This window comes from Trachinotus anak, unplaced genomic scaffold, assembly GCF_046630095.1.
Source record: "Trachinotus anak isolate AG129_WGS33_773 ecotype Australia unplaced genomic scaffold, CSIRO_AGI_Tana_v1 ptg000028l, whole genome shotgun sequence".
Taxonomy (NCBI): Eukaryota; Metazoa; Chordata; class Actinopteri; order Carangiformes; family Carangidae; genus Trachinotus; species Trachinotus anak.
Window position 1 is genome coordinate 1993340 of NW_027273879.1, and position 121896 is coordinate 2115235.

The 121896-nt window shown below is 41.3% G+C and overlaps 5 protein-coding genes across 13 annotated transcripts; 1 reads left to right on the forward strand and 4 right to left on the reverse strand.

Moving 5' to 3' along the window:
- Window positions 1-3682: 3682 nt before the first annotated feature.
- On the reverse strand, window positions 3683-7714 carry crhbp (corticotropin releasing hormone binding protein). Its single transcript, XM_071466768.1, has 7 exons — window positions 7557-7714; window positions 7377-7470; window positions 6845-7002; window positions 6073-6283; window positions 5354-5499; window positions 4132-4249; window positions 3683-4031 (listed from the first exon to the last, which is right to left on the reverse strand). The coding sequence occupies exons 1-7, from the start codon at window positions 7644-7646 to the stop codon at window positions 3877-3879; spliced, it is 972 nt and encodes a 323-aa protein (XP_071322869.1). The 5' UTR covers window positions 7647-7714; the 3' UTR covers window positions 3683-3876.
- Window positions 7715-17692: 9978 nt separating this feature from the next.
- Window positions 17693-62563, forward strand: pde8b (phosphodiesterase 8B). 6 transcript variants are annotated; one of them, XM_071466034.1, is made up of 24 exons: window positions 17749-17803; window positions 18284-18362; window positions 33095-33240; window positions 33331-33387; window positions 40760-40950; window positions 42862-42921; window positions 43006-43063; window positions 43350-43438; window positions 43534-43612; window positions 44447-44587; window positions 44673-44761; window positions 44843-44897; window positions 48076-48127; window positions 48671-48748; window positions 49314-49390; window positions 51568-51732; window positions 52591-52636; window positions 53988-54117; window positions 54720-54918; window positions 56072-56289; window positions 56374-56512; window positions 56785-56952; window positions 57176-57305; window positions 59550-62563. In XM_071466034.1, the coding sequence occupies exons 3-24, from the start codon at window positions 33214-33216 to the stop codon at window positions 59657-59659; spliced, it is 2358 nt and encodes a 785-aa protein (XP_071322135.1). In that variant the 5' UTR covers window positions 17749-17803; window positions 18284-18362; window positions 33095-33213; the 3' UTR covers window positions 59660-62563. The 6 variants fall into 6 exon arrangements, with proteins under 6 accessions (XP_071322133.1, XP_071322136.1, XP_071322134.1 ...); XM_071466032.1 differs by lacking the exon at window positions 33095-33240 and having other exon boundaries at window positions 17693-17803; XM_071466033.1 differs by lacking the exon at window positions 33095-33240 and having other exon boundaries at window positions 17706-17803; window positions 18290-18362.
- Window positions 62564-63322: 759 nt separating this feature from the next.
- On the reverse strand, window positions 63323-71528 carry wdr41 (WD repeat domain 41). 2 transcript variants are annotated; one of them, XM_071466037.1, is made up of 14 exons: window positions 71300-71528; window positions 71133-71208; window positions 69245-69397; window positions 68351-68399; window positions 68134-68262; window positions 67976-68038; window positions 66684-66795; window positions 66476-66538; window positions 66286-66390; window positions 66011-66195; window positions 65813-65934; window positions 65010-65095; window positions 63745-63878; window positions 63323-63659 (listed from the first exon to the last, which is right to left on the reverse strand). In XM_071466037.1, the coding sequence occupies exons 1-14, from the start codon at window positions 71304-71306 to the stop codon at window positions 63519-63521; spliced, it is 1425 nt and encodes a 474-aa protein (XP_071322138.1). In that variant the 5' UTR covers window positions 71307-71528; the 3' UTR covers window positions 63323-63518. The 2 variants fall into 2 exon arrangements, with proteins under 2 accessions (XP_071322138.1, XP_071322139.1); XM_071466038.1 differs by having other exon boundaries at window positions 69245-69360; window positions 71300-71526.
- A 9585-nt stretch (window positions 71529-81113) lies between these two features.
- otpa (orthopedia homeobox a) lies at window positions 81114-86300 on the reverse strand. Of its 3 annotated transcripts, none has more exons than XM_071466770.1 (3): window positions 86023-86300; window positions 85095-85555; window positions 81114-82579 (listed from the first exon to the last, which is right to left on the reverse strand). In XM_071466770.1, exons 1-3 carry the CDS (start codon window positions 86057-86059, stop codon window positions 82058-82060), a joined length of 1020 nt encoding a protein of 339 aa, XP_071322871.1. In that variant the 5' UTR covers window positions 86060-86300; the 3' UTR covers window positions 81114-82057. The 3 variants fall into 3 exon arrangements, with proteins under 3 accessions (XP_071322871.1, XP_071322872.1, XP_071322873.1); XM_071466771.1 differs by having other exon boundaries at window positions 85095-85507; window positions 85984-86300; XM_071466772.1 differs by having other exon boundaries at window positions 85095-85507; window positions 86023-86299.
- Window positions 86301-90981: 4681 nt separating this feature from the next.
- tbca (tubulin cofactor a) lies at window positions 90982-103836 on the reverse strand. Its single transcript, XM_071466399.1, has 4 exons — window positions 103676-103836; window positions 96838-96943; window positions 94049-94135; window positions 90982-91969 (listed from the first exon to the last, which is right to left on the reverse strand). The coding sequence occupies exons 1-4, from the start codon at window positions 103726-103728 to the stop codon at window positions 91889-91891; spliced, it is 327 nt and encodes a 108-aa protein (XP_071322500.1). The 5' UTR covers window positions 103729-103836; the 3' UTR covers window positions 90982-91888.
- Window positions 103837-121896: the final 18060 nt, after the last annotated feature.

The following is a 121896-nucleotide window of genomic DNA, read 5'->3' on the forward strand; positions in this document are numbered from 1 at the left end:
TTTTACAATCCTCCTCTTGACCTTTTTATATACTTGTTCAATAGATATTGTACAAGTTGTTTAAAACATATATTTGCTAAGAAAAAGAAAGTGGTGAAAAGGATTTTTAGAGGCTGAACTCACACAGCTGTGCTTTGAGCTAAATGCTAACGCTCACCGTGAGAATGTTAGCATGCTGATGTTTTCAAGCTTAATGTTTTCACCATTTTCACCATCTTAGTTTAGCATTTTAGCATGCTAATGTTTGCTACTCAGCACTAAACACAAAGTAAAGCTGAGACTGATGTTGATATTATTATTTTTGCAGATATTTGATCAAAATCCAGTGGAATTTTTGAGCTGATGAGGATGCAAGTGAAATTTTAAGAGATCACCAAGATTATTACAGTTCTTCCTGAGGGGAACATAAATGTTTCCAACGTTTGTTCAGTCAGGACCAAAGTGGTGGACTGGGCAGCAAACCAATAGACAAGACACTGTTATAATGACTGCCTCAGTCCGGGCAGGTGTCACTAAATGCCCTCAGACTTTCCTACCTGTGCAGTCACCTCACTCCCGCACACACCTGCCCTGCAGTAACCCCTGATCACCTGATCTCCACCGCCACTTACACATCTGTTCCCATTCCCCTATGAGCCCTGTCAGTGTTTATATCACCTCATTTCCATGTTCTTTGCCTGACCATTGTCCCTGTTGCCTTCTTTTTGACCTGCCTACCGGTGTCGCCCTTTGGACTCTGTAAGATTGTAAGATTAGTGTTATGCTGCAAACATAAAATCTGAATATCTTTTACTTTGTCTGCCAAAAAAAAAAAAAAAAAACGAAAAAAAAGTAAGAATAAGCAATAAGTAGATATTCCAGTAATTTCTAAAGTACATTTGCCAAGGAAAAGAAAGTGGTGAAATTGAAATAATAGAAAAGTCTTTCCTTAAAAAAGAGTATATAAAAAAAACATTATTATTAAAACAACACCAACAAATATTGCTGCTTGAATGTGTAAGTGTGATGTTTGGAGCAGCACTGCACTCAAAATACTGAGTGTCTATAACTGCTCTGAGCTCCTGTTGAGTAATCGACAAATTATTGATAATCTTCCCTCTCAGAAAGGCCAGATTCAAATGTCATGCTTGATTTTCTTAATCTGTAGAGTAATAGAGGAGTTCAATAAAACTGTCATCATTTCAATCAACCTGTCAGTCCACAGCACACTTCCTTCCTGCTGACAGTGTATAGAGGACATATACTGTGTAATTTACTGTATGTAATAGTGCATAGACAATAGTCTTTATCTTGTTGATTTCATGGATTGAAACATCATCAGGCTACTTTATAATCTCTAGGCACAGATATAAGCATATAAAAGAAAGTGGACATTCAGAAAAAAAAAAGTCTTAATGTATGTAATGTTAATACTCACTAGCTCTCCAATTGTGGATAATCCGCAACTGAAAATAGTCCCCAGCAAATGCACTCTTTTGATTGAGCAACATTTGCAAAAGACAACAGTGACAAGCATTTTCAGGAAATTGTTTTTTTTTTTTAATGAAAGTATATTTTCATGAGCATGTTTTAGGACCTGCAGCTGGAGAAGCTGGAACATTTTAACAAACACATTGTTGTTTTTGGACAATAGGAAAAATGATGGCAGACTTATTCTTTAGCCCTTTTCAGCAGTGAAAAATTAGAGAATTGTGCATTTAAACAGCGGCACAGCTGCTTTGTATGCTTGTTTCCTTCTCCTGTACTATTCAAATTCAAATTAATGAAAGACCACTAGAGGTGCTTATCACTACAATATGTATACACACACACACACACACACACACACACACACGCACACACTGATTTCTGCTGGAAAGATGGGTGCCATCATCATCACACGCTCGTTGATCACCAGCTGTGGCTGCAGGTGTCTGTCAATGATAATACACCTGCAGGCCTTTAATCACCAGTCGCCCCATTGGTTTGTGCCATTCGAGCCATTATTTCCAGAGCTATGGCCTGCCGCTCTCTCTGCAGTGACGGTGAGGGTGTTTTATACCAGAGACGGTCATCAGAGAATTCCATGTGTGAGAGGATGATGAAGCTGATGATGATGATGATGATGATGATGATGATGATGATGATGATGATGTGCTTCACCAACAACCTGAATGGCATCATGGTTGTTTACCAGTACAGGAGCCTGTATTCACCTGGTTCCTCCTACAGAATAAGCAGGTGCAGATAATGACACCTAGAACCAATGTGAGATTATTTCCATGTCGTGTATCATGTCATTTTAACAGTGGTTCTCAAACTTCTTCACTTCAAGAACCTCTAAAGTGACACAGATTAGACCACGGACCTCCATCTGTTAAGAATTTTACTTTTAGATGTTTTATTACAGAAAATGTTTGAACCCCACAATCAGAATACTCATACATTCTGACACTGTGTTACTGATGGATGGAATTATAGTGAAAATAAATGGTTCCCCTTTTTTGCTGTGGACCACCAGGAGCTCCCTCAAGGACCCTTGAGGGTCCGCGGATCCCACTTTGAGAACCACAGTTTTACATGTGCAACATGATGGTGTGTGGTGGTTTGCATCAAAAAGAAACAGCAGGATGGAGATGGATTAACTTTTTAAGTAGCAGTTTACTTTTCCCCACACTTCATCCGCTTCACAGCACAGTCACATGTCGCAAAACTAACCAATCACAAGCGAGAAGGACTTAGACTGAGGTAAATGAGAGGAAAACTAGAGAGATTGATGCCTGTCACTCAAACCTTTCATTCATGTCTACATTTGCCTTTAAACTTCTTCAACCACAGGAAGGATCAGCCCCATTTAAATACACTATCGGAAAAAAAACCCAGAAAAAAAAAACAGAGGTGTCTGCAAAGGTGGAGCAATAAATACCTCCCATATGTGCCCCCCCACCCCCCCACCCCCCACCCCCACTGAAACTAATGAATTGAAAGTAATTTAATGGAGCAGTGCACAGAGCAGACAGGAATAGTAGCAGGAATTTCCTGAGCAAGAGGAGTGGTGAACAGCGTATTTATAAATAGACACTTATAAAAAACATGCAGAAAAACACACATGCACTCATCTGACAAACAGCTGATCACAAAAATACATGAGAATGTAACACAAACAAAGATTTAATTTCATTTAGCAGTGCTCTGAATTGGTCCGTGGTCCGTTTTGATAATGAAACTCCAGCTTTATGAAGCTTTTGCAGAATGACGCCTGGAGACACTTGAATGCCATCACTTGTACAGTATCCTCGTCTTGTTTCTGTCCTGTTTATATGGTTTAATGTGTTTGTGTTTCGTCTCACAGATGGAAACAGGCGGCACGTTTCAACACAGCCGAAATAAAAACCAAACCACAGTGAAATGCTTTGTCATGCAGTGTAATTTTATTACAAAAAGGTTTTATACAAATTTAACTGCATAATGGCAATGAATTACTTTATCGAACACTGGACCTGTTACCCTCCACGTCACCTGTGGCAGGAAATGACTCTCGTCTGTGTCGTTCAGCGAAAATAATCAGAAGGTCACATTCATTTTAGCACCATTCCTTTTCAAGAATGTTGACTGACTGAACCCAAACATAACGTAACAACAATATCATCTTCATAAATACAAGCAAAATTCAAAACAAAAGCAGTTCCACCAAACACAAAAGGACACTTCATGAAGCTTTATTCAGCAACGAAATAACAAATAAAAAGAAAAGAAAAATGAAAAATAGTTGTGATAATAATTGCGTGACTGTGTTTATCTTATTTTTGACTGGGTGGATCTGTTGCTTTTAATAAAATAATTAAAAAAATGTTTGCAGTCAAATGATACATTTGTCACTTTATGATCCTGACGGGATCAGTTGTTGAAGCAGAAATCCTCCACGTTGTTGAGTTTGATGGTCTGAAGCTCCTGGCTGTCCAGTAGCCGGTAGCTGAAAGACACTCGGCTCACAAACTTCCCACTGGACACCATCCTCACCACCGTGTTATCACAGCCGATCTTCATGTGAGCTGCAGGGGGATGGAGAGAAAAGAGTGAGTCTCAGCTTGTATAATGAGAAAAGGTAGGAAGGAAGGAAGGAAGGAAGGAGGGAGATCAGTGTCTACTCACTGGGACCAGTGAAGGAAATGCAGAGGTCTGTGATGGGCAGCAGCTTCGACGTGTCGATGCCATTTCCTCCCAGCAGCTGCACGAAATCTCCAGACTCTGCACATCCAGGCACGGACCTCTGTGGAGACCAACACGTGGCAAATACTTTACTTCAAAAGGAGTCAGTGGAGTGACATTCAGTTTATCACAGGGAACAAAGTGGGCAGAATTTAACAGCAGGATCTGAGTGTTACAGAAAAATACAAGTGAACACAATAAAAATAAAATCTAACAATGAAATAATGAAAATCCTGTCAATAAAAATATGTTTTAGACTTCTTTCAGTATTCCTCCTCTGATTACAACAACACATCTTTACACTTTCTTCAACCTCTAATATTAAACCTGCATTAACTGAAACAAGCTTTAAACATAACAGTGATTTAATGTAAGCCCAGTCTTCTCTCTCTTTTAGCTCCGTGTTTGGTCTCTACCAGCTCCCAAGGGAAATATCTGGTTCTTGAGCCCCTGAATCCTCCACTGTGTTAACCAGCCAACTGTCTGTCTGCAGTTTGGAGCTGAGCAGGTGGTGTACAGTAAGTCTATCAGAACTGAAAACAGCTGGAAACACCACCCATGAACCAAAACAATGAGCAAAAAGAAGCTAAAATGCTCCGCAGAGCTGAGGGGAGCTGCAGAGTTGGGTGTTAATTCTCTGTGGGTTGGTGGGTATGAGTCACTTTCACATTTCACATAGTCATTTGATCTGTTGTTGATGTGACATATTGATGATGTTGATTTTAGACAGGTATGAGGAAGTGTTGTTCTGTTTCTAAAGCATCAAAAGAATTGTGATTTTTTTTTTGTAGTGAGTTAAAACTATAACAATAATTACAGCTATAATGGTGTTAAATAAGGGTATAGCATATAAATCAACAGTATTCTGTCAAATAGTGGACCTTGCAAGAACTGTACTTAACTTTGGGTTTTAAAGGGTCGATTCACTCTAATCACAATAATTTTCAATGAAATAATCACTTTTTATTTTAAAAGTGAATATTAAAATGTAACTCTGACAATGTTTTTCAAAATACACATAACTGTTGTGTTTCGATTGTGTTATGTTTGTCTGCTTTGTGTATCCTTAACAAACTTCTCCATTGCATAGGAGTAAAAACATGGTGCGGAGGTAACACTGAAGCAGATGCTACACAGTAATCAGCGTCTGTTGATTTTTGTTCACCTTGGGGAAGCTGTTGTAGTGTCCCAGGCTGAACTCTGAGATGTCGATCGCCACTGGATAGATGATGGAGAAGCTGCAGTTCCTGTGCTGCTGCGGGATCACCATTGTGTAACTGCCCTCTGGTGACTGGGAGATGACATTACAGGCTGCGGAGAGACATGGAGGGATGTTAGGAGCACGATCTTTAATGGGTTCTCAGGTAGAGGCAGAGGAACACACACACACACACACACACACACACACACACACACACACACACATAAAAATAAATTATGTACAAATGAGACAAGACTCACAGGATGAAGACTGACAGATGTAATTAGGAAGCAGCTCTTTACTTTGTTCATATTTATGTAGTTCCAGTTTTATTTCTGATGATCAGTTGATTTGTGAAGTGTCAGCTTCAGAGATATTAAACTGACTGATACTAATTGTGACTTTAAACAAAAAAAAGTTCTTTTAATTTAAAGAAATCAATGCATAGGTTGAAAACACATTTACATTTGTTTTTTCCTGACGTGTTACTGCAGGAGTACTCTTGCAGTGTGGTGCATGGTGCAGATCCAGAAACACAGCGATGACAAACTGTCCCCTGTTGGTGCACTTGATGACTAAAGCACCCTGCCGGGCTTGTACCATCACCACAGACTCACACGTTCATTGCTGCACAAATGGACTGAAATCCTGGATCCACTTTCCCAATGTGACAATCTACTTACGGAAGGGGTTGATGTGCTTCCTGACTGTCAGGGTGAAGCTGCTGCCGGCGCTCTGAATGCGGAAGAAGACCATGGCCACGTTCTGAGAGGAATGCACGCTTCTCCTCAGCGAGCCCGAGTCGCAGTAATCCACATAGCGCTCGTTCAGGGGCAGGGGGTGATCCTGGGAGCTGGGGAACTTCTCTCCTTTCATCACCCAGCCGTCAAACACCTTCACGGGACACAAGGACAGTGAGAAGCTGAAAGCAGGACTTCAGATTCAGTCAGAGAGGATTTCTGCAGGGTTTTGTTTAAAGTGATGATCAGATCAGTGCAGAAAATGAACAGAATGTGCAAATATTTGTCATTTTTTGTCATTGACCATCAGAGCATCAGCATGCAGGAGGAGGGGGACAGATTTAAAGGCTGGTTACCGAAAGTAAACAGGTTTATATACAGTTGCCTTGTGTTAAAGGAGCTTTTTGTCTTACAAGGAAGTTTCTAAACTTAGCAAGTTAACTGACCCCAGTGTTTGGTGGCATGAAAACAAGCCCAGGCTGTTCCAGAATAACATTAACAAACTCACACTTCATCACCAGTCATTACTAAATATATAGAACATTATATAATAGACCTAAAAAGACCCCGTGCAACAGGAGTTAATGATTTGTACTTAAATAAAACATCTTTTAGGTTGATATGTCAGCTTCATCAGATGCTGTTTCACTCCTGATGAACATAGCTTTTCTTTGTACACAACAGGAGGAAAATGGTGTTTCAGCTGTTAGTTTACCGTGATGAAGTCCCCTCCCCTGCAGTCGATGTCCACACTGTCATAGTCCACAGCGATCACCTCAGTGGGCTCTGCCATGAGGAAAGCAGCACAGCTGAGCTGAGGATGCTCCGCTGTGAAGGTGAACTGACCCTCCACCGCCACCATGTCCAGACAACCTGAGAGACACACAGATTCACACGCGGATGCATTTCTACAGTCAGACTAGAAAACAGCCGGCATAAGACATATCTTTATTTTTGTTTCATTAATACTTTCATATTAATAGATTGTACTTTAATTTTCTCCACAATTGTCCACTTCTTCCTTCTCTAATTTATCATGAATTTCAAATGTTATGTCAGTGAACCTAATTTGAATAAAAAACAACTGAGTTTGAAAAACAATGTATATGTCCTGTCTTTTTTTATTGTATAACGTGATTTGGATTAATAACTGCAAACTTTTTCTCCCTCTCACACAAATAAAAGCTGAACAACAATCACATCTTATTCCCAGATAAAGGCTGCAGCCTGTGTTTCATGTGCCTTACGTAAAGGTCGGCGATACATCAGCTCCTCAGGTATTTCTCTCTTGAGTTCCGAGTTGAAAAAGGAATATAATTCATCTTTTGAGATCTCGTTGTTCTGCAGAAGAAGAAGAAAAACAAATTAGTGCAAAGTTGAACTGCGAATCTTAGAATAAATGGGAAAAAGTATTGCCTGACTCTTACCTCGATGTACCTGCAGTCTCCCTTGAGGACGGACAGACTCAGCACCAGGAAGAACAGCTGCTCTCGGAAGGTCCGCTCCATGACGCGCATCTCTGAGCGGGAGACGGTCTGAGCCGCGCCGCGACCCGGGCAGCTTTTTATAGGAGCAAGTTCTGGAAGGACCACACCGAGGACCCCCGCCCCTGTGCCCCCCCCCCCCCGCCCAGCCAATTGCGCGGTTGTGACGAGAGCAAGGATGGACAGGTTGAGGGAGAGAGAGAGAGAGAGAGAGAGAGAGAGAGGTGGGCAGCTGATGCCAGAAGAAGCTGAGACCACACACACATCAGAGGTCATCCTACCTGAAGACTGCAGGAGCTGCAGCAGCTGATCCGTGAGGGAAACTTCCTCTAATGTCACTGCTCTGTTTTAAATGTTACCTCTCACTTCTCTGGACAGATCATTGATTACATCCGGTGGAGCAATAGGCTGTGCAGCCATAGGGTTTAGCTGAATCTGAATTTCACATGTAAGGCAAAACAACCACTTACTGTAGCTTAACGTGGAAAAATATCAATAATAATAATAATGATAATGATAATGATAATGATGATGGTAAGTTTCAATATCCACAATTAGGCCTTCATAACAGCTGGAAAAACTGATGGGGCCATAATGAAAACAGGAAGTCTGGTAAGAATAACTGTTTTTACTCTTTCACAGTTTTTATCATTAGAATAAGCATGTCCAACAAGGTCAAAGGTCAAGGTAGAATTTATTGTCATTCCTCTCCATCTGTGTACACCACTATATATATATATATATATATATATATATATATATACATATATATATACTGTATCTATATCATGAATTTTATATTATGTAAGTAAAGCTAATTTAAATGAGAAACAACAGAAATTGAGAAAGAGTCTAAAAACTGTGTACATGTCCAATGTTTTTATTTTTTATTCACAGTTTTTATCATTAGAACAAGCATGGCCAACGGTCAAAGGTCAAGGTATATTTATTGTCATTCCTCTCCATTTATTGGGTTCACAGCAGCTCCTCAGGGCTGCAGTGAACAGAATGAAGTTACAAATGAAAAACAGCTACAATAATATAAAACACTGAAAGTAAGATTCAAGTGGCGTTTATTATCAGTGAAGTTAATTTTACTTCTACAGCCCAACATAACAAATTTCCTCTTTAGAAAGCTATTAACAATATGTACAACTTATGATTAGAACCTTGGTTTGGATAAAAGTTTAAAAAGTGAGGATGAGGAAGATACAGATGTGGGATGGACATAGAGGGTGATGTGTGTGTTTGGGTCAGTTTTCCCACTGTATCTGTTTGTCTGGTAGTAAAACTGGACTGAGAAATTTATATTCACACAACAGCAACAGCTCCTGTAACAACCTGCAGTGATTTATACAGCGTTCACTTCACACTCACTAAGCTGCTTTCACGCCTGCCTTGCGTGGCGCAGTCCTGACAAACCCTGGAGCCTTCAGGGCTGTAGTCTGACTCCATTTTTTTTGAGGGGTGAGAAAACGATGCAGTTTCTGAAATATAATCCTCGTGTTTTTGTATGCAGGAGAGGTTAATATGAAATGCGAATGATAAACAGGTTCCATGAGAAATTGTGCACATAATCAGTTGTTGATTATGAACCAGACACAGTGAGGAGTCATTTCTCTCATCATGCAAAACTAAATACTGTAACTGTATTTCTGTCACACATCTGGTTCTTCTCTTAAAACTACATGTCAGCATCTGGAAAATATAATTTGCCTGTTCATGGGCATGAAAAAACAAATTAACATTCAAATTCAATTAGAGAAATAGTAAGTTTTAAGTTCCATTCACAGACTTTTTTGAGAGTCAAGGATGCAAAGTTCTCGTCTTCCACCTGTCTGAGCTCAGCCCCTAAGGTCTGCAGGTGCCTCGGGCTGTTGGAAAGGTCACTCCATTCAAATGCAGAAATTGGGCCTCGGTGTAATCCACACTCTTGGTGGTGAGTGGTACAAAAACAACATGTTTGTGACTCCAAGATAAGCTATGTGTCCTAGTGTGTGTGTGTGTGTGTGTGTACATATACATATATATGAACTTGACAAATTAAAGCCTGGAAAATCCATTAAAATATTTGCATAAACCTGGAGGGCTCAGAAAGAAGTCAAAATATATATATACATTTTAATTTAGAGCGAAAAAGTGTGAACTGCCCCTTCAGCTGCTTGCAGCTCCTTTTGGACAGATTACACCACTTAAGTTAAACTCTTTTGTCCCCCCAAGTGTCGCCCTTAAATACAAAAACTAATTTAAATGATTCTTCCTTACATTGATGCTGAATAGTTTAGCTGAGCCAAAGAGAGAAAAAGCTCAGCTGCTGTTCTGGGTTAACCTCGGTCAGACTCGCTTATTTCTTTCACTGCTCTCTGTGACAAACTGAAACATGACACTAAGGTTTTCTGTCCAGACTTGAGTTAAAAGGTATCTACTATGAAATATTTGAGCATATTATCATTTTGATTAATGATTACATGGTCAGTGTTTTGCTAAAAATCCCATTGCTTTTAAAAATACAATATTCAAGTTCCTTTGGCAGCACCTCTCCACATTAAGATTTGGGATTTTGGAGCAGCTTTTAACTAAAAAATCAAGCTGACCTCTGACCTCTGAAGACATTTTCTTTATCAGACTGTAAAACACAACTAAATTACATCATGAATGCACATCCACAGGATACAGAAACCGGATTGGAGGCATGAGGGGCCCTGGAGATATCACACAAGTCAGTTACTATATCTGCCTGTTCAGCCCGGTTAGTTTGGCAGAGACCTGATTACTCAAGGCCAAAGTGTTTTGATGGTATGATTTTGAAACTATTCTCAAATACCAATAATGTATATTTTAAATCAAAACACACTTTTCATTATGGGCCCCATTTTGAAATGTGTATCCAGACCTTTCCATTGAGCACCCATTAAAACTACTTCCTGCCTCTTCAATGCAATGTGCGTAGGGAGGGAATTTGCATAGACGCTGGCCACTCGAGAGATCCCCGAGCTTTTCATTTAGCTCTGAGCGGTCCGGCTGAACAGCAGAGGCCATTAAGTGCTGGCGATGAAGCTTCATGAGGCTCCATCAATTCAGATGCTCCCCATTGTGTCCTCTATGGAAGTTATATACATTTTCTTCTAGTGGAGCATGATTAATGTCCACTTAAGCAAAAATATGCTTTTGCCATTGCAGGGGGAAGAATTAATATCTGTGTTACTTGGACAAAAATGCTCAATTAGACATCTTTAGATTATAGCCTTTAGTACAAATCTATGCTGCTCCATTGCATATAAAGTTGATGGAAAGACCCAAGTGGGCACAAATTTGCAGCGACAAGTGCGATGTAGACACCTCCATAAATATTTAAAGTCAAATTTTTGCAGCACCAAAGTCATTTGGATTCATCCTCTGGGGGTCATGAATGTCTCTGCTTTTTCAACCCTCTAATACACCCATAGGAGTGTCTCCAGAAATAGTGCCCCTAGGGCAGCAGGCATGTTTCTTTAGTGGTGGCAATTCTGGGAGGTCGCTTTCCCCCTGAGGGCAGCATGCTGCACTGTGTCAGCTCTCATGTGGGCGGTGCTTGTGTATTTAAATGTTGGGAGGGCTAACGGTTTAAAAGTCGATACCTAAATGCAGGAACATCCCACATTTCCAGACAAACTCACCTACTACTCGGAAAGTACATCACCACACTTTTCCCTTTGCTCCTGTTGTAATTACTACAGCCACTAGATGTCGCCTAGCAACAAGACATAACTATCGATCATAATAACCTGCTGCACAGACGACCTATGGGCTCGTTTTTTGAAATTTGTGACTGCACCAACACACAGAGATCGCCTTAGATAAAACTGATTCATCAGTTACACCAACTGGAAATCTTGCATCATGCCCCACCCACCCACCTGCCCTCCATCTGTTGACATTACATCTGACCCCTGCCTCTGATAATGCAAGGTGAATGAAAAAGCCTGAAGCTCTGTGCTGCTGACATTTCAACATTGTTTTTCTGTCTGACGTATCCTCCATCTGACTTTTGAGACCAAAACTTGATGAATGTAGCTGAAAAAACAAACAAACAAAAATTTATCTGTTACTTTTCATTTTTTTTATTTTCTAAAATTTATTTTAAAAATTGAAACAAATAAACGCAGACCAGAGACAACAGCGTCACACATGCTGATATGAATTCTGAACATGCTGCCTCGCAGGGTCGTGAGCCAAACGCTGTGGTTGAGATGCTGTGACTGGACTGTGAGATTGTCTGGTATCTGCTCCCTGCGACACTGACAAACAACCCTCACACTCAGTGGAAATTACATAAAAACTTACATTTTCAGTCTCCTAGGTCTTTCCATATTTTCAGTAACTAACAAGAAAATTGAATTTCTTATCACAGGATAAAACTGTCACTCCTCACTGATAGTCTCCTGTCGATACATTGTGATGCTCAGATTAATATAAAGTGTGGGAGACAGCCAACAAGAGCAGGTTTGATCATATCATTTTGAGCTTACTGCTAAGCTCCAGTGCCATCTCCTTCTATCAACTCTGACATGTCAGACGTGAAGAGGCTGGGAGGAACAGTCTTTGTCCAGCTGTTGGACAGATTATTGGCTCTTTGTTCAAGGTGTGAAAAAAACAACTTTCATTTCAAATGTAATTTTCCATTTCATACATTATGTGTCACAAAACTGCAGAAAACAAGATAAATACCAAGCCAAAGTGAAGCCACACCAGCATTTTAAAGATATGCCATAAAATGCCATAATGGCAAGTAAATTAAATTAAAAGGTTTTAGCACTCAGAGCAAAACATACTATATCCAAAAATGAAAGCTAAGCCCAGTCCAGCTTGGGTAATGTGTGTTTTGAGGGTTAGCCACAGTCCTTTGTGATAATGATACCGGTGTTTATTAACAGCACTGAAGAGAGTAGAGTCTGACAAATCCTCTTCAGGGGTAGAATCAGTTCATAATGGACATGAAAAAACACCATTTGTATGCCTTCTGTAAGTTTCTGCCACTAGAGGTCGCTCATTCAAAACAATAACTAAAGACAGAGTTTAGTGATGTTGTGTTGGATCATGGGAATAGTTGTCTTCGCCACCATTGCTGCCCCTGCAGTCGGCTTCTCCCACTGTAGGTTCCATCGATGTCAGTCGTTCAGGGAGTTTATCCACAGAGGTGTCCTCATCTCCAGAACTAAAACAGACCAGGTGATTTAATCCAGAAAAAGCATGGAGTTTCACCTTTAAAATCAGTGTTTCCTGTTTGGACACAGGACATCTCAGAGGGACTGGAAGCAGCCGCTAATGTATGAATGAAATGAGGCTTAAAACTGGATAAAAACCAAATGTGGGTATCGGGGACATGATGCCATTGACAGGTGACCAAATAAAATAACCATTAGCGTGATTAAAATCTCAGATTTCTCTATGATGGAAACATTTGGCACAAGTAAGTACACTAATAAAAAAATATAACACAGGTCTAGTCATTTTTAAACATTTTGATGTCGAAAAAGTTCATATTATACCTTAAATAGGTGACAAAGGGTCACATGTCGGTGGAGCAGTGGTCAGTGTTGTTGCCTCCCAGCAAGGCGGTTCTGGGTTTGAACCCTGGGCCTGGGGCCTTCCTGTGTGGAGTGTGCATGTTCTCTGTGTCTGGATGGGTGATGAATTACAATCAATTTTTCCAAGTTAATCCTGTTTTATCATCATCAACTTCATAAACAACCCAACTTCATAAGCTGTGTCTCAGACCTGTGGTTACTCATCAGAGCGATATCAGTTGGAGAGTTTGTTACAGAATAAACCACACTGCCCCCCAGTGTAGCAATGTGACTCTTTGATGTGTTTTTCACCATTTCTAGCCAACAATCAAGTTCTAATAATACACATAGTGTTATGGAGTGTAAATGTTTCAGTTGTCATGGAGTCTGGGTCCGCTCTGTAAGTGCCTCTGTAAAGCACTTTGAATTGCCTCGTGTCTAATTGGTGCTACATAAATAATCCTGCCTTACTTTGCCCTGTTTAACCTCCAATGGGCCCCAGGGAGAAACTGAACTGTGGGCCCCTATGGTGCCCCTTATGTAATGTAACTATCCTGTTGCAATCTACTGACATGTATCCATCAGGTGCAACACGTATGGCTGCAACCAGCACACCTATTCTCAACCACTATCCCACCCTGAGGGTTTGCCATGTGTCAATTAATCTGTGTAATTGAATTAGACATACTGTAAATGTATTTAGGAATGTGCACCAGCATCAAATCAAAACTAAACTCTGGCACCTCTACAACATAAGATACACAATGTGGCAAAAGATCAGGATGTGCCCTTAAAATTTCGCTTTACATTGCTTTGATGTTGCTTATTCCCAAACAAATAGATATGAATATGTACCATCTTCAAACTGAAAATCTTTCATCTACACTTTTTTTTTAGTAATTTCTTGCCTCTACCAGGTGCTCTGAATATTGTCTTACGAAACTTATGACTGCTTTTTAATGCACAGCTTTTTAATGCCGTCTGTGACGGCCTCATGACCTTAAACCTCCTGTATGTATGCACACATGTATATGGATAAACACACGCACACACAAACAAGTGTGAAAGCCTCCTTCAGGCAGCAAAGTGTAACATAAGCAGTCTGTAACGTGTGTGTGTGTGTGTGTGTGTGTGTGTATGTGTGCATATGCTTGTGTGTGAGTAAGACGGATTCAGTTCAGCCGTGCATAATTCAGATTTAGGGAAACAAAGACCTGCTTATGTCATAACAGGGTAAGCTACACAATCTTGCAAGTTGAGCAGAAGAGAATGAAATCCAGCTTCCCGGTAAACAGGATGAGAGCGCATTCAGCATCTTTAGCTGTTTGTGGGTCTTCCAAGAAAGTCGCTTTTACACATTTATGTAGCTGATAAAGAGAGAACTGATAGCAAGAATTCTGTTTATTACTTCACAGAAAAACATTTGCCTATAACTCAGAGAGGATTATTTATTTCCTGTTTATTCATTTATTTGATTTATCATCCAGCTGCTTGGGCTTATCTGCAGTTTACATCACTGTCTCCTTTGAAAATGTATGATCTCATAAACTCACTTGTTGTATGATTACTGACCAACATGAAACATTTTTTTTTTTTTTTTTTGTATGACATGTTTGTTTTCTTTGTTGTGATCTCAATCTGATGCCAAGGGGCAGTTTTTCATCAAGACAGTCACCAGTTACTGTCACTTTGTTGTGTTTTCATACGTCTCTCAACACTTGGGCATCCTCCTCTTTTCACACAATGCACAAAAAAAAAAAAGAAAAAAAGAAAGAAGAACACCTTAAAGCTCAGGCTGTGGCTCTGATCTGCTGATCTCACCGGCTGTACCTCTCATGCCACCTGCTGGCCAGCTGAGGAGCCTGCAGGGGGAACATCCTGTTTCAAATTGAGCGCCTCGGTTTTTATGTATTTTGTTTGTGATCAGACCTGTTACATGCTTAAAAAAACGAATTAAATTAAATTAAATTAAATTAAATTAAATCATGAACAAATATCCCCAGGACTCTTCACAGCTCTCTAGCAAAGAGGAAACAAATTGCAATTCAATTTAATAGCATTAAATGATAAACTGTCAAATGACATAATGTTTTATAATGAAAGAATTGTTAAACTCTAAAATACAAAGCAGTTCTTTCACAGGCCTGATTGTGACGTGGCACTCGACTGTGAATAGGAGTTTAATGGAGTTTTGTCAGCTGCTGTTTCTCAGGTCAAGAATGAACTAAAACTACATGTTTTGGTGCATGATTTGACCCTGTTAAAACAATGTGTACTGGAACATGATCAACTGTCCAAAGAAACACACACAGCTCACACACTCTGGAGACGGTCAATAATGTGACCTCTGACCTGCATGAAAAGGAGCCAGTGAAAATGAAGTTCCTTCCAACTTTATCCCAAACTTTAAAGAGATGTTCTGGCCTTAAACCTGCAGCGTAGCAAACAGCAGAAAGGAGACCTATAAAAATAAAAATAACAAAGACATGAGATTAAATTGTACTGAAAAAACTGATTGACTAAAATTGACTAACTCTGACTGACGACACCTTTGTCAAACTTTGGAATAGATTTTTCTCAACGTCACTTTTGTTGTAGTTTCTTTAGGAATGAATCTTTTCAGAGCCGTTACTACCACAAAAAATTATGTCAATGTACATGTTAGGCCCATAATGTTTACCATTGTCACCATCACCTAATTAGCACTAAACACAAAGTACAGGCTGATAGGAATGACATTTGTTTTTCTGGTATGTGGTCATAAATCAAATGACTGAACTAATTGAAATTTTGAGCTAAATGAAAAAACCAGAAGATCACCAAAGTTATTCCGGTTTATCCTGAGGGGGGAAATAACCGTCTCTACAAAATTTCATGGTGATCAACCCAGTAGCTGAGATATTTCCGTCTGGCCCAAAGTGGTGGAGCAGGGTTGAAATCCTTGGAGCCGTGAAACTATAGGCTCTACTTGACAATATCTTACATCTAAATGTCAAATTTTACATCTCGGTTCTCTTCTGACTTTGAATCTGCAGCCTGAGGGAAACATACTGAATGCTGATTATATACTGAAGGATCAAGGACCAGTTCCATACAAGCAGCTGACACTTGCCCTGGTCACATAAAACATGATGATCTTTAGATTTACATGCCCCTTCTCTCTTGTTGATGATCATTTATGTCATTACATTAGTACTTTTTTCTTTTGATACTACGTAGGTACATTTTGCAGAAGAAGTACTCAGCAATTTCACTCTGTAAAAATACTTGAAATCTCATCTCAATACACAATTTGTGTTAAACACACAGTATCACACACCAGGTCTCCACATTTTTGGTGGCCTGTCCCCTGCTGGGGCTGTCCCCAGAAATGTCCCTGTTTTTTACTGTGAATTAAAAACAGACCTGAGAGTAAGATGAGAGGCAGAGCGAGCGGTGACAAGCGGATATCTAACGTTGCGCTTGTTTTACCCGACAGAGGGGGCTGACTGCTGGATACAGCAGCTTCAGAAATGAAGCTAAAACCATCAAAAAACGGTTATCCAATGACATTTTTCTTTCTTTTCTTGTCTCCAGGCAGGGAAAATGTTAGCTGGCTCACTCATTGGTTAGGAGTTCATACATACATACCCAAAGCCAGAACTTGAATAAAAATGTTTAAAACCTTTGACAACCCTACCAATTTTATCAGTCGGCCTTCACCATAGTTTATTACAGCAGTTACCACACCAGGACTGGCCCCCTTTTGGGCAGTTGGATATTTTAATGATATATTGACTGCCGAACTGGAAATGTCCTTGGTTTTGATTTCAGAAATCTGGTCATGTTAGTTACAGAGCCAGACCAAATATAGTTCTACTTATGGAGATCTTAATGATGGTGTTTAAGACAGGGTAGTGGTAGTGTGGGATTTCTGTGGGGGCCAGCACATGTTGGGGTTCAGGGTAATGAGGTGGTGGATAGGGTAGCTGGGGCTAGTTTAGGCAGGGATAGGGTAGATGTCCACGTGTCATCCGGCAGGATGGGGTGCCAGAACAGTGAGCGACTGAATTATCAATGACACCAAGAGTGGGATGCAGACAGACGAGGAAGGAAACTATACAACATACAGCCATCTGTAAAACCTGGCAACGCAGTGAACATGTCTCGGAAAGAAGAAATTACGTTGACAAGGCTGAGACTGGGACACTGCGGCCTGGCAAGCGGTTCGGTGAGAGATGGCGACTGTTCAAACTGTGGAGTCCTGGAGTCTGTGCAACATGTCATGATGCATTGGCCGCTCTGTGTTAGAGAAAGAGGTTTATTCACGCAGGCAAAATGCGGCTTGGTGATGGAAAATTTTCATTAATAACACTACTCAGGAACAGGTTGCTTCAAAAAGAGAGAGCCAGGGAAGTAACACACTTCCTCAAATCCACAGGTCCTTCTCAAAAGATGTAGCTCTCAGAGTGGTAAAGTTGCAATTACGTTATTACGCCAGTGGGAGGCAGCAATGCAGTAAACCAGTGCCCAGTCTGCCCAAAAAACAGACGAAGAAGAAGAAGAGGGTTAAGAAGAAGAAGGAGAAGAAGAAATCGACCGTTACCTTGATTAAATTCACGGATTTCGCCAGGTTTGAAAATTGCTGGAAACATTTGGGAAAATGTGAGTACACACAAAAAATGTACACAGACTCACAAAGAGCAACAAGCATCTTAATGTCACAGTTTGAAATAACTTCAGCTTCTGTAGTTTGTAGTTTAATCTTCAGTTTAATCGTGTGTCATATTTTAGAATTTAATATCCTTTTTTTAATGTTTAATGTTAGAAGTAACTGGTGAGTAAAGTTGTCAGTGTCTGCCCCTGAGAAGCAGAGAAGTGAGAGAGTAGAGTCACAGTGGAGGCGCCCACAGCTGCACTGTGGGGACACTAGGGCCGCACGGACACCGGGGCTGCCGGTGCGGTCCTCACAGGGAGGTTATGAAGTTCAGGGGCCGACACTAACTAACTATCTCCTCGGTACCTGTGGGACCCCACGTAACTCGGCAGCTGCTAATACGGTCGCAGGCTACAGTGTCACATATGTATTTACATTGTGTACAGCACAAGCTTAGGCTGAGCTCATTGTTTTGATTTCACACTGAGGGACAGGACATCGTGGCTGTAAGACATGAGTGGACTGTCAACAGAGGAAAGTGCTTTATTTCCCAATGGACCTCGAAAGGTAAGAACTGACTGCAGGAAAAAACAAACAAACAAAAAAAAAAAAAAAAAAACAGTATAAAAATTGAAATGTGTTCATGTTTGAATGATTAGATTGAGACACAGAGCCAAACCACTGCTGCAGCACTCGCCTCTAACTTATCTCATGATGGGCATTTAAAGCACAGTAAGTGGACGAGCATGTGTGGTTGTGTCATGGAAAAATATTATTTTAGAGCCCAGCTATAAGCTATGTTGTCCTGCAGCAGTACCTTGATACGTAGCACTTATTTTGTCAGACTGTTCCTGCTAAATGCTTTTACCTGCTGGTTTCCTTTAATCTAAGAAGTTAAAATACTGGAGGGCTTGAATTTAAGAAAAAGACTTTACTTATGTCTTCAACTTTCAGGAGCTTAAACAAGGTCAAAAAGGTTGAATAATATAGTTTGCTGTGTGATCATACAGTAGTTGTGGATAGTTATTGTCAGAAAAATTGTATTGTAGCTTATAATATATAGAAAGACAGAGATGGTGAACTGATATGTATGAAGGTATTCTGGCCTGAATATGCTGGTTTGATAAGTTGCTGGAAATCCACAGTCTGAGTTGTAGGTGTGTGAGGCCTGCCACCAGGGGGCTGTCTACAGTCTCTACAGGAGACCATCCAATAGTGCTGAGCATGATAAATAAGATGCATTGTACACACTGCTTTCAGACACAAATAACCACATGATAATAGTTTATATTGAACAGAGCTGCTGGGAAAAGTATTTAAAATCATTTACTTAAGTAGATGTACCAATACCATGTAGTAAAAATACACAATTAGATGCCAAATTCCTGCATTTACAAAGTAAAAACACATTATTATGATTAGCAAAATATGTTTAAGTATGAAAAGGTATTGATATTATTATAAGGAGCATTAATACTGATCTATAAATGTGTGCACAGCATTTTAAATTCATAGGTGGCTGAGATGGAGATAATATTACAAACTATATTATATGAAAAATCTTAGTTTGTAAAGTAATATCTTACAGCTAATAACTAAAGCTGTGAAATCAATGTAGTGGAATAAAAACTTTATTCCCCTCTAACATTTAGTGGCGTATACAGTAGCAGACAGTGTAAATACTTCAGTACAGATCGTGTCTGTCAGAATGACCCTGAGTGCAGAGAGAAAATATATTTAATTATTTCTACACCACTGCTTAAATGATAGCAGGCATTATATTATTTATTTTATTTTTCTTTAACACTGTAGCTCCTAATGTGGCCTTTCCTCTTTTATTGAAAGCATTGGTGCTTCTGCTCCAGCTCGTACCTCTAACGTATCTGTCCTCAGAGCAGATAAATCATATCAGTCGGTGGTTTATGTTGCATATTGGAAAACTGGATGAGGTGATGCTGATGGTCTTTTCAGAGTCACTCACTGAAATGATTTTGCTTTGCTATAATCGGAACCAGGACACAAGCCTGGCCTGCCCATTTGGAAAGTGTTAAAAGTGCTTCTTCTAATGGGGAAGAAAACAAAGTTTGTGTGTTTAAAGACGCTTTGATTTCCTGACAGATGAACTGTGTTTATGCTGAGAGTCAAATTTCCTAGGCTGATTCATACCTGTGATGTATGGGACGTATTTTAAGGCATCATTTCTTAACTGTGAAATTTAGTAATAGTTGTATGTTAGCTATATGATAGCTATATGTTTGGGTTGTAAGTGTGTGGAAATCCATTTAATTGGTGTATATCCTCTATTTATGAACAACTTGCTAATATTTACAACTGCGGATGTGATGCTGATAACAAAGTCAGTTTAGTAACAGTTATGATTGAACACTTAATGGCTAATTAGTCATAATTAAAGCTGCATGAAGAGATTTTCTGACCACTTGGGGGCAGCAGAAACATGCTATAAACACAGTTGCTATGTGGCTAATGTTTGCTTATTTACACATCCACCAGACACAGAGCAACATTAGCATTCAGCTGGAGTCATGTTTGTGTCTGGCTGATGAATCAAAGTGCAATATCCACTGTCTTCTAGCTCTGGTTCTGCTCTCCGCCGACTCCTGAGGGGAATATTTCTCTTTATAGCTGCTAAATGCTCCACTATGCTCACCAGCTAGCTGCTAACTTCATGTGTTTGTCGTCTGGAGCTGGACAGGTAGCCTGTAGAGGGTTAATCAGAGCAGTTTCACTGAGCAGCTGCCTGTTGCTTCTGAACATGAGGTCAATGAGACAAAACCAAAACAATGAGCTGAAAGATGCTGAAGCTCTCTGCAGAGCTGGACCCTGCGAGTGATCCCTGTCATGGTTGTCTACATTATGTCATCCTTGGTTGGTGTAAAAATGTTGGTTATAGCCGCTTTAAAGGGTCAAGATAAAGCTGGAGGGATGGCGGAGCCAAACGGTGGCCAGCGGTAACCATGGCCAATCGCAGACTGGAGCCTTGCCCTGACTCTGGCCTCCACACACAGCGCTGTTAAGACAATCTACTTAAGGTCTAACAAAAAGAAAAGCCTATTAATTACTAATATGTAGGCTACTAGGCTACATCATTTAACAGTCACCAAGTAGGGTTGGTCCGTACTGTTATTTTGTTATTTTTGTTATTCTGTAGTAATCTACTTTCTTTATTAATTAATTAATAGTTTAATTTATGAAATGTCTAAAAATCACAGCTCGAAGCAGCAGACAGCTTCACATTACATCACAGTTAATTAAATAACACGCGTAACCACTTCATCTATCTCCTCGAAGGTTCCCTGCAGAATTAGTATCGGGAACCATAATTTATAATAAAATATATCTGGAGATGAAAGAATTAGTTAATTGTTTGATTGACAGGAAATTAATTATTTTGGTAATTTGTTAATTGTCAGAACCATTTTTCTTGAAAAATGCAGAACATGTGGTTCAGGTTCTCAAAAGAGAAGATTTGCTGCAAGACGTCAGCTTGGACTTTAGGGAAGTGTGACGACCATTTCCCATTATTTTCTGACATTTAATAGAACAAACAATTGATTAATAGAGAAAAAAAATCATCAAATTAATCGATAATAAAAACAACCACCAGTTGCAACCTTTGTCATCTTTAGTAGGTCACACCTGTGGTGCCGATTTCTCCATATTGTATAACAGCAAATGTCGAGGGTTGTCAAAGGTCAGATGTCAAAGGTCGGCTTGACTCCTTCTCTGACCCTCCACTTCAAAACACAGTTACACAGCAAATTCAAGACTATAAGATTATGTCATGAAATGTAAATAATACATAGATTTAAAGAGAAGGTGAGAGGTCATCAAGCCTCCATTACACTGATTTGGGCATCATGTCTAATTCAGAATAGTGAGGTCCTTACTCCTGGAGTCAGGGCAGGGACTCTGGGGAGATTAGAGGGTCATGGTGGAGAGACATAAGTGATATAATGTCAGTGTGATGTAGAGAGAGAGAGAGAGAGAGGGGAGAGGGAGAGGGAGAGGGAGAGAGAGAGAGAGAGAGAGAGGAGATGGACCGTGGCCAATGATCTGCAAGCAGAATAACTAAAGTGGAGACAGAGGAGATTTCATAAAGCCAGTTCCTCTCCACAGGCCTAAAATACGAGCAAGTCACAGAGGATGAGCGGAGACAAAGAGCCGGATATGAAGCAAGAGGTGATGAGGAGCAGCCAGGTGGTTTAGTAGGTTACATTTATTCATTTGATTCATTAGTCCGGGTCATTTCACAGACGCGCTAGCGGGTGATAGAGACCAGCAGCCAGGTCTAGATTAAATCCTGAAACACCCTTTGTCCTGAATATGATGTCGAAATCCAAGATCCTGCAATAGCGGAGGCTGAGGAGGAACCGGATTCACGGGACGCATGAATTAAACAATCATCTGCACCTCACGACCCCCCCACCCCCACCCCCCCTACCCCTCCTCCTTAATGTGCCCAAACGGAGGTGTGTGGAGGAGAGCGCGATTTGAGCCCGCAGCCGATGCCTGTGTACAGGCAGCTGTGGACGACAGGAAGGTGGTACCCAAGCGTCGGTGTTTATTATCTGGGATCTGACTCCGGAGGCGCGTCGCTGAGGTATGGGCTGCGCTCCCAGTATCCACGTCTCTCAGAGCGGGGTGATCTACTGCCGGGACTCAGACGAATCCAACTCCCCCCACCAGACCACCACCATCTCTCAGGGCACCGCGGCCACGCTACACGGGCTCTTCATCAAGACCGATGCGGCCGAGACCATCCCCTCCGTCATCACCTACCAGAGCCGGCACTCTCGGAACAACTCGTACCGGGATCGCAAGGAGAACAGCGGAGGACAGATCCGCATCGAGGCCGAGACGCAGACCAGCCACACCAGCGTCAAGGTACGGTAGAGCAGGGCAGAGGCACAGCATCATCACCGGGTCGTGAGAGGAAAACTCACATGAGGAGGCCCGAGCCTGTTGGTCAGATCACACTTCAGTAATGACTCTCCTGTAGTTCATCCAGTCTCCTCTCATTCACGTCTTCATCAAACCCTGCCTGCAGCCAGCCATTAGTGTGCAGCAGGGATTATAATTTCATGTATTAAATGATGTGACTGTGGCTGTGTTGGTGAGGATCTGATGTGTTACGCTGCTAAATGACAGGTGGGCTGTCAGATTCAGTGATTTATCAATAAAAAGCTCCGTAGATAAGCATCTATCTGACTCACTGGACCCCAGCTGAGCATTTATAATGATTTATTACACACTATGATGTGGTTGTGAGCAGATATAAGGACATTTGTAAGTGTTTATTAATGCACAATATTAACAGCCTCCACAGGAGGAGTTATAGTTGTTGACAGATACATTAATAAACACTTATATCTACATTCAAGTACATTATAATGTGTTTTAAACCACTGATTAAATGATGTTAAAGTGTTATTGTCAAAACTTGTTGCATAAATAACAACTATGACACTAAAGTGTTGCTGGAGGTTCGACCACTCCAGACTGTTTCCCTTCTCCATGCACCTGAGGAGAAGGTGAAGTTGTCCCACAAAATCCCTTCTACACATCTGTCTGACCCTCAGCTCTCTGTAGAGGCCGTGTAATCTATACTCTGTGACTTATAGCAAACTTTGGTTTACAGACTCTTGTTTATTGTCTCGAGGCACAGCTCTGCAGCCTCCAGGCAAAGGTTCCCAGAAACAGTATAAACTGTCAAATGAGTGAAAATGTGTGTCTTCAGCAACAAAGACACACAGAGAGTGTGTGTGCACCAAAATGCCAAAAGTCAATGGATCATCTGGGGTTTTACAACTTGGGTTCATCCCTTAAATAACATGAATCCCAGTGGACAGTTTGATGCTCTGACAGCTCTGCTGTTATAGAATAATAAAGAATTATTTCTGCGCTTCTGCGTCCTGAAAGTTTCCTTTAAGCTAAAAGTTAACAAACAGTAAGATATTGTCCGTTTCAGCACAGGGGGCGGTGCAGGCGATGAGGTATTAGCCCAACAATCTCAATTATTATGGCAACAAGTAAAAATTAAGTGAGTTTTGAAGTTAACAGCTCATTACATCCATCGTGGGAGATGACGTCAAACTGAAATTCATGTTGGAAGAAAAACTCCGGCTGCACTCAGCTGCTGTTTCAGGAGCTTTCAACCACATGTGAAGGTCTTTCTCTGAGGACGGAGTTAGTGATGACAGAGGTTCGGACGAAGCTAAAACATGGACTTGATGTTAAGAAAAGGCAAAGAATGTAACTGTGACACACAAAATTCAACTTAGTTGTTGTGCAATAGCTCATTACACTTAACATGGGGAATGCTCTTATCAAATGAATAAGAACGAATAAGTTAGTAAATAAGTGAAGACATAAAATCAGAGTTTAAGAACGTGAGGGTGGTGCAGCCCTGCTCAGCAGCGTGAGTGTTTCAACTCGTTGAGTTGTGTACACGTCTTGTCGTATTAATTGTGTGCTTTTTGCTGGTTGATGGATCCCTCTCATGAGGGAGCATGTGAACAGATACTTCCTTATATTTATGATCGAACCCTAGAGGATATAGCTGTGTTTTGTTAAGAAGTGGTGCAGCAGATGATCGTGTCATCAGACCCTCTGAATAGATTAACCCGTTCAGGCCTACATGAGACTTGGACAGTTTTTCAAAATAAAACAAAAATAAAATAAAACCTCTTGTAATTATAACATTTAACTTTAGTAAACTACATTTCTGGACCTTTGGTATAAAAACAGACAGTATTTTTTAAATATGGTGTAGTTAAAATAATTGTGGACTGAGCTTTTAGCCTTAATAGAGGCTATACCAGCCAAATGCTCTTTAATTCTCACTTTTCATTAATTTGTTACATACACTTGTCTTGTCTGGTCCTTATATGGAGGGAAATTGGCCCAGTGTGAGTTAGTGGACTGAGTGAAAATATTTAGTCATCCTAACAGGAAGCTTCTCATCAGCAGCTGAAATCATACAACACATTGCAACAGCTCAGTTGCATTTAGGTCCAGCATTTGAATACCTTTTACAGATTTGTGTCATGAGTCAGGTGGCACTGTGTGTGTGTGTGTGTGTGCGTTGGTTTGTCAGCTGTTCCCTTCCTCTCCCTCAGCTCCCCTCTGTCTCTGAGGACTGAGAGAGGATCAATGATACCATTTATTATTAAAACCATCTGCCTCTCCCTGCAGGATCTTGATAATCTGCCATGGTGTTGATCACGCTCCCACGTGTGTGTGTGTGTGTGTGTGTGTGTGAGCGAGCATATGTGTGTGTGTGTGTGTGTGTGTGCATGTTTATATACACAAGTCATTTGTTTACCCCTCTGGTCAGTACGGCAGGGGTGTCAACAGTCACATGTGGAGGAGCTGATGCTGGTGGCCTGTACAGTTATCCCCCCGGGGCGTCTCACACAGACTCTGACTTATAAGAATATACAGAGGAGACCATGAATTAGCAGTTTCTTGGCATCGTTGTGACCACCCCTCATTTAGATGCACAAAAGCTCAGTGAACAACAGTAACAGAGGTTAACTAATCTCATCAACACAGTCCTCCTCACCTGACTGTAGGTTTTCTTTCTTTATCTTTGCAAGCAGAAGCACATTATTGAGAATAGGAACAGAAAGATGCAAATGACAAAAGGCAACAGGCTGCATGATCCAAGAAAACAGGTCAGCAACACAAAAGACCAACATCATGATGACAAGAAACATTAGTCAATCAAAATCAGGTTGGAGATGCAGCCTAGACAGACGGCTCCAGTACCTGAGTCAAAGTATAGATCCTCATGGTGAAATATGACTCCAATACAAGTGAAAGTAGTTCAGTCAGAGTTTTGCTTGAGTTAAAATAAAGTATTCAAAAGTACATTTTTGTTGTTGTATTGTTGTACATTTACAGAACCTAATGACTCTGAATCAACCTGATGGACTGTAAAACCTGTAGAATTAACAGCTTGTAGAACCAGTGTAACCAATCACAGCACTGAAACCGCAGCTGTTGGATGGAAGTTTTTTCAGGCTAAAGTTTGGTCGTGGTAAACACAGCAAACATTTCTTTATGTCTATAATTTCAAACATGGACTGAAGATAGGTTCATGATTTTCTGGTGAAGAATCCTCTGCCTCATCTTTACTGACAAATGCAACAGCACAACACAGCTGACAGTGCAGGAGTTGGCTGTGATTGGTTTTTCTCCTGCGATGAACACAGTGCACGGTCTATCACATTTTCAAAATAAAAGAAAGTTCATTCTGCTCTGCTTCAAAGTAAGAGTCCTTCATAGAAATGTAGTGGAGTCAAAAGTACCTTAAAAGTTACAAGTTTCCAAAAAAATAATACCAAAGCAAAGTACAGATACTCAAAAAATACAGTACTCAAGTAAATGTACTTTGTTACTGTCCACCCCAGATCTTAACAGATACAGGGAAACAATAACATAACAATGACAAACTAGCTCATACATCCTGAAAGAAAAACAGCTGTTCTGATGTCAGATCCACGAGTCTTTGCTGCGTAGCTGTCCAGGTTTTAATTTAGGTTTACACATTACAATGATGTGACTGTATATACCAAAGCTTAGTGTACGCAGAGCCCGTATTCTTTGTGATGTCTCGAAAACAAAAACAAATCCGGAGCAGTACGGGCATCACATTCTCTAATACGTTCACCTCATCATTCTCTCCTGCTGAGAAAGTGTAGTTCCATGTTCCTCGTGCTATGTGAGAGAACCCATGTAAAAAACTGGAGCTCCTGAATCCTGCCCGGTCAGAGGCGGGCAGAACTTCACATCAACCTAACAAGGCACACCTGAACTGATAACAGGCCTTTGTTTGCTGGAGCATGCTGCAGAGACTGTTTGTGTTTCACATTAGATCTTCTCCTCCTGTTGACTGTAAATTGATGCACTTTGCATGTAAGTTCCTACTTGTCACATCATTGTATTGCTTCTTTTTCCAGTGCCCTTTTATCAGCTGTTTTCATTGACCTAATAGCTTCAAAGTCATTTGCAGTAGATATCAGATTAAAGACAGTGAAATCCCGGGAAAAGAGAATAGGCAGAGCAGCCAGTGTGTTATCATGCTTTATCTGAAAGTTAAAACAGACACTAAAAGACTCATTTTCTCCATTTATGTTTATTTTATCAGACAACATCAAGATCCTGAAATAGAAATTTGATCAACAGCTTCAGTCGAGTCATTGTTGTTTTGCTTGTCTGACAAAAGAAATTGATAAACAAGGAAATGAGATCACTTTGTGTGTTTGGATGCATTGAGACGACACAGTATATAAGTGGCTATAGAGAGCAGCTGTGGACACACTGGAGTTGATGATGATAATAATAATAATACTTTATTTGTATAGCACTTTTAAACAAAAGTAATAATCATAATTCAAATATAAAACATCCAAGCAAAACAAATTAAAATGTAAAAGAAATTAAAAAGACATCACACAATTTTTAATGATATTTTCCCATTTTTAGCATTTCAGTGTTGACCTGTGAGGCTGCACGTTGTTTTAAACGGTGTCTGAGATTTAGCCGACTTCGTTTAGACGAAGTCTGAGCTTGGACGGAAAAGGGGGTGTGTGAGAGCAGGAATGTCATCCAGGCTGTGAAGTGGAAAATAGTTTGGATGTTGGACTGGGACAGCTGTTTACATGCAAAGAAGTTCCTGTAGGTGTGTGTTTACATGCATGTTATCTCACTGGAGCACAGTCTGAAGTTTTGTTTTGCACAGTCATGTTTCCATGCTTTTTTTTTTTGTTTTTTTTTTTTTTTTGGGTAGTTTTGAAATGTAGTGCAGAATATCGAGTTTAGTACGAGGGATGGTGGTTGTGGAGTTTAGCATTTTAAAAGTGTCGATTTGATTTTAATCTATTCTGTACAAAAAGTCTTGATTGAAATTTCAGCCTTACTTGCATAGCAACCAATAACAAAGTGCATAAATAAATATTGAAATAATCAGACATAATCTTTCCCAGGATTATCCTGGATCCTCAGTCAAAAAAGAATTCTCTTAACAGTACATTTTTATTTTCCCTGCCAGTGTATCCCAGCATACCCTGAGCTAAATGACTAAAATTCATTTGACAGGTCACCACTTCATTGCAGCTCAGAAAAAAAACCACACAGCTATTCACAGCTTTGGGAAAATTACACTCTCAACCCCGAGTGGTTTGCATGTTTCTACAAAATGTGAAGCCCCTTTTCCACTGGTCAAAAAACCCGCTATGACCTGCGAACATTGGGCTTTTGTCTGCAATGGAAAAGGGTTCAATCAGCATTCACTCCTGGGTCAGATGACTCTGCAGTAGACGGAGGTATTTCACCCCTTTTCTGTGCTGTGACGTCTTTTAAAGCACAAACACATTAAACAGACCTGTCATCTATCCCGCACGCTGCTGTCAAACCAGAAACACTGCGACTGCACTGTGCTCGGGGATGAAAGAGGGAGCTGCAGCCTCACAATAAGTTTCAAAAACACATAGTCACCAAACCAAGTGTCTCACATGGAAGCTCCAACACTGACAGGAGCACCGACCTGGGGATGAGACGCAACAGATCTGTTTTACCAGTCTGCCCAGCAGCTAACAGCTCACTCTCACTACCCGGTGTCTGCGTCTGTGTGTGATTGCTCCCTGCTGTCGTGAGTCAGTCTCTTTTTTCAGCAGGTTTGCCTGCATTTTAAAAAACCTGCTTATACCTGTTGATTTCTGCATAAAAGGGTCGTACAATAGGAGCTTATCTGCACAAGAACCTCAAATTATTAATCAAAATCCCATCTCAAAAAAAAGAGGATTTACTCAACACTTACTACTGCATGAGCTATGTACAGTAATGTCCTCTACAACGTGCTATCATTGGTAGCATGATCATCAAATCTGAAGGCTGCAGTCAGGAAGCCTGCTCACATTACAGTTACCCCACGTCAAAATATCAGTTGATCAGTGAGAGCTGATGTCTAAAGGCAGGTGATAAGTGTAGCAGCGTGCAGACTGAGGCTGACCTCAGGTCAATGGAGGCTCTACAGAAGGCCGCCTGCGCTGCAGATAAGCCGAGGCCTTGTTGCAAGGACTGTGATTCACGTAAACATCAAGGCCTGTTGGCAACACTGATGAGTAATGCAAGACGATGAAAGCCGACTGCTTGGTATTTATCTGCCATTATCCAAAATAAATCAAATAACATTTCAGTGTTGGTTCTGATACAGATGATAGTGACAATGTGTAGGACCAAGAGAAGATTTAGCCCTGCTCTGAAGGCCACAGTAACGTCATCCTGTATCACTTCTGATTTCTAAACAATCTGCTGAGTTTCAAAGAGCCACACACAAGGTCAGGTCTTGATGAGAGCTACGCCCCTCTTTGTCACTTAGTCAAAATGATTAGACGTTGGCTTGTAAGTGTAAACAGCTCTTTCTGTTCTCCAGCCATAATGTAAACTAACTAGTCATCTTTATAATCTGCAATCAGTGTAAACACCTTCAAAAGAATATGTTAAACATACCGTAACTTTGTTAAGTTTATTGCATTCTGAAGAATAAACTGCGCCATTATATATGCAATGAAATGGTGGAGCAGGCCTCCACAATGAAAGCAGTGTTTAATCTGTGTCCTAACAACGTGTACACAGTATATAAAATGCCGTGATGTACCTGTGCCCTAAGTAGGTAAGAAAGTAAGTAAGTCAGGGTTTATTTATACAGTACATTTCAAAGGTAACATTATGAAGTGTTTCACCAAAACAAACTAAGACAATAGAATTAGCTGAAACGACTCAGAGAAGAAGGCAGCTCCACAGCAAGAACAGCTTTAGCAAGTTAGCAGTTAGCTGAAGATCCAAGTCAGGGGGTTTCAACTCCCCTCTTCAACTTGAAGAGGGGCTGCAGAGGGAGTGATGGGACAGGTGTATGGTGGAGGTCTTAAAGCTCCACATTTTATATCTTCTCCTGTGTTTTATTTGAAGTGTTGATCTCCGTAAGAAGATATATTTGTGGATTTAAGAACCAAAAACCATCTCAGTGTAGTTTTACATCTCCTCTCTCAGGCTTCTCTCTGGAGCTCTAGTAACAACAGGTCAGTCAGCCAAACAGAAGAGGGGTTCAGAGTCTCTTTCTGATTGGCTGTTTTCTGAGTGACCTAATAAAGAGAAACCAAATCCTGCAAGGTTGGATGGTGGGTCCAGGTGGGCGGGGCTTCAGGCGTGGCTGAGAGCGGCGACTGCTTTGTTGTGACATCACAAAGTTCCAGAAGTCCTGACGGCTGGTTTTAAGGCTCAGTTTTTGAATACAGGCTGTGTGCATTTCTCTGTGGACTGAGAAACACATGGACATCTACCTTTATGCAATATGGGACCTTTAAAAACAAGTAGTTGGGTATTATTCGGCTCACAGGTTTGACCCGCTCACCATCACAGTCAACAGTTGCTACAGTGACTGTGACTTTGAAGAAATCAGTACACAACATATACCAGACTTACACAGTGCTATACAACAGTATATTACCAGGCACTATCATTATAGTATTTAGAGAATGATGTGGCTCTAGTTTCAATTTAGTTTCTAGTTGAAGATTTTCTTATTTATGTTCTTTTTATTGCTCATCTATCTCTCTGAGTGTCCTCACACTGTGTTTTCAATGAAGTAGTTCCACTGTATATCTATGTAATCTCACAAAGAAAATTACAAAGGTCTCCCTCTGTCATTTAGTTCTTTCCTCTCTCTTCCTCTTTCTCTCCACTCATCCCTTCCCTCCAGCTCTCCACAGCCTTTGACATCTAATTTCTTCCCACTTTCTCGTCTCTTTTTGAATATCTCGGACTTCTTCGCTGTCTGTCCTCACCTGCCTCTCGTCTGAATCCTTATGAATCAAGCGTACGAGCTACTTTCAGCCTTTCTCATTTTTCTCCATCTTGCTTCTAGCGCTCATCTCACCTCTCAAAGGCTCTTGAATGTGTACTCCATCCTAAACCTTCCTTCCCCTCTCTTGTCTTTCCATGAGGATTTTGTCACCCACGCTTAAGTAGAGATCGTTTCCTACGATAACTTCCCCCAACTTCCTCCATCACCTCCTAACTGCCCTGACTGGTCTCTCTCCAAACTGTTCTCTCAGTGCCGAGCTGTCCCCATTTCTCCTGCCTTCCTTCCTGTTCTGTTTCACATCTAGCTGTGTTGTTCTCGGGAAGAACAGGATTACTCATTTTCTCGTGAAGCCGGACCTCAACCGGCCTGCGCTTCTTAATCATCGTCACTGATGCACTGAAAAAAGAAAGATTAAGTCTCCTCAGTCTTTCTGCCTTAGCTTGATGGATCTCTCTCCCTCAGGACATCTCTTGCTTGATCGGCCCTCAGACGTCACTGTGATCACTGACAGCATGAAAGTGATTCCTGCTCAGCTTCCCAATAATCTCTTTGTTCCCAGAGATGAACAAGTGGGATGTACGAAGATCCACACGACTTTGACAACTCAATCCTGCAAGTTTGCTGAGATAGACGCCCAGACTGTAATATGCTCTTATAGCACTTCACCAAAAATGTTTTATTGAACAAGTCCTACAAATAAATGACAGCATACTGTATTTTGCAATTTCCCTCTTAACCAAAAACAGGCTGGATAAGCATCTTCTAATCAGGACCAGATCACTTGTTAGGGACCAGTCACTGGCAGTTTTCTGATCTTACACATCTGTGGTTGAGCTTTGGTACAAAAACGACATTGTTGTGGTTAAAGTACTTAGTTACAGTTAGGTGTTTATTCCTGCTGTGAAGTTAGACATTTGCACGTGGGATTCTGTCAGGATTGACTCACTTTTGAAGTCAGCCTCAAATGGTCATTTGAAGAACTGCAGGTTGATGCTCATTTTGCATCTTCTCTTTAAATCTGAAAATGTCAGTGTCCCAACACAGGATAAATATGCCTCTTGTGTGTTTTTCTTTTTATTGCGTGTGTTGAATGTGGGTGATTATTACTCTGAGATTACATGGTTTAGTTTTTCTGCTTTAACAGATTCATTGTTTTAAAAACTGTTGTTTTTATGCCACACTACACCTGCAGGAGGTCGACAATATAATCTGAAGACTACATGAAAAATGACTTTGACTTTTAAGTAATTAAGTCACCATCATAGTCCCAAAGGGGAACCAGTTACCAATATTGATCAACTTTATTTATTCTGCATAATGTAGTTTGTTTTGCATGTTCTCAACCTGATGCCGACAAATTCTGTGTTTTTTTTTTTTTAATTTGTTCATACATGAAGCAACATGTATGTTACCCAGAATCACACTGTTGAGGCTATATGTGCAGCACCAAAGGCTCTTGATGACGTTAGCAGTTAGTTAGCGGTTGGTTGTGACTATTGAGACTAGATGTGGGTTGAGGTACGTCCACCTTTTTAAGCCTAATTACCACTGACAAATACAACTGTAATAATGAGTGGTTGAGTCACCGGCTCCTGTCTACCACACTGCTTCAGTCTCACAGCCTCTCTGTGTGGCTGTGAGTGGAGTTTGCACGTTATTATGAAGCTCGTGCCTCTGGTAGAATTAACTGAAATCCTCCTCCCAGTCGCTCTTTATCTCTCTTTCTCTTTCTGTAAATACCTCACAGATATTTCTCTTCATCTGGAGAGAGACCTTAATCTGGAGGATTCACCTTTGGGTTATGAGTGTGTGTTGACGAATATGTTACCAGCAAAAACAAGATATTCCGTTGAAGCCCTTTCAGCAACTAAACTGACTCACCGACGCAGAATTTGCTCAAAAATAACCGAATAAGTGCTAGTTAATCCCTGAGCATGACACAGAGCTGAGGTGGTGTCCACTGTGATACAGTATGTTATGGTACACAGCTGAGTCACCGTGTGTTAATGTGTGTGTGTAAGCATGTGTTTGCATGCATATGCTCAAAAGAAGCACATGTAGCTGAGTCGCTTATTCACACCAGAATGACGCATGTGGTTAAGAAGCCTGCAGAAGCTGCCCGGGCAGGCTGCAAAAACACACACACACATATATATACAGCACAGCGAGCGATGCTCCTGCAGTAGGATTATGCAAGTAAACCTGTGAGTTCAATCTGGTGGTTGGCTGCTAATACCTTCTAAAGAGGGTTTGCAGTGGACAGCTCCATTCTGGGCGCTGATACTGCGTGTAAATATCCATATCTGCAGCATAGGAGAGGCGCGCACCAAAATCTGAAGTGAAGAATCCATATGTACGGATGTTTGTTGTTTTAGGAGGCTGTTGCTGTTATTATCCTGTTTTACTCCAGACAGCTGCCTTAAGTCTTATGGAGTCTTAAAACTGAAAGTAGGAGGTGAGAGAGAAGATTAAAGGAGGTGAAGTACAACAGGGACAGACAGGTCGTGCAAGGAAAAGCAATATGCCAATATGCTTCTGGACATCAATGGTAAAATGGTAAGAGGTGTTCACAGCTTTTTTTTCCTGTGTGTGTTTATGTGCTCGGTCTGAGACAGTCACTCACACAGTCTCATCTGTTGCCTGCAGGTTTCTGCTACAGAAGAATGTGTAGGACCTATGAGACTGACTCAGGAGCCAATTCAGGTAAGACGAACAGACTTTTGAACAACTTTCAGAAAACAAACGATGCAAAATGCTGATTAGAAACCATCAGTGTGTCTTCTTTCACCACAACATTACATTAATGAAGGAAGTCTCATTAATAGTTATAATAGGAAACTTTATTTATAGAGCTGTTGCTTTATAATAAAAAAAAAAGAAACTACATTAAAACAAGGGCGAATAGGACAGTGAAATTGAATAATAAAAAGACAGTAGATGTAAATATGTAAATGAAGATAAAAACAAAGAGAATTATACATAATTATAATTGGTTCTGTGTTAAAGACACAGATAATACAGTAAACAACAAGTGAAGAAATTTATAATCACATCGTCACTAACTGAACTTAGTGAACCCTCTTACACCCCAGTCTTCAATTATCTGTAACCTACATCTATAAGATGCCATTTAAACCAGGGAGAAATCACCAGTGGACTCTGGTGCTATGTTCAGGTCACGCTTGGATTTTGCTGTTTTTGTACTTGGAAACGAGTTACATCAGCTTATTAGAGGTAAACACTGTCAGCTGCAGGAAGTTCTTTTACCTATCCTGTATCACGGGACAGTGTTTACATAATCTAACCAATACAAGGTTCACAATTTACATCTGTCTTAGAACAATAGTCTCGTGCTCATATGGCCATTGAAGCAGCTTGTGCCTACTGTAATCGTTCCTCCTGCTCAGACTGGAGATCTCTCCTCCAGTGATTTTAGTGAAAGTGATGCAGTCAACACTAGTGCACTTTATAAGTTGTGTCTATGTTTTGAAGGTTGTTTTTGTTGGTTTAAGGCATAAAAACCAGTTATGATGGTGGATTCCCAGTGCAGTGTTTGACCTCTTTGCTGAGGATTAGTACTTACTCTGATTAATTGCACAGTACATCCATAGTTTAGGATGTTGTGATTGTGTGGTGGTCAAGTGTTCACCTGCAGACACTTTGTCGGTCCTCGTCCTGGTGTCAGGAACTTGGTGATAGGCAAGGTTAGGTAGAGTTGAGTCAGGGATTGTCTGTGCTCATCCTCCTCTGGTTAGGGATTAGGAAGTGTGCTAGTCAGCTTTGCCCTTATGCAACTAAGAAAGTAAGAGTTCCTGGAGGTTACCAGCTGGTTGAGATGCAGGTACAGCGAAGCATTCCTCTGTTCTGGCTCATTCCTACGTCAGGAATCAGTTGCTTTATTAGGTGCTTTGATTTGATTTGCTTCGTTTTGAGCAGTGCTGCTTCCACCGATCTCCAGGGGTTTCTGAGTTCAGCCCAGTTCCCACTCCAGTGCAGTGATGTGAGAGGCCTGGCATGCCACTCATGTTCATGTTAAGCTACAGTATCCCGCTCTATCCTTCCTCCTCCTCCTCCTCCTCCTCCTACTCCTCACTCACCATGCCAAATAACATCGCACCAGGAATCTGTGGCTGCGTGCAGGCAGGTGGAGGGACCACGGGCTTCATTAAAAAGCCTTGTAAGACCTCATCTCATGCCCCATAAAAACCTTAAGCTGCTCTGCCAATGCAGCAGCACACTGGATCCATGACCTGACCCCACCCTCTCCTGCTTCCCTCCCTCCACAGGAACGGAGAGATGAAAAGAGAGAGAGAGAGAGATAAAATGCTCTGCAGGAGAGAGTTATATATTGTGAGCTCTTCTTGACGTTTAGTGTTAACTGCCTCGCAGGCCTGGACAGTTTCAACCTCTCCAGATACTGCAGCTTATCTAATGATTCATGTGTTACATGTCTACACAGATAAGTGAAGGTAGAGCAGCACACATGTTGTGTATTTAACAGGCACGTTCCTGCAGTGTGTCTGTAATCCAACAGTAAAAAATAACCTCTTTAGTTCCCACTGTTGTTTTCCTGCAGGATGGCAGCGTTATGCAAGAACACGACATGAATTTGAAAAGAAAATGAAAAGATTTGTCAATTAATTGATTAGATAATCAGAGAGTTTGTTGGTAAAAATTATGATAATTATTATGTTTTCGGGTTGTTCGTCTGTCTCATCCTCGTGAACGTGATATCTCAGGAGCACCTTCAGGGAATTTGTTCAGATTTGGTGCAAACGTTCACTTGGACTCAGAGATCAACTGATAACAATCTGGTGGTCAAAGGTCAAAGGTCAAAGGTCATGGTCACCATGACATCACAAAACACATTTTTGGCCATAACTCAAAAATTCAAATGCTAATTATGACAAAATTACACACACAATAATAATAATAATAATGATAGGTTAAAATGGTGAAGTGATGATATTTTTATATCCAAAATGTCAAAGGTCAAAAACACGTCTGGTCATTATTCAACGCTCTAACAGACGAGGAGATTGTGACCATATTTCACAGTTAGTCGGCTGCCGAACTGTTGACACTGATCTTTGTTCACTGTGGCGAGTGTGAAGATCTTCTGGGTTGAAGATATGTGAAGCGTCTGTGTTTTAGAATTTGTAGCTTCTTTGCAGCAGCGTCCATATCTGCAGCATTGTCTACTGTCACGCTTCCAGCGGCCTGTTCTGTCAGAATCAGCTTCATTGGCCAAACTTGTGAACACATGCAAGAAGTTTGACGCAGTTTTTTTTTTAAGTCGACGTTCAACAGAGCAAGAGCAACAAAGTTTAACTGTAAATAATTAGAGTTCAGTCAGTTTTATTTATATATCTCTACAGTCCTCACTACATATTTTACATGAGTCTGGACAGACATGGATTTGAGTTAAATTTATTTATATAGCATCATTCAGACACAAGGCAATTCAAAGTGCTGTATAGAGGCATGGAAATACATTAAAAGCAGAACATTAAGATGACATTAAATTATTTGCATTTAAAAACAATAAATAACATTTTTATTAATAAAAATAATTATTTAAGTCATATCAAGATTTCATAAAATCAGGTAAGAAACCATTTAAGTGCTGCAGTGATGAAGGAGATTAAAACAGGAAAATGCAAACATGGCGCAAGATTAAAAAGATTTTATGTTTGTAGTTTATTGATAAGCTGCAGCAGATGTGATGTTTTAAGCCCTGATGTAAATGAGCCGACAGTTTCAGCAGATCTCAGGTGTTCAGGAAGCTTGTTCCACTGAGTTAACCTGTCCCTGGTGACCTGAGGGTCTGGAGATTCATATCGTACAAGTAGATCAGAGATGTGTTTGGGTCAAGACCATTTAGTGTTTTACAGACAAGTAGTAGGATTTTAAAAACCATCCTCTGTGCAGTGATTCAAGTTTAAGCAAAAATGCCACAAATACACTGGTTCCAGTTTTTCAAATGTAAAACTGAACTGGTTTTCTCCATCTTCAGTGACAGAAAACTGAGTATCTGTGTGTTTTGGATCAAGCAAACAATTTAAAATTTTAAATTTCTAAATTGTGAATTTTCCAATGTGACAAAATAATCAATACCCAAGGTCGACTTACTAGTCCACTTTTTCTGCAGATTCCAAGTAGATCTGCAATTAAAGGATATTATTATTATTATTATTGTTATTATTATTATTATTATTATTATTATTATTATTGTTGATTAATCTGACAATCGATTAATATCATAAAATACTGAAAAACTTTCATCACACATGTATTTAAACCGCTTTTTATCCAACAACAAGTTTAAAAAACCCAGCTAATATTCATGTTCTAGTTGGAATCAATTATTTGTGTGTGTGTGTGTGTGTGTGTGTGTGTGTGTGTGTGTGTGTGTGTGTGTGTGTGTTTCTGTTAAAGAAAAAAAACTCAAATTATTAATCTCTCATCAAAATATTGGCCAACTGATTTTTAGTAAATCAGTTATTTGATATTGTCCAATTGTTTCAGCTCCTCTTGGGGAAAAATAATAAGTGGATCTTGAGTTAACATCATTTACATGTTTTATCACATGCTCAGCACAGCTCATACAATTGTACAACTTTCACAGTAAAAAAAACAAAATAATAATATTTTATATTTAGCCTCCTACAAACACCCTGCGCAGCAGAAAGTCTTATTTACTCATGTTCTCTGGAGGATAATGACATAAAACCAATGAAAAAACAAACAGGATCTCCACCTTTACCTTCACGTCCTACCTCTGACACTGTGTTACACTCCCACACAGATAACGTGCTCAGAGCTAGTTAGCCCAGTGACACCTCTCTGTGTTTGGGAGTCTCCCAGCGTCAGGAGGCATCTGACCTGTGTGTGCAAACGCGGAGGATTAACCTCTGAACTCTGTGAGTTGGCTCGCAGCAGAAGTCGGGGATGATCCTCTGACTGCACCGTGTTTTCATACAAACCACAAAGCCGATAAGTGACCGTGTTGTTGGTGAAGCTGATTATGTTTCAAGTTAAAATATGTATTTACTTAAAGGATGCTGTAACCAGGTGATTGTGTAAACATAAGTTCATTTGTGTACTAATAACAGCGAGTTACATGTAAGGCAGTGTGTGTTTGTGTGTCCTGGACAGACATGATGGAGTGCAGCCATGTGTTTCACTGGGTCTGCATCAGATGGGGGTATTAAGACCAACGGCGCCTCCTACCAGGCTTGTCTCTGGTGACATATTTGGGTGGCAGGTCAGAGATGTGTGCGGTCGGCGGCGTCCCGGGGTCGACTGGGTACTCTGTGTGTGGAATTTCACATGCTAGCACCATGGTTACACAAAGCAGTGCCATGGTTACACAAGCCAGCACGGGATCAAAGACTGTGGACCTTTCACAGGCACTCACCAATACGAGCTCATTTTCACCCCCTCCTCCTCCTCCTCCTCCTCTTCTTCTTCTACATCTTCTTCTTCTGACGTTCCCACCTGTTCTTTCCCATATTCCATTTTCGCTCTGCCCTGTCTCCAGGTGTGAGCTGGATATCGTACTCCTCTCCCTGAGTTTAAAAAATTGTGCAGGAAGTGTTGGAGTCATGACATGTGTGCTCTCCTCCCTTTCTTCTCCCACTGTCTCTGTGCTGCACCTCCCTGCACTCCCTCTGTCACTCTATCCTTTGTTGTCCTTAGAGGGAGTCAGGAGGTGATGCTGCTGCGAGGCAGAGCTCAGTACTGTTGGTTCTGGCTGCAGCCCAGCTGTCTGTCTGTGTGTGTGTGTGTGTGTGTGTGTGTGTGTGTGTGTGTGTGTGTGTGTGTGTGTGTGTGTTTCTCTACTGGACGTGTCTTTACGCCGGTCTGTTTCCTCACCACTGTACCAAAGGTGGCTGGTGCGCTCGTGGTCAAAACACAGTGTGGGATCAAAAACACGAGTCCGAGGCTTCAGGTCTCTCGGTGTGAAATACAGAATTCATTTCTGATTGTGTGTCGCTCAGTTAAATGCTGAAGGAATAATCAACTTGGCGACGATGTTAGCGTGACGTTTACGTGATGCTGATTTTAAATACCCACTGTTCAGGATCATGGAAGAGGCCGGAGTCTATCCCAGCATGCACTGAGCTAAAGGCAGAGACCTGCACAGGCAGCCAGCGTATCAGAGGGAGAATAAGCAAACACATGAACACACTCACAGTTAACGAACAGTTCAGACTGCAGCGCTCAGTCCTCCTGAGATGTGCGTGTCCTGGGACTGTGGCAGGAAACCCACATATAGTCAGAGCAGCAGGGCCGAGATCACGTAGCCACCGCTCATTTTTCTCCTCTGTTTCTGGTTTTCTAGACATCGCTACACTTTGTAACTGAAGTGAGTGAGGTGATAACAATAACTTATACAAATGAAACTGTTTGTTTTCTCCAGTTAAATTTACAACTCACTGTTTTGCACAAGGGACGCTGATGCTATATTGAAATTTCAGTTTGCTGAATCTCTGAAAAGTTGAAACAATCCAGGTGTGAAGCTACTGAGAGTCACACATTTCTGCAACTGCTTGTTTTTATTGCTCATAAGATGTGGACTGTAGACATTTATATTGATGAAACAAAATCTACTTCCAGTGCTTTTTAAAGTTCCTCTCCAGACAAGTTTTAAACTGAAAGCTCTTCTACTCTGAATTCCTCTTGGAGAAACCTGGACCAGGCCTTGGCCCCGCCCACCACCTGCTGGCTCCAGGTCTCCAGGTGACAGAGCAGAGAGGATGAAGATGTCAGAGGAGGAAACATCAGAGAGACTCAGCCTCATGTTGGAGCCTCAGTCAGACCCAGACTCAGATGAGGAGTCTGTTGAGACCAGAATCAGAGACTAGCAGATGGATCAGAACAGTTAGCGCAGTTAGCATCTTTTACTTGTTTATGTTGGTTGTTAGCTTGTAACTGGCAGTGGCTCACACAGTGTTAGTGTTAATGCTAATGCAAACTCTGTGTCTCTGCACTGACAAGGTTTCAGGTTCATTTAGCCCCGCCCCCCGTCTTCATATGTAAAGTATTGCAGCCAGATTGTCTTAAACCAAACCAATCATGACCAGTAGACGAACTTCCCCTGAAATGCCTTTTATTGGTCCAAATTGTCATGTTGTATTACTGCACACCTTTCAGTCCTGCAGGTGCGGCTTGATTTTTATCCACCTCCGTCATCAGTGTGCTCTGAAAGGTTTATCCAGTTTACTACAAGGGACTTTAGAGTGGTCCCCCTCCCTCAGTGTGTATTCTGGTTGTGAGTGGGTTGTGTATCTTGCTTTCCTGATATGTTCTGTTTTGTTGTTTCAAAATAAAAGAAAAAAGAAGAAGAAATGCCTTTATTCCATAATGCACACACTTCTTAAAATGACCTCAGAGCTCCGGACAGGATGATTGAATAATCCTTTGTTTTGTTTTTAAACTCGTCATTATAATTTAAAGAACAGACTGATGAGCATAAGCAGCATTAAGGTTTCACCTCAGTCTATAAAGGATCAAATTCAGTTATTTTACCCCCTAAACTGACTCATCCCACACATTAAATCTTAATGTGAATGATTTACAGGTCTGTTGAGGTATAAATTAAGTGGTTCTGTTCTCTATAGTGGATATAAAGCCCATCCATTAGAGATACCCTCTTATCCCTGTGGGTTGTGGAGGGGCTGGAGCTGATCCCAGCTGACATAATGTAAGGCTCATATTTTTAAAATGACCTCAAACTCTTCAGGGTTTGTCTCCATCCATCCACAGCAGTCTGGCCGGCCAGGAATGTAGTAAATCCTAGAAAACTGGGAATTATTGAAAGGGTCTAACAATCAAACATAGTCTGTGTTCAAAAGGTTAAACAGCTCAGAGCTTCTGTCTTATTTTTGGCACAAATTTACATTTTCTGGTTCAGCAGCTACTTTTCAGGTCATAAATGTCAGTAACCTTGGTGTCAGTGTTACAGCGGCTGCTGTGGAGAGTAAATGTGGTGTAGACCTACAGAGATAGTTACTCTACAGTCGTGGCGTCCCCGTCTCACCCTGGCGTCCACTCCCTTCTGTCTCCTCAGGTCCTGCTGGTGTTTGCCAAGGAGGACAGCCAAAGCGATGCCTTCTGGTGGGCCTGTGACCGCGCCGGCTTCAGATGTAACATCGCACGGACGCCTGAGTCTGCCGTCGAGTGTTTCCTGGACAAGCACCATGAGATTATCGTCATCGATGGACGCCACTCACGCTACTTTGAGCCTGAGGCCGTCTGCCGGTGAGCCTGATGTCGCTGCTTCTGTCTGGTTGCTGTTAATGGACTGAGGTTTGGAGAATGACGTCTCCTCGAAATTTGCTTGAAGAACTAGTTACATGACTAAAGACAAAGCCAGCGGCCGGTTAGCTCAGCTTATCATGAGGACTGGAGCCAGGGGACACAGCCTGGCTCTGTCCAAAGGGAACAAAGTCCACCTACCTAAACCTCTGAAGATCAGTATCAACAAGAAATAATCTGGCCCATCCACTTCATGATTTTTGTGCAGATTAATCAAAAATGATATAATGTGTTTGCTGTAATGTGGACCTTTGACATGTTGGGGAAACAGTCTGGCTTCGTCCAAACTATTCCTTTAATCATCTAACTGCGCCGTGATTCCTTCAACAACTGGCACAGCGATCTGGCTTCTTCCTCTGTTGCTGTTTTCAGACCAACAAGCATGTTTGACATTAAACAAAGAGACTGAAGGGCAGAGAGCTTTTCAAACAAAGAGCATGTAACTCTTCACTGCAAACTCAAAAATAATCAACACCTAAATTATGAGGGTTTCATTTTACACGAAATAAGTCAAATGCAACAGTGCTCAGGGTTTGTGTCAAAAGCAGCTGCACAGTATAGTGTTGCTGTGGTGGAGGGCTTGTTGGTGCCATCTGGTGTTCACTTAAAGCACCACAGGCGTCTGCAGACTGAGCGTGGTCTGGTTTCTGAGGGCGCTAATGGTCGCTCAATTCAGTGTTATAAAAGAGGCAGCAGTGGATGCTGCATGTCACAATTCATAAGAGGCTGTTAAAACAGAGTGAGCCTGAACTACACATCATGAGTTTGTTGACATGAAAGCTGAATAGTGGCCCAGGGGAACTAAGAGGAGTTCAGTTGTAGAAGGTTTTTTTTTTTTTTCACAGTAAAAGCCCCTGGCCACTTCTCAGAAACCTCTTCAATTGTAGAAATAACCTAATTCACTCCCCTGTTCTTACCAGCTGTTAATGTTTGTACTGGTGAAACTGGCCTGTGTGAAACTGTGTTTTGTCCCCGTTACTTTTCTGGTGTGCGTCAGCATTTCAAGATGTATTTATAGTCCCATAATTTGCATAAAATTGTGCAACTTAAACTTCTTTGTGAAATATACAGCTGGATATTCTTCTGCTTTCCAACGTCTGTTAACAGATGACGTGTGTGGGCCTTGTGATGAATGGTTGTGTGTGAATACCTTATTTCTGTTTAAACGTCCTCGCCTTGGTCTTAAGCTGGTGAAATGGTCGTCGTCCTCCGTTTATATTTAGCTGAGGCGACTGCTGTGTTCAATCCTGCATGATTTCTGCAGACTTCAGGGCTCAGTTATTGTTAGATGATACAGTACAAACCCATCCAAAGTTCTTGGTTACACTAAAAGCCACCACCGTATATTTTGCAGAGTGATTTATTGTAAGTGCTTCATTATTTCCCCAAAGTAAAGGACCAGATCCATTCGTCTCCGCTGTCTCCTGATCACCACAGTTTGGCAGCTGCTCCCTGTTTGTCCTTTGCTCCTTCATTCCTTCGCTCCTTTCCTTGTCACTACCCCCTCCTCCATCATCTGCTCCCTCTGTGCCTGCTTTCATCCTTCCATCACCGTCTTCTTCTTCCTCCTTTCCCGTACGTCGTGTGTGTGTGTGTGTGTGTGTGTGTGTGTGTGTGTGTGTGTGTGTGTGTGTGGCTTTGTGGTCGAAACCTCTGAAGCAGATGTTGTGTTTGGTGTTTCTGTGTTAAGCACAGAAATTATCTGCCCATCTTTTTGTGGCAATGACATCACCCCCCTCTCCCATCTGACCACATGTTTATCCTGTACCTGAGTCCAAACCACTTCTCCTGAGCCCAATGTGTCGACGAGGTGAACTCCTGCTGACTTTTAATCCGCCTCTGTTTTATTTCCAGGTTGATCCGCGCCACAAAGCCCTCGGAAAACACCGTCATTCTCGCCGTTGTGCCACAAAAGTGAGTTTTTGTACAGTGTGGAGCATGTTTCTGAGAAATGACTGTGGTTGCACATGGTAGTAATTCTTTTCTGTCACTCTATAGACCGCCTGACCAGGACGAGCCATCTGTTCTTCCTCTCCTCTGTGCTGGATTTAGCAGAGTACGTCCAACAACTTGCCCTCTGTGTGTTTAGAGCAGACGAGCGTAGACCTCATGTGTTGTTCTTATTTCTCGTAGATGCTTTTTTATTAGGCCTCTAAGAGACTTCACACACTAAAGTAGCCAGTTTACAAAGAGGCAGTTATTGTCAGCGGTGTTTGATGGTGTGAAAATGACGTAGGAGGTTGCTAAACAAGTCGTGGTGAGTGAATCCTGACTCATTCGATTTTCCACTCGTCTCTCTCTCCGTCTACTTCAAACTCCACTTAACCTGCTCTGGCCTCCAGAGGTTTGTGGAGAACAGCAGTGTGTCCGCCTGCTACAATGAGCTCATACAGATTGAACACGGAGAGGTTCGCTGCCAGTTCAAACTCAGGTACAGCAGCACAACAACACATATACAAATAATAACAACAATATAACAAACATATACGTTTATATACACGAGGTTCTGACTTTCTTCATCCACAGGGCTTGTAACTCTGTCTTCACTGCTTTGGAGCATTGTCAGGAGGCTGTGGAGATCACCAGTGAGGACCACATCATACAGGTACTTACACACACACATACAAAGTCAAAAGGCATCATGATGGTGATATATATATTTTTTTATTTATCTATTTTTTTTATTGTAAACAAATCCAACAAATAACCAAACCAGCAGTGTGATGGTCTGCCTCGCAGCCCCAGGCCCAGTGGCTCCTATTAAAGACATAAATATTTAAAACAGGTCACTTGAACGCAAATGTAATAAACATACATATATTGAATTTCCATGTATGACATATATGTACTTATTAAATAAAAACAAATATAGAAATGTTATATGAAACTGGAACAACTTCATATATTGACATAAATGTCTAGTTCATACACATATGTATGTTTATGACAGGCTTTAAGCTTATATTACATATTGACATATGTTGTGTAAATATATATCCATCCCAAAATCCTGTCAATATATATTATACACAGTAGGGTCCAAAAATCTGAGACCACCCTCCCAGAATGGACATTAAAATTCATAAAAAATATATATAAATGATCACATAGAATTTTTATATGTATGTTGTTTTAATACAGTTTGAATATATATTCCTAACATGTGATCATAACAATTTATATCATATAAAAATTCATCACAGATATTTCAATATATGTTCATGTGCACATTTTACTTTGGGTTTTTCATATATGTCTCTCTCTCTCTCTCTCTCTTTCTCTCTATATCTATATCTATATCTATATATATATCTATATATATATATATATATGTGTGTGTGTGTGTGTGTGTGTGTGTGTGTGTGTGTGTGTGTGTGTGTTTAATATATATATTAAACTACCATCTTTTAACTTGAACACTTTCCTGGTTTTGTCCCAGTACGTGAACCCAGCGTTCGAGCGGATGATGGGCTACCACAAGGGGGAGCTGATCGGGAAAGAGCTGACCGAACTCCCCAAGAGCGACAAGAACAGAGCCGACCTGCTGGACACCATCAACACCTGTATCAAGAAAGGAAAGGTCAGTCACATCCATCCATCCATCCATCCATCCATCAAATACAAGATCTCTGCTTCATTTCCTGACTGCTCTGTTGTCTCTGCAGGAATGGCAGGGCATCTACTACGCCAGAAAGAAGTCAGGTGACAGTATACAGCAGCAGGTGAAGATAACACCTGTCATCGGCCAAGGAGGGTAAGATAACGTTAAACAGGCCAAAGTGAGATTTTCAGGAGGTAAGACGCCACTGACAGATTCTTCTCTTGCTCTCTACAGTAAAATTCGACATTTCGTTGCCATCAAGAGACCTCACATTGACAACAACAATCAGGTGAGTCAAATCATACTCGCATCACTCACCTAGTTCCTGTTTCAGTTGTCTTTTACTTTTCTGTTTGGTTAGGAAACGCTGTGCTCAGTGATGATTTTCGTCCTGGCTGAGCTTTGAAGAAAGCGTAACCATACATTTCTCGATCGCCGATCAGATCTGGACTCCCTCAGGTCCCTGGGGCAGAAATTCAAACCTGGAACACCTTTTCTTTACCTGCGCCTTCACATGAGCAGCACTTTGAAACTTGGAACCGCTCACTCTCTAATCTGTCCAATCTGCCGATTTGCAGCCTCCAGATGATAAATCCTTCGTTTACGAGCCTGCTAGCAGCTGTTTGGAGAAAGAAAATGCTTCTACAAAAATTTACAAAAGCCTTTAACTTCTGAAGGATCACAGTGAGTTGGTTTTGCTGTTGTGTAGCTTAAACAAATGTCAGTCTGTCAGCACTCCTAAAGCTACGCTACAGCCTGGCCCAATCAAGCCTGGTGGAGAAGTGAATGATTGAGTCCAACCTGGATTTGGGCGTTGATTGAAAACTCTGCTGGCAGTGAGTTTTTACATAAATACTTCAAATGAACTGGAGGCTGAAGTGTCAGATTTAAATGCTCTAACAGGGCATGTGGCCTCACAGGCTGCCAGCTCTGCAGAGGAGTGTGCACGGCTCCTCTGAAGCAGCTGTGTCGCTGCTCTCAGCTGGGTTCCAGGCCAATAACGTCATACTACGCTAAGCTACGGCTAAGCACCAGGATCCCCAGCTAAGGCCTGGGAGGGCTAGCAACCAGGCGCCAGGGCTATTTATACCTCAGGCAAAGCTGCACAGGGACTAGCTTTAGCTCATTGCTCTCTTTCATCGTGTGTACATAAGGTGAGTCAGCCGTTGCCAAAGCCAAATAGCATTCATTCCTGCTCGTTGGGATTGGGAATCCTTCGACATGGCAGCGACTGATCCCATTCTCGAAATCACGGAAGTCGTCCCCCCACAACCTGAATTGTGCGCCGTCAAACTGAGCGGTATTATCAGAGTGTCCTTTTTTTAAACTTCATTCTCACCACACAAGAGAACTGATGCAAAGTGGGAACAAAAGTTTAGTATTCAATGACATTTGGAGCTAAACCATGTTGTGAGGCGTGCACTGCATCTCCACTGAGACACCATTATGCGTTTGACAACCCAAGGCCACAGAGGTCCATTCAGATACCACTGATACTGTATCCCTGCTTGGGACATTTTCCTCTGAGCACTTAAACCCCCATGTTATTCCTCATCTTTTCCCACCCAGACGTTTGGCTGTGGACCACGGTTTCCATTTCATTGTGTTGTTTAGTTAGCAGTATTTGTCTTAAGCACTCCAGACTTACAGCAGGTTTAGGGTCAGTTTTGTTTGTCTTTCCCTCTCAATTAAGGGCCATCATAATCTCAACTATTTCCCAGCTTTAGTGAAGTTAATTCAAAATATGTTTTTTTTTTAGATGTCTGTTTGTGCTTTGCAGCCCAAAAAGCCCATTAAAATGCAGCCAGCTAAATCTGGCAACCTTGTATGTCATTAGAAGTGTTTATACTGTCTTAATCCTATTTACTCAGTATGGGACGCACTGGAGACCTGAGAACAAGCAGCTTAGAAACTAGACAGGAGTCCTTTAAAAAGGGAAAATGAGCACATGGATCCTAAAAATGAATATTTACATACACACATTTCAGAGACCCCTCTCTCCAAATCAAAATGACATTTTTCTGATTTTGTACATAAAAATGAATTAATAGTTCACGTGGATGTACTCATTCCTCATTACGTAAATGTGCGTGATGCTCTGTCAGCAGTATGTTGAGGTGCAGTGAGTCACTGGAAGAGGAAAATCTGCTGCAACCGGATTAGAGGCTCCTCATCTCTACATATCTACATAACCTGAGCGTGACTAACAGGATGTACTGTACAAATTGTCACCTGCATGAAATATATTATTATGAACAAGGGGAATTGTGCTGTCAGGTTCATAGTCATGGAAAATGTAGCCAGTGTTTTTCAGTATCACTCTTGTGAATTTGATGCTGCCATTTAATATTTTTTAAATAAGATAATAGTGAATATTTCGGTTATCCAAAAATATGTCAGAATCAGAGATAATCTAACAAATCCACTTTTAACTGTCTCCTGACGATTGAACAGATAATTTCGTCTGATTTTCTTTATCTACAGCCGGAGCTGGGGAAGAGAAAGTGGGATTAAAGTTGTCAAGCTGCCCAGCAAACTGTATAGAAATGTTGCAGTGTCTTCACTGTGTGTTTTTGAAAGGCCCCATATTATAATAAGGTAGATGTCCATGTGTTTGTGATTATAAAGCAGGTCTAGGTTCTACATTAATACTGTGAAAGTATCAAAGCCTCAGTCCACAGAGAAATGCACACAGCCTGTATTCAGAAACTGAGCCTTAAAACCAGCCGTCAGAACTTCTGGAACTTTGTGATGTCACAACAAAGCAGTCACGCCCCTAGCCCCGCCCACCTGGATCCACCCTCTAAACTTGCAGGATTTGGTTTTTCTAAGTGTTTACCTGAAATCTGCTATATTTTTATCAGATCACTCATAAAACAGTCAGCCAATCAGAAGAGAAGCTCAGATCCTCTCTTCTGATTGGCTGACTGACCTGTTGTTACCAGAGCTCCAGAGAGAAGCCTGAGAGAGGAGATGTAAAACTACACTGAGATGGTTTTTGGTTCTTAAAACCACAAATGTATCTTCTGATGGAGATCAACACCTCAAATAAAACTGTTAAAGAGTAAAACATGGGACCTTTAAGGTCGATTATTTTACGCTAAAAAAAAATACCAAAATGATACCCATGAAATATAGATACTCTTTCTTTGGATAATCTTAAGGGAATGTAAGGAGTAGAGTACATGAACAAAGATTTTTCTTTCAACTTTGTTCTATTTTTCTATTCTATTTCTATTCTATTTAAATAATCTGTATTTGATAATTTACAGTTTATAGTTCAAATGTATTTGCTCTGCTGTGTTTTTGTCTCCTGGTGGAATACATCAAAATCTTAATCCTGCCAGTGTTGTTATTCTGAGGGAGCAGGATATTAGATCCATTACACTCCTCACAGCGAAGGCGAAGTAACAGTGACTCGTGGTCCAGACTCGGACTTTAATCTGCTCCCGCTCTCTGTCCATCAGGTCCACAAGTTCAACAAGGAGGAGAGATGCAGTGGGGAACATTCTCAGTCAGGTAACTCACAACCACATGTTTAATGCTGCCAGATTCTCTTCATTCTTTATGTCAAGATTTTTATTACAGACTTTAAATATGGTCACAGATTAAAATGGCTCAGACTGCATTTGTACAAACCATCTGGAAGAAATATTTCATATGCTGCACAAAGAATATGTTTTTTTTTTAACTTAATGTATATTAATATCATATATTTGTGATTCTGACATTTCTCAGGAACAAAAACAAAAATTATCAGCAGTGTTTTTATCAAAGTGAACAGAATATCTGTCTGTGTTTTCTTTGGGATAATAAGAAAAGTTATGAGTGAACTGTCTTTTGTTTTATCAAAAATGTAATGGTAATGTACATGAGGCACAAACTGGGACAAGTTCTTTACAAGAAAAAGAAAGAAAGTTTATATATAATGTTTATATATGTGTGTTTGTGTATGTATAATGTTTGAAATGAAACGGAGCACCTACATCAGTATAAATCTCCATCAGTGGAAACATGTGCTGTACATTTATGCCCATCACTTCCCTGACTCTCTCTCTGCAGAGTGCCATTCTCTGCGTCACCGGGACAGGAGGAAAGATTCAATCGACGCCAGATCGCTCAGCTCCCGCAGCAGTGACGGTAAGGCCGTTCAAAAAAAGCATCATCTGTTTGAACGAATGGAGCTCCAGCTTGAGCCGAGCTCTCTGCAGAGAGGAGGAGCAGGAGGGGCGGGAAATGACAGGGGGAGATGAGATAAATTAGCAATGGAGGGGGAAAAAAAGAGAAAAGTTAAATAACAAAAGCTGGAACACAAAGGAAGAATGAGGTGAAGAATGGGGAGATGATTTGAGACGGCAAATCAGAGAATGACTCAGCCTGTGTTGTGGTCGGTACTTGAACTAAAGAGAGATGTTGTGGGCTGATGACATTATATACCTCCCTCCTCAACTCGCTTTGACGCAGCTGCTGCTATTTTCAGGTATCTCAGCCGAGTGCTGCTTCTCTTGTCATCTGTCTTCTCTAATCAACCTGTTTTCTTTCTTTCTCACTCTATAACTCTTCTCCTCCTCCTTCTCCTTTATTCTTTAACCTTTATTCTACATCTATATATATCCCCTTCTTTTTACCTTTCATTCACAAGCCCTCTGATTAGGCCTAACCAATGCAGACACAATACACAAAATCATTATTTTCTGAATTACAGCTCCCAGTTTACAGAATCGAAGATATTCCTCCGTTGCCAGGATTCACTCCATGACCATCGAGGCTCCCATCACCAAGGTACGCCGCTTTCAGCATTCAGTCGTCTTGCACAGAAAAATTATTCTTGGCGTTTAATTTTTTTCTTTTCTTTTATTGACAACTTTTTTATGTATGTTTACATTTACATTCTCTCATTTGGCAGATGCTTTTATCCATCACTTGATATTTGTGCACTTTCCGGACTCCAACAACATAAAAAGACTTAGCTTGAGTCCGACCGGGGGCCTTTGCCATCCCCTCTCTTTCTCTACTACTGTGGCTTTCAAAATAAAAGACGATAAATTCCCAAAAAATAACTTCTAAAACAATAAGCTGATTTTTTTTTTCCTGTTTAAGTAAAATAAAAGATATTTAAAATACAGATCTATTTTTATGGACTACACTATAATCTTTGTAAAACTAGATGATATTTGCTTGTGTGCGGGAAAAGTATTTCTTATACACTAAGGTTTTAGATTAGAGTGAAGTTTGTCTACATCTGCTTTTGTGCTTAAATTTCTCTTTTTTTAATCATTATTAACCCAAACCCCCAAAATGTCTGAAAATAAAATACTGCTTTTACCATTTATTTACATCTCGTCCGATTGGTTGAATGTGTTTTAATAAAACAGGGGGAAAAACAGTCAGTCAGGCCTTACATAGTCAGGCCTTACATAGTTCATCCAAGTGCTATATATATATATATATATATATATATATATATATATATATATATATATATATATATATATATATATATATATATATATATATATATATATATATAAGAATTTCCAACAACAGACCACAACACAAACTGTTCAGCTGAGAAAACCATCTACAGAGTTAAGGAAAACTGCTGTCTGCGGGGCTCAGTTTCAAGCTGAATCCTTTATTCAAGTTAACGCCTTCAGCATTTCATAACACAAACGTTTCTTCCAGGGAGGAGAAATCACTCCGAGCTCGTTCCTCATCAGGTTTCACATGCTGGATTTTCTCTCATGGCCCATTATCGGCTCGTTTGATCAGGAGATCACACAGTTTGATTTCAGTGCCTCAGCTCGGACATGAGATCTGACTTCAGATCAGTACAACTTTCTAAGCATTTGAATGTATCATCCCAACACCACAAAGCCATTCAGCCTCCATTAGAGCTGTCTCCACTGCCTTAATGTTGTTTGACCAAGGCAATAATGGAGGGTTTCCTCTTAACAAGTGCTAACAGGCAGACATAACAACTAATATGATATCCTATTAGTGAGAAGATGTGTCACTGCCATGCCCCTGTTTTTTTACAAATGATATTTAAACTCGCTTTCTTGCTGAATAACCAGACTTCATACTTCAGGAAGTCCTGCTAACAGGAAGCTGCAATAGACAGACACAAATAAAAACATTACCCCCCTCCACCCAACTGCACTTTCTGGGGTATTAGTGCTGTTCTGTTGAGAGGGTTAGTTTAAGTGCATTGTACAGTAGTTTGTGGAGAATTTAATTCTAAATAGACTAAATTGTGTTAAAATTAAATTAAAATATTGATTTAAAACCATATCCCAAACCAGTAACTGTTCTGTGGTGAAACTAAATATTCAGCCTCACTGTGTGGATGATGTTGTTTGCTTGAAGGAAAAATAATCCTGTGCTCTGTAGGAAGCTGAATTTCTTGGGATCATTGTGAAACGCTCACCGTGTCTTTGGACTCATTGTTCTGCACCAGTATTTACAGTTGATGCTGTCAACATCAGGGGATTTGTGTGTTTTTGTGAACATCACATTTTAATGGAAACATTCAGAGGCGTTTCAGTGATCGGGTTCAACAAATTTTCCATGACCCCACTGTCCTCATGTAACATGGCGGTGGTGGTGGCGGCGGTGGGGGAGGGGAGGGCGGATGCTGCAGGCAACAACAAACCCAGGTCAAGCTGTTGGCTGCGTCCTCATTTGATAACATACAGTGTAGAGTATGTCATATTGTCTTGCGCTGCCTCCTGCTGCAGGTCCTGTGATGTCCTTGTGTGTTTGAGCAGCAGCTTTTTTTAGCTGTTTTCCCCCAGTCGGGTTTTCTCCAGCGTCACATGCACATCTCCATGACACATGCTTAAAGAAAGGAGCACTCTGTTACGGCGCGTCTTGCAGAGGCCTCTTTGTGCATCTGTTTGTGTGTGGGGTCTTGTTTTGCAACAGAGTAGGGACTTTTTTTTCCACCTCCTCCCCAGGTAATAAACATCATCAACGCGGCGCAGGAGAGCAGTCCCGTGACCGTGGCCGAGGCCCTGGACCGCGTGTTGGAGATCCTGAGAACCACCGAGCTCTACTCCCCTCAGCTCGCCTCCAAAGAAGATGACCCCCACACCAACGACCTGGTTGGGGGGCTCATGAGTGTAAGCAGCAGTACAGACTCTTACTGTGTGCTCTTTATGTTCATTCATAAACAAAACACTTTATAAGGGAAGATTAGACACAGTCTGTGAATATGTTCTTCCCTCATCATGTGACACTGATGAAATTTTTGGCCTCCACACTCAAATCAAGTCTGTATTTTTTTAGAGCCAACAGATTCTTTGTTTATTTCATTTTTTAAATTTCAGCGATGTGAGTCACAGCTCGCAGGTGTGAAAGTTTTCAGATCCATCGGCTGAAACAACAACATCCATCCAGCAAGACAGATTTTTGTTTATTCTATTCAAAAGATAAAGCTGGTGAAATTCTTTCTTTCTTTGTCTATAAATCCCATTAAATGGAACTGACTGCACTAACAAGTATTGTGTGTGTATCCAGAGCCTGATGTGTGTTATTCCCCTGTGCCATGGAGCACCATTGTTTCCAAAAACTTGCTCTGGGTCACATGTTCCTTCTTTACTGGGAACACACACAGTTTATTTTGCGTCCACAGTCCTGCTGTCAGATGTACCCACCAGAGCAGCAAACGTGTGTTAATCTGCAGCTGAAAATAGTCCCCAACAAATGGGCTATTTACAGTAACGTGTCTTAGACACAACACTGACCAGCTGTTTTAGGAAATGACTAAGCCTTTTTTTTTTTTTTTTTTTGTCTCCAGAAGAAACAAATGGGTTTAAAGTTGAGAGGGAATGTAGTAAGAGACTAAAATAGTTGGTTTTGTTGTCTTTGAGAGATATTTTTATTCTTCCATTCCTACTGATAGTAAATATTTGTCATATTTGGCACTAATGTACGTTTATATTTGTAATTAATTGAGCTGTTTCTTTTTGTTTCCGCAGGACGGGCTGCGAAGACTCTCTGGGAATGAATATGTCTTCTGCAAAAGTACGTTTTAGAGCATCAGTGAATAACCACATTATCATGTACTATTATTAAATATAACCCATAAGAAAATGTAATATGTGGACATATACTGAATTTCTCTAAATCTGATATAAGTACATATAAAATAAAAACATAGATGTAAAAATCATATTTGAAACCTGTTAAAAATTTGAACAATTTCATACATTGACATACATGTCTACGTATGTTTATTTATTGAAACTTATACTGTAGATTATATATCCAGCCCAAAGCCTGTTAATATATGTTGATATTATAAACAGCAGGGTCCAAAAGTCAGAGACTACTTTCCCAGAATGGCAATTTATTTAAAAAACTTACATAAGCTAATAGAATTTTTATATCTTGTGAATTAAATTTATATTGGTAACAGCATGTTATACCATATAAAAATTATAATATAAAAACATATAGACATTTATAATATATATATGAAATACCCACAGTAAAATTTGTATTTGTACATATGTTATAACGTATAACTTCATATAGCCAGAGGATGTATTTATGTGATAATAATAAAATAATATCACTCTTGATACAAGGACATATATACAATACAATATATTCATATATGAATAGAATATATTCACCTCTTTGTGGCTGATTATTATTAATCGATGTTAGCAAACTCTGCTAACAGTGCAACAAAGCTAACAGGTGAGTGAGGAAGGCGCCATTCAAGCCCTCATAGTTCTGAGGAGAAGAATATTAAAGAAATTATTATTCACACTCTAATGACTAAGACGAGCGTTGACTTAATGTTAGAGTTAAGAACATGTGGGAGTACAGACCCTCATCATCACACGGATTACGGAACATGGCGTCCGCTGCCGCTGGTGAATCTCATGAATAAATATTCAGTTGATGAATGATGATGAAAGCTTCACCGTGTTCTTTTAGCTTTCTACAGTGTGAATTCTTCCCTCTGAGTTTATTATGTAACCTCCATTATGATGATTAAAGACACAAGAACACTTAACTGAGAGAGGATCAAAATCAAGGGTCTGTTAAAGAAGATGAAAACGGTGTCCTTACATCAGAGCTGCTGACAGTTTTTCAAACAATCTTATCACACACCATCTTTGAACCACAGTCTCAAAGGACCAGATTTACAAAGGGAGACACTTAGCCAGTGTGTTTGGACATGTATACAGATATTAAAGAGGCAAGATTGGCAAAGTCATCCAGTATTTATCCATCAAAGCTCACACAGAGCTGCCTCTTGGTTTGCCCCCTTTTATGGTCAAATCACCTTGAACCATGTGTGTGTCTGTGTGTGTGTGTGTGTCTGTGTGTCTGTGTGTGTACACTTCTGTCTGTCTGATAGATATGAGCCAGAGCCAGCTGGCCATCCCGGTCACCCTGAATGACGTTCCTCCGTCCATCGCTGAGATGCTGAATGATGAGGAGTGCTGGGAGTTCAACATCCTGGAGCTGGAGGCAGCAACACACAAGAGGTAGAAAATAAAGGCTGAAGCTCTCAGTCAGTGTGCTGCTGATTCTGCTTATTGCGTCGTTTCAATTAGTCATCACTCCAGCAGTTACTTGATTGTGAGGTTACACTTACGTTTGCATCCTCCATATTGGTGGTTGACATCTTCCTACCTTTAAAAAAAACTGGGTCAGTCTCAAATGTGCTGTGTTTTCTGTCTATTTTTATTAAATAAAATACAAGTACAACCATTAAAGGAGTAGTGTGAGATTTTGCAGGTTTCTCAGTTCTGTAGAGTAAATAGGAAACTCAGAGGTTTCCAGGCTCATAACCCACCAAAAACCACAACTTGTCCATTTTATACCTAATTGTTTTTTCAACTTTTAGCTGTTCCCCCTGTTTTCAGTCTTTATGCTAAGCTATGCTAACTAGCTGCTGGCTGGACAGAGAGGTATTGATCTTCTCATTCCACCTACAGCCATCTCTAGACTATATGAGGATGCAGGAGGAAGAGATTACAAAGATACAATGATGTCACAAAAAGAGTAGAACGCTGAAGGTTTGGGTAAAGTTTTGGAAAACACTGATTTGCGGCTTAAACCCAGTGCTGTGTGTGACCCCCTGCAGACCGCTGACGTATCTCGGGCTGAAGATCTTCACGAGCTTCGGAGTGTGCGAGTTCCTGAACTGCTCGGATGCCACGCTGCGCTCGTGGCTGCAGCTGATGGAGGGCAGCTACCACTCCTCCAACTCCTACCACAACTCCACGCACGCCGCAGACGTCCTGCACGCTACTGCCTACTTCCTACGCAAGGAGAGGGTCAAGGTTAGAAGAGAAGCACATGTTAGAAAGTGTAGAGCACACAACATGTGTGGAGGAGTAATAGAGGGAAGTGTCAGGTTATAATGGCCTCACTGTTATACATGATATGATTGGACATTCCCAGTCAGCTGACAGCCAATGAATGAAGCATGAATGAAACGAGCAGATGGATCAGAACAGTTAGCGTAGTTAGCATCTTTTATTTGTTTATGTTGTTTGTTAGCTTGTAACTGGCAGTGGCTGACACAGTGTTAGTGGTTGTGCTAAGGCTCTCTGTACTGACGAGGTTTCAGGTTTATTTAGCCCCGCCCCCCATCCCCACAAGTGACAGGATTGGTTCCTCAGGTTCTATGACATATGAATCTTTGGCTTTCTGAATCTGTTTTTATGAGACTGTCATTGGTTCAAGGTGGAAACACTCTAACTCTATATTTCACTAATAAGTCTTGTATTATATAAAAACATCTTATGGACATTAACAAGGTTAAACACTTGATTTTCTTGAGGGTGTGATCGTGATCTTTAAATATTTAATGTGCTTTACATTAACTATAAGACCTAATTATTCATTCTAATACTGAACATTAATATATTCCATCATTTCTATTGATAATGGACTTGGAGACATGTAACCACAGATACAGTGGATGTAATGTTTTTTTTGTTGTTAAAGGTTTTATCCAAACTGAGGGTGTCACATAGATTATAAAGCCTTTTGCGAAAAATCTGTGATTTCGGACAACATAGATGAAATTGACCTGACTTGCCCTCCACAGCTTTTATCCAGTAAAACACATGCAGAACGTTGCTTATATAACACCAGAGTCTGGACCATGTCCGCTAACCAGAAATCAAAACAAACAACTCCGGCTTCTGCAAATTCACATGTCAATGTCAATAATAACAGCTGATTAAAATGCAGCTGCTGTTTGTTTGAATGAGCTGTGGCAAAATCTTAAAGATGTAACATCCATTACACGGATTATGGTTTTGTTTTGACCCCACGTTATTGGCACCGGCATCAAAAACAGACCCCAGATCAGTCAGCAGTGTGTTTATGAGAATCCTCCATCACTTATTAACAACATATCCACTAAACCAGCACGGTGCAGTCCAGTACCGACGCCCCCCCCTCTGCCTCTGCTCTCTCATTCAGGGCAGTCTGGACCAGCTGGATGAGGTGGCAGCGTTGATAGCAGCCACGGTGCACGACGTGGACCACCCAGGCAGGACCAACTCCTTCCTGTGCAACGCTGGCAGCGAACTGGCGATCCTCTACAACGACACCGCCGTGCTGGAGAGCCACCACGCGGCCCTCGCCTTCCAGCTCACAGTGCGGGACAGCAAGAGCAACATCTTTAAGAACATCGACAGGTCTGTGGTGGTGTTGTGCTGTAACTCTCCCTATGCTCAGCTGCTCAGTTACACTGATCCAACTGGTTCTTCACCCTCTTGCAGGAATCAGTTCCGGACACTGCGACAGGCCATCATCGACATGGTGCTGGCCACAGAGATGACCAGACACTTTGAGCACGTCAGCAAGTTTGTCAACAGCATCAACAAGCCAATGGCTGCCATAGAAGAGACCAGCACAAGTGTAAGTGTCAGTGGGCTTTGTGCATCACAATCTGAGAGTCAACATCCCCCACAGAAGATGGCAACACTTTATTTTACTGGTCTGTTATGTGCCAATTAAGTCTTGAAAGTCTCCTTTAAAGAATTCATATGAAATTATTATATATGTTAAAGGGCAAATCTACCTGCAGACACGTGACATTAAGTGTTACTGAAAAGGACTGTGTGTCTCTACGTGTGCATGTTTTTCTGTGTGTGTGCAGATGCTTTATGTCTTCCACATCTTTCCAACAGAGCATGAACAGCGACTGCGACAGTCAGGCTAACATCAGGAACTCTCCGGAGAACCGTCTGCTGATAAAGAGGATGCTGATCAAGTGCGCAGATGTGTCAAACCCCTGCAGACCGCTCGAGCTCTGCATCGAGTGGGCCGGGCGGATCTCAGAGGAGTACTTTGCACAGGTGTGTGGACGGCACTAATATGGCTCAGTGTAGTGGAACAACGCAGTTAAAAGCTGAGAACAGAGGTGTATCTGCAGATTGGGGGGGGGGGGGGGGGGGGGGGGGGGCATCATCTCACTTCGCAGCATTTCTCTCATTTATGTGTGCATCTCCTTTAACATACACTTTTGTTGCTTCATTGCTCCTGTGTGTGTGTGTGTGTGTGTCTGTGTGTGCCCTGCAGACAGATGAGGAGAAGAGACAAGGGCTGCCGGTGGTGATGCCAGTGTTTGACAGGAACACCTGCAGCGTGCCCAAATCTCAGATCTCCTTCATCGACTACTTCATCACCGACATGTTTGACGCCTGGGATGGTAAGAACATGTTCTGTCGTGCACTCTGGAAAAAAAAGGTCAGGGTTAGTGAGTCAGAAATGTGCGATCGTAAATGTTGACTTTCAAAGAACTAAGTTGTTTCAGAGAAAGTCATTAGTTCTGTGGAACTTTCATGCCTGCTTCTACTCTGCTTGTTGCTCTGACACGTCTGAACAGTTTCAGATGCTCAGCTGGTTGTAATTTTTCAGTCTCTTATATAATAATATTAATAATAATAATTTTGTATGTAATTTATAATTCATAAAACTCACAAACCTCCTTAAGTCCAAGCAGTTCTTGTATCCAGATGAAGTTCAGATTGATCAATCGTAAAGATTCATCCTTCAAATCAAAGGATTGACGAAAAAAAAAAAAAATGTATCCAGTAAAACACATGCAGAACGTTGCTTATATAACACCAGAGTCTGGACCATGCACACTAACCAGAAATCAAAACAAACAAAAACAACTCCAGCTTCTGCAAATTCCACGTCGGGTTGTTGGACATGTGTTTGTTTAGAAAACTGTGCAATTGATTTGGAAGAGGTGCATCCTGATGCATTTGTCTACATGCATGAAATCTTGGAGGGATTTAAATGGATGAAAACATTTGTCAGCTCCTGCATCTGAACTAAGTATCAAAGGTTTATTCTACAAGACGAGAGATAAAGTGTCTGCTTCATGTCGCTTCAGGCCACGTGTCAATAATAACAGCTGATTAAAATGCAGCTGCTGTTTGTTTGAATGAGCTGTGGCAAAATCTGTGTGGATTATGGTTTTGTTTTGACCCCACTTTATTGGCACTGGCATCAAAAACAGACCCCAGATCAGTCAGCAGTGTGTTTATGAGGATCCTCCATCACTTATTAACAACAGAGCTTGTGAGGACTCAAGTCCCAGCTTTCACCCTCAGACTGAGACATTCACTTAGTGTGAGACTGTCTGATCTCCGCCAACTCGTCCTCACATGTTATGATTTCCATTTCATTCCAGACGTGTACCTCTGGTCGGGTTTCCACCGGGACACACTGTATTTTCTCCCAGCGCTCAGAGCTCCTCAGTAAATTTCTTCAGTCCACTTAGGTTTTACTTGACATCACATCATTCACAGCACTTTGAGGACATAGTTTATAAATGAAATGACATCCATTACTGCCTTCAGCTGCTTAAGAAACTGCAGAACAGGTTGAAGACGAGTCGAGAGAAGCAGGAAGGGATCTCATGGTGCTTGTAGCTCCACATTCCCACTGAATTTCCCTTTTAGTGTGGTCTTCCCAAGAGGGAACTTGTTTACAGTCAACACAGCTCTGATGTCACGGAAAGATTCCTAACGCCAGTGGGACAGAGAAAAAACTGCGACAGCATCAGGGGAGGGGAAGTTGGGAAAATGGTAGCGGGGAAGGGGGTTCACGATCGCTGGGTTTGGGGAGGGACGAGCAGCCGAGCAGAACTTTGCTTACACATAAACACACACGCACACACACACACATGCAGCCGATTTCAATTCACCAGGGTCGCTGTCGGGTCGCCGCGGGGTCACGGTTAGATCCAGAGATGCAGAGCAGGTCCTCAACGGGCCGGAAATGAGGATGTAAATAACACGAGCTGAGAGAGTCCTGCACTCACAGTCCACAGCACTACTGCAGGCCAGAAGCTGTGTGTGTGTGTGTGTGTGTGTGTGTGTGTGTGTGTGAGACCATTTTGTCCCGTTCACTTAGACTGGTGTTTTATAAAGGCAGGAATCAGTGGTGCCAGCAGCCATAATCCTGTAGAACTGTGTGTGTGTCCATGTTTTTATGGTTTGATTTGTTTATTTAGCTCGATGAGGGAATCTGTCGCTGCTTAACGCCAAGATTTCAAACTGCTGATACAAACTCTTTCATGTGCTTATAACCCAAAAATATCAAAGGTAACAAAGTTGCAGTGAACTACAGCTTTAAAATTAGTATTAAAGAGAAGAGCAGATTAAATAAAAGGGCTTCGGGTCGGACATGAACCCAGATCACTGCGGTTAAAGCCTTAAAGATCTGCGCTCTACCTATTGAACTATGGGTAAACTGTACTCTGGTTATTTTGATGTATAAAAGGCAACAAAACAGAGCTCGTCAGTCTGCTGCTGATTGATAAACTTCTGTGTACACATGTTGATTGGATCATTGTTTTAAGACAGACTGATGATTATCTGTACCTGTTTTAGTTTTTTGTCGTCAACCCACCTCAACCTGTCTGTGCATCTCCCCGCAGCCTTCGCCAGCCTGCCTGGTCTCATGGAGCACCTGTCAGAGAACTACAAGTACTGGAAGAGCTTGGACGAGATGAAGTGTAAGAGCCTGCGCCCTCCCCCTCCCTCTTGACCAACTCCTCGTCTCCTCCTCTTCACCCACCGCTGCGAGCAGGGCGGGACGGCGAGCGCGGCCCCGCGGTCCAACAGTCAGTCTCATCAGCTGCGACTCTGACGTCGCTGAACGCCGAGACGCTGCTTCCATCTCAAATCACAGCCTCTTTTCTTGAGTGGTTCCAGCTGGAGGAGGTGATCCGCCAGTGGAGAACAGGTTGTCATTTGAGGGCCCTCCCCCCACCTACCTGTCCACGGTTAAGTATTCCTAACAGAACCTCTATGAACCTTCGTGGACCTCACGGCTCACCTGACAATCTGTACCATACACACCAGGAACCTGCACTTTAGCTGATCAGGACATTTTCACTTTGATCTCCCTCTCGCTTTATTTGCTTTCGTTGTCGATTTTCTTTCAATCTTTTCTTCTACATTCGTCTGTTGCTGCAAAAGAAACAAGATGGCGACCAAACCTAGAGGGTCTGACTGACGATAAGGACCTAAAGAGATCTGCTCACGCTCCTCAGTGACTGTGTGTGTTCATTCACAAATTGCCAACGAGTGAAGGTGCTCGGCCGGGATTATGAACTCTGAGCTGTGGTTGATGTCCAGGTTTCCTACGCGCCCAGCCCCGTTCACAAAGAAGGGCTGCTTCTGGATCTAAAACTCATGTAGCCGCGTGACCCTGACGACTGCTGTGGTGGTGACTTCCTCTGCGTCGTGGTCGTTTGTGCGCTGTGAAAGCGGCTGGCGGAGAGGTGTGCGTCGAACCCGTCGCTCAGAACAAACGGAGGAACAGAGCTGCACGGTATCAGCTCTGCGACACTAACTGTAGACGTCTGCACCCAAAAAAAAAAACCACAAATCTGGCCCTCTGACTATTGTCTGGTGCACAAATCTCTGAAGTCTTTTTACGTGCTTGTGCGTCTGTGGTGGTCATGGACCTCACAGCGGCCTGACACACGTGTGACGGAGCAGCAGGTCCGTGTTTGGATCCAGCAGCTCCGGCTCTGGTGGTTTTACTGTATTTCAAATCCTTTACCTTCCAGTCATTTGACTTTTTTTTATTTTTTTGGACTCAGTGACAGACGAAGGCCACCAGATGATGATTTCTGTGACGTGGCTGCCCTCTGGTGGCTGAATAAGGGCGTTGCAGAAGTTGTGCATAATGATGATGCATCATTTTGAGGGAGGGTGATGAGTCAGATCAGATCCAAAGGAAACGAGTTATTACCCCACAGGGAACAGGAATAATAAAGACAAAGATTGATCAAAGTCAGGAGTTAGAAACAGAAAGCTTTAACGTCTGAGGCTGAACCAGTATTATGACTTTTAGACTTTTAATGATTTCCTGTATTTTTTCAGAGTACTTTTGTTTTAAATGTTAACCACGTGAAGGTGGAACAGTATTGAAAAGCACTACTGCCGCATTGAACCATGGGTAATGAGTTTATAACTTTAGAAGACTGGATTTGCAGAGTTTCCAGAACCTACCTGAGCTGCTTCAGTGAAAACTTTCATTACTGTCCATTACCAGCTGTTGTCCCGGTGGTCATCAGTGAAGCAGGACACACTGCTGCGTGTGTTACAGTACACGTGTGTGTGTTCATCCAGGAAACACACATTACAGTATTAACCAAAGGCACAGGGAGCTCTTTACAGGTGCCTTATTCTTTGGTCATCTTTACAGAAACATGATTTTTTTTTTTTTGGTTGAAATAGTTTCTGCTCTAAAGAGATAAAAAAAAGCCATACATGTTTTAGATGTTTAAGAATAAAGTCGGACTGATTGTGGGTGTGCTGCGTTTCGGTCTGTGCTGCAGTTTTGAGTTGTGTCTCGATGGTCCTGACGTTTTTCATCCTTTCTTTTTTGTACAACTGAGGTTTTTAAAGACATGAACTGAATCAGGTGCAGTCGGCTCAAATGTGAATTTCATAATTGTTTTGTCAGCTATGGTTTCAGTTCATTTTAAAGACACAGAACTGGTCACGTCCACGTTCAATGTTTTCGCTGTGACGTAGAATTTTATCGATGACGATCGAGGTCTTAATTGACGCCTTAATCCTGTCTCACTGTTTTAGGTCTGCTATCGTTGCAATACACTGTAAACTACCTAATGTAACTGCTGTTCTTGTAAATACTCGGCCTATATATCTTCTTTTTTTGCTTTGCATTTCACAAAATGTGTGTGTGTAACTTTTTTGTTTTTTGTTGTTTTGGCTGTTACATGATTTCCAAAATCTCTACAACAAAAGGTTTTAATATCTCACAGTGACTTGAAATGTGGCTGCACCTCTGAATGTTTCACGACTATCACTGATCACCAGATGATATTTTTGCAAAGATTTCTATTCAAACATGATTTAAGTATCTCCTTGTCAGACAAACAAGCCTTCTCTGTGAGCAGCAGTGACTGGAGTGTGATGATACCAATGAGATCAGATGACAGCCAGTGGCCCGGCGCCCCGCTCTGAGCGCGCCCAGGCGGAACCGGGTTGTATAACAGCTCGTTATGTAACGAAGAGCCTTCATCACTCACAGTGATTTCTGTTTCCTCTCCTTCATCTCTGACACCAATGGCCGCGGCTACGACGACGTGCCAATTCTGTGTTTTGTATAATTCAGAAACCAAACAATAATTAGAAAGTGATAATGTTATATACGGTGCAAATTATTTTTCACAGGAGGAAAAAAAATCATCGTAATCAGCCGTGAGAGCTGTAATGTGTGTTTTGAAAGATTTTACTGCCTCATGCGTAGTAGTGACAGGAGCTTTCTGTCAGAGTCACTTCAAATCGACCATGTTTGTTTGAAAAATGTAACGTATTTTGCTCTCTCTGGATTATGATGTCTTATTTTGATGTTCCCTGTCTAACACAAAAATGTATTGTGAGAGACGATTAAAGCTTTCTTTGAAAACGACCTTGTGACGTGAATGGTGGCAGCGAATTCAGAGGAATATTTTGACACTGGGGGAAATATTCTTAATCGCTTTCTCGCTGAGAGTTAAGATGAGAAAATTGATACAACTCCCACGTCTATCCAAAACGATATAAATGTGGACAGTCCAAACAGTGGAGATAAAAGCTCCAAACTCTGGCTCTGTGCAGAGGAAACAAAATCAACCTTCCAGCACCTCTGACGTCCACTGATTAATATTATCTTGTTTAATATGTAGAAAAAGTGTCAGATGATGGTGTTTGCAGACAGAGCCAGGTGAGCTGGTCCAGTCTGTGCTAAGCTAAGCTAAGCTAACTCTCTCCTGGCGACAGCTTCACATTTAGCAGAGTGGTATCGATCCTCTCGTCTAACTCAGCAACAAACTGAAGAGGAGCATTGAACACACTGATCTGAATGAATGTTTGTATAAAAACAGCTCAGAGAGTCTGATCAGAGTCTGACTGGGCCGATGTTAGAAAGAGCAAAGCAGCAGAGGCCACTTTATAAGATAAAGTCTAATGCAACACAATACAATTGACTCATGATGCTTAAAATGTCATAAAGGTGTTAATTTAATTATATCTTTTAGTATTGAGGGTGTTTCTAATATTCTGACCCCTTATAAACCCCCCTCATTATAATACAGTCCAGTAACTATGACAACAATTTATGACCCCGAACAGGAAACGGCCTCAGATCAGCATCAGAGCGTTTGAACAAACGAGGCTGGAAGTAAAAATGTTAGTTTCTCTGTTTCTGAGACAAGGTATTTACTGAGTTTTTCAAATTTAAGTTAAATACATGATTTCAGTCAAAAGGCAAACAACCGTTACATCAGTAACACAAACAACAATCATCACAGTAAATTTAAATTATTCACAACCAGCATCGACCAGCAGCCTCCCACCTCTGCTCTTTAAGGCTCGAAGGTTAAAGGTCACAGTCCGCTGTTCTCCTCCAGCTTTTTGAAAAGTGCCAGGCTGCGGAGGTGGGACTGCCTCTCTCCATTCTTCCACAGGATCAGCAGGTGGTCCGCTGAGCACGTGACCAACCCGTTCTCCTTGAAGCTGACAAACATCTGGACAGGAAGACAAAACGTGTTCGGTTGATTAAAGCGTTTCGAAGCAGAACAAAGAGCAGGTTTGTACATCATGAGGTCGGACCTGTACGGCCCCCGAGTGTCCGATCAGGTCGCCCGTCAACTCCAGCGTCCTGATGTTGGGGACGTCCACGATCTTCTTTGACGGAGGACCGGTCTGCTTGTTTGAGCGGCTGAAAGTCCACATCCCAAAGAAGCCTGGGGCGATGGATGGAAAGAATTTATTTAGAATCGTAAATTAAAGGTCCCATAATGTTTTGTGCAAAGTTATAATGACTCATTGTCAAAATGGCCACATTTATAGGAAACACACCAGGTGGAAATAAACAAAATCTTTCCTTTCAAGACCACAGGAGATGAAAGGGATTGATTCTGGTTCCTAGAGAGACATGAAGCAAACAACGGGCAGATAATTGTCCCTCGGTGATGATGAGTAAGTGACTCTGCTCTGCAGCCAAGATCTACTCAGACTGACCACAGCTCGACGCTGTCTGCAGACAGCGGGACCATCAAAGACAGCACGACCCCGCGCGCGCGCACACACACACACACACACACACACACACACACACACACACACACATACACACACACACACACACATACTTGTACTTCCATCTTTGTGAGGACACTCATTGACATAATGCATCCCCTAGCCCCTTACCCTAACCTTAATCATCACAACTGAGTGCCTAACCCTAACCCTGACCCTAACCTTAACCTAAACCTAATTCTAACCTTAACTCTAAAACCAAGTCTTAACCCTCAAAATGTGATTTTAAGGTGTCTGAAAAAGTGAGGACTGGCCAAAATGTCCTCACTTTCCCAAAATGTCCTCACTCTGTTAGTAAAATACTTTTTTTGGTCCTTACTATGTAGCAAGTACAAGTACAAGTACACACACACACACACACACACACACACACACACACACACACACACACACACTCAACTGTAAACCACCCCACTCCAGCAGAGGACACGGCCTCTCTACACTTCCCTTTGATAAACACAATGACACCACATCTGGACTGCATCAGTGCACCTCCTCACCACCCGCACATCCAAACTCACGACTGTAAACACACACACACACAAGATGATGGAGGCAGTTTTCATCCAGCTTTGAACTTCCTGATTCACACTCATGAGTGTGATCTGTCACTGGGAACAAAGCCAGTTTTCTGAACAGGACAAATCCACCGGAGGACGTGGGATGATGGTCTTCTGCTGTCCTATCAGCAGGGTGACATCTGACGTCAGACCTGAGATTGTCCTGTTTGAGTGTATGTGTGTGTGTGTGTGTGTGTGTGTGTGTGTGTGTCTCACCTGCAGAGGCGGGTTCAGCAGGTAAAGGCAGGTCCTGGATCTCCCACATCCTCACGCTGCCGTCTTCAGAGCAGGACATCAGCTCACTGAAACACAGAGCGTCACAGCCACAGCTCAGTAACCAGCTGCTTCAATGATAATAATAATCACAGGTTTGATTCGGACTCTTTCTGTTTGAATCATCTGTTGATGTCTGGAATAAACCAAAGCTCAGACATTTAATTCAAATCACAGATGACTTCTACACAAAGTTAGTCATCACCACTGTACAATACAAAGACAAACCTGAGGAGCCTTCTTGTGTTTTTTGTGATTTCATCTTTGGGACTCTAAAACATTTCTTTTATGTTACCAGGAAGTTCCATTAAGAAAAAAAACTCTTTTACAAGAGAGACCTTGTCAAGACAGCAGCCATACAAACACCATGTGTTTTAAAATGCAGCATAAAACACAAAATATAGCAATTGGAACTCAATGAACTCAAGTACATGTCTCATTCACCACATTTTTTAAAATTTTCAATGGATATAAATTTATCAAACTAATATTCTTTGGTTGAACTGGTCACATCTGGCAGCAGCACACAGCTCAGGGTAGTTTACACCACTGTACATCTCCAAAACCAAGATGACCACAGGCTCCGTGATGCATCCATTAAGAGAATTGTTCTTGTGCAGGATCTCTTTCACGGAAACAATCAGCGGTAAATTAAATATTTATGCAGAACTTAATCGTACTTCAATCCTAATTTTCTGTCACTTTAAAGAAGGTGGAGACGAGAAAGTGTGAGATGGATTTATTACCTGTCCGACAGCAGCATGGTGTGAAGGATGTTGGAGTCATGGGCGACCTTCCTGTAGGCCACCACTGTTTTGGTCAGAACGCTGTACACGTACAGGCCGCTGCCCACCGCCGCCAGGACGAGCTACAAAACACACAAACGTTACATCAACGTACACATCACAATAACAAAACAACGTGTGATTTACATCCATCTCCACCTGTCCGTTGGTGGTCAGGTGCTGGATGGACATCTCGCTGGGTTTGGGGGCCCCCAGTCGTATTTCAGCCTGGGCGCAGGTTTGAGACTCCTCCCACAGGATGTGCTCATAGGCCAGGATGTTCCAGTCGACCGCATCCCATAAGATCAACTCGCCCGCGTGGGAGCCGCTCGCGAAGAGCCCGTCTGAGGAAGACACGGCGACAAACCAGAGCTCATCCAATGCAGTCGCTGTGATTTTCAGCAAAGCGCCAGAGTTTCCTCAGAGAGACTCACCGTTGATGTTGATCAGAGCTCGGATCTGGTCCTGGTGGTCGGACAGACAGCGGAGTTCAGCCACCGACACGGAGGAATCAGGAGAGACTGTCAGCCTGTAGATCACTGCAACGAAGAGGAAGAAATACAGATTCTTTTACACCGTGTCGTTTTCCTGTGTTTGTGTAAAACAATGTGAACATGCTCTTACTTATCTCCTTATCCATGGCAGCTGCTATGCAGTTCTTTGGCAACTCAATCAAAGCAGTTATTCCTGCAAAATACAGAAACATGACAACAACATTAATCAGTCTGTGTGCAAACAGCAGAGTCAGGGTGAACACAGAGGGAACACTCAGCAAATGGGGGGTGTTGTGTTATGTGTGTGTGTGTGTGTGTGTGTGTGTGTTTCTCTTCACCTGTGTCACTGTGGTTCTGTCTGTGACACTGCAGCTGAAAGTCTTTGTTCCACACACACAGCTCCTCCCCACCGGAGACCCACACACACAGACGCTCCAGCACCAGCAAACACTGAAAGAGACACACACACACACACACACCCGGTATTTTTAATTTGGACATGCACTGACTTGCATGCACGCGCACACACACACACACACACACACACACACACACACACACACACACACACACACACACACACACACACACACACACACACACACACACACACACACACACACAGTCAGTGAAGAAGAAATCAAATATAATTAGTCTATAGCTGCAGCAATTAACCCCAGTGTGTAGAGCAGGAGTGGAGCTGGATGCCATGATTGGAACATACATGAGAATCTAATGAGAAGATGTTTCTGTGTGAAAATGTATGAGGCACTGATTTAACATTTCTATGGTAACTATGTTTCCTGACAAACTACTGTCGAGTTTTCATCCTTTTAATCTTTTAAAGAAGAAACTAGAATCTCCGCCTCACAGTTGTGTCCCTCGTATGGCTCCCGTGAAGGGCTGCACGATGTGCAAAAATAAATAAATAAATTGAAATAATGCAATTGCAACATGAGTCATGGTTTCAGTTGGAACATCTTTTTTCATTCTCATGAAAAAACATGCTTCCTTACATTAGGAGAAAATGATCTGTAGGCCGGAGCATCTCTGTAGCAGCTTATGGTGCCAACAATGCACAACAATGTTGTGACACATTTGACCTTTTTTTAAAAAAATGCAGCTCTTGAGATTTGGATATTGCACTTGGCTGTATTACAGTTTCAATTATATTTGGATTAATTGTGCAGCTCTACTCCCGAGTGTCTTCTGACTCTCGGGAGTATCCAGTAAATCTGACCTGATTTGCTGGATATTCAAAGTTTCATCAGAGGAAAAATCTTTTTTACAGACTGATGTGATCAGAGAGGAACCTCTGGATCATTCCCAGTGTGATGAAGCTTATTTTACTTATTTTTTCTGAGTGTGGGTGCATAAAGGATAATCAAGTGATGAATTAATTATAGTGCTCTTAATAAGCTGTAATAAGACGTGTTTCATTTCCCTGTTTGTGTTTCACCGTGTGCTCCCGCCGCCTTTACATTAATGTGACAGTGTTCGATTGAGACCTGTGTTGTGTTGGAAAGTCCAGTCTAGTGCTGCCGTCACTTATGTAAAAGAGGCTCAGGTGCTTATTGGCATTTATGTGATTGCAGGTTTGCAGGATGCATGAAAGAGGTTTATCAGTTACCTTTACAGAGGACTGAAGATCTGAAATGGTCTGGACCCTGTTTCCTGTATCAGGGTCCCACAACTGACAAGTAAGGTTAAGGAGAATCAGGTTTGAATCACAAACACAACAATAATATACGGATGAGTTTAGTGTGGGGGTGTTTGCTCTAAGGATACACTGAGACTCCTGTCTGAGGAGGCGGTGATGAGGGAGGTGTGCGACATGAGTCCATCATTACAGGTGAAGGTGGTTATGGCTGTTATTTGCTGGGAATGGCCCCGCAGCTCCTGCAGCCTCTCGCCGGTCTAAAAAATAAAAAATTAGCTATTAGTGCCACCGTGTTGGGAGCAACTTCACACATCACAAAAAAATAATGAACTGTGAACATATTACCTCGATATTCCACACCAAGACGAGGCCGTCGTCCCCTGCTGAGGCACATCTGGAAGAGATAAGATGAAGACTGGTGAGGTGAAGTGGAGATGTGCCTCATCTTTAGCAGGTTGGCCAGTCAAACAGCGCGACACAATCTCTATTTATGTGAGGAATCATTTCCCGTAGCTCCGTCTCCACCTGGGAAATCTTAAAAAACATCTGTCCCAGGGCTTACCACCTTCCCGTGCCCTTTGACCCTAAACCATCCACACTCCCTGCTCCCAAAATCAACAGACAGGATGAGCAGATAAAAAAGAGAGATAAAATGAGAAGAGAGGAACTGTCCAGGATATATTTTCAGACTTCAAAAGCAATCCGGAGAGAATTTTCTGGCCTTTGCCCCCAACTGTGGACCTGTGTGTGGAGAGGACAAGACCCAGAGGAGGGGGTTATTACTGGAAGAGATCAGGCGTGAAGAAACCCCCACCTCCTGACACACACACACACACACACACACACATGCACATACTTAGTTGTGTTATAAATCCCAATCTGAGCACTTATGCAGAGCCACTGTACCATGCCGGTGTGCAGCATGCTTCCACAAAGCAGGGCAGAAAAGGAGAGCAGGTGCAAAACCCTTATATGTGTGCGTGCACATGTGTATGGACAGCATTAAAAGGCTTTGGTTCTACTGTACTGTGCACACACAATCACATAGTGGTGATGATTGGGCTCTTGTCATGCTCTGTAAGTTTGCTGTAGGTGAGGATCTCCTGTCAATCACAGGGGGATAGAGTCCAGCCAAGGGTAGAGAGGAGAGAGGTTAGAGAGAAAGAGAAGAAAGGGGGGGAGGGGGGAGGGTGGTGGTGGTAGTGGAGTGGGGTGGGGTGGGGGTTGTGGTCTGCTTACCTGAAGTCATCAATCTGCACCAGAAATCGAACAATGTCAAAATGTCCTTTCAGCACCTGCAGCTCAGTGAACCAGTTTTTGGGCTGTTCCTCGCCGATGCACAACACAGGGCTTTTCTGCAGACGTAAGAGGGAAAGTGTTGAGACGAACAGGCTGAGGAGCCGAGGAGGAGGAGGAGGAGGAGGAGGAGGAGGGCGGGAGACGGTGGAGCAGGGACAGACCTCAGTTCATTCACTCAATTACTGTACTGAAGTACAATTTTAAGTAGATTAGAGTTTTTCCTTTATAACTGCACTTCTTTCCAGGGGGATGTGTTGCACTTTTCACTGCATTACATGTATCTGACAGTTATTATAATGCAAAATTTTAAGGCTACAACTATTGATTATTGCCAAAGGTTCATCTAACAAGAGAATATTTAGCATTTTCTCACAATTTTTGTTTTAAAATAGCGTGAAAGAACTAATTTATTATCAAAATAGTCACCATTTTATTCTGTTGATCGACTAATAAAGTTCTTATGATAAACATATAATAAACTTACAGAAAACAGTGCATAGTCAAAGATTAAACCAGAAAATGATGCAAAAATGACCTTTGTGTGCAACTCAACAGCTGACAGTGATGATACAAAATGCTGTTGTTAAATAAGTGTCGCTCACTACAGAGTAAAGTATTGTCTGTCTGTTATTTATTGAGAAGTGAGTAACTGAACAAGGGAGTGACTGTTTTTTCTTATGGAAGAGAGAAGAAGCCGCCCCACCACCCCTCAAATCGATCCTGTGACCCTTTGGGGGGGCGCCGGGCTGAACTACTTCACTTTACATAAGGTACTTAAACAATCTCCATGATGAAGCAGCATTTTACTGCTGCAGCTGCTCAAGGTGGAGCTGGTTTTAAATATTTTATATAGAGTTAACTAGTCCTGTGGTTTCAAACGTAGGGATCAGGCCCCTCCAAAGGGTCACAATTTAAATCTGAGGGGTCATGAGAAGATTAATGAAGGAGGAAAGAAGAAAAAACTTCTGATACACAAATCTGTTTTCAGTTTTTGGACTTTTCTCTTTTTTTTCTTGTGAAATATTTGATCATTTATTTTCCTGAGCCTTCAGTTACCTAAATGAAACCACCTGAGTAGCTGGAAGAACTGGTGGTTTGTAGAAAATCACTGTTCCCAACCTTTTTAACTTGTGACCCTGGAAAATCAAAGTCTTCTTATCATCCTCCACCAGAAGTCATCTCTTAGGTGTGGACGTGAATAAATTGTTTTGATAGATGAACTACCCCTACATCAGGAACACATACAGATGTGGCCCCTGCTGCTTTTTTGTAAAGGGCCACAAAGCAAAAAGGTTGGGAACCATTTCTTTTCCAACCACGGGGATCACTGGTGACACCGCGGCGCATGTGCATTTCAAATCACCCTAACTCCTCCTGAATTAGATTTTTGCAATCTCAGAAATGTTCAATCTGCACTTTTCAAGAATTTATAAAAAGAAAGTTGAAGAAAATTCAATTCCGTTTTTGTCCTTCTCTTCTCATAACACACAGGTTTAGGTATAAGAATGGTAAATACTTGACAGATTTTGAAAGTTCTACTTCTCCTGGAAAAAGGGTGTAAATTATTTACACATAGGGCATTTTTTAACACAATTATTGACAAAAATAGACAAAAAAGACCAGGCGTTTTAATAAATATAGCAATTATTATGGTGCTTAAAGGGTTCATGTTTAAAAATGCAATTTATATCTATATCTATATGCGATTTAAACTGTAGAGTAGCTTTAGCTTTCAGATAAATGCAGCTGTGGGGTAAAAACATATAGAGGAAAGTAGGACAGGACCGAGCTAACCTGATGTTTACATGACCCTAACTTTACATCTCACCTCCACGGAGCTCTGAGCTTCCCGACCCCCGAGAATCCACCGAAGCATGACTCGGTTTGTGACCAGCCAAGGTCAGCTGAGGACACAGAGCAGAACAGACCCGGTTCTGAAGACTTTTCTCTGCCAAACAAAACAAGCTAACGCCACAGGGGTGTGCGGTATCTTACCGGTCATTAGCGTAAACAAAGCGCCGTCGCTGGGTCACACACGGTCCTATTTATCGCCCTTTTTGTGACAGGATTTTGACATAAAACGTCCCTGATAATTTCACCAAAGCTGACAAGTGTAAGGTCGATATTGCAGCATGTAAGCTACATGATATAAAAGCCGAATTTCTGTCACGACCACAACAAACCGTTCATGTGACTGCGACTACGGAAGCTTTTGTAGGACAATATTCATTCAGGTCGATTAACGTTTGGAATGTGAAAGTAAAAGCAACTCAACCCAAAATCTGTTTCCAAGACGGTGAAGTGCAGTTTTTAAAACATTTGATAGGACATTTGGCTTCGTGGAATATTTATTATTTTTTATCTTTTCCTTAAATTTCACCTCCAGACAAAAAATAATCTGTTTTGAATAATAAAAAGATGTAGTTTTTCTGTGAAATAAGGTTCCATTGGTTAAAAAAGCATTCAGGTCTTTAACTTATCAAAATGAGTGTAAAAATACTCCATTTAAATAAAAACTTGCTGAAATAAAAGTACAAAATTGTACAAAAAACACAAGTAAAAGTGTAAGTTATGCAGAATATTATTGTGATATACTATTATATATTAGATTATCAACATGTATGTATAATGTGTAAATTATTTTTTTCTTTTTTTTGCCATATTATTCTTTATTTTTTCCACAAAAGCAAAATGGGAAAAAAAAGAAGAATAACAACAGCACTCTGAACCAAGTCAAAAGAAATAACAAAAGTTGAATCAAAGAAACAGAATAAGTTTGAGAAGCTGTCAAATTCAGGATACAGAAAAGTGTTCATGTAGACGGATCTTTAATATTACAAGCAGCTGTGTATCCTGTTTAAATTAGTGTCATTCTCCTCTTTACAGCTAGATGGCAGTGTGTAACAATCCCGTGAGATCAGACAAGGTACAAAGCCCTGTTACCCAGACATAACCTAATGTTTCTGCCAACTGTTTCATCTTGTATTGATCTAAATTATGAGTTTAATTCAAAAGAATAAATGAATAAATCAAATATTTTCAAATATCTCTTGATTTCATGATTTAACATTCTCTGCCTACAGTTTTTCTTGATTCCCCTCATTTCGTCACTTCTTTCTCGTGATTTTTCTCTTAATGTTGACCTGCTCTCGTCTTCCTCCTCCACTCTGCATCCTCCTCCTCTCGGTGTCTACCCTGTTAACACACAGATACACACATACAAACACACTAGACACACAGTCACACATCACCCGAGCTGTGTCTGCTCCTGCTCCCCCGATTGAGACGACACGCAGTGTAGGGCCTGTGACCTTCATGGTGGCTCAGATCTGCGGCTGGCACTGATTTCTGATTTAGTGTCGATCCGCCGCGCTTGTCAGGGGCTGCGAGGTGCTTTCCATGTGGTAATAGAAAAGCTCAAGGGCAGCTAGAGAAAGGAGGAGGGTTAGGGAGAGGGATTGGCTGAGGTGGAGGGAATGGGTTTTAGATGTGAGGATCGGTGATGCTCTGTTTGCTTAACTACCTGTCAGATATGTGAATGAATGGGTCAGATGTGTAGACTCTAGACAGTGTGTTTTGAGTCAGTGAAAAGATGTGAAGGAATGTGGTCCAGGCACAGACGCATCAAGAGCTACATGCTAATGTCAGCGTGTTGACATGTCACAATGCTCACGGTGACAGCGCTCACCAAAGTTATTACTCTTTATCCTAAAGGGGGTGTGAGAGTCTGTGCCAAATTCCATTGGCTCAGGAGGTAAGGCGGTCATGGGAAGGTTCCTGGTGCGATCCCAGGCTCCTCCAGTGAGGATGTCAAGGTGGCGTTGAGCAAGGCACTGAACCCCTAACTGGTCCTGATGCTGCACCATCAGCGTGTAAACGGGTGAATGAATTGTAAAAACTGTCGACAGACTAGAAAAGTGGTGTATAAATGCAGGACATCTACCAGTTTTACCATTAGGTTGTTCATTCAGTAGAAAAACAAATATGTCAGCCTCACAGTGGGACTAGGTCAGAGGATTATCAAAGTCAGTATGATTCATCCTCTGGAGACCATGAAGACTGTACGACATGACATTTCACAGCAATCTATCCAGTAGCTGGAGCAGTGGTGGACCAACCAAGAGATGATACAGATCAGTGATGCCACCCCTAGAGCCACACCACCAAGAAAACATCTGGGAGGATGAACATTTCAATAACACATGATGATGAGAGAAAAAAGAAGAAAGATTTTAAAAACTAGGAAGAGAGAGGCAGGTACCAGGGAAAAAGTAGGTGGTTCCTAAGTGCAGTGGCCGTGGTCTGGAGTAGATGAGGTGTCAAATATGACCAATGGCGGGAATCAGCTAAGAGGTGAAGTCGTGATGCGATGGCCACCAAAACACTTACAGCGCCAAAGACCAAGAGAGAGGCAGAGCAAAGAGAAAAGTCAGCCCGCTCCCTCTTCCCTCCTGATCGTGTGCCCCTATCTCCAGCCTGTAAGGAAAACAAATGGTTATGATGATGGAAGAGGAATTAAGCTGTAATTTAACAATGGGCCAACAACAGTATTCGATAACAGGCTCCCTCCCCTCGCTGCTCGGAGGGGTCTTGTAGAAGAGAGAGGCTCATTCCTGACCAACACACTTCACTGTCCCTCTTCATCAGGCTTTCACTGTGTCCTGCTTTACCTACTGTGGCCTCTACCTCCACATGAGCCCTGCACTCAGAGCCCAACGTCTGACTTCCACATTCATTTCTGTGTGTTCAGAACATCAATTTCAAATTTCATGATTATTTCTTAGGTAAAAATTAGTTCCAGTGAAAACTGTCCATTGAAAAGATTTTTCATATTTAAATTTCTCTGGTTTTATTTGAAGTGTTGATATCCGTAAGAAGAAATATTTGTGGTTATAAGAACCAAAAACCATCTCAGTGAACCAATCAGAAGAGAGGATCTGAACCTCTCTTCTGATTGGCTGACTGTTTTCTGAGTTATCCAATAAAACTACAGCAGATTTCAGGTAAACACTCAAAGAAACCACATCCTGCAGGTTTTTATTTTGGGTCCAGGTGGACTGTGCTGGGGGCGTGGCTGATTTATTGTGACATCACAAAGTTACAGAAGTCCCGACAGCTCGTTTTAAGACACAGTTTTTGATGACAGGCTGTGTGCATTTTGTCTGTGGATTGCACACTTAGATATTTTCACAGTATTAATATAGCACCTAAACTTTCTTTATAGTAAAAAAAAATCTCTCTTTATACAATAAGGGAAATTTAATTGATCCTATAAATTAATGTGGTGCTACTTCTGCCATAAGATCCAATTATAACAAAGAGGATTTTTAATTATCTGATTAAAATATATATGGCACATAATCCAGGGGATGCTGGTCTAAAGCTGACCAGGGGGAGCCTGTCTGAGTGTATTCAAGCTTCTGTCACTTTGATTTGTCACATGAGTATGACTGTAATTGCTGTGTTTCAGTCATCATAGGTTAATTATCAGCCTTGACCTATTACATACACACATACAGATGCTCACACAGTTCAGGCGCGGGGAGGGAAGGATTGCTTTTGTGCAATCCCAAAAGTTGGAAGCTACTACATCACAGTAATGTAAAGCTGCCAGTTCTCTTTTACTCTGTATCTTCCTCCTCTCTATCTAACTGATCATCACTGTCTGTCTCCCAGCCCTCCCTCCCCCTCCTCCGCCCTCCCTCCCTCCCTCCCTCCCTCACTCATTTGGTGACCCACTAATGTTCTGTTCATTTTCTCTTATGAATAGATAATGGGCAAAAATCAAATCTCTTCATTTGCATGTAATACAATTAAGACCTTTTCAAACAATGACAAATGGAGGGAGCAGCGAGATGTCAGTCAGCCCCGACAGTGAGAAAGCAAAGGCAGCATCGGCGAGCTTCTCCCATTTTAACGAAAATTAATAAAACCTTCAAATGGGATTTTCTTGCCGCCATCTGGAATAACAATCACCAAGACACTCCTAGACTCTGCCTGTCAAATAAAATTAAAGTTCTCATGAATTTTGGATTCATAAGGTGGATGTGAAGCCTCCAACATGGGGCTACCTCAAATACTCAAAGGATTCGATTTTTTTTATAAAACTCATAATTGGATGTGACTTCAGTGATCAATTTCTCCTTTTCTTATTGGTTGAATTAAAGACAGACATTAGAAACATAAACTTTGGAAAACATGTTCAGCCCAGGTGTTTAAAGAGTTGGTGACTTTTGGCTTTATTCATATAGTATCAGCCACAGGCAACTGATCACTGACGGCTGTTATTGAAAGGATGGTTCACTTTTTTTAAAACAAAGCTCCTGTGCCCATATGTACATTAAGGCAGCTTCTGGTTGCCATATTTGTCCCTACCCTCCATTCTGGCCCTGAGGAGATCCCTTTATGCTAAGCTAAGCTAACTGGCTGCTGGTTCTTATATAACACAGTATTTCCCAACCTCTGGACTGCATAGGTATGCTATAATAAAGATAAATATGATAAAAATATAAATGATGTTTTTAAATGTTTTAAATCTTCAAAACATATTTAATAGGGTCTTAAACTATCTTTTTAAAAAATCTATTAATGAATTATGAATGTGATGAACCAACAATGGGAGCTTTTATGTTGTCGCTGGCCTGACCACTTTGTGTACTTGTTTGCTATCTCAGTCTGGTTGCGTGCTAAAATGTAAAAGGTGGAGTATTATAGTGGATAGCTGGTTAGCAACCAGAAGAATTAAAAGGAAAGAGAGTCAACTATTACTTTGTTAAGATAATCACAAAAACATGAATAAAACCTTTACAAGTAACAGTTGTGATTTCTAACACAGAATCCTGACGCATATTAATAAATATAGATTCCATAATTTCATTCAGACATTCTCCTCATACACATCTGTAAACATGTGGACATAAACACAGGTGCACACACACATATACATGCACACCTATGTATGAACACAAACACACACACACAATTTGTCTCTCTCTCTCTTATACACACACACACACCCATACACGAACACACAGGCAGGAAAATTAATGAGCTCTCATTCATAATCCAGGACAGAGAGAGCCATATTCACCCTTGGATGGTTTATTGACTGATTTCATTTATTTGTGTGGAATAAATAGGAGGTAAACATTGGCTCACTCTCACATTTTCCGCGACACACTCGCTGCACAGCATTCTGGGAGAATGATCCCACCAACAGCAGGGTCACTGATTGGCTACCTCGTCAGTGTGTGACAAATTACCCAATGAGAAATAGGTTACCCGTTTCCACAAACTAATTAACCTGGGTGATAGTGAAACAAATTATTACATTTATGTAATATTATTTCACATCTGTCGCCAGACTACAAAAATCTTTATCCGTGTGCTTCCCCGCCCCCCAGTCTCTTCTTCTGGATTAGAAACACACCCAGACATCATGAACGCACCACGCATGCTGTACACATCTATAGCAAACATGAAGATTTATTTTAAAGGAGTGTGTTTCAGCACTTTAAAAATAAGATCTCTAATATTAGTCAAAGTTTATACTTATTTTATTTTTTATTTTTTTAATAAATACAATATGTTAAGAAGCACCTGGAGTATTAGTTACCAGAGGGATCATGAGATGAGGAAGAAGACAAAAGAGGAAGGAGGAAACATATTTCTGCTACATAAGGTGTTTAATCTCTACAACTGTTTGCAACTCACATTAATATGGAACAATTTAAAGGTCCCACACAGTCTAAAGGTAGATGCCCATGTGTTTGTGATTATAAAGCAGGTCTAGGTTCTATATTAATACTGTGAAAGTATCAAAGCCTCAGTCCACAGAGAAATGCACACAGCCTGTATTCAGAAACTGAGCCTTAAAACCAGGTGTCAGGACTTCTGGAACTTTGTGATGTCACAACAAAGCAGTCACTGCTCTCAGCCACACCTGAAGCCCCGCCCACCTGGACCCACCATCCAACCTTGCAGGATTTGGTTTCTCTGAGTGTTTACCTGAAATCTGCTATATTTTTATTAGATCACTCAGAAAACATTCAGCCAATTAAATCAATTGAAGCTTTGATTACAATGTTTATTACACAAAACACTTATTTAAAACATCATTGATGGATTAAAAGAGAAAGATAATGAGACAAGAGCAACATAAACTGACTGTAAAGAAAATATTTGTAGCATTAATAGTCACAGAAGCACATGATCTGTATGGTACATGCTCAGAAACAGGAAAAGAAAAAGAGCAAGAGCTTACAAATAAAACAGAAAGTCTAAAGCACGAATAACATTTTCTGTGTGACACACAAACAGGAATGATTCACACGAATTTGCCTGATTTAGCACCAGTGGTCTCACCACCTATTATATTTGTACATCTTAAAGCAGATGGACGTTTAGCCTTTAATCTGATGGGTGTATAATCAAACAAACCAAAGACACTTTTTATGTTCCCAGTTTAATCTCATGACACAAGGAGTCACAAACTTTCACTCGCTGGGAGATTGACGGGTGAGATTCTACTATTTCTGGATGATGAGGATGATGAGGAGGAAGAACAAGAGGAATATAGGGTAGACACAAGCCTGATGGAAGGCGATATATAACTGATTAACCAGGCTTTGTACGGTTGTGATGTTATTTCAATGTGCAGTTTAATTTTAAGTGTGGTTTTCGGTTGATTAATTGGATCTATAAAGGTCTATATAATGTAGGTATTAATGGAAATCTTTTTTTCTTTGCTGATGAAAATGTAGCTGAAAAAAGAAAATTATATAAAGATCCTCATCTTAAGCAGCTGTTGACACCAGAAATTCACTTTGAAAAGTAAATCAGTTTACTCAGAAAACTGCTTAAAAGCCTGCTCCTGAGTCTGCACTTCACAAATGGAATAACCTGAGGATCAAAGTTCACTCTTCTCTTTTAGGAACAGTATTGAACAATAACTCTATTCAGCTGATAATTGAATTCAATAATAAAAAATATGAAAAAAACATGAAATAATAGGAGGCTTTGGTGGCCAGTTGATAATCAATTGAACGTCATCATTGACTGTAAAAAAAGCTTTTTACTTTCATTTCCTGTCAAAAATCTTTTATTTTCTCTTCATACTGAGCAGAGTCAAAGGAGGTTTAACAGGAATCAATAAAGTCCTTCATAAAGAACCAAAAGAGGATGAGCTGGTATTTAAACCAAGCCCAGAGGCACCAGTAGCTCTATTAATGTCAAACATTATTATTATGACATTATTATTTTCTCATCATTTGGGAAGAGGCAGCTGAGCAGAGGCAGTGTGAGGTTTAAAGGTCCCACATTTACACTTTACCTGTGTTTTATCTGAAGTGTTGATCTCCAGCAGAAGAAATACCATCTCAGTGTAGTTTTACATCTCCTCTCTCAGGCTTCTCTCTGGAGCTCTGGTCAGTCAGCCAATCAGAAGAGAGGATCTGAGTCACTCTTCTGATTGGCTGACTGTTTTCTGAGTGATCCAGTAAAAATATAGCAGATTTCAGGTAAACACTCAGAGAAACCAAATCCTGCAAGTTTGGATGGTGGGTCCAGGTGGGCGGGGCTTCAGGCGTGGCTGAGAGCGGTGACTGCTTTGTTGTGACATCACAAAGTTCCTGAAGTCCTGATGGCTGGTTTTAAGGCTCAGTTTCTGAATACAGGCTGTGTGCATTTCTCTGTGGACTGAGGCTTTGATACTTTCACTGTATTAACGTAGAAGCTGCTTTATAATCAAAAAAGACATGGAAGTCTACCTTTATACAACATGGAACCTTTAAGTCATCATGGGTTGCCTCTAATAACCCAAAGTAAAATAATGCACAAGTCTGACCAGAAACACTGCAGCAGCTCAGCAGCAGCAGATCCGTCACATCGACTGAATCAGAAAATAAACAGAAATAAGCCACAGAATTAGAAAGCAGGATGGTTTAATTCACTAATCCCAGTTTGATTAATGGATGATGAAAATGACAGTTTTGCATCTGTCAGAGACCTGAGCCTGTCTCTGACTTTATTTACTTCCTGATTGAAAATCAACACAAGAGTCACATGGTACAGCCCGGCGTTGTTTGGATTTGATCTGAACAGAAAGAAAAGAAGAAATGTGTGATTTTCAGCAGGTCTGTGCAGCCACAGACCTCCCACAGATGGTCACAGACATGACACCTTCAGGTGTGGTCTGTTTTGTCAGTGTTTGATTATTAATGAGCTGTGGAAAAGTGGTCGATATTTTTATTTCATTATTTCACGTTTGGTCCATTAGAACAGGAGACAAAGGAGAAACCTCCTGGTTAAATCATGAGTCACACAACCATTTATATACAACATGACTGTGGTGTGACTGTCAGCAGATATGAGTGTTTATTAATGTGTTTATTAACAACTTTAACTCCTCCACTGGGGACCTGAAGGTGGAGGCAGTAGCACAAAATACATACAGTAAAACACAGTTGTAATAATATGAAATACGTCTGACAAATACTGTACATTAACAAACACTTTAAAATATTCTTATATCTGTACTTACATGCTGCTAACAGATGCTTATTAGGGGACCTAGAGTAAAGTTTTATCCTGGGACCATTACCTTGTGTTTTCAGCCAAGAGAGGAAACACAATTTTGGTCCTCAGCTAATTTGTCACTTTGGTCATAACCAAGATCGACTTTGACAACGCTGATCCTGCCTCAATTAGAGAGTGGTGACTGAGGGTTTTGTGTGCAGATGCTCCTTGATGACCTACTGTTTATTTATTTATATGGCTCCACTCCAGCTACAGGAACAGGACCTTTGTCCACCTCAGCAGGAATGCTGATCAGGCTCTTACTTTTGTTCTGGTCAAATGTTTTCAGGTTTGATTCCACACAGGAAACACGGAGCAGTTTTTAGGTGTTAAACACACAGATGATCTCATCACTGTTTTAAAGAGGGTCCCAGAGGCAGAGGAGGAAGAAGACTCTGCACTTCAGTACCTGGAATACCACCGTGAAAACCTGCTCCATTACAGGTACATGTCCTGCTTTTCATACTTTTCAAAAGTACCAAACGTAAAAAATAATGCAAAATGAGCCCTTTCAGATGTTTACATTTTATTAGTATTAACACATTAACATGTACGCAGCATGTTAATGTTGTAGCTGGTTGAGGTGTTTAAGCTTAAACTTAAAGTGCAACTTTTATGCAAATTTAATGATCTTATCACATGTTTTGTGTGTAAAAATTACATCTGCAAAGTAACTGCAGATAAACGAATAAAATGTACAACATTTCCCTCTGAAATGCAGTGAAGTTTAAGTATTGTGTGTAGTAATACTTGTAGCATGTAGTTAGTGACTTTTCCCAACTGCCCAGAGGTTTGTGATTAAAAGATGTTCACAGACCAAAGCCCTGTATAAAAAATAAAAAATAAAAAATAAAAAAAAAGAAACATAAAATACTTTACTGCTCAAATTCCACCTGATTAGTTTAATGCTGTGTATATTTTGCTTTTGAGTGGGTTCACAGCATCTTGGCCATGTCCTGAAGAGGTCACCCAAAGTCCTCATCTGACACCTGACGCCACATGACTGACAGAGGGGTCACTACTCACCACAGATGCAGATTTTAAGGTGAGTCATAATTTAGTCTGAACCAGAGCTTTAGGCTGGAAGATACAGTGGAGCTGAAACATGCAACTCATCTGATTTAATCATATTTTTATGGGTTTTTATGGGTTTAGAAAATTTAGAAAAAGGTTTCCACAGGACAGGGACTGATGCCTTTCAGCTGCTTCAAGAAAGGAGGTTTGATTCGTGATGTGACATAATTGAAAATGATTTTTATTTGATCATTTACACGGAATTGATATAAACATGTCCATGAAACAAAATGGCTCAAACATTTAAGAAAGTCATATTTGATAATAAGCACAGACAGAATTTTTTTTTTGGAAACATAAGTTATCACAAACTGACCAAATGGGAACAAGAGTGCTTCCGCTACACAAAACATCCTATATAACAGATTATAGTTAGAGTCAGTTTCCATGTCTTAATTTATAGTATTTCCCTTATTTTTTATTTTTTTATTTTACTTTTTTTGCCTTGGACAGCTCATGCAGTCAAGTCCTTTTCCATGTTGTCCTGATTCCTGTCAGATCAGCCTCCCCCCACCCTCCAACACCCTCCCTCCCCCTCTCTCTCTCTCTCTCTCCTGGTGAATCTTTCATCTTCTCATTCTTTTGAACTTCCGGGTTGTCTCGTCCCTGCACGTCCGCCGTGCGTCCCTCGGCCCTTCAGAGTTGCATGCTGTGCAGCAGGTGAGAAAAGGGAATCGTGTGACCTAGTTCTGTATTTCAAAGTATCCACAGAATTTCGTCTGCAAAAAACCGTCAGTCACCAAGCAAACGCCACTGCAGCGATAAAAGCGAGGGCCGCAGCTGCCAAACCAATAAATACTGAACAAACCAATAAGTTCATTTAAATAGACAAATAAATAGTCGTCATAGGTTACATGCGAAATAATAAATTAAAGCTTAAAACAGAACCAGCCCTATGCTTGATAACGGCCCACAGGCCTGGTAAATAGCTTCAGTTTCCCTCTGGGTGCAGAAAAAAACGCCAGCTCTGCGGTTGGTGGTGTGATCAAGTATCCTGGTTGTATTTTCCCCGGTGCTCCGTTAGCATGGACTGGAGGGGTAAGAACTAAATGCAGAAGATCTCAGTGTGAGTGAACGAAAAGCTCTTCCCGCCGGCCCTCGGCACTAGGTGAAACTCATGGAAACTGTGTGCTCCAGCGCTTTGCGGCGCAGCGACGCGATGCTTGTCCCTCTCCAGACGTCACTGTCCGGGGAGCTACACAGCTGAGGCGAGCCGGTCACGTTGGTCGGGCCGGATAGGGACGCGGGTACCATCCCGGGAAACGTGGGCTGGTAGAGGTGCGACTGCAGCCCGGAGCCGTTCGACGACATGTTGGATAGACCCATGGAGTTGGGCGGCGGCCCGGCGCCGAGGCTGCACTGAGACAGGGACTGGGCCATGGCCTGCTGGCGGCCCAGGGCCGGCGGTAGCTGCAGCTGCGACACGCCGGGCATCCCTGCCGTGGCCCAGCGGGTGTCGTTGGCGTGGAAGGAGCAGAGGCTGTCGCCCATGGCCGCCGCTGCCGCCGCCGCGGACGGGAACTGAGGCAGGCCGTGGTGCGTCGGCAGGAGAGTCCCCGGAGCCCGGAAGACATTGGTGGTCTTCTTGCGCTTCTTCCACTTGGCGCGTCGGTTCTGGAACCAGACCTGCAGACAGACAGAGCGGCGGTGAGTGGGGGGGGGGGGGGGGGGGGGGGGGGGGGGGGGCAGGTGTAATGCTGCTGCACTGACAGGTCGTGTTCGCAGCGCGGGAAGTGCACATAAAAAGGTTATGACATCAGCCTGTGATCATCATGATAAAGCGAACAACCAGCAATAAATCAGCCGCAGGAAAACACAGATGTATGTTTTCTCTGGAACATTACACTGTGCAGGTTCATGGCTAAACTTCCAATTATCCAAATAAATAAACAGTAACATGTGTCTGTTCGTGTCTGATCCTTAACACACTGAAATAGTCAAAAAACGTTAAGAGTTTGGTGCAACAGACTCATTATAATAAACTTTTATTTGCCAAATAGTGTCATTTTTTATTTAATTATTTTGAAATTAGGGCGGTATTTGTGTAACTGTGAGACAGCAAGTCGGCAGCATCTAAAAAACATTATCCTACAGGTCGCTTTAAAACTGTGTGATTATTTTAAGAAATGTGAAATTTATGACCTCTTATTTTAGCGCAAAATACATAACTTTTTTTTTTTTTTTTTTTTTACCAACATCATTTGACCCCTCCCGGTGATTTTTGCCTTTCTGGGAGCAGCCAATGAAAAGCCCGCCCCCGGATGATAAAGATAATGTTGCTGCAGTGACAAACAGACTTTCCTCCCGGAGTCCTTGAGCTGCTGCAGGTTCGGCTGTGAGCGGCCGCCGATGATTAATGTGAAGATTTGCTTGAGAAAGTGGAGCGCGGTAATAAGAACGGGACAATCTCACTCCCCCCACCCACCCACCCACCCCCACCCCTTCGCGTAGCCAGCCGTGAAATCCGGCCTGAAATGCATTACACTTCAGCTGAAAGAAAACGCAGTTTCTCATTTGGGCTCAAAAAGACGCAGCGCCTGCTCTCCGGCCTCGGCGCGTCCGGCGGTGGGACGCGGGGAGCAGTGACAGGCCCGCCGCTGGAAACTGACCCTGGACCTGCTTCTTGTTCTCAGCCAGGTCATAACAGCAGATGAGCATCATTACACTAATTCTTATTTTATGTAAATACAACATAGAGGCTGAATTGACCCGTGCAATAATAATAATGATTACTGAGGTGTTATTTCAACCCCAGTGCAGCTGCCTTTGCTGTAGTTAATAAGGCGGGGACACGATGTCTCCTGATGCGGCTGATACTTCATGAAGTATTGTGAATGTGTGCAGACTGGAAGTCACTGAGGACAGCATTACACAGAGAGTAGAGCTCAGCAGGAATCACAAGGTGGAAATGTGGGCTGATAACAGAGCAGAGAGTTTCATCAGAGGAAACTAAACGAGTGTAATTATAAAGCTCATCATCCGGTTCCCTCCAGATTCATTACGTTCAGCGCGATGGACACAAAATATGAGCCCGTTTTTACATCAGGCAGAAATAAGAGGTTGTTGTGCAGTCATCAGAAAACAGCACACTGTGGAAGCAAGACACTGGAAAGCTTGGGTTCAATAAAATAAAATAAAACAAATGATAAAATCTTCTATTTTCCTTCAAGAGTCTCAAATCTTGTAAAGAGAAAGATGACAACAGGACTGGGTTAGATCCTCAGGGTCGCCGGTTCGAATCCGGGTGAGGCTCAGTCAGTTATTAGCTGACTCACTTTCTTTTCTATTCATATAATACTGAAGATAATATGACACAGACTGATGTAATAAAGTAATAAAATACATTTGTTCCAGCCGTTTTGTTTCATGTAAAAGTCCTGATGATTCAAATAAATAACAGAATGAATTTAGGGATTAAATCATAATGTGTGTTTTAATGTGTATTTCGTTTTCTTATTGTGGAAAATTATTTCACTACAACCGATAAATAAATAGCCTCAAGGCCATAAATAAGATTTTTTTTTTTATTGTTAATTGTACATATGACTTGAAAAAAAATCTATAGATCAGATAATTTAAAAAATATTAAATGTTAATTTTTATTTTAGTTTAGTTTAGTTTCTCTGAAAATACCGTCTGTTAAAATCTGAAACTATTTTTAAATCCATGAATAAATAAATAACAATTTCGTTAAAGCAACGTTACTTCGATTATTAAAAGGAAATTGGTTTTTGTCAGATAGCTTATTATACAAGTGCTGCAGCGGTCCTGAGGTGCAAAGAGACAACACAACAAACTGAAGCGTTTAGTCATAAATAAGGAATAAAAGGGGGATTTTATTTCACTGAATGTGATTTTTCACGCGTGTCCTGAGTCTGTTGCTCGTCCCGGGTCACAGCTGTGGGCTGTCGGCAGGTTCTTATTTGGGTTTCAGTTTTAGAGTTAGTGCAGATTTAGTTCGATTTTACTTTTATACATTTGTTTTGTATTTCACAGGAGGATTTATCTCTTGTTTTCTGCTGCTTTACCTGAAACAATGTGTGAAGGAAAACTCTCATGTTGTCTCTTCTGTGCATCTGACCTGAGTTCAGTTTGACCGGCAAACATGAGCCGGTGATTGTAAACCTCCAGCCCGGCCTACCTGCACTCTGGACTCCGTCAGGCCGATCCTCAGAGCCAGCTCCTCCCGCATGAAGATGTCTGGGTAGTGCGTTTTGGCGAAGCTCCTCTCCAGCTCGTTGAGCTGCGCCGGGGTGAAGCGGGTCCGGTGCCGCTTCTGTTTCTGGGTCTGCTGCCCTCCAGACTGGTTGGGGTTGTTGCTGTTGTTCTGCTGCTGCTGTTGCTGCTGCTTCTCCTGCTCTTTGCTGTTCACCTGCACCGGGTTGGATCCCCCGCCGCTGCTGATATCATCACCCGGGAGCATCGTGGTCCCTTCCACGCCGTCCGGACCCGGGCCGAGCTCCCCGGAGTGCCCCGGGTCAGGTCCCCCTCCGCCGAGCCTGCACTTCAAAGCCTCCCTGTGGCCCAGGAGCTCCGCCGCGGCATCCTTCATCCCTGCACAGACAACCACAGCTGGTGAGAGTGGCACAGTAAACAGTGTCTCTACAGGGGGGAGAAGGAGACGGTTAGGCATTTTAAAGTGCAGCAGGTACTTTACAGGCAAACAGGAGAAATCATGAAGAGTTGAAACATCTTTTGCACCAGAAGAAAATGAAGACACAAAAGCTGCACATGCATTAAACCATCCAGGTAAAAAAATTAAAACACAAAGGCAGAAAGGATGCAGCTCTTTGACAGAGACAACTACAGCATGCACATTACAATCTGCTCCTTAAATACTCTTAATTCAATTCCATCACACCGATATCTTAGGAAATTGTTAAATCAAATTATGTAGTAATATAATAATAATAATTACTTTTCCAATGAATTAAGCGAGTTTGGTTCACTTCAGTCACATTAAGATAATATAAGAAGCAAATTGACAATTTTCTGAGCTTGATTTAAGATTAGAAGTGCCTCCAGCTTACAGTAGAGTTGAAGACCGGAGTTTGGTGATGATAACTCACCGAGGCGAGCATCCAGGAGGTCGGCATGAGATAGCATTGCGCACCGCTCCAGGGCGAAATGCTATTCCAAAAAAAAAAAAAAATCTCTATGACTTTAACCTATTTAAGAAATATATATAGCCCTAAATGAAAGCAAATTCGGTTTGTGGTTAAAAGGGAGGTTGGTTGCATTATAATGTAGTTTAGAGAAATGGGGAGGCGCTTAACAGCGGAATGAACCCATGAGCTTCTCCAAACGAGAACCAATCAGAGCTGAAGCCTGAGGTATGTCAGCTTTAGCCCGAGACCCCCCCAGCGCCCCATTCCCTCCTCCCCCCACCCCCCCACCCCTCCATCCTCTCACATCCACAAGTTCATTCCTCCTCATTCCTGTAATTGGCTTTGATTTCTCCTCCAAATTACATCCAATAAAATAACCTGATTTAATATCTGTGTGAGAAGCTTCGACCCGTTCAAGAAATGTTGGATCACCACAATATTTGTTTAATTGTGCGTGCTGCACTGCACTCGTCTTTATAGTAGGTTATACTCCAGCAAGAATTGGGGATTATTCATATGAGGAATATCCACATGGCTGCATAAACTGACACCACACTGCACCTGGAATATGAACTCCAGTCTATAACAGGAAACTGCATTTATTATTATTGCCCTTTCTTCTTTCTTTTTTTTTTTTTACTCTCCATGATGATATTGTCGACCTCTTTACGACACTAAATGCCTCTTAGAGACCAAGTGAACCTCTTCTAATATCCTTGATTTCCCAGTCAGCCCAACAACAAACTTTATATAATTCTAACCAGGCTAATTTTCAAGGCCATTAGGCTTTTATGTAATTAGTGCCAAATCTATACGCCTTTATTGCAAATATCAGAGTAAGACCGGTATAAATTAGAGGTAATTTACTAGTATTTAGGAGCAACTGTCAAGAGGGGAGGGGTCTTGGTGTAAATGATGTGTGAGCAGATTAATTCGGCGGAAAGTGGAGGGGAGTTTAACGCGAGCTGTGGACGCGCAGGCTTTGATAAAGGGACACAGTGAAAAACAGGACACGGAGCTCTGAGAACAAGCTGACACCTGAGCAGAAACACGGGTAAACACACGATCCTGCTCGGAGGAGGGACCCGGCCCCGGCTGTTCCTGATCCGTCTGAGGGTCGTTTATCCTCAGCGAGTCTTTAAAAATCAAATAAACGGGACACATGCGTTTGTGACTGAATACACCAGCATTAGACTCAGTTAGCACAACACACACACACACACACACACACACACACACACACACACACACACACACAGACCAGTCTGCCAAATATTTAAGGACAAAAAAAAAAAAAAAAAAAGTCAGACATGCTGAACAGATGCCGGGAGGTTCTGAGGGAGCAGGTTTATTTATTATGCGCTGAAAAAGTGGCACAAAGGAGGCGTCCGAGCGTGAAGCCGGGCTCTCTCCTCCATCCACCCAGGCTCCAGTTGCCTCTGCTCATCTTTTATTTGTCTGCAATCTGGTGGCACGACCGACAGACTGGGAGGGATGGATGGAGGGAAGGATGGGTGGATGGAGGGATGGAGGGATGGAGAGGAGTGGTGCTCGGGGTGTTTCGGACACGTCGGGGTGTGGAGGAGAGTCGGTCTCTGCTCGGATCTCCGCGTCTTTCTCCAACGAGGAGGAAAAGAAGAAGATGCGCATCTGGAGATAATTCTCGTCAAAGCTGTATTTTTTTAAGAAGGCGAACTTGAGGTAGACTTTAGGAGGTTTAAGACCGGGACTAAACGTAGTTATTTTGGGGGGATAAGCCCAGCTTGCATTAACAGGTTTGTTTCTTTTCCAGAATTATAACTATTTTACTGCCTATTTATACAAGTCTGCAGGCTGCGATTATTCGAATTAATAATGATGCTATATTATCTAAAGTGTGACCACCCGTGTTTCCGCGCGTCGTGCAGCTTCCTCTCGGCGCGTCCACAGCCGGCGAGGATCATTTAAAAATCAGCACATTGCGGGATGATGGATTGCGCGGTTCATTTTACGACTTTGCGATGGCTCCGCGCTTTTATGGCTGTACAAACAAAAAGTGAATGACTCCTCTGGTAGCATCAGGTCATATTTAACCCAAGCAGCCACACAGAGGGGATCATGGGATGTCAGGGAGCATGAGATATCTGCGCTAAAGAAGGGGCTAAAAACACCGAAAATTAACATTGAGTTCTGTGATGATTTTTTTGTGTGTTTTCATATATTTCCTATAGCTGAAAACGGGGCAACATAGTTTTTTCATGGTGGATTTATGTATTTATTTATTTTTATGTATTTATTTTTCAAATAGCTGCGTTTGCACTGGCTGCTTCTAATAGCCTACAGTTGAAGTGGTTTCTTTTGTATAGATTGAATTGACTCTTGCAAGATTTCATGCTTTATTAGGTAGAATAAAACACTTAATGCACGTTATTATTATTATTATTATTATTATTATTATTACTATAGTGTAGTATAGTATTATTACTATGTATTTATAAGAACCAATTTGCTGCTTGATAAATGACCCTCCCAGGAAGTTGGTATTCCTATTACATGTAATGCATTTAGTTCCACTAATTCAAAGGCATCTTTTCACTTAATAGTGTCAATAGCTTCAGTGTGTGTGTGTGTGTGTGTGTGTGTGTGTGTGTGTGTGTGTGTTGTGTAGAAGGTGTTGGTATTGCTGACTTGATAAGGCTGTAATTAGGGTGAACAGGGACCACAGCACAGGTTGCTACATCTCTCCTCATGCTGGCATCAATCTTCTGCATCATATAAATAAAACTAGACAAACAAATTCGCCTCCTGAAAGTTAATGTGGTGCATCTGAGTGGAAAGTAGACATTTTCACGCGTGGTGGAGATGAGGAGTGACTTTTAATAAAACTGCAAAATACAAGAAAAAATGTAGAACTACTGTAAATGGTGAAACTGGAGGCTGGTGTGTTTTACCTCTGGTAGGTGTGTGTGCGGGGCTGTTGCTGGCGGGGCTTGAACCTGTGACCTCCTGGTTACAGTGCAGGCTCTCCTCACCACCAGGCCCCGGTGGCTTTTGTCTTTCCTTCCTCTCTGTTTTTTTTACTCAGAGATTTCTGAGGAGAAAAACAATCGATCTTCCATCTGTACGAGCCTCAGCTTTAACAAATGAGAGTCTTGTTTCGTGCAGCTGATCCGGTGACAGTCTGGAGGATTAGGAGCAATAATAAGTTACTGTGTAGAAGGAGGAGCGGAGCGGCTGCCGCAGACGCTGCAGAAGCGGCAGCGGCAGCGGCAGCGGCAGCGGCAGCCGCAGCCGCAGCCTGGCTCTTAGTGAGGTCACTGGAGGGCGTCAACATCTGGACTGATGTGGTCAATATTACCTGCTATTAGTTTCTTTTAACATCAATAAACTTGAAAACAGTGCTCACACATTTCAGTGAAGGTGACACTATACTCCAATAAAATACCCGCGAAAATCAAGTTAGGTAGTTTATCATGTGCAAAATGTACTGAAGTATAAAGTCAGATTACTCACTGTGCAGAGAACATGGCCTCTGTCAGTGTTACATTAAATATGCATCACACTATTGGATTGTTATTACTGATGCATTGACATTTAAGCAGCATTTTAATATTGAAGCTGGCTGCTTGGTGGTTTAATTTCCCATACTGTGCATTTTATGTGCTCATTTATTATCTATAAATTAACAATAGCTGTCAAATAAATATGGTTATGATGCCTCCCTGTTAATTATAATAGAGAAGTATTGAGTTACAAAATTAAAACACTTCAGTCCAATTCTGACATATTGGACTCTGGTACTTAAGTGCAGTATTTGAGTATTTGAGTAAATGTACTTATAATTACTTTCCACAGGTGTCTGTCCTTCTCATTATTAGAGTGAAAATGGCCAGTTGTAGGAGGCTCCTGGTTGGTAAGTCTGGTGGTTCTGGAAGGACAAAGGTAGAAATGAGATGTAGAGAATCTGCTCCACAGGAATCAATCAAGTCAGGACAGACAGTGGTGGAATGTAACTTATTACTCCAGTACATTTTAAATTTAGTATTATTTTGAGATATTTGCACTTTACTTGAGTATTTCCACATCTGTGCCATTTCATAATTCAATTCCAATACATATAAGCTACTGTACATATTTTTACTGCTGCATCCAGATGAAGATTTCAATTACTAAAAATAGCCTATCAGGAGTTTACAAAATAAGATGCATTTAAAAAATAATAATAATAATAAACTACCAAAGCTAAGTTTAAAATCTGCTTCACTTGCACCAGCTACAATCTCCACTAAAATCCTGCTTTCATTTCAAGTAGGTCTGGATATTAACACTGCTACCGGGGACTTTTACTTCTACCTCTTCCCTTCACCTCAGCACCGTTCTGAACGCAGGGGCCCGTCGCTGAGCATCTCTTCCCCGCTGTGTCTCTCAGGGCCCGGATGTGGACTCTGGTGATGCACCGTGCTGACGGAGCCGCCTGCAGCCGGCGCGGGTCCTCCGGTCACACAGGCCCAGGTGCAGCGCCCCGCCGCCGCATCTCATGCCTCAATTAGCGCCGCTGCCCTCTGCACGGACTCGATTAGGCCGTGATTTATCCGAAAGAAATATAATTATACCTCCAAATAAAATAATCAGCATCGAAGAGCGATTTCCTTAACGAGATGGAGCGGGGTGGATGTCACGCAGTAGCAGCGCCTCATTAGGGCGGTAATGAGACTTTGGGGTGATCCCGATAATTATCGAAATCTGTAAAATAAGGATCAAGTCAAATGTAACCTTAATTTGTCTGGCAATTGAGTTCATTTATTAGTATGACTATTTAGGAAGGACTCCCTCAGCCTTAATACTAGGTGTCGTTATTTTAGGCCAGTGGGATAATAGATGGAGGCGGTGCGGGGACGTCGTCCATGGCCGTAACCAGCATTAGTCATGTGACTGACAGGGTTGCCCAAAGTGCTCTTTATTGTAGATATCAAACACAATCCATTTAACTGCTGTTAACAGGAAAAGACCAGCAGGTGAACACACTAGGCAGGTAAATCCATCAGCGTTGAAATCATTAGCTGATTAATCGATTAGTTGATAGAAAAAAAAAAAATGTATTTGATCATTTTTCAAGCAAAAAAAATGCCAAAGATTCCTCAAATATGATCATTTGCTTTGTAAATTGAACATCTTTGTGTTTTTTAGGGCTGTGCTGGATATTTTTCACCATTTTCTCACATTTTACGGACTAAACAATTAATCGATTAATCAAAAGAATAACTGACATATAATTGCAGCTTTTGTTAGTATTCTGGTTTACATCATCATCAAGGGTTAGAGCCAAATTAAAGACCTATAAGCTTCAGATATATAGAAAACAAAGGCAAAGTTAATTCAAAAATGAAAGTGTCGCTTCATAAAACAGTGGAGCTTCTGCAGTGATGTGCAGCTGTTTTGTGTTTACACTGGTGCCCAGCTGACTTCAAATCAATCCACACCATTAAAACTGATGGTTATTGTAGCACAAAAGATAAAAGACAAACGTGTGTGTGTGTTTAATGTGTCTATAAAGTCCAGGCTGTGTATTAATATGACAAATAAAATTTAAAAAAAAAAGAAAAAACCCTCCACTCCTCGACTGTAATAAAGTCAAGTTTTATCGTGTTCTTGTGGGATTTTACACACGGGGGGAGGAGCATGGTCAAATGTGGTGGCACGTTAACAGTGAACAGTAGAAATAATTACATCAAGAACAGAGACTTTGAATGGATTCAGTTTCCCTCCATGGTTCCAAACCAGGCCTGATGAAAGGAATGGATATTTAAGCAAGTGAATCTCACAGTGAGAAACAGCAACAGATCAGAAATCATCCTTCAAGCTTCACTGAGTCCAATACGTTCCTAGCCTCTTTGTACTCCTCTGACTCGGCCAAATCCTCTTCTGTTTCCTGGAAAGACACAAACACACACACAGACAAACACAGTTTTGTTTTATTGCCATTTTTAGAAAGATACTGGCATCCAGAGAGTTCCCAGAGTGAGGAATTACAGCTGGATTCTTAAGGATAAATCCCCAAATCTTCTACTCTTTTTGTGTAACTGTCAAAGTTTAAAAAAAAAAAAAAAAAAAAAAAATTCAACAACCTGTGTCACTTCACTGTCATCATGAAACTTCAGTCAGTCAGTATCAGATTATCAGGATCTAAATTTAGCAGTTAAGGGCTGGACCAGGTGATACCATGTCTATTGCGTCTGTGTCCTTTAATCAAGTGTGTGTGTGAGCTCCTGTGATGGTCACCGCAGTGACAGTGCTGCTAATGAACTGTGATGAACGCGTGCATATGCACATGTCTGTCTAAAGAAAGAAAAGAGGGGCGGATGAGTGACAGGGGAAGGGGTCATGTCGCTAATTGCAGGTTAGCTCTCTCTGCCTACCATCCAGCTCTCACGTGAGCAGACAAACATGGCCGACCAGGTGAAACCTTCCAAGTCCGTAGAACAACTTCAAAATACAATGTTTGCAGGAGGAAGGACGAGTGCGCCGGTGTTGCGTTATATTCTGTGACCTGCGGCAGTGCAACTGTGTGTTCACCTTCAGGTAATGTTTGTATTTAAATGCATTTTATTGATATTCAGTGAATGATTAAGTAAAATTAATATTACTGTCACTGTGTTGTTTGCACTTTAGCTTCTGCATCCTCTGCAGCTGCAGCAGCGTCGGGTCAGGGGTCATGAACGTCACAAAGCACAGACAAGACCCACAACTCTTCAGCTCAGCAGAATGCGAGTGATTTAGGTTTGAGAGCTTATTACTGCAGTTTACTTCAGTGGCAGTGTCGGGCTCGGCTGGAGATTGTTTTTACTTTTGTTATTAACCAGATCAATATCAGGTTTTATCTTCTGATAGACAAAATAGTTGTAATCTGTTTTGTTACTGTGCTGAGTGACATAAAAATCTGACATTTCTTTAAAGTCACAGACGTCTTCATTCTCCACCAAACACAGTAGATGATCCGACAGTGGATTCAATTTGTATTCATGCTACTGAACTCTGTCCCAACAAGTAACTGGGGCATTGTTTCTCGAAAGATGTTGCTGTTATGTTTTTTCAAAAGACTAAACTCCAGATGCATAAAACTCTGTGTAGATTTATGACTAAATAATTATATAAATACTAAATACTTAGCCATACATGGAAGAAGACACTCCCTTATTCCATCAGTGTGAGTTACCAGGCACGGCACAGAAAAGAATGATAAAAAAGAAACAACTTCTCCGATTGTTGGTCGGACTACAAACAGGAGCTGATCAGTTTTCTTTAGTGCAAATACTCAGACTGTAAAGTCCTGTTTTACTCTGAACTTCATTTGTCGGGATTAGAGACGTAGGCATCAGAAAAGTGTCTGAAACTGTGATTAGTAAATATTGAAATAGAATCGTAACCGTTTACAGAATGACTCACAATAAACAATGAGGATTTAATATTAAGCAATTATTTCCATTTATGAATTGTCAAATAGTTTTGCTGTGTAAAAACCAAAACTTATGATAATGATGAATGCAACTATGTTAGTATGACAACTTTAAAAGATAACGGTGCATCTGGAAGCTTGTTTTGAGGTTTTTCTGCCCCTAGTGGCCGAAAACTGTTCATACAGCTTTAGATCTTCAGAAAAAATATTCACTTTTCTTTCATATCTGAAATCTCCAAAATCAAAGTTGGAGCAGTTAGTTGTCACCGCTGTCCGTATATTTATAACCATTCAAATGTATGTTCCAGATCAGCTTCGTAAAAGTACAGAGCTGATCTGGAACAACTTCTGTTTTTCCTATATCAGAAGAAAGGACTTAAAGATGCACCAGAGCACAGATTTAATAGCTGTTTTTGTCTGCAACATAATTACACCATGGAGTTCTTCAACAAGGCCACAAATTACTAACAAAATAAACAGATCAAGCATTTCATCAATACAGTTTTGTCCTGTTGTGAGATGAAAAATATTTCGGTGACTCAGAGTGTTACTTACTAGTAACTGAAGCAGGTCTGCGTGTGCTACAGCAAGGCGGCGGTGGCAGTCTGGGATCATCATTCTGGACTCCTGCAACACCTCCATCTGAAAGCACACAGAGACCACATCAGTACCATCGCCACCTTTATTAAAAACAATACCCTCAACGCTACTGCTGATCGTTTTCATTACCTGCCTTCACTAAACCAACACATGTATTTTTCCAAGCTTAATTCAAACAGCCAGCCACAGGAATATTCATTCGCTGAAGCCTTGTTCCTGACAATAACGTGTGAGGTGTCCCACAGTCACTCTGCTGTGGTTAACATCTGCCCAACAAGCCGGCGGTATGAAAAATGTTATTGAGTTATCGATCGGGCAGGGAGTTGGGCAGCAGGGGACCACCTCGATCTGACTGCACACCTGAATGAATGAAGAAACCCTGAGCCGAGGGCACCGTGATCAGGCGTAAACAGGTATTACTACGCCTGGAGTGAAACTGTGTTAAAGCCTGAGGGAACTTTCACAGCCGCGGCTAATGTGGAATTCCCCCGGCTGGCACCCTAAAGAGCAGAGAAGAGTTGGCTAACACTGTCAGACACACTCGCTCATGACAGATGCTTCCTCACCTCGCCCCTCTGTCGGGCTGGAAAGTCAAAACACGGACTCGCACATGTACATTACACGGCTGTGCACACCAACGGGCGCTCGGATGAACTCGTGCACATGCGGGCTGGCAGACTAACTGACACGCTGAAAGGCGGGAGACAACTAGTCGACTTGGTTGCCATGTAGATGTGACAAGGTGAGCAGGACTAAGCGGAGGAGTGCTGAAACAGAGAAAAGTCATGGTGCCCTCCCAGTGCGGTGGAATGATCCCATCAGCGCTGGATAAGGATGACACTTACAGCGTATTGATTCCATTAAAATAAAAACCTCTAATCCATCCTGCCTTAGACCTCTCATCTCCAACCATAATCCATCTGGCCTCCCAGTCTCTCCATTTAACACCAGCCAAGCCTGCTGCTCAGCCTGAGCCGCCACTCCACGAATGAACAAACAAAACAAAACACACACTGAATTTTAATGTTACCAGTCGAGATAATCAGATGTGGTGACTGCGCAGCAGCTCCTGCCTGAATCACGTAGAAGTGAAATCCAAATTAACCGAGACCCAGCGCTCAGTTAATTTGGAGAAAGCGTGGGTCTGTGCTGGTGGACCACGTTACTGTCCATAAACTCAGCTTTTTCTGCAGTACAGCCAGTGATGCCGGGTTTAATAATTATGTTTTATTACTTTCTCCTGAGCCTAAAATGTTTGTGCACATGTTTTATCAGCCTTCTGAAGCTCTTCGTGGCTGCAAGTGAAAAAAACTATTTTTACTATAACTTACAGCCTTTAACTAGAGATAGACATGGGTGAACAACACTGAGTCCATGCTAGCGCCTCTATGAAGCTCTGGGCTAAATGCTAATGTTTAGATTTGCAAATGAATCAAAAACTGCAGTTCCATGAATCTGAGGCTGGCTCCAGAAGTGAGTCAGTCTCAATAGACTCCAGTGTTAAAATGTCCAACTTTAAAGAAGAAATAAACATGTTTACAGCCTGGTGCAAAAAACCTTTTAGTCTCTATAGCTAATTTCCTCCTTCATCACAACTGTACCAGGGTGAATAGGCCTTAGGGAGTTACTAGATGGCGATGGTGGAGCAGCTCACTCTGAGCTTCAAAACTGCTCTTCAGAAACCTATGGGAGACGTCACGGAGGCTACGTCCGACATCCGATTTTCACCTGATTATGGCACCAGATGAAAAGTTAAAAGATCATAAACATTATTACAATTCATCCTCAGGGGAACATGTGCATCTGTAGCTAATTTCATGGTGATCCATCCCAAAGTCGTAGAGACATTTCCTCCAAAACTAACATGTTTCAACATGGTGGTATAATGAGGGGTCCATCTTCTCTTATGAATGTTTGTATAAAATTTCATGTCAATAAATCTAATAGTCATTGAGACGTTTCAGTCTGGAGCAAAGTTACCATCCGTGGAGCCACACCGCGAGCACGGCTAAGTGCGATTGTTATTCTCAGGAAACAGACACTGATTAATGACTTTTATTTAACATTCTTCATTTCACCTTTTTTTGGCTCAAACCCCTGTGTAATGAACTGTACCTGTGTATCTGTCAGTGCTAATTGATGACCTTATCTTTAGTCTTCATGTTATCATTTTTGCATTTCAATTTCTCAGTTTCATTTAAAATGTTATGAAAAAAAATTGTCTCAAAGTCTCCACATGCGTATGAAGTTAATGTTTAGGATGCCACCAAGACATCAAGCAAGCTAACAACACATCGCACAAATGTTTACATGAAACACAGCTTTCTGCCGTGCACAGGCAGATGATGGAGGGCTGCAGGCAGAGTGAGAGAGAAAGGAGAGCAGGATATGGGCCAGTGATCTGTTGGGGGGACACTAAATAACCAGCATGTGTCAGTAATTATCAAACTCCTCTAAAGTAACATGATATAATTACATCTGCATCAAGCACATTACAAAATCACTAATGATTCTCCTCTCAAAACCTAATTCTTCATTATCACTGTGGACTGACCTCATTACATGAATGAGGGGCTACTCAAGTCATCAAGATACAATTCGCTTCCTAACTATGGGAGAGCAGAAAGCCCTTCACTTAGCAGAGAATCGCAACAGTTGGTGATAAATGGATAATACAAAGTTTTCAAATTAAGACATGTAATTGTTGTGCAGAATCTAAGAAGCGAAAAAAAGGAGCCACGTGCCTGCTTCTTGATGACATAATCATCTCCTGCCTCTGCTTTCAGGCGCTCGATCTTCTCCTCCTGCTGCTTCGCCTCAGTTATGTACGCTACCTCCTCTTTCGCCAGCCTGCGAGAGAACAGGAAGAGAGTTCATAGTTAAAGGTAGTGACACAAGTTGTTGTTCCATCAAACATGAAACATAAATGCACAGCCTCTCAGACAGATAATATAGGCTGAACCATGGAGAAGAAAAAAAAAAAAAAAGGCAGGCTGCGATGGTCACCTTTTACAGACGAGGCCATCTATCCTCATTCCCTCCAGCGTTCCCTCTGAGTGAGGGGACACAGTGAGATCATCTCCCGCAGGATGGCAAGATACACACCTCAATAACAAGCAGCGAACACATCATTCCTCCTCACTGCTGCCGGGCCTCACAGAGCACTGGCATCCAAGTGGAGATCAGCCTCATGTTTTGCTTTCATAGGAAATTTATCTTATTATTTAGGACAGGATGTATGTGCTAGAGAGATATTTTACATCTGGAGCAAACACTATCACACTAGGATGTTACTGAAAGGCAGCTGCTTGAGACAGATACAATGATTACAAATAACTGTCCAATCAGAAGCATCTGTGCTACAATCTACATGAAACTATTGTGCCAAATACTTCAAATTCAGAGGCCATAACACAAGGACATCAAAAAAACAAAGTTCTTTCATACTTTTTCTTTAGTAGTATGTTTTATATTTCTTTTCTGCAATAATGGCAGTAGAAACAAGTTGAGAGCACAGTATTATCTGCTCTGTTTTGGTCTCCACCACCTCCTGAGGGAAATATCTCTGAGGCTCTTCAGCTGTTAATGCTGCACCATGTTCACCAGCTGCTCTCTGACTCTGCCTGTCTGCTGTTTGCTGCTGAGCAGTGGTAGTGGACAGTGGCTTTTTACAGCTGTTTCTCTGAAAACATCTGTCTGCTGCAGCCGAAAGCGACACCATGAGAGCGGAGAGAGTGAAGCAGAACAGTAAAGTTGTAGTTCGCACATTAACAATGAGCTGAAAGTCACTATGAAGCTCTGTGAAGCTGAGCTGCAGATTCAGTTCATAGCTACAAATTTGATTAATTATCAAAAAAAATTCAGAAATTTCAAAACATCAGAGCCGCTTTAATAGTAAAGTGACAAAACAACTGAGTAATTCTGAGTGGAGAAGGACCAGCACTGGAACTGGACTGACAGTTAAATTACACTTGATGATATATTTTAAGCCAGTGAGGATATTTTTGTTTGATTTGACAATTTCTAAAGAGGGTTGAATGGATAAAGTTCACGTCAAACATTCTGGGAATTTATAAAAACCATCTAGTGAGGGCTGAGGATGATTATATATTTACTGAAAAGCTGTGTTTCACTGTCCTCCCAGGCTGACAGCAGCTGTGACCACACCCCGCAGTGATGTCAGAGTGTACCGCCACACACTAGCGTACGATTCTACATCACCAGGTGAGCGGTTTCAGATTTTCAAGGGGGTTGCTCTTTAAAGTAGAGCTTTCAGTTATTCACCTGCTCAAGAATAAAATGTAATATGAAATATATTCTAAAATAAATTCTTACATTTTCCTGATGAGTCTTTGTAGTATAAAAACAGACAAAAAAGCATTTAATGACCTCTTAAATAACTGACATATAAGAAAGTTGTCACATTCCTCCAACTATAACCAGTATGTCTGAAAATAAAAAGTAGTTATCGACTATATGTTGAAATATTACGCAGCACACTTAACTACATATGTATTCTCATTTCCCCTTAATTCAGCCATGTGAAAATATTCAGTGTGTTAACTTGCATCGCTGGATTAAATTTTATTTCTACTTCTTCCAACATATTCAAGCCAAGACTCTGAGGTGACACAATTCACAATGAGACGACTTCCACAATACTAGTGCTTATTTGTTTGACTGCACGAGTTTGATCAATGTCATTTAACAAACAACACTTTTCCTGATCATCCTTCCAGTGAAACAGAATAAATTATGAATTTATTTATTTATTTATTAACAATTCACTTTTCCAACCTAAATCTACACTGTGGCTCCAACGACACGCAGCAGCCAGACGAATACAAAACCTTTCCAGTTCGCACCTTATCTCCATGCTCCTCCATCGCCTCCAACACACACTACTCCTTTTTAGAGATTAATTGATGATCAATTTAGTCCCTAATTTGGACCAAGTCAGGTGGTAAATGGGCCTCTTTTCCTTGATTGTTAGTGAAAATAGGCTTGAGTACATTGATAAATTTTGATTATTTATCAATTACGGGCCAAATGGAACAAAATCTATTAAACAGATTCTGACCCTGATTGGCATAATGGAGTTTGAAAATATCGCTATTGATAATGATTCCCAACTAATAGTCTTTTTCCGGCTGTGCCTGCTTGTCGGAATGACAACACAAATTTCATTTTTCATAAAATCAGCTGTGTGTGCATAAGTGAGTGATCCTTCATTAATCAGTCACATTACTGGAGACCCTTCCCTCCGTGTTGCACTGCTCCTTGCTTAGCCAAGGAAGCCAACAGCACTCTGTCATATTTTACATCAATTACCACTCATTCTAATACAGTTCTATCAAGAAGCTTTTAAACAGGCACCATATGCAATAGCAGCTCCTGCCTTCCACTCTCGTGCTTGATGCAGAATGAGTGATGTCACCTGTTTAGAGGTGAAGAAGGTGGCAAAGAGAGGGGGAAAGATGGAGGAAGGAGGGCTGGAATAATTTGAATAAAACTGAAGGACAGTCTAATAACAAAATGTCCATTCCTCCCCTTCCAGTCCTGATGTTAATTTCTTATTTCTCCCAGACTTGGAGCGCCGTGTGAATGAGGGGTGGGGTCGTGGCTGGTTTTAAATAGACCTGCCACCTCAGGCTTAATGGAAAAGGCAGCTCTCTGGAAAATAGAAAAAAAGGGAATTAGAGCCAGCCGACGCACACACACATTCGGGCCGCCTCCTCTAGCACTGTATTTTTGAGCCACGATGTAGTCTGTGCTGGGACCGGAATGACAAAGGCAAATTACTGTTGTCATTTTATTAAGGGCATCCGCCTCGCTAGGGCAGAAAGGCACTGACTGGAATGTGCAAAAGCCACTGGAAATAGGCCCGGCTAAGAGAGCAGGCAGGTTTCCTCTAAACTCCAATATATGAAAGGGAGGAGGGACTGAGGAAGGAAAGAGGAGAGAGACATGGGAGAAAGAGACTGAATGGGAGGGACACGAGATTATGAAGAGACAGAAACCGCTGACAGTCTGTACGTTTAACAGTAACAGCTTGATTAAGGGTCCATGTTATGGCAGAGGGCTACTTTTGGTCTAGAGAGGGTGAGATGTAATATCTCTTGCCTACTGTTCAAATAGTATACTCAGAAACATCAGTACAATGGTTGGAGACAGTACTGGCTGATGGAGTACACTACTGCTACTACTGCACTGTTGTTTTTCCTACACTGGACAATGTGTGACACTCTCCTCTATGGGAAATCCAGCCTCCATCATCACCACCTCAGGGAGCCCGTTAGTAATCTGACCCTCATCAAAACACAAATCAATAACACATTACACAAACTCCATCGACAGGAGGGAATTAGAGGTCTGTCTGATTGACGAGCATAACACTCAGACCACCAGACAGACTACCATCACCTCACCACGCCTCATAATACCCAAATACTTTATACCCCAGCATGGTAAATCTGGCAGTGGTACAAATTCAATAGACTTAACAGGCCTGTTTTGCAGCACATCAAATCAAATCCAGAAGTAATGTACAAACCAGACCGATTTTTTTATACAGGTTTGGATCGTGTATTTATCATTCTTTTGCGTATTGCCTAAAGACAAAAATTGAGACAGTAAATACACCAACTACATCCATCACCAGCTAGACAACTGAATGACAGTGGAAAATAAAACTAAGCTGGACTTGAAGTGGCAAGAGACAACTTTTCAAAATGGTGAAAAGAAATTCTCTGAAATTGTCAAAGCCTGAAGTGACATCCTCAGATTGTAATATATATATTTGAGAAGCTGGAACCACAGAATTTGTCATCAAAATCTCAAAACAATGAATCTAATATTAAAATAGTAACAATAATAAGCATCACCATCATCATAATCACAGTCACACTTGTCTGTACGAGTATTTTAGCTGCTGAAAACACAATATCAAAGCACTGATGTAAAAAAGAAATGTGTCTAATTGACTTTAGCATTAAGGACTGCAGTATTAGTATTAGTAAGTGACAGAAGAAGTGGCATTCCATTGATTCAGCTGACACCACAGACCCCGATATTCAAACCCCTTCACCGTTTTCACATTTTGTTATGGGTGTAGACTGATACAACAAGGGGTCTGAATACTTTCCGATTGCACTTTAGATACCTGCTGCATACTGTTTCAATGAAAATCTATGACTGGTCATTAAGTTAACAACACTGTGATAACAGTAAAACAGTCCTTTAATAATTCTTGCCTCTGTAATAGTTTCACAAAAATGTTTTGATCTCAGGTTCTCAAATTAGAGGATTTGCCGCTTTTCTTTGTCAGACATCACAGTTAACTGAATATCTATAATCAGACAGATATTTGAAGACATCACCTCCTGCTCTGTGAAGTTGTGAGGAGCAAGTGTTTGATGTTTAATAGATTAAACAACTAAGAAAAAAAAAGAAATTATACTGACAGTGAAAACAACTTATAGTTTCAGCCCTTTAGCATTTACTGCAGGACTACTGACATCAATTCACACAGGTGTTACACGTGTCCCACACATTGCTGCAGTCTTTTAATAACACTATCAAGGGAGATCTGCCAACTTAATTTGCACATATTTAGACTAACACTATGACTGCATAAATTGCCTGTCTCCAGGAGAATAGTATAATTTTAACACAACATAACAAACCTTCAGATAGTGCTGACATCCCCCCACAGCAGATGTACCAAAAGACCTCAGAAGTGTTTTAGTGTTTTTTTTAGATAAGGTTACTGTTTGGCCCTAAGAAGAATGGTGTAGATATGATCTTCATTCCATACAGAGAAAGTCAAGAGAAGGAGGAGTCACAAATATTTGTGAAATAAATTCATATTATATAGTCAGGTTGCTACAAATCAATCAAAATTGAACATTTTTTTGTGGGAGATTAAACAGTCATAGATTCAGTGACAATTTTATTAGGAACACCTGCAACATCAAACAGCTTTACAAGGTTAATAATCTTCATTTTCAATAGGCACTGTCAGAGAGGTAATCACTGGAGTGGTTTTGAGGGATTTTATAAATGTTTTGTTCACCCTGTTTACAATTGTGAGTAAAAACATTATAAACACATTTCAATATAATGCAGTCCAGTACAACACCGCCACTATCTATGATCTAAATAATAAACACACAATGAATTATCACCTCACTGTCAATGTCAACACAAACTGCACATTACAGTCTTCCAAAATGTAGAATTTGTGGCAGATATGTTGTGTTGGGCTGCATTTTAATGTATGGATGACCCTAATAAAGAAGCCAGTGTATTTTACAACTTGTGAGATTTTCATACAATGTGCAATAGTAAAGCAATTTAAATACTTTGAATACTTTGATCTACACCTCACAGAGTCCCGATCATGGAGTCAGTCTGGGATCACATGAGGAGGCAAAGAACACTGAGACAGCCTAAATCCACACAGGAACTGTGGCAGGTTCTCCAAGATGCTCGAAACAACCTCGTTGCCAAGTAGCCTGAAAAACTGCGCAATAAAAACTGGTGCTGTTTTATAGGCAAAGGATGGTCACAGCAAATATTGATTTGATTTTGTTTCCTTTCTGTTTACTGCAATTAGTATTGGTTTAACTTGTGCACAAAAACTATTCATGGGATTATAAAATCATCCTCACTTTAGTTTTACTGCCTGAAACTTTGGCACTGTACTGTCCTTTTTTCAAAGACTGTAAACTTGTAGGCTTCACATCCATGTGATGACCTGCCTCCTAGGCCATGACCAGAATTTAACAGGACATAAGGAGAGATTCCCTGTTGCTGTGTCATGACTGTGCAGATATTCCCTACATCACCATGAATGTCCACCATCAGCTCAGGCTGGGTGGGGAAAGCCTTTGTATATGGAGATAAAAACAAAAACACAGCTACACAGGGCTGTGTTAAAAACAGCAGCGGTCATCTAACGTTAGCCTGGATGTGTCAGTTTCAGCATCTCTGTGGCTAGCAATGCTTTGTTTCATGTTAACGACCACTTAAGCAAATACAATGACCGAACAATAAAATGTATATGAACTTGGTTAGGAGTGGCCTCTTCCTTCAGCATGTATGACAATTTGAGCAACAATGCAGCAGGCGTTACCTCACAGACGAGCCAACAATGCTACTTGTTCTTTGCACTGTGTTAGCTAGCTAGCTAGCTAGCATGAGTCGACCAACGTTAGCTGCCGTTACAAGTTACACTTCACATATTATTTATTTTTTAAATTTACCGATATCTTTTGGAATGGAATAAGCTTTCATTGCCACACTAGAAACTAGTCTGGCACTGCCAAACAACAATGAAGTAAAGCTACTACAAACAAAAGAACACTGCTTAGCCATTACTTCACTGACCACAGGCCACGACAAAGCACCGGAGTGAGGTTAAAACCTCTCGGGCAAACAGTCTTCCTTGCGCGGCGTGGTTTCATGCCGAGCCCGCTGTTCTGCGAGGCTAAGCTAATTAGCTCGCTACCCTTATTTCAACATCAATAGCTTCTCTGACATGCTAAATAACTGCAACGGGAGCAAAAAACACAGCCTTACCTCTTAACGATGCCAGTTTTAATCTTGATTTGCCGTATTCTTGGGTCTGCCATGGCTGTAGATGGAGTGTTATTATTCAGTTGCAGCGTGTAGCAGGCAGATGTATGAAGGCTGTGCAGGTGGAAGCCAGTGATGACGAGCTGCTCGCAGATAAATCGATCATCTGTGGTGGATTATCGAGCGTTTGGATCAAAATGACAGGCTCAGTAGGAAAACACCGACTGAGCTCATTTGGGCCTTCTGACCCATATAATTACATTTATACAGTGGTGGAGGAATTATTCAGATTTTTTTTACTTAAGTTAAAGTAGAAATATTACAAAACAAAATAGTTCTGCAGTCAAATGTTTCTTAGGTAGCTTAAAGTATAGTTTCAACAAAATATACTTAATCAAAATTGGACTTAACATACAGTATAGCTTTCATATTTCATTATGTTTTACAGATCTTATTTATCTGTTTCTGATGATGTCTGTGTCTGTTCTGTGTTTCACCAGGCTGCAAGACACAATAAAGTTAGTTGAAAGTGAGTAGTGACAGCTGCATGCTAAGTTTACATGTAAAGAGACAAAATAAATGTAATGGCATAACCTCTGTCAGTACTGAAAAATGATATGGGAGAGTCAAAATTAAGATTTTAACAAAGAATACAGAGTTTAGAGACAGAAATGCAATTTTATTTCTATAGCAGGCGTACCAAAAACCACAGTGCTCTCTTTGGTACTTTTGGAACTTATATTTACTTCAAACCTCTTGATAAATGTGGTATAAATGTGTTAATAATGGTACAGACATGCAGTAGCTAGTAGTTACAAATATGTAGGTCCTGCAGGTTGTGCAGTGCAGTACATATTACTGTCTAATAGTTTGGATTCAAAAAGTTCAACTGCCTGTAGGTTCAATTAGATGGAAATATGTCATTCTCTTTATGGAGTAATATTTATAGCACTAATGTCCATGTGTCCAGTGTTTCAAAACAGCTCTAGATCATAATCCCTTTACTTTTACTTCCTGGAGAACAATGCATCTGCAGCATTCACTTCATCTTGTATGAGGCATGAATCCAGGCTGAATCCAGGCCAGCTAATAAAGTTAATGAAGAGGTTTGTATTTATCTATCTACCTGTCGATCTATTGAAATGCATGTACTGTATTCTGCCTTTATGATTGATTCCCTTATCTGACAATTGCTCATAGAATAAGAGTCAATTAAATAAGGCAGCAGGAGTTTTGCCTTTGTTGCCTGCCCACCCTGGATCATCCCATGAGACCACATGGGTTATAAAGTACATTAGATACTCAAGTATCCGCTAATATTATTTTAAAATGAGATCCTAGTCTTTCAGAAATGAAATACCTTCCTTTTGGAGTGCACTTATACTTAAGTGGGACAATTACTGTCACAGGCTACTTTAAAGTTTACTCTGCTGCTGCGTCATATTCACTGTGATATATCTAAATGTAACACAGATCTATTTGTTGGTCAGTGTATATTTCTTTGTGCATTAACTTGGCTTTTCAAATTTAGTTTCAACAGCATTAAACTCTATATACAGACACATATTTGACACCCTGTGTGGTTGAGGTTTTATAAGACTCAGAATAAGCCAATTTCTTTATCCACACAGTTTATCACTTAAGCTAAACAATTGACATGGCTTATAAAGCTGTGTTACAAAGACAGCACATTCAATATCATTTGAATCTTTCTGCATCTGATATTGATTTGTGTGATCTGTGAAAAAAGAATCAATTTCATAGTATTTTTCAAAGCTGCATGTGTCAGAAAAACCACACACACACACACACACACACACACACACACACACACACACACACACACACACACACACACACATAAATATATATATTACAATGGAGTCTTCAGATTGCCATTAAAAGTTTATGTAGTTTACTCAACTACATTTCTGCACATGTAACATCTTTTTACATAACAACAGAATACTAATTATATACACTATGTTAAAAACACAACTTAAAGGTCTTAATTGCTCATCAGAACTGATCATAACAACGTAACCTACAACTGATGAGCGGAGCAGTTGTCAAGTGTGTAACGGAGGCAGGAAATTCATACCTTTCCTCAATATAGTGAAACTCATCCTTGTATATTCAAAACTTTACCTACTCCAAATTCTCTGCATATAAAAAAAAGAAATTGTATTTAACACATCTCATCATTGTATTTTGTCGTATAATTGGAAGAATTCTTGATTGGTGGTACTCATGTTGTCATGTTTTGTCATCTGCCAAGATGAAAACTATCTTATGTTGTCACTGTCAGACTGAAGGATGTAAAAAAAAAAATAAAAAATCCAATCTGAAGGTGTTTGCGCAATTTATAATCAGAGCATAAAAACTGGCAAATGACAAAGATGAGGTGAAAAACAAATATGACCGTACAGACAGTTTGTTTTAAGAAGGGGGTCAAATGGCATCAAGAGCAGCCATCAGCGTCAAACTAGTGTTGGTGCTGTTTCTTATGATATGACTCATTCTGTCAGTGGTTTCATTTTTTTCACATCAAGCCTCAAATGAAGTAAAAATGAAAATATACATTCGACAAATTTGAAAAGATATCTTATTTTTGAAATTTATGTTTATGTAAGTGAATATGTTCATTATTCCACCACCAGAACAACCAGAACGTCTGATTCCATGACATCATGAAAGCCTGGCAAATAGAAAGCGAAATATCAAGTGTTGCATCTGCTTGTGTAATACTCAAGAACACAAAGCTGAATTCAATCCACAATAAATCTAATGTACCTCATGACTCACAGTGCAGGTTCGTTGGAGGTATATTGATATGGAAAAGTTAATTATTTGCACATTTATCAAGATAAACATTATATATATATATATATATTTTTTTTTTTTTTTTTTTTTTTTTTTACTGCATTGAACTTAGAAAAAAAATGTTTGGCTAAAAATAACCCAGTTTTGAGTCAATGTGGACAAACAAAAACCATGAGTTATTTTGAGCTGGTGTATTGGTTTGTGAAACCAAGCCAACATATGGGTAATGATATTTTTTGTTGGGTTAAAATAATCAAATTTATATGATACATGTTAGAAAGACCACATGTTTGGCCCATTTTGTGCTTTACACTACTGCAGACCACAAACAATATTGTCTAACCTATTTATCCATGTTTTCCAACCTTCTAGGATAAAGTCCATTCATTTCCATTTAAAACAGGGTGATAATCTTAAAATCTGAGTCCATGTAACAACCTCTCTGCTTTTACTGTTGCCCAAGTCGAGTTCATGTAGAGACTCCAGCTAAACTGAAATCAACTTTGAATGAAATAAAATCACCCACTGATGAAGTGACTTTGCAGATCCGCAGTTTAAAGCAGTGATGAACTCATGCTAATCATTGTTAGCTTAAGCTATCAAACAGTGCTGAAGTTAAAATGACATCCAGCAGCTACAAGATGAAAATGCTGCTTAAACATTGTGCAAATGCATCAAAAAGAATAATCCAGTGATAATCCACACATTCTGTCTGAATGTAGGCCTAATGTAAGGACATTTTTCTGCTCAAAAGATGCATTTTGCTGATAATACTTTTAATTTAGGTCACATTTCAGTGCAGGACTTGAAGCTGCTTGTAATGGAGTAATTATATCTTGATGTATTTCTACTTTTACTGAAGGATCTACATTCTTCTTCTCAGTATAGGCTATGTTTTCTATCTCCTGCTTTTTAAAATTATTATTATAGAAACATGCAGGAGCAGGATTCCCTTTTAATAATTTGAATGAGTTCCTATTAATTTATATTATACTTAGACTAAACGGGTTAACATAAGAGGGTAGAAACCAGTTCATTCTCTCTGCAGCCAGAACAATCTAATGATGTTAGATTGTAGATTTGCCATGCATTAATGCAGGTCATTATTTAAAATATATATATATATATTACTCCAACGCAAAAGACATGAGCTTGTCCAATATATATCTTCTCTCTGCAGACATGAATGAAGCTTGATGGAGGTTTCCGGGCCTGCATGCAGGGGAGCAGCAGAGAAATCCTGCACCGAGCAAAGCTGGTGTGATTGCATCTGAGAGGCGGGAAAACCCTGGGCTCTTTCCCTGCAGCTTCATGGCCGTTGATTATTGGTATTTTCCGAGTTTTCCAAACTAATAAGTGGCACTATCAAGCATTTGGAAGCGCCGTGAGACTGCAGACGGGCTGCTCCACCTAATTGATATTGAGCGGGGCGCTGGTGGGCCGCTGCTGGGTAATTTGCAGTTTAATCAGCGTTTGTAATGAGAGCCGCTGATTAGTGCGGGGTGGAAATAAAAGAGAGTTACAAGGAACGTCTGTCAGAGTCCGGTGATAATTCACGACTAATTGTAATGATTAGAGCAAACTGGATGACTTTGGAGTTTTCTAAAGCGCCGCCTTGTGTGTGTGTGTGTGTGTGTGTGTGCACTTGCAGTCTTTAGAGCTAGGCTATGTGTCGTATATGAGCATGTATGCGCTTGTGTGTGTGTGTGTGTGTGTAATAGCTGTAGCTTAATCCTAAAAATCAGATAGTCTATCAATTCACTTTGGCGATTTTCTCCATCAGAAACAGCATAAAGCATCTGCGCGCATGTGTGTGCGTAATAGTGTGTGTGAGAGAGAGAGAGAGACAGAGAGAGAGAGAGAGAGAGAGAGAGAGAGAGAGAGAGAACAAGGCTGAATCACAGAGATTTGATTATCAAACAAAACAGCTAATTTATAACCGGGGAGGGGGGGAGATGGTTGATGGACTGTGCAGCAGTGAGGGCGGGATGTATTCCTCAAGACGTGCCTCGGCCACTGCTGGAATAGAAAATGTGAAATTAGTGAGAAATGTGTGTATGAACGCCGGCGGTCAATTAGCGCCAGGCGAGAGGAAGAGGAGGAGGAGGAGGAGGAGGAGAGGAAATCAGCTGGTACTCTCTCAGTGCAGATGAGAGGGATAGCGCGCACACACGCACACACACGCGCACACACACACACACACACACACACACACACACACACACACACACACACACACACACACACACACACACACACACACACTCCAGCCTTCTGTCTTCCCTCTCTCTGAGGCCTTATGTGATTTCCTCTGAACTGTAATAAGTTTGGGAAATAACATGTCCGACTAATGACAAGTGTTTTTTTTATTATTGGATATTTATCTGGTTGTATTTCCTGAACCATGAAGCTTTCAACAGAGACCTTAAAGGGTCATTTCACTCAATTTACAAAAAAAAGAAAAAAGAAAAAAAAAGCCTCGATATATAACTAGTGGAATCTGTCCATGCAGGTATCTGCACGGGTTTAGAGACATTCATCTCTGAAGTGTGGAGTGGAGGAAGTCTACATATAATTTTGTTTGTGGTGCTCACAGAATTGAAAAATGATATTTCAAATGATAAACAACAACATGAAGGCTCCACAGACACAGTGGATCCACAGAAAGTAGCTCTATACTGTGGATTCTCCAGACTCCACTCACTGCTGATGAAAGTAAAAAAAATAATGATAATCATTTTTTAAATTGAACGTTTACTTTTCAGTTCAGTCTTTGTTGGAACAGACGCATTAAACCAGATTCCAACAGTAAAATGGAATAGAAAAGAAAATCAGTCAGAAAATGTAACATAAGACAATTAAAACAATAAGTAAAACCAAATACAAAGAGAAAAAACATGGTGCATGAAGTATTCAGATCCTTTACCTAAAAAAAAAACAAAAACCTTCATAATAAGTAGAGTCTGGATCGAAAATATCAGAAAAAATCATAATAATTGTTAATAACTGTAAAGAAAAAATGGCCCCTGAGTTTGACACTACTGGATAATATTGGTCCAAAATGATGCACAAGACATGAAGAGTGTGTTTCTGTTGGGCAGAATGATGCAGCCATAAAAACATGGAGTCTTAGGTTTGAATATTTAATGATGTAGCTTCAATAAACAGCTGACACAGAATATATAAGTGATTCCATGAGTCAGACAGTGTAGAATAAAGTGGATGTAAAGTTAAAGGAAGCAGCGTAACTCTCACAGTGTGGGTGACTCTTACATTAACAGTGCTCACCAACACTCTCACTGTCTGCCTTCATCACCTGATAATTCAGGGTTTTTAAACTGACTTCCAGCTTATTTTACCACACTGTGAGACCAAAGGTTAAAACACACACCATCAATAATCAGGAGCCCGTCACTTCATCCATTAATATCCTGAACACGTTTTATTCGTAGTAACATTGATTAATTAATGAATTTGGTTCGATTTAGAGTTGAACTTTCAATGAAAAGGGCACAGAAACATGTAAATACAGTGTGTGAGAGTTTCATTTTACAATTTTCTGCTGTATTTGTTTGTATAAACAGTGAAACAATATTTCTTTCCAGCCTGAATTATTCTATGGTGAGATTTTGAGCAAGTATCACTGAAGATTTGTGTATTTTTGCACACATCTGTGTCATCTTTGAAATGTTTTTCTTCCTCTTGGGTTCCTGGTGACTTTATAGTTGATTAATTTGACAAACTGATCAGTCAGACTTGTAGCTGAGTCGGTGCTGGGAAAAAAGAGTTTAAAACTAAACAAAGACAAAAATAAAAGCATAAATTCTGAAAAAAATGAATGTGGACTCTTGAAGAGAGCATCAGTGGCTCCACTTTATTTATTTACACCTGAATCTTTGGCCTATAACCGTGAACACACAGTGAGGACTGATTATTGAACTCTTTCTCCATTTAAAGTGAAATGAATCAGTTCCTCACTTTGTTGCCAGGGGCCCCCTGGGTGGGCCCCTCCTCTCGGGGACACCGCTGGCTCGCTGACCCTGTTCTGGGGGATTCAAATGCATAAGGCCTCCCTGGGCACAGCGGCGGCGGCGGCACGGATGACCTGCTCGGTATCAGGTGTGATCCTGCGGTCTGCCCGGCAGCAGCCCCCCGATCGATTCTCCAGCGAGAGGTTATCTATACGTGGTATTTTAATGTCACGGAGTCAGGCCAAATTGATAGTGATAAATATTTGCCGGAAGATTAGGTGAGGGGAGTGTGTCGAGGGCGCTCTATCTCAGACCTGTAACCCCGGCAGAGCTGCTCCTCTCTGTGTCGGATTAGCCCCATCCATCCAGTGTCAATGGCTGTCTTGTTGAGAAAATCAGTGAGTAAACACGGCTGACAGAGAGAGAGAGAGAGAGAGAGAGAGAGAGAGCAGTGTGTGTGTGTGTGTGTGTGTGTGTGTTGGGTGGTAGATGGGCGGCTGATTACTCATACAAATAGACTCCAAACTCTGCCTGGTGTCTCCAAAATGTGTTTTTCTCTGTTCTCCTCCTCCTCTCCTTTTTCTCTCGCCCATATTTACTCCCCACCACTGTCTCCAAGGACCCCCCCCCCCCCCCCCCTCCCTCACCCCCCCACCTTCTCTGTCCTGCTGTTCCCACTTTGTCCCCCATCAATCACTGCGGCATTGTGTCCTGGATGTTATATAGAGTGACTTAATATCCCCTCCTTCATCTCTATTCACTCCCAAAATCATTCTCCATGAGGGTGAAACACTGCAGCCGTGTGTGTGTGTGTGTGTGTGTGTGTGTGTGTGTGTGTCTGAAAAGGATGATGGGGCTATAAAACAATGACTTTCTGTGGAATAAATACACCCTGCTCTGTAACACAGGGAACATCCAGACGTGTCTGAGTGTAACTGGATAATCTGATCTGAATGTCAAACATGAAATGGGACGGAGATGCAGGATCCTGGATATTAATGCAAACATGCAGCACTGTGTTTTCCTGTGTGTTATAAAAGACCTTCAAGGAATTTCAAGGTATAATTTGACATTTTTAGGAAAGATGTTTAGCCGCTTTCATGCCGAGAGATAGAAGAAAAGATTGATATCTCTTTCTGGTTTGTTACATGCGAGGACTCCGCAATTAGCTTAGCTTAGCTTAGCATAACGGGTGTAAACAGGTGAGCCTGGCTCTGTCTGAAGGTGCATGGTGTCAGTTCTTACAAGTTACTGAGTGAGTCAGTGGATTTTGTTACCCTAACACTGCGCCAGGCTAGCTGTTTCCAGCCTTTATGCTAAGCTAAGCTAAACTTGCCGGCCGTAGTTTCCTATTTAACATGCAGTCGTGAGAGTGGCATCGATCTTCTCGTCTAACTCTTCTAGAAATGACTCTTATATACATATAAACTGTTGTGGTGAGTGTAATCGCTGCCTCAGTTGCAGGCAACATCTTTTTTTAGTGAATGAAGTGTTAGATTTATTGGTGGAGTCACCAGGAGCTGGTCGGGGAGGAAGTCGGATGTACAAAACACACAAATGTCACATCAGAGAGCACAGTTCACATCCAGACTCCCATGGTGAAGGATTTGTGTGTTAAACCAGAGCAGGATCTTTCCCTACAAACGCTGTGAGAGTCAAAACAGAACCATAAAACTGTTTATTATAATACTGCAGTGACTACAAGTGGTTATTGTTGTGCAAGATCAGATATTATGGTGGAAAACATATCGCATGTGAACATTTTCCTGATATGTTCAGTGTCAATATATTTGCTCTTTGCTAAATATGTAAATTAACAATATTTCGTTATTAGAAAACATAATGCAGTTGAAATCCTGTTTTCTTTCTCATGTATCTCATGTTGCAAATTACTTGTATATAAATGTAATTTCCAGGAGACACGGTTACTTCAGCAAGAAAATAAATAAATAATATTCAAAATGTTGATTCCTTTAACAGTCCTATCAAAACAACAAGAAATTTTGGCAAAAAATAAAGAAAAAATTCAAACTAATGAGGTACATTTTAACAGGAAATAATAAAAAAGGCTAAAAGATTGGAATGAATAAGGTAAATAAACTCATTTTAGTCACTGTTTAGAGATTACAACAGAAAATCATTCAATTTCCTCTTTGATTGTTAAGTAATTATCTCTGCTGGATTTAATCTAAAAATATTCTAACCAGGCAATTAACTTGAAAATACTTCCATGCCATCTGCTGACTGAGTACAACTTCATTTCTCTCACAATGAGATAAAAAAAAAAATCCCTCTTGTGGTTGAATTCGCTGGAATAGTCTTTTTTGCCCTCTGTGTAAAATGAAGACATCACATCCCCAACGTCGTCCCCGTATTTTATCAAGGGTCCCTGACAAATAGGGCCTCCCCGCTACGCTTGGGTGGCCGCCTTCATTCCGCACTTGGCTTGTTTACATAGCACCAGGACCATTTCCACGGATTAAACAAATCACTGCCCGAGGGGGACATCCATAATCCGCTAACGGGTCACCAGCAAGACAGTTATAAATGCCTGTGTCTAGTATAAGGGGTAGAATAGATGTCCGTGTCCAAAGATGACCTTCCCTGAATGCAGCACCCGCCTCTCCCTGCACTTTATTATCAGAGAGGGAGAAAAAAAAAGAAAGAAAAAGAAGAAAGAAAGGCTTTGTCACAAAATTGTTTTATTATATTGTTATTAAATGGCTCATTTTAACAAAAAAAAAAAGGTATTTCTGAAATCAGCTTCACTGCAGGAGGAGTGAGATGTGGCGATGAGAGCCCATCACCTTTTATCAGCTTCTATCACTCTCTGAAAGACTCTGTGACACCTACAGTAATAGTGGGAGACGTTTCCCCACAAATAGAAAACGCCAGCGAAGGAGATCAGTAAAATATTGTGTGGATCTCAGACCAATTTACTTCATCATTCCACATTACAGCCTTATGAATTGTTCAAATTTGATAACAAGCACTCAATTCGCTCTATTATGTAAGTTAAATTAGACTTTTTCCAAAAAAAATAGTTGCAGTGGCATTCAGTGGCTCCTTGGATAAAATGTAATTTGTGTGAGAATTTGTTGTATCTGTCACAAATATTCACAATTAGTGGCGGTAATTATTTGATAGTTTCTGCAATTATGGCCTAAACGGTTAAATTTGGAACTGTGTGGAGCCTTAATTGGCCTAAATGCGATATTTTGCATATTTGCATAATGAGGAAATTGCTAGAAAATTGTGTTCATTCATTTGTGAAAAATCCTATGAATTTTATGAATTTGAAAGGTCTGTTCCTGCAGTCTGTGACTTTGCCGGCGGCTCCCTGAGGGGCCCTGCAGGAAAGTGGGGCACAGGCAGCCGGCCAAATGGAGGAGATTTGGAAGAGAAAGGGAGAAGAAGGGGAAAAGTGCAAAGGTTTTTTTGTTTTGTTTTGTTTTTTTAATAGAACTTTATGTTTGCAGTCTGGAGCCGGTCAGGACTTAAGGTTCGTCTGGTTATGGAGGAAACAAAAAGCTCTGTTAGATGCTCAGATTCCATTTAAGGTTCATTTAAGCTTCTGTGCCTGAGAGGTGAGTGGGAAATGTTGGTTGACTGATTGCTTTTTAGTTGTTTGTCATAAGCAGAGATAATAATAACGTTTCCAGAACTGGAACAACTGCAGACACGAGTCACATGTTAATTTAGATTCATTTAGACCCCATTTCATTTCACACCTTTAATAAGCTTAATACATGCTGGTAAAGATCAGGTAACTCAGGGCAGCCCACTGAGTACAGGTATTTGTTGCTTTTAGTGCTATTTAATGTAGTTTTACTGCATAATTAGAGCTATTGTTTGAATTAGAATTGTTCTTTCTCATTCTGTCAATCACCATATTTAACATAGAAGTCTGGTAACAATCAATGTTCCCATGAAAAGACCAAATCTGAAAATGAATTGTGATACAGGTAGAGCTCCAGTGTTGTCCATTAAAAAACTCATCAATGACATGTTCCTTCATCACTATGAAAATGAGCACAGTCGTTTAATTTAAGCCACACACACCATCCTGCCGCTTAAAATACTACAGGATCAAATGTGTATTAATCCGCCACTGAAAATAGTTCCCAACAAATGTAGTATTTCCTCCTGTTTGAGTAATGTTTGCTGAAAAGCACAGTGCCCAGAGGTTTCAGGAAATTACTGAGTCTCTTTTGAAAAGTAAACTATATACCTGTGACCTGTTGTTTTTAAGGGATGGAGCCACAGACAGGATGGGAAAGTCAGACAGTGGGGAGAGACGGACTAACACGCTGTTGGTTCTGGTTTTTTCATAGGATATGTTAATGGATTTGATGCACAGTGTAGATCGTAGTCATCTGGCGATATAACTATAATCACTATCTTTGCTAATGGTAATGAATCCACTCTCAAACTCACAGTATCATATCAAATATCAAAATACAGCTAAAAATCACAGTGTTTGTATCACACACCACAAATGTCCTCGCACTCTGCTGTTCAGTAAGAGGACGTTTATAAAATAGGGATTTTTTTAAAACTGTCCTCCAGTAAATGTAATTATGACCCATAGTGAGGTTCTGTTGCTAGGCGACATCTAGTGGTCGTAGTAATGATGACAGGAGCGAAGGGAAAAGTGCGGTGACGTAGTTTATAGAGCGACAGAGTCCACGTCAGGAGGAGGTTGGGGTGGATGGATGAATATGACCCAGGAGAGCGGTGTTCGATTCCCATGTGACAGCAGCAGTTTGTGTTGTTTCTATCCATGACCGTTCGTTGTTATTACTGTAACCACGACAACAAAGATCGACTAATGTTGAGGAAGTACTTATTTTAACCCAAATCACCATCTTTTCCTGAACCTAACCAAGCCTTGACCATTACTACAGTAACCATGGTGACAAAAGTAGGTACACCTTTAGGGGCGGTATTTCAGGAGACACTCCTATGGGTCGTATCAGGGTAAAATAAAAACGACCTGTGTGGTTGTTCAGGTTGGAGACTGGTTGGGATATTTGGATGAACTGATGTTGTTGTTTTACCAGTCAACTGATTTATATTGTCGTGTTTTAATGTTTTGTATATGCGGGTCTTGATGTAATTACATTTTTGAATGCAGCAGTAACTACACTGTTGTGTGAGTGCAAACAATGTTGATTATATGTGTTTCATTTGAATATGGACCCCAGGAAGAGGATGAGAGGATGCAATCGATTGAAATGTGCAGCTTGTTTTTACCTGTTGGCAGTGATTCAGAGCTGTTTGACTTGTCAGTGTGAGAACGAGCACTTTATTGTTTAAGTTTAATGAAACAAGTTAAATATCACATGGTCTTGATAAAAATCCAACTTTAAAGTAAAACAAATCCAGTCCTGTGAAACATGTACATGTGCAGGTGCTGCTCTCCAGCAGTCAGCCTCTCTGCTGATATAGAAGGAAAAAAAAACAGCCTCTCAAAACTCAGATTGTATTATTTTCATTTTAATGAGAATCTGGTTGTTTATGTTTTGTGATTTGAGGATCATCCACATTAATTAGAATTTGACAGATCCAATTAAAATTGTAGGCCCATAATGATGTGATGGGGTTGCCACCAGGGGAGCAGCCTCAAAACAAACAGCACTAGTTTAATGTAAAGGTTGAGGGGCTGGAGCACAGAGCCTTGAAAAGGAGGCACGAGTGTGTGCAAGTGTACGTGCACGCAATCCTATTTTCCCATATAGCTGCTCTTCTCTGCCATCCCCCCCGCCTGAACCTCATAAAGCTCATAGACAATAATGATTCTGCCATAGACTGTAATGATCCCGCCATTTCATGGGGTATTACACTATAATGATGATAGTCCTCGACATTTGCATCCCATCCAGCCTTTAGCTGCCGAGCTGCACCTCCATCTTACCTGGCACGGGTAATTTATAGAGCAGAGGCGTGAATAAGCCGCTCTGGAATAATACAAGCCACACTTAGAGTCAACCGCGGAGATTTATTACAGGACTGTAAACCCAAAAGACAAATACAATCCGCCCGCGTTTGTAGTCGGTGTTCAAGAATGAAGACATCCATGAAAACCCGCCAATGACAGCACATAAAGGATGATGGGGAGGTGGGTGTGAGACCTGGGAGGGGAGGGTGGGTGACGTGGGTGGGGATGAGGGTGTGGCTGAATCCTAAAAATATTTGTCTGCAAAAAAAAAAAAAAAAAAAGCTAACTCCACCATAAATATGTTCTTTGCCCGAGAAATTTTTCACCACTGTTCTCTGCAAACAGAGAGACACGTGCAACACAAAGACGACACACACTCAAACACACAAAATCACTGGAAGGAGGGGAAAAAAAACAACAACCCTGTGCGTATTTTACTCGGAGAGTTAATGGGAATAAAATACCTTGGTGGATGAGTGCAGATGTGTTTGATACAAATAGTCATTTTCCTATTTGCTGCCTCATTGAGCATGATGAATGATGGGAGTCAGGGAGGCAGCGTGATGAATGGCAGCACCTTGGCTCCATTGCATGCCCTATTGATTCTCCTTCTTTATTACTCCTACAACCCAGCTGGCTGCTCCTGCCCTCCCTACACTCTCTCCTCTCCACTGAGGAGGGGGAGGTGGGCAGGGGTAGGGTGGTGGTGGAGGGGTTTCTTCTTCCTCTACAGTAAGGCCCCACCTCTTACAGGAACATGTGTATGTGTGTGTGTGTGTGTGTGTGTGAAGATACAAGTGAACAAGCATAATGTGTATATGTGCTCGTGGGCTGCTGGGAGTTCACGGACAAGGGAAAAATGAGTTTTCTGATTAGCGGATTAGAGGCCAACGGTCTCTAATAGGGACGTGTCTGGGAGCTGCTTCGTTAGAGGCTGCTCTCAGATGACAAAGAGAGGGCAGCAGAGAGGAAGAGGAAGCAGAATGAGACAGAAATCGAGCTGGGAGAGGAGGGAAAGGTGAGAGGACATGCACATGGACTTGATTTAGGGATGAGATTGTGACAATTATCCTCATGGAGACAGTCAGGAGGGGAGGACGTGTTATTTTCAAGCATAAAAAGTCCACATGTGAGCATTGGGATAATATAAGTTCAGAGAAGAAGAAACAGATGCAAACAGATGCTAAATGTATAACCGTAGTGCTGCAGGGATGAGTCCTAAAACCCAGAAATGAGTTAGCATGTTAGCACTTCCTGTTCCCTAGTCCCGAAGTCTATGGGTTTTTGAATAGGTTAGATGACTAAATTAAAGTCTGTGCTTAACACGAGCTCCACATATTTTCACATTTTATTCTACAACATAAAACCCGTCAGTAAATCCCTCAGTCCTGATTCTTGAAGCTTCTCCGGCTGTTAAAAAGGCCGGTTGCTAACGAGAGTCTAAATGAGACGACAGAGGTTGTCGGGGACGTTAAACGTCATCAGTCCAACATGGAAACCGACCTCCTCACCAGTCCTCCTTTACAGCCTCGCTGTGTTTCTACAAACTGTCACTAACTCTGTCAGAGGAAAGGCTTCTGTTGAAGAGCTCAGAGCTAAATCACACTACAGGTTGAAGGTTAGTGGTGGTGACGGAGAAGTCATGTGACCGTGGTGGTTTATAGCCGAACATGAGCTTTTTACTGCTGCTGATTGTATTTAGGCTTCAAACATCTTAAAGTGGAGTCATTAGTGAAGATGATCCTGCTGAACAGAACCTGTCAGGATCGGAAACTGTTGCTTATTTTCTGTAATCATCCAAAAGACAATGTAAAAATCCTGTTGGCTTTTTATCAACCGCTAACGTCTGGGTTAGCCTACAAAAATACATCATCCCTGCAGCGCTCTATGACTGAAGCTGAGATACATCACTGTTAGAGAAAATTATAAGCTCTGTAACTTAAAGCAGGTTACAGGTTAATAATCAGCACAAACTGTTCTTCATGTTTCATGAAGCCTCGTGTGAAGTTAGAGGTGTGTGTGTGTGTGTGTGTGTGTGTGTGTGTGTGGGCAGTGCCGTTCAGGCCCATTAGCTGCAGAAACAAGCAGGTTTAAGGATCTGTCTGAAGAGGCTTGTTTATGGTCTGTTTTATGTTTTACTGTTCATCATATGATGATTTAAGGGCAACATGTTTTTGTGAAACAACATTATAACATTAACATTTTAACTGGTTAAATAGTGAATTTAACAGGGAAAAATAAAGAACTGAATTAGAGAATTGCAAATTTTGCAAGATTCAGGAACTTCACAGATTAAACGACCCAAAGGTATAAAAAAAACCATTTAAAATCATTATCTGTGAAACGCTGCTTAGACATTATTACATCAGTAATAATGATATATAACACTATTATAACACTATTGGCGTTATAATAGTGTTTTATACTTTTGCTGATAATGCAATACTTTATTTATGCAATACTACTTGTATTGGAGTATTTACTTTTACTTAAGGATCTAAATACGTCTTCCACCACAGATAACAAGTACATTTAGCTTTAAGTGACTTCTGGCTTCCTAATATTAAACATATAAATCAAGGAAATCATTTTAAACTGAGTCTATTCCGTATATGATAAGGCTGGAGACATTCATTATTTTTTTGTGCTGTCAACAAATCTCAGGAAAGGTTAAAAGCAAGTGAATTATGCCATGTGTGTAGTCGAAGCCTGATATATGTCTTATTCCTTTGTGTCACTGAGCTCCATTGTTTAGAAAAACTATTAATCAAAACTATTAACATGTTCCTTCATCACCATGAAGATGGGCAAGGTCATTTATTTTGACACACACACTGTGCCTGCTGCTGGAAATACTAGAGAACCAAATGTGGATTCATCCGCCGCTGAAAATAGTCCCCAATAAATGCACTATTTACTCCTGTTTGAGTAAAAACTACAGTGTCCAGATGTTTTAGGGATTTGTTGAGCTTTTTAAAAAATGAAACTAAATACTGATTATATATATAGAGAGAATAAGATTAAACTTATCCTTTGAAGAACAACTGAATTAAAGGTCTTATTAAACAATGAAGATGTCTCCATAAAATTAACATTGGCTCATTAGTGAGCATTTGATGAATGACATTTAATTTTTTTGAACATGTTTCATCTCTACATGGAAGATTAAAGTGTGTTTCAAGGTGTGCTAAGTGAGCGGTAACACACGTGTCATGCACAAATCCGTTTGAGTGACAGCCCTGTGTTTTCTGTCTGAGCAGAGCCTTTAGAAGATCAGAAAACACATCTTGCCAGGGACCGTAACCCCAGTCCCACCAGCTCTGTCAAAACAAAGGCCTGTTCATCCATCCGTCCTGTCATCTGAGTCCACATCTGAGGGACCGGGCCTCGTCCTGGACAACAGCCCCGTGGGGTTTGGACGTTATGACTGTGTTGTCACTGTTTTATCTTGTATGACAGGAGGAAGACTCCAGCTCAGCATGACGTCACTTGGCCGAGGGTTTGACACTGAAGAATATTAGATAAAGGTCGTGTCAGGAAAGACGTGGAACTTGGAGACGTGGTTGTTCCGGTCCAGCTCCAGTTTCCAGATTCTTTACCGAAGCCAAGCATGAAGACGGCGTGTCAGGCTTTGGTCAATTTCCTCACGCGCTGACTGCAGAGCATGTCAAAATACCACAGTGTTCAGCAGAAAGTGTACTTCTGTATGCATCATGTACACTGTGTCCAAACAGGGTTAGCGAATCCAAATCCAATCCCTGATTTGAAAAACAATACTCATTGAAAATAATGGGCAATCTCTGCAACTGATGAATTAAATTTCGATTCATTTCCTAAATGGGCTTGGTAGAGATAGAAATGATCCCAACCAATAATATGCATACACATATTACCCTCTGAGGCCAACACACACACACACACACACACACAGCCACTCTCACACACACAAAGCATATACACACAACCATCTTCCTCTCAGCATGGCCTGTGCGAAGCTTCCCAGACTAAATTACAAATGTTTCAGTGGATTGGAGTTGCAGGACATAATGAAGCAGTGCGGCACGCTGAGAGGTAATTACCCAGCAGCACTCCTGCCGTTCGGCAGCCCTGCGAGGTGAGAGAGAAGATGAATAGCCAAAGTACAAAACCACTGACCCCTCAAAAGTTTCATTTACCATCTCCCCCTTCTATCTCCCTCCCCCTGGTTTTGGGAAGCTTGGAAGAGGTAATCATCTAGGGACAGTTTTGGTAGGTTGATGAATGGTGTGTGTGGCTTTGGTGCTCGTACACACACGCACACCTATTTATCTGCTCCGGCCTAAAACCCAGCCGAGCAGGGCTGCAGACGTGGAGCATGCTGAGCCTTATTGAGTCACCAGGGCTAGTTGAGTGGAGAGACAGGCCAGGGGAGTACAGGGGGGGGGGGTGGAGCGATGGAAGGAGGACAGACCGCCTGGCTGGGAGACGTGGAGCCGATCAATTTTCCCCTCCAGCCTATCAGTCATGTCCTCTCACTCTGTCCGTTTCTGCTGATGACACACTTTCTCTGCCCATCGGCCCATTTCCAGGCCAAGAGCAGGGAAAGAAAAGTCTAGGTGTGTGTATTTGTCTTGAGTGTGCATGTTTGTGTGTGTGTGTGTTTGTGTCAGTCAGAGGCATGCAGAGAGAGAGAGAGAGAGAGAGCGAGCACACACCTGGGGAGAGGGGGGTTGTCCAAGGGGATCAGTGTTGAAGATGGTGGGGGCTGGCTTCTGTCAAAGTTTCCTCTCCCAGGAGTGCGAGCGAGGGCTGAGGAGCAGGGAGGGGAGAGCGGCGCGGCGCGGCGTGGCGGCCCCTCAGGTGAGCTCGACTCAGCCTCCTCTCCCAGGCGAGCCGGCGAAGGTGGCAGGATCCAAAGCCTTGTCAATGCATAATGCATTAGAGGCCTCCTTCTACTGACAGCCCCCTCTGCCGCCTTCCACTCCAGCAGCCTGCCTGCTAATCAAAAACGACACATCCGAATGTCCAGACATACACACGCGCGCACACCCAAACAGACACACACACACGCACGTGGGCAGAAATTTACTAATCAAAAAGTGTATTTCCTAGAGGCTGACTCCCAAGAGAAATCCAGCTGGAAGAAATTGGAATAATTTATTAGCTTACAAGTTTTCGTTGACAGTTAGCCCGAGGCTATTTATCTCAGTAATAGAGAACGTCTCCAATGTGGCAAAATTGACCAAATCAAACAGCTTTGATCAGAAAATGAATCTGGCAAGGCTGTCTGTCTCTGGTGTCCCATGAGGCGAGCGGGAAACAAACAAAAGTGAGAGACAGAGAGGGAGAAAGAGAGATTATTTAACAAGTGACCACGGGAGGAGGAGGAGGAGGAGGAGGAAAGGAAAAACAGGAGTGAAGGATAGACTCACATTCCAAGTGAAATCTCTCACTATAAATTATTATTAATTCAACAAAAAGGGGGGGGCCGGCGATATCTAAAACAGAGG

Excerpts from the sequence above, each read along its gene's own strand:
- otpa (XM_071466770.1), bottom strand. The coding sequence starts at position 86,059 with ATGCTATCTCATGCCGACCTCCTGGATGCTCGCCTCG. Across the intron at positions 85,556-86,022 it reads CCTCCTGGATGCTCGCCTCG|AGACACTGTTTACTGTGCCA; the intron begins GTGAGTTATCAT and ends TCCCCCCTGTAG. Across the intron at positions 82,580-85,094 it reads TGACGGAGTCCAGAGTGCAG|GTCTGGTTCCAGAACCGACG; the intron begins GTAGGCCGGGCT and ends GTCTGTCTGCAG.
- tbca (XM_071466399.1), bottom strand. The coding sequence starts at position 103,728 with ATGGCAGACCCAAGAATACGGCAAATCAAGATTAAAACTGGCATCGTT. Across the intron at positions 96,944-103,675 it reads AAAACTGGCATCGTTAAGAG|GCTGGCGAAAGAGGAGGTAG; the intron begins GTAAGGCTGTGT and ends GTTCTCTCGCAG. Across the intron at positions 94,136-96,837 it reads ATTATGTCATCAAGAAGCAG|ATGGAGGTGTTGCAGGAGTC; the intron begins GCACGTGGCTCC and ends GTGTGCTTTCAG.
- pde8b (XM_071466031.1), top strand. The coding sequence starts at position 22,419 with ATGGGCTGCGCTCCCAGTATCCACGTCTCTCAGAGCGGGGTGATCTAC. Across the intron at positions 49,391-51,567 it reads TCGAGGCTCCCATCACCAAG|GTAATAAACATCATCAACGC; the intron begins GTACGCCGCTTT and ends CCTCCTCCCCAG. Across the intron at positions 54,919-56,071 it reads TACGCAAGGAGAGGGTCAAG|GGCAGTCTGGACCAGCTGGA; the intron begins GTTAGAAGAGAA and ends TCTCTCATTCAG.
- crhbp (XM_071466768.1), bottom strand. The coding sequence starts at position 7,646 with ATGCGCGTCATGGAGCGGACCTTCCGAGAGCAGCTGTTCTTCCTGGTG. Across the intron at positions 7,471-7,556 it reads GAGACTGCAGGTACATCGAG|AACAACGAGATCTCAAAAGA; the intron begins GTAAGAGTCAGG and ends CTTCTTCTGCAG. Across the intron at positions 7,003-7,376 it reads GATGTATCGCCGACCTTTAC|GTTGTCTGGACATGGTGGCG; the intron begins GTAAGGCACATG and ends TGTGTCTCTCAG.
- wdr41 (XM_071466037.1), bottom strand. Across the intron at positions 69,398-71,132 it reads AAGCTCAGAGCTCCGTGGAG|CCTGTTCGTCTCAACACTTT; the intron begins GTGAGATGTAAA and ends TCGGCTCCTCAG. Across the intron at positions 66,539-66,683 it reads ACAGAACCACAGTGACACAG|GAATAACTGCTTTGATTGAG; the intron begins GTGAAGAGAAAC and ends TGTATTTTGCAG.